Raw genomic sequence first — 130,556 nt, forward strand, 5'->3', positions numbered from 1 at the left:
CTTTTTCAACTTTCTTGCCATCCACTTCAAATCTGGGCAATCTATCTTATAATGCCCGGGTTTGTTACACTCATAGCAAATGGGAGTTTCTTTTTCCTTTTCTTTGTCCTTACCCTTTTCTTTGCTTGAGTTACCTTTAAGGAAGGGTTTCTTTTTATGGAACCTATTCTTACATCTCATAAATTTTCTGAATCTTCTCCCAAGCACAGCCATCCCTTCTTCATCGATTTCTTCATCATCATCCGAATCTTCCGATTCAGTTAGTTGTTTAGGGGCGGTAGTCTTTAGAGCAATGGGCTTTCTTCTCTTGACCTCATCTTCTGAATTTTGCCTCATTGTCAACTCATGGGTCATGAGTGATCCTAGAAGCTCCTCTAACTGTAGTGTGTTGAGGTCCTTTGCTTCTTGAATAGCGGTTACCTTGGCCTCCCAATTCCTTGGTAGAGACCTGAGAATTTTTCGCACCAAATCAGAGTTAGAGTAAGATTTTCCTAAACTCTTAAGCCCATTTATAATGTCAGTAAAACGAGTAAACATTTCAGTTATGGACTCAGTAGATTCCATTTTAAACAATTCATACTTGTGTACTAATATGTTTATCTTTGACTCCTTAACTTGATTGGTCCCTTCATGTGTGACCTCAAGTCTGTCCCAAATTTCTTTGGCAGTAGTGCAAGTAGATATTCTATTAAACTCATTTACATCTAATGAGCAGTAAAGTACATTTATAGCTTTTGCATTTAACTGTGCTAATCTTCTATCACTTTCATTCCAATCCATTTCTGGTTTGGGTATGATAGTGCCCTCTATGTTAAGTGTGGGTGTGTGAGGTCCTCTAGTGATGATTTGCCATAGTTCATAGTCTGAAGCTTGAATGAATATCCTCATTCTAGCTTTCCAATATGTGTAGTTTGTGCCATTAAATAGAGGTGGTCTATTTGTGGATTGCCCCTCACTCATAGAACATCCCACTTGGGTTGTCATGATCTTTAACTCTTGATTGTGAGATCAATGAGTACTATTAGAGCACCTTGCTCTGATACCACTTGTTGCCCAAGGTGACAAGCCCAGAGGGGGGGGGGGTGAATTGGTTTCTTTTAAATTTAAACTATCTTACTCAAGTCAAATAGATGGTTAGTAAGCTAAGGCAATTCACAACACAAACAACACAAAGTATAGTGGTTCGGTGCTCTCCTTAGCACCTACGTCCACTCCCCAAGCGACCCCTTGGGAATTCACTATAATCTCGCGGATTACAGTTGGATTGTTTTCCGGGCTCACAATTCAAAAACCTTTGTTGGTTTTACGGGCTCACCAACGAACCTATACACTTTGGTTTTCCGGGTTCACCAAAAACCTTTGTTGGTTTTGCGGGTTCACCAACGAACCTTTACACTTTGGTTTTCCGGGTTCATCAAAAACCTTTGTTGGTTTTACGGGTTCACCAACGAACCTTTACAAATAGTTCGACAAACAAAAAGAAAGATTCAAACTCCTAAATGAGCAAATGAAACAATATTAACTACAAAGAAGAGTTAGAAAGTATTTATCGCTTTGAAGTGGCTTTGCTCTTCTTTGTCAAGGATGCTTCACTCTTCAAGGGAGGATGGAGCTCTTGATGACTCTTTGAATCTGCTTAACCCCTTTCTTTGATTCTTGAATGAAGCACTTGAATGAAGAAGATTAGGGCACTTTTGTTTTCTTGTGTACTCTTTGATATCTCTTTCAAAAGTTGTTCTATCTAATGAATAGTGCCCCTTTAAATAGCTTCCCACATCCTTTGGACAAGCCCCAATGGTTAGATTTGAAAAACTAGCCGTTACTGACCTTGGGAAGGACAAAAAGTACATCTGCAGAACTAGCCGTTATGCTTTAGCCCGTGTTTGGGTCGGCTCAACCTGTCCTTGGGTCGACCCAACTTTCACTTGGGTCGACTCAAACATTCCTTGGGTCGACCCTCTCAGAAAACACAGAAACTTGAAATTTCAGCCTTCCTTCCCATGGGTCGACCCAACCATTCTTTGGGTCGACTCAAAGTTCACTTGGGTCGACTCAACTTCTTCTTGGGTCGACCCTCTCAGTAATTCCAGAGAACCATTTTCTGTCTGCCTTTCTGTCTTGCCTTTGGGTCGACCCTCTCAGGGTTTGGGTCGACTCAAGCTTGGGTCGACTCAACCACTGTTTGGGTCGACCCTCTCAGTAAATCGAGAGAACATATTTTTTTTCATGTTTTGAGGTTCTTGAAGTTTGGGTCGACTTATGCTTACCTTGGGTCGACCCAACTCACTGTTCATCTGTGCCAATTTTGCAGAAGTGTGCCAAATGACTTCTTGATGTGCCGGGGTCGACCCAATCATCCTTTGGGTCGACTCAATCTACACTTTGCTGCATCTCAAGGTTAGATTCATTCAAATGAACAAAGACATGTATCTATATCAATTCATACAAATATACTGAGAGTAATGAACTTATAAATGAAGTATCAATTTAACTTATAATATACTCTAGATAATTGCTTGTTAATCATCAAAATAACACTATCATCCTCACTTTATTTGGAGGGAGATCTACACCCGAGCCCCGTTGGTGTTCCTTGCAGTCAGCTAGGCTCTTGGCGATGGGCGTTTCATTGAAGTCTTGAGGGACAGTTGGGTGACTGAGATGCCGCTCTGTCGTTTACCGATGATGGTGGATGCGGCAAGGCTTACCGGGTGCAGAGTTACCGATCTACTCGTCCCTGGTGAGGGGAGGTGGAGCGAGGGCTTCATCAGGGAGACCTTCGGAGAGCAATTGGCGAAGAGGATCTTGGCCTTACCTGTTCCATTCGGAGAGGAGGAGGACAGACTAATTTGGGCGCCGACGTGGCGATTGAGAATGCGCGCTAAAGATCTTTATGCTTTGCTTAGTAGGGAGCCGACTCGACAGATTGACGGTGGCTGGATCTAGAGAATGCGGGTACATCCCTGCGTGGCCATATTCTTTTGGAAGGTGGCATGGAGTTGCCTTCTGCCTAAGAGCATGCTTACTGGGAGAGGTGTTCGGACCACGCCATTTTGTAAGGTTAGTCCGGACACCAAGGAGTCGATTAGCCATGTCCTCCTCGAGTGTCCTAGGGTAGCGCAGATCTAGATGATGGTTTCCATTCCATTACCGAGGGCCCTGGTGTTGGCAGAGGACCTTCTAGGCTACTTGAGGGATGCACTACGGAGGCCGAGCACCGCCAAGTGGGGGTCACGTGTGCATACCTGGCCTATCATATCTGGTTGGACATGAACATTCGTATCTTCGAAGGCAGGAGGTCGATACCGAGGACGGTGGTGGAGAGAGCTTTTCTTCATGCCGCGAAGATCGCTTTGGCTTCTGCTATAATCTCATTTGGGATGGCTAAGGACATCTGTGACCCCCACTCCACTGACAGCGCCCAAGTTTGTCCTTGTCTCTTGGGAGCCCCCATCCCTTGGCTATCTCAAGGTGAACTTCGACAGTGGTGCATCGGCGGATGGAGCCTATGGAGGTATGGGCTTTGTGATCATGGATCACGATGCCAGATTGGTTGCAGCTAGGGGGCGATGCACCTTCAACTTGACCATTATAGGGGTGAAGTTGCGGACAGCATGGAAGAGTATCACCTTCGCGAGGCGCGTACTCTACACGGACAGTGTATGCCTTGAGAGGGATTCCATCTCCGTGATCGACTAAATACGAGATGAGGGTTGGTCTGGAGATGGTCACCCGCTGCTTCATGATATCCACAGTCTGGTTATGAGTTTGGGTTTCTTTCAGGCAACCCATGGATATCGAAAGATAAACAAAGCCGCTGACTGGATTGCCTCCTTCGTAGCTCAGCACTCTAAAAAGATCCTATGGATGAGTGTGATAGCTATCCCTCCTCTACGTCACTTTCTTTCGCTTGATTTTGCTGGCCATACTCATATGAGGGCTGTATGAGCAGCAATTGTACCACAAAAAAAAAAAAAGAAAAGAAAAAGCAAGACCGTAGATGCCATATGCTGCAACCTTAGATGTACGCTTAGCAGGCTTGGAATGTGCAAGGCGGGGGCAGTTTGGGCAGCATCCATATCCAATTAAAACTCATTATCCCCGCCGGCCACCGAATTCTACCAACAGCCTTAGTGGCCGAGTTGGCATGTCCGTGCCTTAGTGGGGTCTGCCATGGGCAAGGGATACCATGTTAAATTAACAAATATATTAGCAACCGTGAAGCAAGAAAGGGCAATAATGTGACTGTCCTGAACAAATCACAATATCACAGGCATAATACTCCACATCTCCACAATACCCTTCGCAATGACATACAAACTAGAAGCCAGTGAATTTTGATGTACAGCAGATAAAACTTTGTAATACCACACATTTAAAAGGATTGTTATGTTAATAAATGGCCTGTGGTAGAAGACATTCAAGAAGCATCAGAAACACCATAATGCAAGAGCACTTTTTTCTGCACAATGCTAGCTATATCATATAGAGATCAGCTGAAAATATTACAGGGATGACAGAATCTTGTCACTCCTGCCGTGTTATCATTCTTCAGCAGCACTAGCAGCACTCAGATCCACGCTGAGATCAACATTCTGCAGTAATAAGAGGACGTTAGAACTCATTCAAACTTGTGGTAATCACATACTTATGGAGAATAAATATTAGACTATAGTATAAAGTGGAACAAGAGAATGTTACAACGTGCACTAAGGATACTAAAGAACTTCTTTATAAAATAAAGCAGAATCTTTAGAAACCAAAAATCTTGTAGATGTGAGGCAAAAGCAAGAAGATACTCAGGAATAAGATGATAATGATAAAGTAATAGATATCATCATCCTGAGATGGTATAATATGAAACAAGAACCAGTGGACAGGGGATAGGTTTTGGATTGTTAGTAGAACAGAAGGGATGATCTATCAACATCTGGATCAAAGTTTACAGAATACGTGCTTTGATAGAAGATCTAGTTGATAGGGATGAACAAACAAAGGATACAGATATCCCAAATAGCAGGGAGGCACTAGCCTACCGCATAAAATATAAATATTGCTTACTGGTTTTGGCTGTGGTTGTTTATAGAAAATTTAGCATAACTCTTATATAGATTTATATGTCCAAACAATAACTTGGCAATGTTCTAGATCATGCATCTCATTAGGCGGTTCTTTGGCATACTGGACTCGTAACAATTGCAAAGACAGTTGCTTAGAAAATAAAACATAAGGAGCCAATAGTGCACTAAGTATTTATGTGTGCAACCACGCTTGGCTTGGCTTCAAAGCATTATTCTGGAAAGAAAAGAAGGATTACAGGGAATTTTGTGTGCATGTTTTCACAATTGGGAAGGCAGTTGCTCAGAGAATAAAATTTAGTATAGTTCTATCTTAATATGGATATAGATTCGTATGACCAAACAATAATTGGGCAATGTTCTAGATCATGCATCCTATAAGGCGGTTCTTTTAACATACTGGACTCATAACAATTGCGAAGACAGTTGCTTAAAGAATGAAACATAAGGAGCCAATAGTGCACTAAGTATTTATGTGTGTGCAGCCATAGCCATGCTTGTCTTGGCTTCACAGCATTATTCTGTAAGGAAAAGAAGGATTACAGGGAAATCCGTGTGCATGCTTTCACAATTGTGAAGACAGTTGCTCAGAGAATAAAATCTCAGGAGCCAATAGTGTGACAAGTATTTGTATGTATCTGGCCATGCTTGACTTGGCTTAGCAGCATTATTCTGCAAGGAAAAGGATTGCAGAGACAATAGGGCATAAACACGAGGCAAAGTCATTACCTTTCCGGTGATCATGCGATACATATGAAGCACATCCATGACAGTTGACTCAAAATGTGTCGTAGCATCGTAACTCTGCAAATAGTGCACTTGTCAGTGGATTTCTGCAACTTGAAGCTAGAATATGTAATTACACATCATCAAGACATACAGTTGAGATGAAGCAATTATCCAGAGAGGGTTCATTGACAGGTACGAATCTGTCATAAGTATCAAAGAATAGCTCATCTACTGGCCCAAGAAGATCAATCCCTGGCTTTAGTTCTATCTCTGGACGATCAGTCTCAGCTTCTGTTGAGACAAATGCAATGAACTTCCCTCTTGGAGCAACATTGTGTGAATAAGAACAACAGAAGAGATACCTATAAAACCATATGAAATGAAAATCACAGACCAAGATAGGTGTTGCAGAAAGAGTAAACAAATATCATGAAGAATTCAGTGCATTGGACATGAACTGATTAGTGCCTCAAGAAAGAAGACTGACATGTCTGACTTGCGTCCCAGTTGCTTCTGTGGCAGAATAACCTGCACTGAATGAGAGTCATCGGTATTTGGGATGGGATGGCTCATAATAGCTATCGCCCTTGCAACCTTTCCAACCTTTCTAACCTGCAGAAAACAAGTCTTTTAGTTTTAGCGAGTGGTCATTTATCTTCAAAACTCTTCCTAGATAATCTAACATTAGTTCTGCTACAATATGATGTTCTGAAATGCATATGTTGCTGATCAACTCATATAGTAGCGTATATTGTCCAGAATAATGGAAATATATCGACATTTTAAATAAATCACAGACAATATACATTCTAAGATACCATCAGATAGAGTTCGCGAAAAAATATGGGCATTTACCTTATTTGGTAAGTAGGAAGGGTCACATACGACCTTCTTGCACTTAGCAGTTTCCCCTTCTGATGTCACACCACAAACTTTTCCTTCCACATCAAATTCAACCTGCACAAGTGAATTTAATGCAATCTATCAGGAAAAATCTTCATTAAACAGGACAATTCAGTAGCATTCCAAAATATTTGTACGATCATTTAAAACTGCATTTATACTTTCATAAATCATTAAAAAAAACCATGATAAGCATGTATAGTAGTAGTAAAGCACCTTGCACTCTGGTTTATTTAACATGTATGTTCCACCATAAACAGCACTAAGGCGTGCAAAAGCCTGTAAGCGCAGCAAACACCTCAAATTAAGTAGATGAGATAATTATAAAAATTATAATGAAGTCTCAAAATGGAAATGACCAACCTGTGGTAGCTCTCCTAATCCATATAGAGGATAGATATATGGCGATCCTCCTTGAAAACGAGCTAGAGATTCTGAATAAAGCTATCACAAATACCAACCAACAATATTAGCACCAATTTTATCCCAGAAATAATGGCTTTGGCGAGAGATTCAATTCATTTTTGTAGAGAATTTAAAGGTATTCTCTGATTAGAAACAAGAAGTTTGATCCCTACAAAGAGCGTAAGAACATGAACAAAGGGTCATGACGAACTCAAAGAAGGTATTTGGCAGCTTAGTTGAGTCCAATATGGTGCATATTTTGCTAAATCAACTGGTTTGAAGACAAGGGCTTCCTGTGCTATTTTGCTAAAAAACAGAAAGCACCAATGTACATCCAAGGATCAACCAGGAGAATAGAAGATAAGATGGTAACAGATTTCATGAATCAAACCCTGAAACTCGAGAAGCAACTAATGGAGTTAAGAACTACCCAGATTAGGGCATAAAGCTAAAATATATCCTTAGAAAGCATTCCAACTATGAGAAAGACTGCACTATAGGGTAATCGCATAGATGATCCATGATGAGAGTACAAAAGTGAAATCTTCATATTATCTTAATTAGTATTATAGTTAATTTTTATTAATAAAATTAATTAATTAATGTTTTATTTGTGTTTGAGTGAAATTAATCCAAGAGACCCAGTAACTCTGGATTTGAGCCCAAAGCCTGGCATTCCGAGCTCAACAAATCCTCAGCGTCTCATCTGAGCCTCAAGTCGCCCGTCATCCGCATGCAATCCATATCACTGTAACCACATGTTTCAGCTAGCACAAATGCCCGCATCGTGGAGCTTCTTAGCATCATCAAAACTGTCCATGTGGCTCTCCAAGCATCATGGTATCTCCTCCAAGGGACCTAAGCCAAACCGGCTCTTCAATTCAAGCCACATCTCATTCATGGTTTCGGATTCCCTATTTCAAGAACATTCAGCTGCATTCCATTCTTCCCATCATTCATCTATACTCAAACATCAAAACAAATTTCATGCATCCACGTCAACGGGTTGAAGCAAGATCAACATCCCATCTCCTTTATTTAGGAACAAACCCAACATAAAAGTCTTCCCAGTTTTTCATCCCATCTACCCGTGAAGCACATCTTCAATGAACAGAGCATGCGTCGCCCCCGTGTATTCATGATCTCCAAGCATTTGTGGTGACATGCGTAACTCCCAAGCATATCAGCAGCCATCGGAGGAGAAGAGTCCCAAGCCGAGTCTTCTTAACTTCCCAAACGTCTGCAACGCTTCCAGCTGAAGAGTCCCAAGCGATTCAAATTCATCCCGTATCTCAAGCAAACGCGGATCATTCCAAGCTGCATTCAAATCCATGCGGTTCAGATGCTTCATCATCCCAACAGCCGTTTCGTCCAGGGAAGTCCAGCCGAATCAAAACCTTCCCATGACCAAGTCCATCGCAAAGCACCCAGCAATCTCGGTTCGACTTCCATCGCGAAAACAGGGAGCAAATTAAACGGCCGGTTTGATCTTCATTGATTCCCAGCGTCTCTTGAGCTTTGGGAAAATTCTATAAAAGGGGGAGCCATCCGGTGGAAGAAAGGAGGAGGCGAGGGGAGGTCACAGAACGGAAGGGAGAAAGCAGCCGACGAGGAAGGAGAGAACCACACGGTGGAGGAAAAGGAGGAGGCGAGGGGAAGCCACGGAACCAGGGAAGCCAACATCCATTTCTTTCCCAGCCGAGCGAGAGAGGAGAAGAGGCCACGAAAGGGAGAAAGCCCACGGGAGAAGAAGAATCCATGCAGATTCTCGTGTAAAGAACGGAAATATATATGTAGGAAGCACAAGAAAAATGTTCGTTTTTTATGCATCATACACAGATAGTTACATTTCATCCCAGTTCTCCACTCTCATAGAAAACATTATTAAAAATATAAAGAAAAAGTTAGGTTGTATGGGTGAAAGTTACAGCATTCTTAATAAGAATGTCAGGTCATTAACTATGATATGCAACAAACAGATTCACTCCCTTTGCTACTTTTGTGTCTTGAAATGTCCAAAAGCTAAACAACTTGTTTTCCTACTAGGAAACTCAGTGGACTAAGTTTTTATAATTTTCACCTATATACCACAAAATAAAGAGGGTATATGCAACTTAAATAGTTTTCTATAAAGGCTGTAATCAGGTAACACGCATGACGCTTGATTGCAATGGACTAAGAGTTGGGAGATATGATTTCATCATTTAAATTTCTTGTCCCTCTTGAAGCTCTTTCTAGACAATTAAGTGCTTACCTGGTTGACTGTACTGGGTAAGTTTTATATCCATTAAACAAACTGGGGAGTGTGTACAACATAAAGGAAATGCCATCTTCATGGATCTGAAAACCTCTGACTGAATGGCAGGGTGCATTTGACCACTCAAAAAGAGTGGATGCACTTAGCAACAAGCCTTACCTTCATCCTTTTAACAGTATCAAGGGCAGGTTCATTTAGATATCGGTCATCTCTATGAAGAGCCAATGCGTGACCAATGACGTCCACTGTATTGTCATCCAGTCCATATTTGCTGATCAAGAAAAGATAGGAAGGAAAAAAGAAAACAGAATGAATTGCAAGAGCAAAACATTAAATATGTTACTAGATCATATTTGGTATCAAAACATCCTGACCATATGCTTCTTACAGAAAAGTTCACCAATGAACACAAAACACACAGGAATCCCATGCTAACAACACAGCAAGATCCATCAGAGATACATACAAAGGCAATCATGACTTGGATCACAAATAAGAATTTAATTGCAAAGGACAGAACCTTGTTTTTCACATTAAGAGCAGTTAACAGAAAGAGTCAAGAATGTGTGGTGGATGGAGATGTTGCATGCTTAACAAAACGTATGATGTCCTAATATATTATGGAGTTCAAACAAGGGCAGAAAACTGCTTGGTGGATGGGGTGTTGTATTCTTAATAAAATATATGATATTATGATATCTTATGGAGATCAAACAAGAGCGAAAAAATGTGTATGCATGAAGGTGCACTGAATAGTTCTGTTATACAGGATTTAAAGAAACGTTTGGTGACACGACATGATATCAGCTGAGTAGCAAATTGTGGTGCTGGGAAAGGCAAGGCCTGTGTCATGATTGTTTTGTTCAAACGTTGTGACATGACAAATAATTACTCATTAGAGGTATTCTCAAATTATTAGAGAGGAGGAAGAGAGAAGTTTGGGGGGGGGGGGGGGGGGTGTTGCATTGCCTAAGTGAAAAAACCAGAAGAATTATGATCTATGAGAGAAGAGAGGAGCAAAAGAAAATGAAAGAAGACTTGAACGAAGAAGGAAAAGGTCTCCTAATTTCACAATTTAGCCAGCCTTGGAGGATCCTAGTTCAACTAGGACTCCCATATCAACAAAAGAGCTGAAAGGTCTGAGAATTTCCTTTCATTTTTTTTTTTCAAAATGCACCAGCAGCTCCAAGTATCCTAGTTCATTAGTATCTTCTTGCATTTTCTTTCTCTTCTTTGAAAAATTCAAATGAGAAGAGATTCTAGAGAGGAACTATGGTAACCAGTAACCATCATAACTTTTTTATATGGTTGACTGTAATGAGTTCACACTAGAAAGGATGCTTAAGGGAAGAGTCGTGAATGACCATGCTAAGATAGGTGCATCAGAATTCAATGATTATTTCCTTGTCCATATTTATCTTTTTGATAGTCCTTGAAGGCTAACTCTTATTAGGGAAAGAAACATGGTGTTCACCACCTAAAGTGACTGATCAAAGGTATTTTTCTTGACAGTAGGATTAATATTTAAACCTTTAGGAAAACCCTTTTGTTGTAACCAACTAGTCAAATCAATATGCAATAGGCTAGCCATCTCTCTATATCCAGACTTGCATATCAGATTAAAAACAAGAACTTCTTCTTCTCTACTTTCATGGTGCAAGTCGTTTTATAAAGTAAAACCTTTTAATGCTAAGTACAGTTTTCATAGCTGAAGCAAAACCATTATTTATCCACTTTGTCTCCCTCAAGACTCTTTATTATTCAATTCCTTCTTTAGTTTTCTAATTTGCTAGTTGATCCTTTTTAACATATCTTAAGCTTTTTTACTCTCATATAAATATTATTTTTAATCCCTATTACTTTCCACACCTTCCTTTAATCAGTATACTAGTCTTTGTAGATTAATTTAAATATATATTCATGACAACCGTAAAAGTTTAGCAGTCTTGCAGTTTTTTCTTGTTCTTTTATAAAAACCTTCAAAACTCAACTCAAGTTCTAGAGCTTTTTTGGCTTTTTTTATAATATATATATATATATGATTGCTTATTAATGACTTCAACGAATATGGATTGACTTATTAAATTGAGCCTTTATTTTACACGTTAAAATGCCATGGTAAAGCTATTCTTTCAGCTAAGACAATTTTGTTAAAAGAAAAAAAAAATCAAAAAGCAATATGTAAGACAAATAAGGAATTCTACAGAATATATCACAGTCAAACATTATACTGTAAAAAGAAGAGCTCCACAATGTGGAAATGATAGGCAACATTAATTAGGTACCCACGAGATAAGTTCTCTAGTTGTCACTCTTGTAAGATCCAGTCCCCCATGTGTTTTTGGATCATTTTCATCGTAATCCTGGACGTAAATGAAGAATTTCCGAGCTCGGCGCTTCTCAAACAAACCCATCAATGGAGATTTGAGTGCTTCTATATCAGTTGCAGGAACTTTGTGAATCTATCTCAATGAGAAAAGAACAGCAGGTATTAAAAATAAGCATCATCAAACACCAAGCAATGGTAACAAATTACCAAAATGACAATGTTTCCTAACCAAGGAAGCAACTAATAAAGCACACAAGCATACCTTTCCTTTATTAAAAACATAGCTCCCATCCACTGCTTTGAAGGAAAGATATTTTGTAACATCAGTATGTATGAGAACACGAACCAGAGTACCATTTGCCATGATGAACTAGTCAAACAAACATTACTTAATCAGTTATATTATCAAAAAATAAAATAATTAAAATAGACTACATGTACATCAAAATGATTATTGCAAGCACTGTCAATTGCCAAACTGATAAAGAACTCAAAAAGACAAGGATGCTTGCACCCCTTGACATTCTATGATGATAGTTTGATAACTCATGGTTGCAAATTCCAACATAGGCTTGCCCAAAATGAACATTTTAAAATCAAGTGCTTAATCAAGTTGATTGTTTCATTATAAAGTGGTGCGAACACCAGTCCTAGATCATCGATCAGACACGTGTACAGTCGCAGGCACAGAAGGGTAGCCCACCCAGTGACACTTTGGCTGGATGACAGATTATGAGAGAGTTTTTTATGTTTTATGTATTGGGTACTTTGGTCTTTTCCGTAGGGGTACTTTAGTTTGTCTTTTCTTTTTAGTTTTTGCCTATATAAAGGCTTGTAAGGCTTTGTTAAAGGGATGATTAATTTTGAGAGCTTCCTCATATTTTTTTTTGTTGGTGGATTCCACCACCCCGTTGGTGGATTCCGCGGGTTTAGTTACCATTGTTCGGTAAATTCCAGACGTCCTATTGGTGAATTTCTAGGATTTGCATCGTCCGAGACGTTGTTCTGCATCATAAAGTGTCCACATTAACTGCAGTTTGTTAACCTAAACTATTCTTCTGAAAAGACATCTATTTTGTGAAAAATGCAAAATGACAGCACTACTGAAAACATAAATAAGCAGAAACTTGGACCGATGAAGAGCATTCCTAACATAACATAAATATACGCTGCATTTTGTTACAAAGAGATATAGTTGTTTGAGACATCCAGTCATACTTTTCACCTACAAAGATCTCTCTTATAAGTTATAATAGTACGCACCTAGACAAAGTGCCCACATGCTATGATAGACAACATAAGCAATAAGCCTCATACAATCGCTTTTGGTTTTGTGTTGCGATTTATTATTCAACATAGTTTGCATATAAATTCAAGCACTGTTGATCAAAACTTCCATTTCTTTTTGCACTTCCACCCAAGTCCCCACCCCCTCCCCCTGCCCCCTCTTTTCAAGTTATACCAAAGACCCATTGAGACCAGTGTCTGTTGTGCCGGTACCAGGCCCTGGACCGGTTGCCCGGTAGCATGGGTCGGTATGAGCCCATGCCGGGCTGGGCCGAGCTTGTACCAACACAGTAGAAGAGGTGGGGGAGAAGGCGAACGGAAGAGAGGAAAAGAGAGAAGGGGAGAGGAGGGTGGCCGGCTTTCGCCGACCCGGACGGAGGAGGCGGAGGCTGGCGACCTGGGCGGAGGCCAGCGGAGGAGGCCTCCATGGCCGAGTCCCCTATTTCATTCGAAATAGGGGTCCGACCGCTTTTTTTATTTTTTCCAACTTCACTTAAATATCGCGAAATTAAAAAAGCGCCCGGACTTCTGTTTCGAACAAAATAGGAGACCCGGTCGCAGAGCGCAGAGGAGTCTCCTCCGCGCGGCTCGTCGGCCTCCGCACAGCTCGCTGGCCTCCACCTCCCTCTCTCTTCCTTCCTCTCCCTCCTTCCCTCCCCTGCTCGCTCTCTCTTTCGCTCTCCTCCCCCTCCAATGATGACTTTTCTTTTTCGTTGCTAGAACCGTCCCGGTCCGCCGCCGAGACGGCTCGGTACGACCAGAATCGTCCGATTCGGGACGGTTCTGCCGACCTTGATTGAGACCATGTCTAGAATGCTAGTCTCTCATTTAATCCATCCAAAATGTCTTCATACCTCAACTACTAAGCCTTATCCAATCTATGAATGATTGGTTTTATAGATTAATTTGGTATACCAAGACTACCTCTAATATACAAATTTCTGAGCTGACGCTCCCTAGCTTTGCTATATTTTAAATATATTCAACTTTATCAAACATCTCATGACATGTGACTTTACATTGCCCAATGTTTTAGTACACATATTCGTGGGTTTCCTAATGCTTTCAAAGTAAGCAGGGATTGGAAGATGTAACTTGTGAATGGATTTTTGAATGACTTTCAAAGTACCGAATGACATTCAAAGTAAACGGGCTTGTTTTTTGGCTTTCTCAAAAGAGACCCAATAAGGATTGACTGAAAAGGCATGTAGCTGCTTGCAATTTGGGAAGATATAAATTCATAGTTGTGAAACTTCTGAAACATTTTCTAAAGTAAATCACTCAACTTGCTTATCTTGTGTATTATTAGTATGTTTATTTTGTTTATATCTTTAAAATATTTTTTTGGATTCAGCTTTATGATTTTATGAGGGCTGGCTTGGTGCAACAGTAAGGTTGCTCCATTTGACTTAGGTCTTACGGATTTCGAACAGATAATAGTCTCTGCGCATACTAGGGTAAAACTGCGTACATCTAACCCTCCTCAGACCCAGGACTGGGGCGCTCTTTAACATGATTTTATACTGCTTAAATTTATAATTTTGCATAATTATTTGTTGTTCTTGCATTAGCATTGCATGATTTTTTTTCATTTTGGGTTCAGGTTCATGTTTATTGTGTATTCCAAGTAGGTTACCCTAGAACTGTGTGGCATCACTTATTCATGTATTATGTTTTGTTATCGAAACCTTCACATAGTTCAAGTTATGAAAAAATTAGTTCACAAAATGTAGACCAAGTCTTGTCTCATAGCTTATATATAGTGCATCTTCAAAACATAAAAGACAATAGACATATGCAACAAAAGCCAATCTATCCATTTTTGGGGTTTCAATGTTTCATCAACCCTTTTCATTAATATATATAAACAAATTGCTAACATTCAGAAAGATGTACCATGGTGCATGTTATTTGCGGATGACATAGTGGTGATTAATGAAAAGATAAATGGATTAAATACTAAATTGGACTTATGAAGGACACTTTTAAAGGATAAGGGCTTCAAAACCAGTAGACCAACAATTACATGAAATACAAATTTAGCAAGAATGGAATTAACATATGATTCTGATTAAGATTGATTGATAAAAGATGCCACAAAGTGATATAAATAATTATTTAAGATTTGTCATACAAATTAATGGGGAGGTGGATGAAAATATTGTAAAAAAATTAGAGCTGTTAGATGAAATGGAGAGATGCATCAGGAATTTATGTGATAGGCACATATCTTGAAGACATAAGAGAAACTTTCATAAAATAATGACAAGGACTGCAATGTTTTATGGTTTGGAATGATGGCAATAAGAAAGTACATGAGTGTGGCAGAAATGAAAATGTTAAAATGGATATATGAAAAATGAATATATTAAAGAAGCCATAAGAGTTGCAAAAATTATGGGCAAAGCAATGGAAAATCAATTCAGATGGTATGGATATGTACAATGAAGATATAAAGAGGATCTAGTAAGAAGAGTTACTTCACTTTGTGCTGAAGGTTGGAGGAAAAGGAGGAAAAGACCTAAGATAGCATGGATGGAGGTTATGAGGAAGGTTATATAGAAGCCTGAAATAACACTATAGGTGGCCCTAAATAGGAATACTTAGCAAATGAGGATCTATAAAACTAACTCCAAATAGATAAGAGAAGGATGGATGGTTATGACTAATGTTTCATCAACCTTTCTTTGCTGTTTGTCTTAACTAATAGATAGACTGGGATCAAACAAAGATTTCCAACTACCATCCATGCTTCTTTAGATGTATTCTCCCTCTTTCCCAACTATTTCAACAAACCAGAGTTGAATTGCAAAGGGTTCCACCAGTATTTGCTACATATAACCATTTCTAAATTTGTTTCTAAGCTCGTTTCTGATAAAAATCAATAAATGCAAATATCTCTATCAAGGACTCTTCTAATCGGTGATGTTAAAATACAATGGATCATTTAAATAGAAATGCACACAGGTGAGTTCCAATGAGCCAGCTGTCAGCTTGGAAGGTTAGAAAGGTTAGGTTCTTGTAGATCATAAAATGTTATGAAAAAGTATAGCATAACCTTTTCTTTATTTTCCTTTCATTTATTGCTTATGTTTATTATTAACTTCATGTACAGTTATTCTTAAAATTGATAAGTTTGGATCTTTGGGATATTTCCATCGTATGCGCAGCATGTAATACTTACTTTTCTTCATATAGACTCTCATCTAATTACAACAGAAATATATAATAGCATAAGATGATAATTTCTCTGTTAGGCAAAATATCTTCAGTCATCTATAATGGCTCCCTAAATTATTTGATGTCTACTGATTAACAGAGTTTTTTCTTCAAAATCTTTTGGTTCTGAAATATGTATATGAGAATATTTCGCATGGTACTAGATATTCCAGTTTTGACTATTTTAGTTGGCTGCCACCAGCTTCAGGTTAACTCTAAGCTGGAAACGATTGGAGCAGATTAGCATCTTATTTCTGCAAAGTCCATTCTTTCAGACTAGCTTCTGTTTCTTACAACACTCATTAACACTCTCATTTACATTCCACTTATTCAATATTTACTCACAAGGTTCATCCTGTAAAAGTATGCCCACCACCACAATATTTCATCTTGAAGTGCAATGCAATTTTAAAGCCTTCAGAGCAACAAATTCAATAGGAAACTTTAAATATTGGATATGGACAATATTAAATAAAAGTTCTTCAGGGTCAAAAGTTTAAAATCTCAAAGACCTTACCAGGCACCTCATGCCACAATACTATCAAAAAATACAAGAAGTTGAATTTTCTGATAAACTAACAGGACAAGCTTAGTTTTTAACCTAGTAATAAGACGATCCAGGAAAGAAACAGAAGGCAGGGAACAATATAAAGCAGGAAGTTAAAGATTTGGAACTACACAAGCTGAACATTAGTACAATTGATTGCCAATCACTCCAAACAGCTCATATTACTAGTTTCATCATGACAATTTATCATTTTTATTGAAACAAATTATTGAAGTAGACTACATGCATGTGAGGTGAAGTTCAGCTTTTATTACTTCATAACATAATAAATTATAAGTAGCAAGAGTGTATTACTTTATAACATAACAAATTATAAGTAGCAAGAGTGCAGAATAAACAGACCTTTGGAATCATGTCAACATTGTAATCTCTGCTAGGACCCAAATTTGCTGGGGGCTTATCACTGCCCCTAAACCTTTTCCAAAGCTGCATAAGAAAGGACGCTTTAGTTAGTTGACATAGCTCAGGATGTGTACCTCAACAGAAAAAAAAAAAAAAATTATCTGATACATAGCGTGATCAAGGTTTCCATCTTGTCCAACATCTTAATTTATATCAGAAATAAATCCTGAGATATTGGCTCATACAATATTAATATATAATCCAATATTTTCCAATCACCTTTTTTGCTTCCTTAAATAGATGTTTTGACTAATAATCTCAAAATCAATGCACAAAAATACTTGCAATTTCCGACATACCCTATCAGCCAAGATTTTGATATCTTGGTTCTAATATACCAGCTGAGATCTCAGAAAAATCTTGGAACTTTCCGAATTTTCTCATCTTCCATCAAAGCCGAGATTAACTGAGATCTCAGTTCATCTCAATCTCGGTCACCCACCAAGATGATCAATATCTTAGTCTTTAAAAACCTTGACAGTGATATTCATCTTTAAGGCACAAAAGAAATTATTGCTCAGCATATATTACATATATGGTCTCAAATCATAGTTATTGAGAGTAACTTGCACTGCTTGCTTTAGGCCCTGTTTGGGGGAGCTTTTGGACGGCCAAAAAGCACTTTCTGGCCCTCCAAAAGTACTTTTAGATAAAAAAATAGTGTTTGGTAAAATTTTTGAAAAGCTGTTTCAGCTTTTGCGGAAAGCTGAAAACAGCTTTTGGGGAGAAGCTCTAATTTGGAGCTTTCTGAAAATGTTGTTTTTAGCTTTGTCGGAAAGCTGTTTTTTGGACCAAAATACCCCCATTTAAATCACACTTTTTTTTTCCAAAACCCTTATCCCGCCTCTTCCTTTCTCCCTTTCCCTCTCAATCTTCTTCTTCTTCTTTCTCTCTATTTGTTAGAGAGATAAATGATCATTAGAATGATGAAAAATTAATTTACACTAATAATTATAATATTTTATATATTTATTATTGTATTATACTATAAATATAATATTATATTACATTATACCATAATACATTGATACGTTATGTTAAATAATTTAATATTATATTAAATTATTATTCTATAATACATAATGTTATAGTACTATATTATAATAATATTATATTACATTACATTAATATTATACTATATCATATATTTATGTATTAATACATATTATATTTTATTATGCTCTATTATATAATACTGGTAATGTCCTTTATGGTCATGTTAAAGTGCCACAGTACTTTAGAAATGTAGTTACCAAACAGTAAACAGCTTTTTATAAATGTTCTGCTTCAAACAGTTCTACTTCCAACAGCTCTACTTCCAAAAGCTCTACTACTAACAGCTCCCTCAAACAGGGCCTTAGTCTAGCAGCTGCTTGGCAGATGGCATGAGAACAATGTAAGATAATAAAGGTGGTCGATTTCGGCAGGCTCATATATCGTGCAGTAGGCATCAGCTATTTAATGATCCCAGATGAACTTTTTTTCAGATCCTTACCTGGATGAGATTAAGTGAAGTTGACTCTCCTCCATAGTAATCATTCCTGTCCATGTGCAGGACCTGATACACAATGGCAAGTAAAAGAATTTGTCAGCAACCAGTATAGCAAAACGTAGATATAAATTTTAGTTGATTTTCCTAATTTCTCATCAAAAAAGCTGCATGCGATCTTCTGTCAAATTTTATGCTCTCAACAATAGCTAGGATAATGTATGTGCTCAGTGTCAGCTATTCATCTTTCATCTGCTGAAACAAGATTTAATTTTCTGGCAACCAGTAAGAGTCATAAAAATCAAACAACATTGAAAGAAATTTAGTTTGTACTGGATAAATCCATGAGAATCTTTCCTGGGCAGCAACAAAAGTTTCAAGCCTCAGATTTCAAACATGCTGGAAACAAATAAATGGCACAATTATGATAAACTCATATTTTTCTGTGCCTAAGGTTCTTTTTTTTTTTTTGCTTAACCTTTTTTAAATATAGAAATGTATTCAGGTGACCACTAATATTACTCAATCTGAAGATAATCTCTGATCATGTTTCACCTATAATAGTACAATAAGACTGGCAATATTCCTTTAAATTGGCACATAAAATTCATCCACTTATGATTCGCTCTTCTAAAAAATAATAAATATAGCAAATTAAGCACACAAAAAATTGTTATATTTCTAAAGGCGGTAAAATATTCAGGCATGCCTACCAGCACACAGAAACTATGGAGGAATTGAGAGCAATGGACATATCATAAGAACATAATGTTGTCAAAGAAAACTAAGGTTATATATTCACGCACTAAAGCACGTTCAACCAAGACTACACGGAATAATTGAATGCACAAACATCACAAAACCAGCAAGTAACAAGAATCTGGCCTCATATTAACCCTGCTATAGGCGCCATACCAAATCAAGCGATCATAACATTTTCAACAGTATGGAGAAGTTAGAAAACCAAAAGAGGAGACAGGGACCACCAATAGAACTCAAATAACCTCTCCTTCACTTCTCTAGTATCATGCGAATTACTGGATATCGCGACCATCGAGCACACAACTCAAGAAACACTTGCCGTATATTTTACAATGAGATGATGGAATAGCACAAGAAACATCAAATCTAGATCAAAACCAAAACAGTTCAGTCCGCAAAACACTTCATTTCAGCCATCGATCATAAAAATCACAATAACAAAAAGAAATAATCATCAAGGAGTAATCGGAAAAGAAGATATTTTTTAGCAATCTAATGATATCGAACGAGATCGATGCACGCAAAACTCGATCATCGCCAGTTTCAATTACATTAACGGCGTCACAAACAGATGACGAGGGCACCCAAGATTCAAAGCACCGGATCGCATCAAATCCAAGGAATACTCCAGATCAAGAGAGGAAGGAGAAGACCTTGAGGCCATCGACGGAGAGAAGACCGCTGAGAATGCACTCCTTGAGCCCGGTCCCGAGGACTATCACATCGTACTCCTCATCCATGGTGACGCCGAGCGGAGCACAGGGAGATGAGAGCGATCGAAGAGGAAAGTGGTCTCGGTGAGAGAAGAGAATAAAAGGGAGATGAGTAAAGGAGAACAAAAAGGAAAAGCAGGAGAAAGGTAGATGCTTTGTTCAGCTAAAGAAGTCCAAGGGAGGAGGACTCGATCAGACAATGCGGTAACCATTGGTTGCGGAGGAAGAGGAGTTTACGAAAAATATGAGGGCGATTACAGGATATTGGTTGCGGTAACCATTGGTGAGAATAGAGACGTTTTCCGTGGCAACCGCACACAAACTCCAAATAAGCTCGACTTTACTTGGCGTCAAACCCGGTCAAGTGAAATTAGACGACCGAGATTCGAAAATGGAAATCCAAGCCATTTACTATCTCTAAACTACAAACTAACCAAAAAAATTTATAACTCTTTGCCTATGAATCAAGGCATCACAAATTAAACAGCTTAAATAACATGACATGATAAAAAATTTTTCATAGGTTAGAAACATCCAAAGCGGTTGGCGTTTGGTTTGCATGTAATTTAAGATGGTTAGGTCACTATAAATTGTTCAGATTCTCAACTCATGTATCTTGTGACACATTTTAGGACGCAAGCTCTAATTTTATTGTTCATTTTCAAATTACATGCATAGATTTGGAATCTCTATCTTCATTTTTCACTTAACTAGATATAAGGCAATATCCCACCCCTTAGCCTACCTCTCTATCTATAAATACACGCATAGATATGTATATACTCCATCATAGACCATATAATTTGATGATTTGAACCATGGAGCTTAACTTAGACATGTTAAAACACATGCACATGAAAATTTTCAACTGATTTAGATACCAAGCTTCAGTATCGAAAAATTTGCATGTGGATGTTGTACCGGTTGACTGGTTGAGTACCGATATGGAGACTGAAATTGGCACTAAAACATTGTATTGTTGTACAATTAGACCCACCCATTTTGTATACACTTTGACTAATAAGGGATCTGCAAAATACATCATTTTTGTTTTCTAGGTAGCATAGACACTGTAGATGATAATTGTGGTGTGCATTTCCATTTTGTAAGGTTATCATTGATTTTAGACTTGTAGTATCATGTAAACATATACAATCATGCATGTATATGTTTAAAGGTATTATCAGTTGTCTCTATGTCACGAACAAATGCAGACTCGTTGAACTTGAGTTTCTTCAAATAATTTTTTTGGGTAATTTAAAGCAATGACATTTAGGAAATAATATTTTCCGTAATTTAAAGCTCTTCTGAACTTTCTCTGACAAAGTAAATAAAATTTTCAAGAAACTCTTACTTCTAACTTTGTCGTCCTGTTCAGATAGCTCAAGCTGAAGGTTTGCGTGTAGATGTCAGTCTTGTCCTTTGCCTCATCTCCCAATGCTATGACATTAGCACCATGGAGGACCATGCCATGGAGGGCCATAAAAAGTGCTTCATTAGCCCCTAATAATGGCTGCGAGACTGGGCTCATGTTAGTCATGCGAGGATGTAATATTATGGAGCTACGTGTTGTCCTTAGCCCTGCCATCTCCAACAGCCAACGCCTACCTCCTTCTATCCCCAGCAAATGCTCACCTTCTTCAGCTTTGAGATCATGAAATCTGGTATCACGCCCCAAAACCATCATCCAGGTTGACCACATGACACAGTCGCATATGTTCTAAAGCAAGACCCAAGAAAGCATGCAAAGCTTGTAAATTCAATATAACCTTTTCATCGCCGAATAACAATGATCTCAATTTATATCAAAATAGTTCCGTCATCAACGAGAACAAAATTATTTAGTTACCAATTCAGCAATTTGACTGATATTAGTGATACTCTAACTATTCATTCACTCACCAATAATCCCAAATCGTAGCCAAACACCAAGTATCCTGTGACTCTAAAAAGAAAAAAAAAAAAAGTCGTGTGAGCTTTATAACCCAGTAAAAATCCTCAACGGGTGCATACTAGTATGAATATGAAAACAACTTTTAGCAATATATAACTGATAGGAAAATAGTAAGATTCATGCATCAACAATCTAGTTATATATTTATAAAACACACATATAAGCCATGCCAGCATACAATTCGAGTTTTAACCATATAGAAACTTAATCACATACATATCATCATAATTGGAGCCTCGAGATGTATGTCATATATCACCACAGTTCTGTTAAACGCATCATATATCACCCAATCAGCAATTCTATTCAATAGTAATTCAGTGAGATTACTTGCCATTAATTGGTTAGCACAATTTGGATTCTAACAATATTATCATTCCAGCACTGGACTAGTCTCGTCCATACTACAGCCTATGGCAAGCCAAATACACATACACCATGTTTCCACCTATGACCAGCAACCACAATATCACATCTTAGCCCACTACTAAAATCACATATACTAATTTTCACATGTGTTGGCTAGTCTAGATGCCCCTCTTTTTCTTGATCTCATAGTTATGCAAAATCCAATTAAATAATTTATTATCTTGATTTGATTTTAGTATTGGACTCATCATAACCATGCTCCAGCCTACGGCAGGCCAAACACATACTATGCTTCTATCCATGGTTGGGAATCACAATATTGTATCTCAACCCACGACTGACACACCCTGTTTCACACATGGTCGACTAGTTCAAATCCCCCCTCCTCTTTCCTTTCTTACAATTATGTAAAATTCAATGTAATTTTGCCACAACTATGATTAAGTGCAGCCACACTCCAACCCATAGTAGGCTAAACACAATTCTGTAACTCAGCCTAAGGCTGACACAACATATACACCATGTTTCTTGCTTGACTGACCAGTCCAGATGTTGCCCAATTCCCCTTTATACAATTATGCGAAAGTTATGATTTTTCTAAATGATTTATAGCTACATAATTACTATGATTATGCACCAATTAATAAGTTCCATATAGAGCTAGACTAAGTAACATTATAATCCATGCAACATCAAATCATCAAAATATCGTATAAATTTCCACAATTATACAGGACGACTATGTTGAGGGATTCTTATCTCTACTAGTAGTCTCAGACTCAAGTACAGCAGATACATTCACTTCTCAATCTATAAACTCATTAGGTAAAGTGTCCTACTCAACACCTTCTTGCCTACACGATCGCTCCCCTACGGAGCCAAATCTAATCATTGGAATAATTATAAATGACCAAGATCAATGGCGAAAAATCATACAAGGAATAGGTGGCGGAGATTAACTACTCTTGTAGTGCCACGGACAGCGATCTTCACCCGAGAACCTCCACCCTCGAGTTTCCTTAAGGTTAATTTCGATGGATGCATGCTAGACGGTGGCAGGAGGGGTGGTTTAGGGTTCGTAATCAGATGTCCGAACTCCAAGGTAGTTGTTGTTGATGGATGTCAGATCTTCGACACCTCTATTTCGAGGGCGGAGCTGAGGGCAGCGTGGACTGGTCTAGAACATGCTCGGTGTGTTATGCAGGCTAGAGCAATTCTACTTGAGGGAGACTCGACTACAGTGATTGGCTGGATCCAGCAGGGCACTGGTAGTATAGGTGGGTGTCACCCTATGCTTCGAGACATTTGGGCTATAGTTAGTGGCGACATTGCCTTCCAAGCTGAGCATGTTGATAGAGTCTAATGGAGCTGCAAATTGAATGGCCTCGTATATGGCCAATCACTCAGAAAGGCCCAGTGGGTTGGAAAGAGGAAGTTGCCTAAGCATTCCAAGACTTGCTATTTTTTTAACTTTTTTAAATACATCCATACCAGAAGTGTATGAGTCATCCGTCGTAGTAAAAAAAAACGTCAATGTTAAACCTTTGTAATATTAACTAGAGCTTTCTTCTAAAGCCCTTTTTAGATTCAGATCCTATTGATTCTGTAAAAAGCTCTGGAGACCCATCATACCAAACGAAACGGCATAAGATAGTAAGCATCACCTCAGCTGAATTTGTTTTCCCACCAATGGAAAGGAACTCCTTTTGCATTTCATAGAATGTATTTTTCCTTTCAAGCCAAAAACCAAAACATTAAAAAGAATGACCTGTGAGATCCGCACACCCTAAATGTTGTCCCACCTCATTCAGCCCCATTTAAAAGTCCCTGGTCCGCAGGATCCGGTTCGGCTTACCTGGGAGCTTGTGTTCCGGCCTAAGTGAGGTGAGATGGTCCGATTTATCTCTTCACTGGGACGGATTCCTCTGATCGAGAAATACAAAAGTAAAAGCACGATTGTGGAGATTCCATAACCTGCTTGTGAAATTGTGACTTGCGTGGAACTAGGAGTGGGCCTGATTCATGCCATGGCCCATACAGTTGCAAGGTGATCTGGTACATACCGAGCCCATCACCCCTAGGTTTTATAAAGCCCAGGAGGCCTTCGTAAGAACGCTGAAGGCTATTGGCCTTCCGAGATTAGGACGGGCATCAAAAGGATTATGATTCCAGGTGAACCGGGAAGTTTAAAAGCTTTACCAACCATCCTCCTTGTCACTTGGTTTTGTTCCCAGACTTGTTCACAGAACAGCTCATAGTTCCCAGCACGAGTAGCTCTACCAGGTGCTGAGAGGAGTACAATATTTAAACAATAGAATAATTAGAGCATCCTTTGATCACCTAAAATGAGTCTAATCACACGCAAGAGCTGTGCCAGTGTTCATATAATAAATGGGAAGCGGGGCTCATGCTCCACCGCGCTTCCCTTCCCTTTCTCCGTTTCTTCCTTCTTTATTTTTTTTTTTTATCTTTTGCTTCCACCAATCAAATGACCTAAGAAGTTGGACCCAGGTCAAACACTTTAATGAAACCTCATCCAACAACCAGAGTGCAACAGCAGAGCTATAGCGTAGTTTGATCCATTGTGTAAATCTTAACCGACCGGATTTATGATCTCCTCAATGCGATGCAAATCACTTCTTAACCAAATTAAGGGCTTCATCATTAAGTCCAGTTGATATGATAACCAACCATCTTTTCAGGGTACCTGACAGGCCATGGTTGATGAAAGAGGACTCAAATTTTCTTCAACCAAACATCAGTTGGAACCCCTTCATTGGAAAGGTGCCAGAGGTGGCTCATGACGAACCACCAATCTTTCCTCATACAAATATATGTAGAACAGAAGCACAACCACAGATGAAAAAAACGCCGTCAGATCAACAAAAATAGGTCCCAGATATTGCTCCAACAAGGAGGCCAAAGTTTCAAAACTAACAAAGACATGTCTATGGTTTACATTAACAAACTGCACCAATAAGCCATCCGAATTATTTAGATGAAACATGGGATCATGTGCAAGCATCACCCAGAGCCTAGTCTATACGGCTCTGTACTAAGACATCTGATTCATTGCATATGCAAAAGCTAGCAGAACAGCTCCTTAATCCTGAATAAATATTCGACAAATTATTAAGGACAAATAAGCAAAGCTAATTCAACCAGAAGAAATCCATACGGCAACAAATTTTGCAAAGAACTAGAGATTTTCTACATAATATATTGTGAGCTTGTCAATTTCCATGAGTGTTTATAATTCCTAAAGTTGAAAGCAGAAATCAGAAATCTATAAAGAAAAGAAAGTAAGTTAAAAGTCATATTGATAGACGAATTTTTCATAATTCAGTAAGGGAATGCAGTGGTCAGATATCAGAGCAATTTCTAGCCCGGACCTGTTGAATCAACATCTTTAGGAACATCAGCGGCTTTGTCACTACGTTAGATGAAGCATTATAAGAAGATATCGAGTTAACAAGAGCTGACATCATAAAACTAGTTATTAAGTTGAATTTTAAACTCTGGAACCAATGTCTTGTTTTAAGAGCTACCTTTCATTAGATAAAGCATATTACAAAAATTAGTTCTGCTTCTAAATCATATTAACATAATTTAGTAATTATGCTCCGCATAATAAATAATGAACTTGGTGGAAAATTTTCTTGGTGTGATATACTGGCTAATGAAAATGTTGAGACAAAATTTATGAAAAGGACTCAAATGAAAACTGATGTAGCATGCCTCGACCAAACAACCAAAGTGATGCACTTAGAAATCTAGTTAGATTTAGCTTGTTTTTATGGTATGATAAGGCATCATGAATATAAACAACAGATAATTATAACATGAACCTCAAAGTCATCCAAGCTTACCCGAACCATTTCTAGCTAGGGTTTTAACAGATGATAACTCCGATCCTCCTATGGTAAAATTGAGTACAGTTTCATCATATGAAATCCGAACTTCCCAACTATGCAAGCTTTGAAGGAACTTCACCCTTTTTCTTCATTTTGTTGCATCAAACAATTTTTACAACAATCAAATGCTCTGGCATCATCCATGATCTCTAACGTATACTCAGAGCTGTAACACGTCTTTTTTCAAAAGATTCACATGACTAATTGAATATCAATAACATAAATGCATCAAGAATTTCTCGGCATATTTCCAGTGCCTAGTAGACTGTATTGTTCAAAAACTTGCATTAACGCCGTTGCTTGAATTTGAAAATGAACAGACTCCCTTTTTTCTTGGACTTAATACCCCAAAGCATCTTTCACCTTATGCAAATGAATTTGTTCTTATCATATTAGAAAGCCAAGAATTAACAGATTTTAACAATGTAACAATTTCTAAACTCTTCTAAGCATCTCATTCTAATGCGGTTAATCCAATATTGTTCCCTCTTTCAATCAGCATCCAATGACAGGTATCTCAAAATATTAACAAAGTATCGATATTTGAAATTACTTCATTTCAATATAAAAGAGAATATGCCCCTATAAATATCCCTAAATTCACCAACATTGATATTGTCTTCTCATCGTTCCTTGTCGCATGTCATTTTACAATAACTATCAATAAAACCCACTTCTTGTTAACTCCGCCATGGCCAGTCCCAACATGAAAAAGGTGGGAGAGTTGACGGCAAATTGACTACCGATTGTAAATATATATCAAACTATGAAATTGATCCTAATCTGATACACATAAATGTTAGGGCATCCCATGTTCCATGCAGCACGCCACAACCTGACCTGTTTGTGGCAGGAAGTGGGCAAGGATTGGCTAGGTCATTGTTCATAAGCGACCAGTTACAACGTAACCTGGTTGTAGACACAAATGAGTTGTAACTTGGTTGTAGACACAAATGAATAACGATTGTTTAGGCCATTGTCAATAAAAGACCCACTACAACGTGATCTGGTTGGAGAGACAAGTGAGCAAGGGTTTGTTAGGTGTTTCCACTAAGCGACCTGCTTTAACTTATCTCAATTGTAGTGATAAATGAGCAGAGCATTTAGGATCAGAGAGTCTCTAGCATTAATAAACTAGAATGGCAGTCAATCGAATTACTAAAGAGACAAGAGAAATCATATCATGTAAAGAAGGTAACTGTACACAAGAAGAAAATTAGATTTGCTACTTGAAATTTTGGAACTTTGATCCCAAAGAGTAGAGAACTAGCAGACACAACAATATGTAGAAAAATTAATATTTCTTGCTTACAACAAATTAAATGGAAAGGTAGTAAACTCAAGGATAGAGAGGTTAGTTATAAACTATTGTATGTAGACCAGGTAAAAGATAATAGAAAAGCTGTGAGAATAGTAGCTTGATGGGAAGATAAATTTGTAGATGTAAAAATAGTAAGCAACATATTAGTAGCTCTTAAATTAGTTTTAAATGAGTAGGTTACAAATGTGCAAGGGTTACTCAGGATTAGAGACTCTTTTAGTAGTAATCTAGTAAAACAGCAGCCAATCAGAGTAGGAAGGAGATGAGAAATTACATCATGTAAAGGATACTATATTGAGGAAAAGAGTTATATTTTCTTTTTGGAATGCTGGAACGTTGAATAGATAGAGTTAAGAACTAGTAGATACAATGACACGTAGAAAAATCAATATTGCTTGCTTACAAGAAATTAAAGAAATGTAGTAAATTTAAGGATATAGGAGATGGTTATAAACTATTATATATAGGTAAAGAAAATAATAGAATTGCTGCAGAAATAGTTGCGAATAAGGAAAAAAAAAAGATAAAATTGTTGATGTCAAAAAAGTAAGTGATAGATTAATAGCTATTAAATTAGTTTTAGATGACGAGATTATTAATGTACTTATACACCACAAGTACTAGAGAAAGAGGATTAAGAAATAATTTTGAAAAGAAATTGATAGATTGATACAAGATATTCCTGAAGGACAAAAGATGAGACACTTGTATGTGATGGCTTAAATGGACAAATGACGAAGAGTGATATGGGATATGAGAGAGTATGTGGAGGATTTGGTTTGGGGATAGAAATTTAATAGGATATTCAATTCTTGAGTTTGCAACAACTTATGATCTAACACATTTTAGGAAGAGAGAGGAGCATTTAAGAACCTTACAGTGAATCAAATTTATCACAAATAGACTACTTTTCAAGAGAAAGATCAACGGACTCATTTGGTTCGCGGAAAAAGAAGGGGGGAAAGTATGGTCAATGAAAAAACTAAAAAATACCGCTTGTTTGGTTGGAGTTTTGAAAGAAGAGAGACGGAAAAGTAGCAATCTCATAGGAATAAAATTTTTATATTTCATGGAAAAGAAAAACCCATGAGGAAACTAGGAAAGATACTTTCCCACCGATTAAAAATTGAGGTCCTTTTTTTACAAACTACTCTTAAGCCATCAAAATCTATAGATAAGGGTATAATAGGTATTTCACACAACTGTTCCAAAAAAAATAGATGCTCAATCAAATATAAGCCACTTTGGAATATACCACTTTTTTCTAGTCAACCAAACATGCCAAAACCATTTTTCCATGCATCGTATTCCCAGCAATCATCTTCCTAGAAAAAATATACTAATGAAAAAAAATTCTTCCCACAAACCAAACAAGTCCAACATATAAGTGTAGAAATGCTTTCTATATTTTCAATATAAAATTTATCTAATAGATTCCTGATGTCATGCTTACCAATTTTATAGGCCAGAAAGAATCAATCAACAAAATCAGTTGATTCGTTTGGAGAAGAAGAGTAAGTTGTCTAGTTCCTGTCTCATGTATTTTTGATTTTTAAATTCAGCAATATCAAATGCAGCCTAAAAATATCTAATGCAATCTAAAAGTATCCACTATTGGATCACATGGTTGTACTATCATAATATGTTGCTCTCTCTCACCCTATGAGAGAGTTTAACTAGTTTTAGAGTTATACATTAAGTGCATAAAAAAAAGGAAAAAATTAAGAAATATCAAGAGATAAGATGGTGGAATTTAAAAAGGGAAATGCCATATCTTTGAGGGATTATTCACGAAAGGAGGGAAATTAGAATTTAAGAACAAAAATCAAATAAAATGTGGGACCAAATGGTCAATTGTATGAAGAGGGTAGCTAAAGATGATCTGGAAGAGTCAACAAAAAAAAAACAAGTAGAGTATAGCAAAAATGAGAATGTTTAGATGGATGCATGGTAAATCTAGAAGAGATAAAACAAGAAATGAATATATTAAAGGAGCTGTAGGAGTTGCACACACACACACATTATATTAAAGGAAAAATTAAGTCCTCTTGAGCAGCAAAATTATGAAATTCAAACCAAAAGAAAGTCGACCAATAGGAGTGAATAATCAAAATTTAGAATCTTCAAACAGAGGCATCCTGGTGATCATAATGTATGTATGCACGTACGTATGTATGTGTGTATGCATGTAAGCATATGCAAATACTCAAATAAACTTGCATTTTAGTTCAATCTATGACAGTTAGGCTTTAGAATGGATTGTGTTAAATATAAAATTAAGTCCTCTTAACTAGAGCAGTTAAATTATGAAATTCAAACCAAACAAAGCCAGCGAATAGAATGTTGAGTGGATAGTCGATGTACAGAAACCTTAAAGGCATCTTGGTGACTGATACCACCTTGTTCTTCACCATTTAGCATCATAGATTGTTGTTAACAACGACATAATTGTGGTAAACATTTCTTGTCTCTAGAATTCCACAGAGCTGAAAATAAGCCCCCTCAGCTATCAAAAATTGCCTATATATATGGATGTTGAATGGTGACAAAACAACAATTTTTTAATAAACCTTTGATGGGAGCATGAAGCACATGTTGGTTACACCCAGCTTGGCAAAGTGAAATACAGTCAATTTCTAAATTGCATAGGTTTGAAAAGACAATCATAATTGTATATAACTTAATGTATTCCATTACAAAAATGTCAGCCAACAAATACAACAATTAATCCTATATAATTTCTTCACTAATGCATGTTATCCATAAAAGCTAACATAATACGCGGTCTTAAAAGATAACCCAGACAAAAAAGACTGATGTGTGACTTCCCATATTGCCCCTTCTCATCTGGCACTGCACAGGCTACCACATTAAGGAGCAACAGGCAAGTCACAAATAACACGTTAAATTTTTAAGCAAGATTCATATGTTACAAAATATTTTTGTATGCAAAAGGGAACATGATTGGAGAAATATAACTCATCATAAAGTGAATGAGTTAGCATACCTCATCATCATCGTCATCATCATCATCCTGTTTCTTGAGGCGGGTGGTCCCACCTTCTTTGCTAATAGGCAGCTTCATTCGTCCAAATGGTGTGTCCACATCAATATTTCCTTTTAGAGAATAACCAGTACCTCGTCCTCTTATCATGTCCCAAAGAGCAGAACCAAAGTCCTTCGGCCTGAAAGTGATTGGAATCTCCATCTTAGTAATTCCATTTTTCTCCAGCTTTATAGATTTTGTGAGCTCTGCAGCTCCAATGCTCACATCAGAGAGCCAAATTTCATAATCTAATGCATTGAGTCCCAGGTCAAAGTCATTCTTATTCTCAAGCTTCAGATGGAGGGTGGCCGTTGTTTCTTCAAAAGAGAACTTATTAAAGTGTATCTTTTCAAGATCAACATCTGGCTTGTAAGGCACAGGAATCTCACCCTTCTTCTCCAAAGGCAGGGTAAGCCTTCCAAAAATCGGAACATCGACGATGAGATCAACCTTGATCCTGTATGGAATGATGCTTCCCGGCTTGATATCATCATAAGTGTTTTTGATATCATCATATATTAATGTCACTGGTATCTTGACAGTCTCTGAACCATGAGCATGGATCGTTCCAGCATCAGGGATCAATCCAGATACAAGTTTCCTTCCATCGCTTTCAATTAAGTAATCTATGTCTATCAGAGGGATCGGAACGGGATTGGGGTTTGTAATCAGCACATCAACGACAATTTCTGCCTTCTCCAGATTGATGCTGGGAATATGAACTCCAGCAACATCTGCAGTAGGCTTTCCAAATCCTATTGCTCCCTCAATCTTCTCACCAATATCATGGATAAAATCCTTAACCTTCTCAATGAAGCCTCCCTTTTCTTCATGCTTATCTTCTTCCTTATGTTCTTTGTCTTTCACCTCTCGTTCGACTACTTCTGGCTTATCAGAGGATGCCATGCCTAAGAATACCAACTAAAGGTGTTATGCTAATAACAAGATATAATGTTCCAAAGTTTTAGAACTGAAAAACAAATATCAGCTATGACTTAGCATCTAAAGCAAAACTTCAGTTAGTAAATTTATTTCCTTCCTAACCAACTTAAAAAAGGAAAAATTGCTCATAAGCACAATGTAGATAGAAAAAAAGAGTGTTAAATTAGCAGATTAAGGCTATGGACTAACAGAAAAATACAGAAACATGATTTTAAGGAAAAAAAAGCTTTTCTCCCAAAATTACCCAAGTAACAGCAATCAAAAGTTCGTAGAAAGAACAAGGATCTGAGACTACTCAACTCGAATGCTCATACACACCTAAATCCATTTTTATATAAAGAGTACAATCAACAGATCTCTTTAATGATCCAGTCATGCAATCAAGACAAAGAGCGTCAATAGATCAAGATACATCAGAAATCGAAAAAATCTTTCCAATCAACAGATTTCTTTAATGATCCAGCCAATGCAATCAAGATTGGCATATATATATCAATAGATCATCGCACCACATTTTGACAGCACACTCGAAAGAAGTCAGCTTCGAAGCAAATATTTCCAGAAAATTGACAGAAAGCTACCCCTTCGCTCACAAAACTAGCGAGCTGATATAGTCTACTGACGAAGTAAGAAATCTACTAAGAAAGACTGGATCTAACTAAGCAAACAACATTTACAAAATTGCACAAAAATAAGGTATTCTTTCTCTCTCAGAACAACTTGATCGACTAACAAGGGCATGCATAGAAATCAAGAAAACCACGAAAAGATGATCCAATTCAACGGTTTGAGAAGCTCAGATCGAGAGTCCTATGAATTCAAACTAGAGATCATTTACCGTTCTTCCGATCTTTTTGAGACCTGAGACCATACCTGAGAATGGGAATCGGGAATACGAAGCGAAGCCCGAGAAGACGGTGGAGGCCAGCAATCGTAGGTGATTTGTATGAAGCGAGCTGCGCTCCGAACTTCCTGTTACGGACCCGGTGAGAGAAACTTGAAGCTACCACACCAACCGTTGAATCGGAAGAGGGCCGAGAGGTCGCCCGTCGCGGTTGGGAGGTGACGAGATCCAAGCGCGTGAGTGCGTGGCCTCGGGATGGAGAAGGTTCAGGAAGCGCGTCGAGAAGGGTTCCCTGCTACGCCACCTCAGAATTCCCCTGCAAAGTCCAAACCGCTGTTAAGTCATCGAAGAGACGGACTTATACCGGTTTGGGACTTTCGGGGTATTGGTTGGGGAGGCATGTTTTTGATTTAAACAGGAAAGGGTGGGTACCGCTGTCCGTCCGCCACAAATGACGGTCGGTCCAATGCGGTACACGTGATGATGTACGGGATTTGCATGATGCCATGTTCGGAGAGTTTGATGGTGCCACGTGTTTCTGGGTCAGGTTTTGGATTTACCGCTGTTAGCCTGATGACGTTGAGCGTTTTGTACAAAAAAAAAAAAGGATACACTCTTTTTTTTTCTTTTTTTTTTAATTATTATTTTATTTTAATAAGGTGAAACACGGTTGAAGCATACACTTGGGTTGATGCTGTGCGTCCTACGTGCATATAGCTGCAATGAGAGAGCTAGACCTTACAAATAAACCTAATACATTTGGGATTTACCTCTACTAGCCTTCTAATTATAATGTGGATGCTGTATTTAAATCCTTTTCACATTTCATATTATTGCTAACAAGATAAAAATTATATATTAAATAAATTAATATATTAACTAAAATTATGTAATAATTAATTATAAGATATAAACTAATAATTTTAAATTATTTACCATATGAATACTCCTATTAATGACAAGATTTAAATCCTTCTCACATTCCATATTATCATCAATTAGATAAAGCCATGTGTTAATTAAATAGATATGGAGTAAGAATATGGATATTGAAACCGTAAACAGATATATTAACTAAAATTATGTATTAATTAATTACAAGTTATAAATTAATGGCTTTAAATTATTTACCATATGAATACTTCTATTAATGATGAAATTTAAATTCTTCTCATATTCCATATTATCATTAATTAGATAAAGCTGTGTATTAATTTCTATTGCTATAAAACAATCTTTGTTACATTTTTTTTAATAATGAGAAACAATTTGAGAGAGCCGAATCGACCCTCAGAGCTGCTCTTCACTCGGACATAGAAAAATGCCTACGACAAAAAAGTACCCGGGCCATTCATCCAAAACAATGATGGCAAAGCACGTCTAATATGTTGCCTTAAATCCACTGAAGACTCCTCGCCTGCAGGTTCTGTTGCTCAATGTATAATGCCCTAATGCCCGCAATCAGTCTCAATATGAGCACATCCACATTGAAAATGGAACCCAGCCCTTTTATCACAGTAAAGAAGATATAAACAAAGGAATGATCTGGAGAGGCACTATAATTCTTGGGAAAAAAAGAACCAAAGGCCTGGGGTTGTTGTTCTTCATGTCCTAAGTCTCTTAATAGCAGCCTAATGTTTATAGGCTCCTAACCAAGTGTTCAAGTAAGTTGGAGCTACCTACATGAGAAGGGGTATCCATAGGACTCGCCTAACAGTCATGCACAACAATTTCCCAATATTAAGCTTCTAAAGTTCTACCAACACGCCTCGTGTGTCAAAATTGAGAGAAGGAAAAGAAAAATGTTTTGACACTTTTTAAATTAATTTTTTAGAAAACGTCAAAAACTAAAAAAATATTTGGCTTCAAATTCTGACAATCTTCAGCATGGTTCAAAATTTTCAAAATTAATAAATTCAAATTAGGACAATTTATAGTACTCATAGTGCTACAATTTTAGATAAAGAAACCTGTTAGAGCAGAAAAAGGGGTTGCATCCCATCACGAGGTATTGTCCGCTTTGAGGGAGGCCCCCTACCTTTCCAAGACGGAAGATACCCCTCACAGCTTTGTCCAAAAGGCACCTCACAGATGGAGAGTGCTGGAGCAGCTCAGCCAGAGCGATGGTATTCTCCGCTTTGGGATTCGGTCACGCTCGGCCTTCTTCGGCTCTTTGGGTGCCGTCACCCTTCACGGTTTTGTCCCACATGGGGCGCCTCACGAGGGAAAAAGGATGGAGACCCTTTATAAATACAATCATTTCCATTACTCAAGCAGTATAGGACTAAAAGTTTGTAGCCCCCTTTTACACCTCTAATAAAACCGTAGTAGATTTAAGTTTTGAACTAAGTCCTTGATCCAAACTTCAACCGATCGTACTGCAAACACAGTCAGATTGAGGCCGGTTAGTGCTACTTGATGGCTATGCATTTGACCTTGATTTTCATGAGATTTTCTATAATCATGGCCTCATGACGATCTCATATAGGTGGGCCTTTCAAGGATACTCAAATAATGATAGTTTATAATCATGGCCTCACAACGATCTCATATAGATGAGTCTTTGAAGGCTTCTCAAGTAACTCAAGTTACGCAATAGAATTAAATGTAACAATCTAAGACCTCATCCAAAAAAGCTAGCCGAAAGGTATTATTTGAGTTTTTTAATCTTGTATGAGTACTCAAGATCTATCTAGTGAATAACTGATGTGGGACTAATACGCCCGCACAATCCCCACACTAAAAAAAATGCATGCATAAAAAAAATTATTTTAATCAATACTAAGTAATTGAAAAAATTTATTATAACTGATGTGGGACGAGGCCCTTATTAGGCAGATGTTCAGAGAGCAGCTTGCTGAGCGGGTTCTGGCGGTATCGATCCCGGTTGGGGAGATGGCGGACAGAAGGGTATGAATCTTGACCGAGAAAGCGGAGGTTCAAGCCCAGGATTTGTATGGCTTGGTCGGGAGGACTCCGGCACAACAGCTGGAGGGCGCCTGGATTTGGAGACTTAGCATCCACCCCCGTATAGTATTGTTCCTTTGGAAGGTGGCGTGGGGGTGCTTGCCTACCAGAGGCGTGCTAGTGAGGAGGAAAGTACAGATCCTATCAGCGTGTGCAGTGTGCTCGGAGGTGGAGGAGACCATTTACCATGCTCTGATCGAGTGCCCACGGGCTAGCCAAATTTGGAGGAATGTCTCGGCCTTCCCCAACAATTGACAAATGTGGGCGTCTATTAGGGACTTTCTGGACTTCCTGAAGTCCTTGATGCGTGGTTTGGAGGATGAGGAGGCGGGGACGCGGGCAGCCTACCTGGCTTACTGCAGCTGGCTGGACAAGAATGCCTGCATTTTCAAGGACGGTGGCTCACACCCGAGGATGATGGCAGACAGAGCTCTTATGCACGCGGTGGAGTTTCTTGGCATCAATGCTGCTTTGCCTGCTGAGTTAGTTGGAAAAACCTGGGGCACCCATCTTGCTATTACAACGTTCAAGACTGTGCTTGTTTCTTGGGTGCCCCCACCATTTGGCTATTTCAAGGTGAACTTCGATGGCAGTATTGGCAAGGGAGGGACACGCGGAACTGTGGGTTTTGTTATTAGAGACCACGATGCCAGGCTAGTGGTGGCAGGGCAATGGCAGATTTTCGACGCGTCTATCGCGGGTGCCGAGCTCAGAGCTGCATGGAAAGGTATCATCTATACGAGGCGAGTGCTAGGCGCGAACAGCATTCTCCTTAAGGAAATCTCGACCACAATGATTGAGTAGGTTCGAGGTCAGGGGAGCATGATCGAGAAGAGGCCACTGTTCCACGAGATCTGCAGCCTACTAGGAGAGTGTATTCCACCAGGCCACGCACGTCTACAAGGAAGCAAATAGGGTCGCTAACTAGGTTGCCTCTTATGCGGCTTAGCATTCTGGTAGTTTCATTTGGACGGCCCACAGGCAGGGCGGTGCCGGAGTCCCTGGCTAGTTTTTTATTTTTTGACTCTGTTGGCTGCATTCACACCCACAGGGTGTGAGCCGCCATTGTACCAAAAAAAACAAATACTATAATTATTGTCTAATATCAACCATAATCTTGAGAGAAAAGAAAGGAATTTTATAATTCCACTTGAAGACGACAACAATGGAGGTCGAACGGTGTGCTTGAAATGTTGACACTTGGAACATGCCACCAAAACCGGCTATGTTTTTTTTTTTATCAATTCTGAAGAGGTAGAGCTTTGGAAATTGAGAGGCGGGCGGCTCTCTTCGGATACGCCCGACTTGACACGTCCTATCCATCGGTATGAGCTCACGTTGGCAACGGGTCTCATTTCCAAGGGATGGATATTCTTTGATGAATTGTAGAAGTTATGAAGACACAAAGACCAGCAAAATATGATTCATGTTTGAGTTATTTTTAATGTTTAGGTTAATGAAACTTCATGCTTAATTAGAATTTGCGATATAAAATAGGAAGCACATTATCTACTCTATTTTGATATAAAATATGCAAGTTATCCAAAAGAAAGAGGTTACAAAGCCAAATAATTAAAAAGAAGGTACCTTCTATGAACCAGAATAAATATTCCAATTGTGTAACAAGTAAGATACAAAGAAACCCTCAAGAATAAATGATGACATCACCAAATTAGATCGGATAACAAAAACTTTGGGGAACGAAAAGAAAAAAAGTTTCAATATTCACATATAAAATAGCAAAATAAATATTTTTGGACCAATCAGAATACAAATCTCACCTATTCAAGTTGACTGATGTGATCATAATTTTAAAGCTTTTTGAGTTGCAACTAAGGCTGTAAATGGGTCGGATTGACCCGTGACCCGACTCGATCTAACCCACTTAGACCCAACCCGCCCGTTTTGGAGGATCCGTGGGCCGGGTCGGAATCTAAAATTGGACCCGTTCCATTTTTCGGGTCGGATCTGAGTTTACTGAATTCCGACCCAACCCATTTGAAATTTGGGTAATTTTGAGTTTTCAATCCTACGACCCGACTCAATCCGAATCTGTAAAATTATTTGGGCCTACGGGCTATAGCCCACGAGGGTGCAAATACAAATTTCGAAAGCATGGATGAGTTGACCTGAACCGGACTTGACCTGAACCCGAACTAGATCCGATCCGAACTCGAATTTTTTTAGTTAGGTCTAGGTTATATATGGAGCTGAATGACCTGTTGGGTCAAAAAAATTGTAATGGTGGATCTGACTTAATCTTTTATCAGATTGGGTCTGTGTCCAAAATTAGGATCCGAACAAAAAACCAAGTTAGGTCGGGGTCACTCCTGACCCGATCCGACCCATTTGCACCTCTAATCGCACCATGTTCTCTTATAATGATGCGTGCAGCAAACAAATCATCGTATAAACAATGAGAATCAAGCCTTGTTTTAGAAAGAATTATTTTTTCACATAATACCCTGCCAGTCAACATAGAGTTTATATGTTCAGTAACCTCGATAAAAATTAGGAAGCAATACAATGTGAAATATTTGATTAACTTTTCATTTATAATTAATTTAAATACTTCCATCTAGCTTACAGTTGACTCTACCATACCCATCTTCTTTAGAATTCCACATGATCGGATCATTTATCTCGGTCCACATACTCTCCATTATCATGTTCCTTGCATAGTTGCATGCATGTTGGATATTTTGCAAGTCCTTATAAACCATTGTCAATCATCATTAAGCTTGATTTTATGCCCTGTGCCAACCAAATTACCCTGAAGCCCCCAAATTCATTGAAACCAAACCATCAACTGATGTTCCTAGCATGAATTTTTCATGATAATATCTATTGGACCATAATTCTGGATCTAATAAAAAATAGAGCAGACATGATCTCATGCTATCTAGACAGAGAGCTTGAATTCTACAGGTTCTATTCAGTCTAAGAGCAAATATGAACAAAAAAAAATGTGACAAAAAGAAACATCAATAAAATTTGGATCAATCTTTTGCTCCAAATTACCCTCTGGTTGTTGAAGACGATGGTCCCGACTGGCACGATGATCCTGATGGATAGGGGTTCAACTTTGATCAGTTCTTCAATAACATCACAAGCAAGAATGTTAGGAAGGGATGATGATGAAGCTAGGACAATGATAAGGAGTCTGTATGGCAGGATTATAATTACACTGCACCAATCAAAGACATTACTGCAAGAGTGGGAGGATACTGTGTTCAAAGATTTCAATCCTCTGATAATACTCATTCACAATCGATACAAAACATTGCTTTTTCCTTGTTCTCTTTAATCCCTCTTGCTGCATTGTGGCATTCACAAATGTCTCTCATAGAAGCATTTGGATATCATTTACAGGCCTTGAAAGAAGGAGAGGGCAGTGAATGAGCTGGAGAGAGGAGCGCAGATGTTTTGGGAATCTGGGTTGCCTTCGCCAAGACCAAGGCAGACTCTAAAAGTGATCATCTTTTACATTCTAACAAGAATTATATGGTGGCAGTGTAGCTGTGCATGCTTGTGTTGAGCAGGATCAGGTAGATGCTCTGCAAGTGGTGGCTTCCCTGAAATCCTCTTCACACATGCAGGGGAGATATGCACCATCTTGACAACCTACAATAGCTAATTGAAATGCCTCTAAAATACATTACCGTTTTGGTTGTTCCAGTGATTCGGACAACAGATGAGGGGTCAAAATAATGGTATTTTTCTTCTACAAAAGCAGGCAGGCGATCATTACTGGATAAATCAGTTGACCAGAACCGAAAGAAGATCCCATCTCTTTCATAAATGGAGCAATAATGGCTGGACCATCACTTTGTTTCCAAAATTATTTTTTGAGGGTAGACTCTGTTTCTGATATTAGATTACAAAAATCGTTGTATAGAGATAGTAATGTTGAATGACAAATTTACTGAAAAATGAATAAACTCTTAGGTCAGATCTTGGACCACATGAATTCATAGTGGTTAGCTTCCTCCTATGGAAATGTTTTTGCCCATGCATCGACCAGCGCCACCTAGTAGCCCTTATTCCCACGTATCCTTGCTCTCATGTCAACCTGAATTGCATCAAATGCGAAAATAAGATATCAAGCAAGCCAAGCAAATACCAGAAGATCATGAACTTATCCATTCTCCGCTCTGTTAAGCAGCCTAGTAGTAGTCATTCAGCATGAAAGTAGGGTGATAAGCAACGCAATAAGAACTTAAGAGGGCATGCGCATGCTAAATATCTAAAAAGATGGTGCAATTGTAATTTCATCAAGTCACTTAGATGTGCACTCTGGTTGGGGCAATTTAAGGATATTGACAATGACATGTAAGGTTTTATTCTTTAAATGAACGATCTTTGAGAGGGTGAGAGAGGTCCAACAATCATTTACTTTTCCGGCCTCATTTGAAGGTCATATCAATTAACACTTGAGGTAGTCAAGAGTTTGCAAGGTCGGGAAACTCAGCGGGCATCATGAAGTTGCTTATGTGTATTGTCCAATTGATTGACAATAAAAATAAAGGGGGAAGGCATGTAAAAAGAGCAGCATGTAAGTGGTCACATAAAGAAACCAATGTAGCTAATGACGAAGCGAATGAATAGAAACTTGATATTTTGGAAAACCTAAAATGTTGGAATTTTAAATCTATGACTGGAAACCCTACACCTGTGAAATACGGTCAGATGGTTCGATGTGAGACCACAAGCAAACAATCTGCATTCAAAACTTAAAAAATTGTCATGAAAGGTTTAAAAACATATACAAGTAAATTATAGCAACATAGACCTGAAGAAAGATGCTAACCAACAAGCTGCATTCCATCTTTACAAGGATTGGTTGGTGGATCAATGATTTCACCTGTCACACTTTGACTATGTTGGATGACCCACTTTCAGCCTTGTGTCACCATCTAAAGTTCTAAACCCAAATTTATAGTCTATGCAACTTTGAACAAGAGAGGGACAAAGACAAAACCTAGCGGGGACACTAACTTAATCTACAAGCAATTTAAAGAAATGCAATCAGGAAGTAACATAACAAGAAAGTTTCATTTTCCACCTTGATATGCAACCTGTCATTATCAACATAATGTTGGGAAAAGCAATGCCTAGAATAAGAATTGAAGTGGTAGGCCAATAGCCCCATATATACTTTAGTTTCAGTCTGTATTGAATCATAAAGTGTGATATGCAAGGATCTAGGCCAGAATGTAACCTATGCTCTGATTCTTGCCATGGTACTAATATGGGCAAGTTAGATAAGAGGTAAGAAAGGGTAGGAAGATCTTTATTAAGGTAATGATTTAAACCAGTTTGTGAAAATAGCTGGAGATTTCATGTTGATAGTTGATCCAATCAATAATGATTGCATCATTTTCCAAATTAATAAGGGACATTTTATATCTGATAGTGATATATATTTTTATAGTTGTCTTTATTTTTCAAAAAATAATGTCAGTCTTTAAGAATATCTATAGTCTTATTTTGTGAAGATTGTGCCTGGGCACGTATGTAATGATTCAATCTGGTATTTTAGCTTAGAGTTTAGACCAAAGAAGAAATGATACACCTGTCAGGTTTGGAGAGTTTCCCTTACCTAGACAAGTGCTCTTGATTAAAATGGATTGTGGATGGTACAGGCATAAGTAGGCATAAGGCTTGGAATAATCCTTATGGCTGCCCAACAGAAAAGACAGGATAAGCCTTATTCCTGCCAAACAACATTTTGGAAGGAGGCATAATCTAAGGAATAGTTATGCCAATCAAACTCACCTATGACAAGCATAACTATTCCAGGGGAAGTTGTCATAAGCTGTTCATTACCATAAAGGCACCTTTTATGTTTTCCTTTTTACTTTTTTATGGACAAAAGACATCATCATTCAGAAGATTCCAAAAAAGGTACCTTTTGCTAGTCAAAAGTGGAGCTAAAAAATGGGCATAACTCATGGCATAATCCCATTGGCATAATTTTTACTATTCCCATTTCCTTATTCCCAACAAAATGCAGCCTTAATCTCCAGCAGAAAACAAGTGCAACCATGTAGTTGTCTCATAATATTGCTAGGCTGATCAAAGTTATTATTTTACAGCTTCATTGAATGAATTTTTGAAACTTTTCATCGAAATTGTTTGACATTATACTGATAGAAACACAAGATAATGCCTTTCCCTTTATTATAACTTTGTTGATGCACTTTAAATCTCGTGTTCTTGGTGTTTCTTGTGATCCTTAATGTTCCAAAATCTTTTGTTGGAGAGACACTTCAAGTTCCTATATATCATTGAATAGGACATGCAGTGGTTACTGATGATGGGTAGCAGGGCTTCCTGAGAAAAGACTCAAATGAGGAAAGTTCAATTTGCAACTTCTTGGGTTTAGGGGGAAAAATAGGAGGGAGGGAGGGAGAGAGAGAGAGAGAGAGTAAAAGAACTTTTCTGATGCTTGGATAAAAGATGAACATCAAAGTAAAAAAAACATAAATACTCAAGTGATCATAAAAATGTTGGGAGGATAATAAATGTATTCTGCAATTAACGAAGATTTTCCAAGAGTAGACAGATAATGCTGCGAGAAATTTGCAGAGCATCTGAAATTTAGAGGTGACAATCGGGTCGGGTTGGGTCATAAACAGGTCAGGTCAGAAAATCATAAACCTGAACCCGACCTGTTTATTAAACAGGTCAGAAATTACAACCTGAACCTATCATGTTTAGTAAACAGGTAACCCGACCCGACCCGTTTAACCTAATTAATAAACAGGTAACCTATTTGCCCAATCCGACCCGACCCGTTTAACCTATTTTTCCATCCGACCCGTTTAACCTGTTTACACCTGTTTAACCTGCCAACCCAACCAGTTTAACCTGCCCAACCCGACCTGTTTAGACCTGTTTAGACCCGTTTAACCTGTTTAGACTTGTTTAACCTGTTTAACCTGTTTAGACCTGTTTAACCTGCCCTACAGTTAAACGGGTTAAACGGTTTAAATGGGTCAGACATCTAAAATCCGTATCCGACCCAATTAATAATCAGGTTTAACGGATCGACCTGTTTACGACCCGAACCTGTTTAGGCCAAACCCAAACTTGTTTATGGCGGGTCGAACACGGATCGGGTTGGCGGGTCGGGTCATATTTTGCCACCCCTAATCTGGATGCATGTCAATTTTCTTTTCCAAAAAAAGGCATAGAAGTTTGTATTAGACTTTTCAAAGAAAAGCACATCACTATACAAAGTCGCTTAAAAGATTAGCATATGGTGCATTTATAAACACTCTAAGCACCGTGTGGGTTGAGAATTCAATAAATTATGTCCAAGCCTCTAAGGTGCTGACCCTCTTACACCCAAGTGCCAATATAGTGAGACTGAACCTTTTTTTTTGCCTCTCCTCTTTTGCTCAAAAACATGGTTTTAGGCTTTTAGCCATCGAATAGTTATGCAAGTATATCTCTTCAAATTCAACTACATAGGAATGGGAATTGTACATGGATGATAGTTAAGGGTGCAAGCTAAAGTAGGTTTAGCTTATCAACAACAGCATCATCAAAGAGGCAACATTCCTCCAATATTGTAAGATGAGGTGACACATTTTTGCCTGTACAAATTGCACGTGAGTTAGCTAAATTACACAATCTAGCTTTGCAGTTTGTGGCTACTTTCTTTTCATCCGGTCACTTTCTAGTTCTTCATTTCATATGCACTAATAACAAATTTTACCAAGAAGAAATATCAGAAGTTAGAAAGCTATCACAAAAACAAAACCTACATGATTACACAACACATTGACAACCACCGACCATTGAAGAACCAGTCAAACTCAATTTTATCTTTTAACTATTAGAAATGGAAAAAAGAAAATAAATTAGGAAATATATTGTAAAAGTATCTAGGACTGTGACTTCATATAACTAGAATGCATAGGCATTCCTATATTCCATATCATTTTGTTAAATGAGTCTGTGGAACTTGGTAACATGCCTGGCCTCTCTTGCAGTTGAAGTATGTTTCCCTTAGGCCTACACATTCACTTGGTATGGAAGGCACCTTCTCACCTGCACATTCCCTGTATGGTCGCTTCTCAACCTGAATAAGCACAAAAAGTAGCTAAGACTAGATATAGGTTTCATCGCATTGAAAGAAGTGACGTAATAGCAAACTAATATAAAACATGGAATATAGAGTCAAACAAGCGAAAAAAAAGTCACTATTGTAATGACTATTTAATGCTGACTAAGCCATTTCAATGTGTCCAATATTATAGCCGAAAATTTTAAAGAAAATTCATGTTCATCAAAATATTGATAATACATTCAGCTTTTGAAAAGAAAAATAAGAAATTATTTGTCATCTATTGTGTTTTATAATTGTAACAATTGGTGTTCATGATAGCTTCATGTGTCCATGTGTACGGTTTCACATCTAGGGGTGTCAAATTGTCAATGGAGGCCAATGACCTACTAAACTGACCCAAAACATGGGGTTTGGGAATGAAATATAAACCCAATAGACTATTGGGCTCGGATTTTATTCTGAAATTAGACTGGAAGTCTTCTCGGGTTGTGGATGGGTTTGGGTAGATCCACACTTGAAAACCCAAAATATGACCTGATTATGAACATATCTACAAACATATACATACATATATATATATATACACACAAATACATACATACATACATGTACGTACATATGTACGTATGTATGTAGACTTCCACACATCAATATATAATTGCATGTATTTATCATTTTTTCCTTTTAATTATAAAAGAAGAAAAACCAAGTAAAGACTAGTGAAACTGCAACCCATCTTGTCCATCAAATTCCTCTCCATGCCAGTTGTGGGAGTCGTTTTATAATATATTTGTTGGATCTAATATTTATACCGAGCTTGATTATCATAGGACCTTTTTCATTCTTCGTGTCTTTTGGCTGCACGGTGTTTAGGTAACAAAAGTAATTAACTTGTTGAATGCCTGATTTATACCCGATTCCCAACCTTTTTGGGGTCCAATGCTCAGCATGGATATAGAGTTTTAACTAGTTTTGAGTTTGGGTGTGGGTTTGGATCTAACAAATATATTCTGGATTTGTGTATGCATACGGCCAAACACAATCCAAACATGATCTGCCAACACTCCTAATTCACATCCCTTCCATTTGGGCCACCTTGACATAATAATCTGAAAATAAACTACAAATCAGCAACCAAAATTTCACTCTCTCTACCTTCCCACATACCCCATCATTTCATTCTCTGCCCCTTCCAAAACATCAACTTTTATATTTTTTTCAAAAAGACATTTTCTCGCAGCCAAAGTCATTAAATTTCGGTTGTCTATCCGCTCATATATTTACACCTACAATTAATACATGAAAGTAACCCTGTGATGTGTGTTACCATGGAGGCAAGTTGTGTTGTCATTGGGAGGCATGCTCAACCAGATGAGAGCACACATATATCAGCAAATATTCTTCAGACAAAATTAAAGCCTTAATCCTATAGATGTCAAATTAATTGTAAAATGTCCAGATTGAAAAATCTACATCACATGATTTACAATATCTTTTAAAAAGATAAAATTCAAAACCTACATTTTTTTTAAAATTCCATCTTTATCGTGAAATGGTTCAAAAAAATTATGAAACAGCAAATGTTTTTGTCTAATTTATAGCCAAAAGCATATAAATTAGTTTGAATTTTGGTTAGTAAGCATTTTAGATGTTTAGATCAAGATCAGTATTTTGAATTCTCAATTTGCATGGGATACAAAAATTTTAGCTCACCAACTCCATTGGTACTGTTCATTTAGTTTCCTTTTGATGCAAGGTAAGAAAACTCCAAACACAACTTATTTTTAGATATCTGAAATATTGTATGGCATGATCAATGGTGGGGAACTTTTAAAGGCCTGTCATTGAGCTTGCATCGGTAGAATTGATACTTCAATTCTTTCAATTCCACCGAAAAGACACTAGCTTGAGCGAGAAAGAGAGAGAGATTAATGTCTTAGATGCTTTAAAAGGATGCAATTGTCTATTTTTCTCTACGTTTTCCCCTCCAAATGAGGCATCTAATAGAAAGCATAATAAGAAAAACAACTTAAGAGGAATGCAAAAAATAAAAAATACAAAAAGTCGTTATTTATCAAGAAATAGGGGTCATATCTTGGCCCATCTTTAATTGTATTTGCAGTAGACATTTCTGACACCAAATACTTTTCATATAGAATTTGTAAGTTCTGACTGTTTATAATGATAGGGTTGGTCCATCAGATTGTCAAGTACCATGTGCAACCATATCTACCATTAAAACTGGACAACTCAAACGCACCCAATTGAATTTCCTCCCATAAGCTTATGATGCTCCCATTAACTATCTTCAGCTAGTTCCTACCCTGAACCCCTCATCACCGCCCCAAGACAATGCAAAAATGAAAGGAAAAAAGTTTGGATTCAAAACTTCATGATCCCTTCATAACATATAACTCTAGTCACCATTTACCACAGTTTCTCCTCGCTCCTCAGCCATCATATCAATTAAAATTATTAGGCTGATTCATTTCATCAATGTCACTATAGTCCAGCACAAAATACAGATCCTCCATTTCCCACCACCAACAAGAATCTCTTTGTACTCTCCTCAAATGAGCGGACGCTAAAGCCGCGGTCTTGAGTACCCAGGCATCACCCACCAAAGGCCAGAAAATAGCAGCTTGGATAAGAATAGATCTTCCGCCAAATGACAAAAGCCTACTCTCCACCTTATCAAACATCGGTCCACTCCTCCAACAATCACATTAAATCAAGAAACTCAGAATCAAATTAGTTATCAATGACACCTCTCTAAACATTTAACACACCGCAGATGATCAATTTAGCACTTAAAAACTGAAGTGCATGTGAGCCTTATCCTCAGGCACATTTTATCAGACACTTGTATAGCAATAAATGGAACGAGAAAATATGGCATATTCTCGTTCTCAAGTATCCCTATTTCCCCGAATCAGCCCTTTTTAAGTAATTGAAAAACTTCCTCGCTCATAATATGAGCTGATACATTCATAAACCACTTAATAAAAATATATAAGTTTGGTGAAGCTGAAATAAGGGGTAGGAATTCCCAAAATCAATGTAAATTGTTCCGCCAAGAAATGATTTATTGGACCTTATCGCAGAGAAGGGAAGCATGATCGACATCTCCCAATAATAACAATAATAATAATAATAATTACTGCGTTATCGATTCTCTCCAAATAGTTCCACAATATACATCTCGAAGCATAATATAAAACATTAAAAAAACAAAAAGGATAGGGAAAACGATTGTAGCATTGAATACCTTGACACAGTCGGATTCGCTGAGGCATTTCACGAGCTCCATGGCCAGGCCCTTGCATGACTTGGACATTTTTATGCACTTGGATTCGCCCCTTTCTTCTTTGAAACCAGAGACTGTTGTCAGAGAGAGGGGAGCAAGAAGGGAAACTAGGGAAGCTTCGAGGCTCGAGATCAATCGGGTGGAGCCCGCGGTGCGACCAGGATCCGGTGAGAATAATGCGCCCATTTCCGTGCGCAAACGAGCCAAATGTGAACTAGCCAAGGTCGACTCCAGCTCGGCTTATCTGAGGGTTGGTCTTATGTCGAAAAAATTATGAGCTCCCGTTCGCAGAAGAAAAAAAAAATCATTAAAATAATTTTTTTAAAAAAATAATTTTTAAGAATATGATGCCTAAAAAAAATAATTTTAGTATATTGGTTTGGTTATGTATAAGTGACACTTTGATCAACTTTTTCAAAAGAAAGGTGTATATAATATTTATTATATTCTTAATAAAAAATATATACCCATGAGTTTTGATGGCTTAAAGAACCTAATTTTCAACCGGTGAAAAAACAATTTTTTTAGAATTTTTCTTTTTTATGAAATTTAAAAATCTTATTCATACTATTTTTCTATCTTTTTTCTATAAAAACTCTAATCAAATAAAAAATATTTTTTTGTTTTTCGTTGAACATATTTTATTTCTTCTTTTCCTATGAACCCAACGAGTCAAGTATACATCAGCTGTCAGCCAGAAACTTTCCAAGTCATATGCGCATTGCTCATGCACAGTACTGGTATCTATATATTAATATTTTGAGATCTCTCTCTCCCTCTCCATATATGCTCCACAATTCTTTTGTTTATCCAAGGGAGGCTGCTAGGCTGCTTGTTGGTTATTCGGTCTTTCATAGTTCTTGGTTTTGAGCGAGATTTCCTCAGTTCTGCATTATCTCTTTATCAAGGTTCTAAAATTTAAACTCAGAAGTATTAAGTGAGATTTCCATGGTTCTTGGTTCATTGCATGAGTTTGAAATAATCTAACTCAGAAGTTACCCTTCCTGCAATTGGAAAGTAAGATTTGCCAACCTTTTTGTTTTGGGATTGTTCTTGAAGAACAAATAATGAGTTACTATCACTTTCCTGAATCGATGATAAGTAATTATTGAAAGGAATATGTGCATAACTTGTTGAAAGAGATTCAAATGGTTGATCTGAATCACAATGTTGTTTAGTGTGAAAGTTAGGAACTACATATACTCTCCGATGTACCAGCTAGGTATAGTTACTTTCTGAACTAACTAAAATGGTGAGGCCTGTGAGATGATATTGAAAGTTCATCAAGGGAACCAGGACTGTTCGTCCATGTACTTAATTGATGGTCGTAGATAAGATGGGGCAATAATTTCATTCAGAAACCGATTGATCCATTGCATGTTCCTTCACTTATCTTTAATTTATAACTCTTGAAGTGATTGCAGGTCTCGGTGCAAAACAAATTACCCAGTTCTAGTTTCTGTATATCACTTTGCACCTGGTGCATTCCATGTCATCAGATAGATGTATAAGTTTGGTTTCCACTAAGGTCCATTGAAGCAAGTAGAACAATGCTATGACAGCGCAATTTCCTTGATGCAAATTCCTCATCTCATCTACTGTCACTTGTTATTCCGGTCTGCAATCGATGAGAGCTACGAGGGATCCATCATCTCAAATACTGCACTTGTTGCGAGCTGCCGCTGGACCTTGAAATCGATAAGGTTAACCTGAACTTGTTGCAAGATAAATAGGGTGAAGTACAGACGTAGAACATCTTGACAGAGGATGCAGAGCAACACCAGAATTCCGCATGCAGGCTTTTTTAAAATGAGGACTAGTGGTAGTTCCTTGTGGTTATGATGTGCAACTTTTTCCTTCTTCAGTATAGTCGATGCCTTTTATGCTATGCAGCTTTATGTGTATCGGAATCCCATGGATTGCTCTTCTTTTCATTTCCTGTTGAGCATCAACCCCACTCCTTTCAGTGAAAGCCTCTTTATTTGGTGAAAGTGGGCAGGGTAGTGGAGGCATGGTTTCAGTGGCAGATCTCTGTGCCAGAGGTGGTTGTGTTAGACCAGCAAAAGCAGCAGTCCCCCTGATCCCTAGATTTTCTATCTTCAACTCTGAAAATAGGGGAATTTGGTGTATTAAGTTGACTGAGGTTCTGATGGTTGAGATGCATGTATTATTTTTACTTTAATATAATGGAACAGAAGATTGGATTTTCCAAAGTTGTTAATTTTTATCAACATTGCAATTAGTCTTAGGATTTCTTGGAGACTTTATCTCGCCTAATTCTGCTATTTTGAAGGATTAGAAAACAAACTAATTAGGAACCAACATCAAGTTGAGAGCCTGCACTGTTCTAAGACTGGTGAGCATTGTCTGGAGAGATCGGACAATGTTTGTAGCTTAAAGTATTAGACTTGCAGCTGGTTGCTCTTTTTTTTGCATCTTGAACTGAATGGATCAGCTTTAGCAAATCAATTACTGAGAAAATCGAAGACAGAGGCGTCAGTTGCTTTAGAACTTTATCCTGGTAGGGAGACTAGTTAAGTAAGTAAAATCATGGTGGAGTATGGATTGGATCAGCTGATCAGCGCAAAACAAAACACTTCCAAGCACATACAAACTTCCTCAGTCAAGAGCTCCAAGAACAATAGTCCAATGCCTGCAGCACAAAACCATTAGCTCTTCCTCTGGGAGTGGACTAGGATGACCAAATGTATCCAAAATCATATGATGGTTTTCTCCTAAGATGATGTTGTTAGCATAACATGGAGGCATGGATCGAGTTGGATTGGAAAGTTCATTTTGTCGTCCTATTAATCTTATTAGCATTGAAAAATGAATATCATCGTCAACTCTATTTGGCATAACAAACATCTTTTCGCAGTCGGATTCCGTTGACGCCAGCGAACGGACCATCTTTATCTTAGAATATCCACAACGATATATCGGTAAGCAGCTTGGAGCAAACTAGATTTTAGACACCAAGGTCAGCAAGATACGCCCTTCTTACCTGCCAATTTGTCAAGGGACGTAGAAGTAAGGCACTAATGGATTGATGTTGAAAGCCAATCAAAAAACTTTCCCATATCATGAAAAAGATCGAAATCTTACATTAGATGGGCATCACAAAAGTTTCAAAGATATCAAGGCACAGTTTAACTTGTTCCATCACCAGCCTAAGTTGACAACATCATGATCAACTCTGACTTTCAGGCCATGATATACAAGCATTTTTAAATAAATGTAAAAATAATTAAAATGTAGTAACAACAGAGATAATTATTGAGAAGTTCTTAAAAAAAGAAAAAAAATAAAAAACCATTACAATCATTTGAATCACTCAATTAAACTTTGAATTAAAACAAAGCTTTCCAGTTGACATCTCATTGGATGAGTTTAAGTGGATTCAAAATTCCATCTGGTTTGGAGAACTTGTTTGAGCTCTGGTTGTGCGTCTCAGCTGAAGTTTGAGAAAGAATAATTTGTCTTCCTTCACCCGAATCTATCATTGGATCATGCAAATGTTGCTTTGAGATTTGTGCTGCTTGATGAATGAGAGAGTTTGGAGTGCTTCGAGAGCTGTGTGAAGCGCGATCTAGTGGAGAACATCGTGAAAGAAGATCAATCATTCCTTCACATGGAAGACACAGCCCGAACCTGCAGCAAACAAGCTTAAGCTAAGCTTCAGGTTGTTCTGGCTCAACTTTGTGGAAGGGGCATTCAATCAGAGTAACTTGAAAAGGCCACTGAACTCAAAATTCAGGAACCTCCCAGCTATCTGAAGTCCTTGTGGTATTTATGGAGGAAGGGAAAATAACAAGAAGTACCGTAAATAAAATTGGATATTATCATGTTTGAGGCATGTTGAGATATATGGTTAAAAGGAAATCAGAGAACCATTACAAGGAAATCAATAATGCGAATCTTGGATAGCAAAGAGTTTCTTATCAAGGACTGGTCTATGGTAGCTTTGGACACTACATAGTTGTCTAATGTTTTTGATTCACTAGAATCTGGTTTCTCTTTCTTCTAAAGAGAGAACTATGGTTTGTTTTTCTTTTTCGCTATCTTAATTGGAAAGTAGGCCAATCAGACAAGGTAGCAAACCAAGCCTATAAGGCTGAAGACAGATTGAATATGAATTGGATATCAATGTATCCATATCTATTTATATTTAGACCATACAAATGTGAATGCGAATATTAATTGAATATAAAAATTTATATTTATATTTATTAAATAAAATATTGGATATTGAAAATACAAATAAATATATGGATATAAATAAGTTTATTAAACTTTGTGAACATAAAACCAATGATATTACTGAATAGAAAATAAATTTAAGTCAGTTAATATAATCATTTACTTTTACCCTATGATGTAAGGAATCACATAATCGTTCTATTGTTTACATATGGATCATGCGAATATTTATCTTTTTGTCGTCACTTGTCTCGCAAATCACCTTTACAAACACTAACAGCCTTTTGTCGGTCGTAAAAGCCATCACGGAATTTCAAGAAAAAAAGCCTTCTTCGAGCGTTTGTTCAAGAGTATCAATTTTGAAATCTTAGTCCATCACCATCGAATTATAAGGCCAACCCAATAGTTGGGCACTAGAGACCAGTTTAGTCCCACATCGACAATGGAGGAACCAGGAAGGGGCCACAGCTTCTATAAGGTGAGATAGATATGAAATATTGAAGTTTATTTCATTCTAGGTCTATGGTGGATTTAATTATTACTTTACCATAGATTTAGGATGAAATTTTTTTTTATTTTTTTATATATAATAGCAGGATGTTGTATTCTACATTCATGGTGGACTTGACCATTTAGGGAGAGTCCCTACTGTTTAATTCATAGTGGACTTGGTCCATTTAGGAAGCCTCCCTATTAGACACCTTTCAAATTTGAACCATTAACATTTCGACCTTAAAAATTTTAAAAAGTAAATTTTAAAATTTTTAGTTAGCCATGTAGTGCAGCCGTATATCTGGATCATGATTCCCTATTGTTTAATTCACAGTGGACTTGGTCTATTTAGGAAGCCTCCCTATTAGACACCTCTTCAAATTTGGACCATTAACATTTAGACCTTAAAAATTTTAAAAAGTAAATTTTAAAAAGTTTAGTTAGCCATCGCAATGTAGTGCAGCCGTATATTTGGATCATGATATTGTCGATGGAGAAAAAAAAATACTCTTAATTTAGAGCCACCTAAAAATACTCTTGCGTATGTTTCAAAACTCTCCATCCTCTAGATCATTCATCCGCCTATATAAATCTTAAAGTACTCCGTTCTCTATCATCCATTTGTGTACAAAAATCTCAAAGCGCTTCATCTTCTATCATCATATATTTGCATATATTTGAAAAATATTCTATCTTCTATTATTCATTTGCCTGCACAAACTTAAAGTACTCTATTTCCTATCATCCATCCACCTGGACAAATCTCAAAGCATTCCATCCATATCATCCATCCACCTACACATATCTCAAAGCGCTCCATTCTCTATCATCCATTCATATGCATAAATCTCGAAGCACTTCAGCCTCTATCACCTATTCATCTACACATATCTCAAAATGCTCAATCTTTTGTGTTATTCATCTACCTACACAAATTTCAAAGCACCCCATCCCCTCTTATTAATCTACGTGAACAAATCTCAAAGTGTTGCATTCTCTATCATTCATCCACTTGCACAGTTCTCAAAGTATTCTGTCCTGTTATCATCTAGTGCATAGATCTCAAACGCTCCATGCTTTATCATCCATTTGCTTGCCCAAATCTCGAAGCATGCCATCCTCTATGATTCGCCCATTTGAATAGATCTCAAATCGTTATGTTTTTTTATCATCCAACTGCTTGCCCAAAATCTCAAAGCACTCCTCCTTTTGTTATTTATCAATTTATACAAATCTCAAAATACTCTATCCTATATGCCGCTTTTCTTCATCCTATTCAATTTGTGCCAAGCTTTACAATTTTGTAAATTTAATTATTAGGCGGCCTTGATGCGTTAACATTTTGTATAGCTGGATCATATTGCAATAATTAAAAGGTTTGGCGACCAATTGATATTCCTAAATTTTTACAATCTTAGAGAAGGCGGCTCAAAATTGGAGAAAGCTAAAAGTATCCCTGAGAAAAATGAAAAATTATTGCGTGCACCGCGTGCATAGCCACGCTGGTGCACGCCGCCAATGATGGAGAAGGGCGAGCGTGGGTCTCCATTCATCGCGCGCCCGTCTCAGACATGGCCCACAGCAATACGCCGCGGCGATTGGTGGTTGCCCGCAATAATTTTTCCAAAAAAAAAAAAAAAAAGGCAACAACGGCTACTATACTCATAAATCAGCGGTAAAGGAGAGAGCGCCCATTAACGGGGCTCCAAATGGAATGCAAAACCCTGCACCAAATAAAGTAAATTTATTACAGAAGTACCACCCTTCCGTTAGAACCCCACAGTAGCCGTCGGATTGGACACGTCTCACGCATCTAACCATTCTTGGATCGAACTCTTATAACGGGCACTGCAACCCAGCTGAGCTTCCCTCTCTCTCTCAGGCTGATCACCAGGAGGGATAAAAATCCTTCCTTTTTTAACTCTCTCTTTCCTCGCTCTCCGGTCTTGGAAACCCTGGGCTCGAGCTGTGACACTTCGAAGATCACATTCGAGGAGTCCGTAGCTGGATTGAGGTTTGGTTTGCTTCCCTTCGCTCGTTTTCTCCATCTTTAATCCCTTCTCTGCGCTTCGAAAGCGCCCAAAAAGAGAGAGATTCTCCTCCCTCCCACTTTTTTTTTTTTTAGTTTATCAGCAAATGCCTCTGAATCTTGCTCAAGATCCACTGCTTTTTTTCCCTTCTTCTCTGCTTTGTTTGCCTTTTGAAACACTATTCGCCTCAAAAATTCGCTAAGAATCCCATCAGCTTTCTCGATCCATTCGCGTCGAAAGGCATCCAAAAATCGAATCTTTTTGGGTTTTTTCTTGGCGTCTAGGAAATGTCGTACCCGCTGGAGCAGCAGCAACAGCAGCAACCGCCGCCTTCGCCAGTGTACGAGGTGGTGTCGAGGTCGAGCGGCGGGGGGTCGTACGGGCCGGTGATCGGCGTTATTGCCGTCATCGCCGTGCTCGGCGTCATTGCCGGGATCGTGGGGCGGCTCTGCTCCGGGCGGAGGATATTCGGGTACGGCTACGACTTCGAGGGGTGGATCGAGCGCAAGTGCGCCTCCTGCATCGACGGGAGAGTGGAGCTACGCCCACCTCCGCCGCCGGTGGCTGTGCCGGCGGCGGGGCCTGGTGCGAATGGAAGCGGCGGCAGTGCGGCGGCGGCGCCGGCGTCAGTGGGAGCGCGGCCGCAGAGGAAGCAGGCGGAGCGGGCGGCGACGACGGCGGCGGCGGCGGCGGCCGAGACCTGAGCGTGTTCTCGAACTGTGTGGGGAATGGGGTCCTTCTTCCTTATTCCCTTTTTTTTTTTAAAAAAAAGTATTTATTTGCCTTTTCTTTGGTTTATGTTCAGTCTTTTCGGAGTCTTTTTGTTCTCTATTTTCCATATGGGTTGTGGTTACATGGAGGCCATGGCGTCACCAATCAAAAAGTTCAGTTCCTCCATGGTGATGTTATAACTCGAGAAGGGGTGGTTCTATATACACCCCCCCTATTGCTCAGGACACCCCCCAAAAATTAAAAAAAAATTAAATACTCTCTACACCCCCCCCATTTGCTAAGGACACCCCTAAAAAATTAAAAATTCCTAAATTACCCCCCACCCTCCCCACCCCCTCACCTAAATTGCTCTCTACACCCCCCAAACCCCCCCCACCCCGCTCTTCCCCTCCAAAACACCTCGCCAACGCCCAAAACCCCCCGTTCCCCCTTCTCCCTCTCGTCGCCGGCATTCTCCCGATCTCCGACCACCTCGCCGGCTTCTCCCGGAACCACCTCGCCGGCTTCTCCCGAAATTTTTTTTTTTCACGGTTCGTGCTCCGTTCGGCACTGGATCGCCGAACAAAAGGCTTCTGTTCGGCTGAACAGTGCCGGACAGAAGCCTTCTGTTCGGCACTGTACAGCCGAACAGATCTGTTCGGTTGAGGGTTGCCGAACAGAAGGCTTCTGTTCGGCACTGTTCAGCCGAACAGAAGACTTTTGTTCGGCGATCCAGTGCCGAACGGAGCACGAACCGTGAAAAAAAAAAATTTCGGGAGAAGTCGGCGAGGTGGTTCCGGGAGAAGCCGGCGAGGTGGTCGGAGATCGGGAGAATGCCGGCGACGAGAGGGAGAAGGGGGAACGGGGGAGGAGGGGTTTAAGGGGGGTTTGAGGGGTGTTTTTTTTTTTCTTTTCAAAACGAAACGGAGGAGGAGGAAGGGGGGTGTATGAGAAAATTTCAAGGGCAATATGGTAATTACACTAAAGGTTAGTTTGGGTTTTTTCTTTTGGTTTTTGGGGGGTGTCCTGAGCAATAGGGGGGGTGTATATAGAACTACCCCTCGAGAAGAGATGGAAAGGAGTTGAGTCCTTTTGTTTCTCTCCTTCACTTCGTGTGTCTTGTGTTGTGTGCGTCTGTGAGTCTCCTGGTAATCATGCAGCAAGTTGTTATGAAAAGAAAAGAAACAAAACTAAAAAGATAATTATCCAGTAAACGCGTGACCTTTTCAAGTCTTTTCCTTTAGCTCCGAAGGAGCAATTCGTTACATGATAAGATAAATTATTTAAATATAAAATATCTAATTTCTAATAGCTCGTTTGTTTCGTAGAAAAACAAAAAAAATAAAGTCAAGTATTTAGTTGGAGTTTTCACAAAAAAAAAAGACATAAAAAAGTTTAATTCCTAGCAACTAAAAGTTAGAATAACTTTTTTGAAAAAATACTCTTAAATTTTTAGATAACATAAAAAAATATTAAGAATATAAAAATTATTTTATATAATTTTGTATAAAAATAGATGTTCAACCAAACGGACATGTAATTTTTTATGATCAACTAAAAATATAAAAAATTATTATTATTATTATTATTTTTTTGGATCAAATGAGTCTTAAGTGCTTATATGTATATATTATGTTGACATAATTGCATTTATATCAAGACATGTTTTTGTCATTTTCTCTATATATATTAGAATTGCGGATGATATGCTCCCAAGGCGTAACTCCAAAAGGTTAGTAAAAAAAAGCCAAAAACGAGAAGGTCTCCAAAACCGGTTCTGCAAGAGGGCAAAATGGGAGTTTTCAGAAAGTACAAGCTCCCCTGTCTTGGTCTTATGATGTTTTTAACAAGTTTAATTGGGATGAGCTTTGGGGAGTTTATCAGCGCTCGTTGGATTTTACTGGTGTGATGGTAACGTGAGCAGTTGTACCCTAATAGGTCTACCTCCTGCTTATTTCTTTTTGAATGTAGCCAAAAAATAATAATAAAAAAAAATCAACGTGATTTTGGCTAAGCTGCCGATTGCAGTGTGGGTTGTAGTGCTGTACAATTTTTTTTTCCGATAGGGACATCAGAATTCTTCATCCAGATGATCCTGAGCCTCCGGATTGAGTCAAGACTCGGATTGGATCCATTTGAGTCCGAGTCATTTTCTTTTATTGCATTATTTACTTCTATCTTAATCAAGTTAATTTGGTCCATTGTTTTATTATTAGACTGATTCTTCTTAGCGATATACGGCGAATAGTAAAAGACTGTGACTCTTTTCGGATTGCTCATATTTACCGGAAGGCGAATAGGGTGGCTGATTTAGTTGCCTTCTTCACTGTTCATCACTTCGAAAAGGTTTTATGGACATGAGCTGATATTGTATCCCATTTTTATGCCACATATTATATCTTGGCTCGATTGTATTCATGCTAGATTAACGTGGGCGACCATTGTATAAAAATAAAAAAAAAGCTTAATCTAATATAAGTGGGTACTTTATAGAGATTTAAAACTAAATTTAGTATGGCTTCAGACAGATATACTTTACAATCAAATGCTAGAAAAATTTAATTCGTGAGCTATATTTGTTGTCTAGGCTGCACCGTCAACCTGAGGTATATTTGCTTGATAATGGTGTTCTATCTTGATGCCATGTCAGTGGTCCAGTGGATGAGATATTTTTGAAGTGAAACGATGATGAATGATGGTATCTAACTAATTCTAGACGGAAGATTCTATAAACGCTCAGCGTCACTTCATAAAATATTTGCGCAATACATTATATAAAAACTTAAAAATCAGATGTGTAAATTTGAATAATATACAAATGCGAAGCGCCGTTGTATAATAATTGCATGGCTCTTCTATTTCACGCTTTTTCTTTCAAGTTTTTATTTTAATATTGTACCATCTCTCTCTAAAAGTCTCATGCACGGTGCATACTAAACGCCAGTATTAAATTAATGTTAAAAGCACATTAATGGGAAGAGCCGGCACCACTATCATTATGAAACCAAAGATCGTGTCGGTAGGGATGAAATGCGGCCGAAAATAAATCGAATGCTAGCATATTTATATTTATATTTATTTTATTTCATAAATATAAATATAAATATAAATATTAGTTAGATATAAAAAATATATTTATATTTATATTAAATAGATATGGTACAAATCGATAAATATAGATATAAATCAGATATCAGAAATATAGGTATAAATCAGATAATTAAACTTTATGACCATAAAATCAAAGATATTACTAAGTGGATAGTAAATCAAGTTAATAGCATATTAATATGGTTATTTATTTTTCTTAAAAGTTTATGAGTATCATATAAAATTAAATAGTATTACAAATAAAAATGATTATTCGGATACGAATCAGATAGTTGTCTATCGATATTAATTTTTTTTTTTTGTTGACCGATATGGATTCGAATATTGATATTAATCGGATGCTCAAATTTTTATCTATACTTAGATAAATTTAGATATAAAACTGGATTCTAATGGATATTATCTGATCCATTTTCACCTCTATGGTGGTAATTAGTAGCTGATCAAGTTGGCACCACAAGCTCTTTTAACAAATTATTATTACTCTGGAAGATCAGTATCTTTTGACGGTCAATTGTACTTTTAGTGCTATCATATTTATAGAGAAATCATATCGGCACTATGTTGCTATTCAAGTCACCAATTATAGTCAGTCATCTTTATAGCAGTGTACAAAGGTGCAGAGTTTATAGAAATAAGCGATTGTGATTGGCGGCATGTACACTCACATTGTATACTTTGTGTAGGATATAACTTTTCCGTATCTATAGAACGCGGTCACCTAGCTTGCACCAATAAACTATTTCGTTCCTTCCACTAAGGCAGGGATTTCTATTTTTTTATATAGTAGTCTCTGGTTCAGAAAATATTAAAAACATTCCCTAAACTGGGACGAGGGGAAGGTTGTCATGTGGAAGGGGATATTAAATGGTTAAACTGTTATATGGAGAGCACGGCACTGATGGGGTGGGGCTCATGTGGGAAGAGCCCACATGATTAGCTTTCCAGTACGGTAAGAATCCCTTCTTCCCTCGCAGCAGGTTTTTGGCCCCACAAAAGCCCCTGCGAGCTCTCTCCTCTCTCTCCCTTGTGTTTTTAGGCTGGTCTGGATCGGCAGGAATAGTTATTGCATAAGTTATTCCTATTTTTCGTTGGAAACAACTTTTGAAATAACTCTATAATGTTATTTCAAGAAAACCATTCCTTGCATCTTTCTATCGTTTATAAGTTGTTGGGGTGGCATAAAGTTCATTCTAATTTTTTTTTCACCATCCTGGTTTAGCAGTGAGATGGACAGGACCATGGTCCAAATTAGCTTTTTGTCTAAGATTTAAACCTAGATATAAGCCATCAATAATCTCTCTCTCTCTTTTTTTTTTAATACATCGGCTGCTCACACTACTCTAGCATGAACATAGCCATCAGAATTAAGAGAGAGAAAACAACTCAGCGTTGGAAGAACAGATGTATGACACATGCAGAGGACCTCTTCAAAGTATTGAGTAGCAAAGGAGGCGATCCAGTCAGCGATACTGTCCGCCTCTTAGTACACATGCACAACCTGGAAGGCATCATACTTCTTCACCAACCACCGGATGTTGTCTAGTAGTAGGTGTTCTACCCTCCTCCGCCCTTTTTTTATATCCAACCAATCACCATAGCTGAATCCCCCTCAAGACCCATCTTACGTAGGAGATTGCCTTCCACGCTACCCTGAGCTCTGCACCAAGAGCTGATGCCTCGAATATCAAGCCGATTCGAATATCTTTGGTTCCCATTAAGCTTGTTTCTCTCCACGTATCGCTTCTCAATTGCCTCCGAATAGGATTTTGTCACACCTGGGTCCTAAATACTAATGCTGGCCCGTTCGATCGATATTAAGATTTGATTTGACATGGTTCACAGATGAAAACCTATCGTTACATCGAGGTCATGTCCCGAGCCCCAAGCAAAGCACGTTGGAGAGATGGGATATAATTTTACATCGTCTATGTTAGGTTCGAGTCACAAATAGTATGAAGTAACATTTTTTTTCAATTGGATGATGATCATGCATCAATGATACAAATTATTAAATATTATCTATTATTTTTAAATTATCTATATATAAAAAAAATGTAATTTGAAGATTCTAGTTATATATTAAATAGCCAAAAATTGAGTAATTTAAATAAAATAAAAAAAAATATATTTTATTTGATTGTTTGATGCATAAGTTAGAAGTTTCCAAATCAAGCAGTTTTAATTGTCTGATTTTTGATATCTTAGCAGTTTAGTTAGAGAACGCGGATCATATATAATAGCTCAAATTATTGGTGTAGAACTCTCATCATCTAATTCAAAAAAAAATATGATGCGGGATGAATGCGAGGGATTTAAACATAAGGGTTATCAGTAAGTTATGTTGATTAACTAGCCTAATTGCAACAGAAAATTCAGTCACATATGAGCTAAGAAAGCATTATCATGAGCATAGTAATTTTAGGATTAGTTATCCGCATGTATTAATTCATTTAGGACTTAGAGTAATGGACCGTTGTGGTTGAGAAACAATTAGATTAGGACGCTTTCTTTAATAAATCAGACCTAGAATTGAGGCTTACCAAACATTGAACTTCTGGAATTCTTCTGGAGGAGGATCCTTGATCTCACTCTCGAGGGTTGATGATTGGATAACCAAGCTTCATCTTCCGTTGCAACAGGGCCCCCTTGCTATTGGTTTGGAAGGATAATAGACCCAATGACATGGAGTACTTTAAGGACCTGCAAAGAAACAGGGATTAGAGGTTTGGCGTGAGAGAGGAATGGAAATCACAAAAGAAAAAGGAGGCGAGAGGAGATAGGGCTGCGGTGGATGTGGAAGTGGCTTTAGGGCCTCGCGCCCAACTTGGAACAAGGGCCTCACGCCCAACCTTCTCTCAAGGTGATAAAGCAAGATTGCTAAGGAAGAAAGAAGCTCTTTTTATTCATTCATCAACTGCCGAGAGTGAGATCAAGGATCCTCCTCCAAAAGAATTCCAGAAGTTCAATATTTTGTAAGCCTCAACTCTAGGTCTGATTTATTGAAGAAAACGTCCTAATCTAGTGGTTTCTCAACCACAATGGTCCATTACTATAAGTCCTAAATGAATTAGTATATACGGGTAACTAGTCCTGAAATTACTATGCTCATGATAATGCTTTCTATGCTCATATGTGACTGAATTTTCTGTTGCAATTAGGCTAGTTAATCAACATAACTTACTGATAACCCTTATGTTTAAATCCCTCGCATTCATCCCACATCATTTTTGGTATCAGAGTAGGCTAATTAGGACATGCACATTGATTATGCTGAAATTCTGCACTTGCTGAATGTTGCCCAAGAAGACAACCCAAGAGGGGGGGTGAATTGGATTTTAAGTAATAATTGCAAATTAAAACTTAATGAGTAACTAATTAAACCTTATTGCAAGTGGATTAATTAGTTTACTATATGCAGTGGATGAAGGGAAAGGGAGAGACAATAATACAATCACAAACACAAGAGATTTTATAGTGGTTCAGAGCTAACCCTTGCTCCTACGTCCACTCTCCAAGCTTCACTTGGGAGTTCACTATAATCCCTCGGATTACAGTCGGTTATTTTACAAGCTCACAACCCAACTTGTTGTTTTACGAGATCACAACGAACTCGGTCGGTTTTCACAGGCTCACCGACTAGAACCACCCGATTATTTTTCCAGGATCACAATCGAACCCTTACACCGTTGGTTTTAATCTCGGCTCACCAACAAACCTCAACAACCTTGATTCAATCCCCTGATTGAATCAAGTAACAAGAAAACAGTTTGTAAAGAGTACAGGAAAAGCTTCTTAACAAGCAAATATGAACAATATAAATAATGCAGAGTTAGAAGCTCTCAAACAGATTTTGGAAGAGGAAGAAAGGGCTTCTCGAACTCTGAGTCTCCTCTTTGAATGCACTGATGATCTGATGTCAGAGGAGAGCCTTGAATGCGAGGAAGACGTTTGGAGGATGGACTTCAATGCACTTCTTCCTTCTTTCTCTTGTCTTAACTCTTGAGAGGCTTTGGTAGGTGGAAATCCCTTTTGCTTTGAATGGAGTCTCTCTTTCTTACTCTATTACTGTTCACTCTGGCTATTTAAGCAATCCCCATCGAAAACTAGCCGTTAGACATACTTTTAGAGCCATTCTGCACAATCTGCAACTCCTGACCAAGTGTCCGTTGGGATAGGAGTCGACTCGGCTGTTGCTGGAGTCGACTCATGCTTTACTGGAGACGACTCGTCCACTGTTCAAAATTTGAAATAAAGTGCTGTCCCTTTCTGGAGTCGACTCGGCTAAACCTGGAGTTGACTCGCCAATGTCCGGAGATGACTCTCCCTTCTGGAGACGACTCGTTCTTCAGGAATCCAAAGATCTTTCTTTCGGGTTTACTTCCTCGAGTCGACTCAGATTCTCTTGGAGTCGACTCGGCTCTCAGAGCCAGAAAAACTGGTCTTCTATCTTTAGAGTTGAACTGCCTCGGAGTCGACTCGCACTTTGCTGGAGTCGACTCGGCTCTCAGACACCGAAAAACTGGTCTTCTGTCTTTGGAGTTGAACTGCCTCGGAGTCGACTCGGACTTTGCTGGAGTCGACTCGGCTCTCAGACACCGAAGTTGGCTCTCTGACTTTTAGTCTTGCATTCCTCTGAGAGTCGACTCTTGCTTCTTTAGGAGTCGACTCGCCAACTGTCGGAGTCGACTCAAGTTCTTCTGGAGTCGACTCGGTTCTCAGAGTCCAAAACAACTTCTCTGTCTTTCTGTCTGTTACTCCTTGGAGTCGACTCGGAACTATCGGGGGTCGACTCGGCAAGCATCGGAGTCGACTCGAATTCTTCAGGAGTCGACTCGGTGACAGGGTCTGAGATTCATCTTTCTGTCCTGCTGTCTGTTCTCAGTCGGAGTCGACTCGTAATGTGCCGGAGTTGACTCGAGCCTGTGCCAAAACGTCTGAAACACTTGGAGTCGACTCGAAATCTTTCGGAGTCGACTCGAGTTCCAGACTTTGGTTCAAACTGAGTTCCATGCTTAGCCAAAATGTATTGAACCAAAGCTAGAGACAATTAAATATAAATTCACAAATATTTGGCTGAAATACTAGATTGAATTCATTAGTATAACATAAGATATACTCAAATGCTTTGAGCTCATCAAAATCAAATAGGGTTATAATCAATCACTCCACAATCTCCCCCTTTTTGATGATGACAAAACATTGAGTATTTGTAAAGTGAATTGCTCAACCAAAAGGAGATTTATAATAAAGTTTTGAAATGAATTCAAGTGTCTAGTCATTTAATTTATCCAAAATTGAAAGGTGTGAAACAGTAAATCCTAAAGTTAAAGCTCCCCCTTTCATTTAGAATTATATAAGCCTTCATGTCATGCAATCAATTGTTTGGCTTATATATGTTTAATGAATTTGCTTTCTTAAAATTTCAGATTCTCCCCCTCAACATATGCATTCAATTTTGTTTAGATTCTCTGAATTTTCTTTTAATGTCTTGAAGCTTTTGAGCTTAAATTTTTGTTTTAGAGGAAAAATCTGACAATTTGTTCTTGAGTATGATTCAACTAATCTCCGAATATTCCTTGAATAGATTCTGGAGATTACTCCTTTAGGAGCCCCAACAGAGAGATAATGAGCCTCGAGGTATCGAATTCACTAAGAACAAATTACTTTTTGCTTTAAGAATTTTCTTTTTAGTGATTTTCTTTACATTTCAATTCAATATATTTTCTTTCCCTTTTTGTCATCATAGCAAAAAAAAGTGCAGAACATAGAAAAGTATTGCACAGTTTGTAAAAAAGTGTCTACTCATTGTATTGATGCCGAATTGAGTACAATTGTAAAAAAAAAATACAAGTATAGAAAACAAATACATCATAAGATTGAAAACAAAGCTACACTAGGGTTTCTTTGCAGTGGAGGATGAAGCTTCTCCTCTAAGCCTAGTCACTTGCAAGACTAAGCTTATCCCCTCCGAGATGTTCCCTAGTTGCTTGATGATCTCCGAGGTGGCCCTAGACTGTGTCGTGGTAAGCTCGGTCACACTCGCCTGAAGGGTGTCCAACCTGGAGAGCAGTGCTTGGGCTAGTCTCTCTGCACCATGGCTCTGGCTCCCTAGCTCATGTCTGATGCCATCTCGCATCTTCTTCGTGTCGTCCTTGACGTCACTCATGTTCCAGTATTGAGCTTGGACCAGGCTGCACACATTGGATATCTCCTCCCTCAAGTGCGCAGTCATCTCGGCTACTGCTGCCAGGGAGGGAACTAGCTCCGTGGAGGGAGCACTTGAAGGACCTCGGAGCTCCCTCAGCAGATCATCTCTTAGATCTCTCACTATCTCCTGCCGCAACTCTCGGAGCTGCTCAGAAGATATCCGGACCTCCAGAGGCTGCAGCTGAGAAGGTGGGGCAGTGGAGGTGGAGGGCTCAGTAAGTGTAGGACCAGAGGTAGAAGGATAGGTGGGAGGATCTGTATAGTGGTCCTAGTCATGGTCAGGGCTAGGGGAGTGATGAGTGGTAGGGTCAGAAGATGTGGATGATTTTCTAACCCAGACTCCCCCTACCTTGTGGAATCCCATCCGGTGAAAGGTCCCCTCACCCATGCAATCTGTAAAACGCAGTGAGCGAGAGGGTTCCCCCTCAGGGATAGAAACCTCTAACTGTCTAAATATCAGAGTGAATAACATACCATAGGGGAGACTCAGCCTAGGTTTGTCTAGGGGTTCACAAAGGTATTTGTAGATGAGTTTTGGAAAGTTGATGGGAGTGTCTTGGAGGAGGTAGAACATCAAGGCCAGGTCTCTCTCGGAAATGAAGTCAAACCTACCAGTCTTTGGGAAGAGAGTCCTAGAGATGATACTAAGGAGAAGCCGCATTTCAGCCGAAAGTTGATTTGCGAACACCTCCTCTATGGGGGACAAGGGTGGACTCCCTAAGATGGCCGTAAGGGCCTCTGTCCTATCAGAGGGGTGTGTGGGAACAATCCCCTCACTTGAGAGATGGAGGACTCGAGCAATGAAATCCTCCGAGATGAAAACAGGGACATCCATAACAGTTCCCTGGATACCCCCGCTGACCCGTGCGATTGTACCATAGAATTTTCTAACTAGTCCTGGATAGGTAGGGAGGTCAAGTGTGCAGAAAAATTCTAAACCCTGGGCCCTAAGGTGATGCCCTAGGTTGAACCCTTCCCGGGAGAGGAAGTCAAAGTTGACTTGCCTCCCGGTAGAGACAACCTTCCCGGCGCATGAGCGCGAGGGAACCGGCCTAGGCGGGGAAGGAACCGGAGGTGGTGGCCTCGCCGGTTCGTTCCGAGCCTTGGACCGTCACTCGGCCCCGCTCGCAGAGACGGGTCTCTTTCGGCTCGGAACAATGACCTTCCTAGGCATTTTGACCTAACGACGGAGAAGGACACAGAAAATAGGAAGAAAAACTCGACGGAGAAGACCTAGACTGGGTCGGAGACAAGTTCGGAGACGGCTCTAGGATTTTGGAACAGTGTCGGCTGTGAAGAGAAGTGAGGAATAAACGTTTCGATTAGGGTTAAAAATTGGATTCCCGACCTCGAGTCGACTCCGGTAAGTCGCGAGTCGATTCGACTGCGAGTCGACTCCCAAATATGCGCGAGTCGACTCCCCCATGAGCCGACTCTAAAATGTGTTCGAGTCGACTCGAACTCTGGCACACAACCAAAAATATTGTTATTTTTGTGCCAAATGAGAGAGTTATGGGCTTATCTAGGATTTATGAACTGATTTGATGATCATAGATAAGCAATTCTATGTCCAACATAAACCAATCCTCAAAATCTATGAACTAGAGGAGAGTATCACTAGAATGGATCAATCACTCCTAACCCTCTTCTAAGTATGCAAAATCGATCTTCACTCAAAGGTTTTGTGAAGATATCAGCAAGTTGATCATCAGTACAAACAAATTGAAGTGTCACATCACCATTCAGTTTATGATCTCTTATGAAGTGATATCTTATCTCAATATGTTTAGTTCTTGAATGTTGAATTGGATTTTTAGTTAGATTAATGACACTTGTATTATCACAGTTAATGGAAATTTTATCTTGTTTAATGTCATAATCTTCAAGTTGTTGTTTAATCCACAAGATTTGAGCGCAACAACTCCCGGCAGCAACATATTCGGCTTCAGCCGTAGATAGTGCAACCGAGTTTTGTTTCTTGCTAAACCAAGAGATTAAGTTTTCTCCTAAGAATTGACATGACCCGCTGGTGCTTTTTCTATCAAGTTTGCAACCAGCGAAGTCTGAATCAGTGTACCCTATTAAGTTTATGCTCGAATCTTTAGAGTACTATAACCCTATGGTTTTTGTTCCTATTAGGTATTTAAAGATTCTCTTAACAACAAGTAAGTGTGATTCCTTAGGATTAGATTGATATCTAGCACACATGCATACACTAAACATGATATCAGGTCTACTTGCAGTGAGATATAATAAAGATCCTATCATACCTCTATACATCTTTTGATCTACTGATTTATCTGATTTATCTTTGTCTAGTTTGCATGATGAACTCATGGGTGTGCTGATTGACTTGTTTCCTTCCATATCAAACTTCTTAAGCATCTCCTTGATGTATTTAGCTTGATTGATGAAGATTCCCTCTTCAGATTGTTTGATTTGGAGCCCGAGAAAATAGGTCAGCTCTCCCGTCATGCTCATTTAAAATTCACTCTGCATTAAGTCAGCAAATTCTTCGCAGAGGTGATTGTTAGTAGCACCAAAAATAATATCATCTACATAAATCTGCACTACTAACATTTCTTTGTTTTTCTTCTTTAAAAACAGCGTTGTATCAACATTTCCTCTAGAGAATTCATGGTCTAATAGAAATTTGCTAAGTCTTTTATACCATGCTCTAGGAGCTTGTTTCAAACCATAAAGTGCTTTGTTTAGTTTATACACATAATTGGGGTATTGATGATTTTCAAAACCAGGAGGTTGTTCTACATACACCTCCTCATTAATATACCCATTCAAAAAGGCACTCTTTACATTCATTTGAAATAGTTTGAAATCTTTAGAGCATGCAAATGCTAGTAACAATCTAATTGCTTCAAGTCTAGCTACAGGAGCAAAAGTTTCATCAAAGTCTATACCTTCTTCTTGATTATAGCCTTTTGCTACTAGTCTAGCCTTGTTCCTAATCACGATTCCATTTTCATCAAGTTTATTTTTATAAATCCATTTAGTTCCTATTATTGAGTATTCAGTGGGTCGTTCAACTAGGTTCCATACCTTGTTTCTAGTGAATTGGTTTAGCTCTTCTTGCATTGCATTTATCCAATTTACATCATTTTCAGCTTCTTCTATATTTTTAGGTTCAAAGTGTGAGACAAATGCTAGATGATTATTTAAGTTCATAAGAGATGCTCTAGTTCTAACAGGTTGAGAGGGATCATCTAAAATTAATTCCTTAGGATGACCATGAGCATACCTCCAAGCCTTAGTCAGCCCATGATCAACAATTACCTCTTGGCTTGTTGATGCTTCTCCAATTTGCTTTGGTTCATCTTCTTGTAATGTCATCTCATCAATTTTTTCTTCAAGAATTTCTGCATCATCATCAAGAGCTACTTTCTTGCTAGAAGAGATATCATTAGTATCATCAAAAACAACATGTATAGACTCTTCAATAACAAGGGTTCTTTTGTTAAAGACTCTGTAAGCTTTACTTGATGTAGAATATCCCAAAAAGATACCTTCATCAGATTTAGAATCAAATTTACCTAAGTTATCTTTGCCATTATTATGAATGAAACACCTACATCCAAAAACATGAAAAGTTTACTTTAGGCTTTCTATTTCTCCAAAGTTCATAAGGTGTTTTCTTTATAATAGGTCTCAATAAAACTCTATTTAGTTTATGACATGATGTATTAATGGCTTCTCCCCAAAAGTACTTAGGGAGGTTACTTTCACACAGCATGGTTCTAGCCATTTCTTCTAGAGTTCTATTCTTTCTTTCTACAACTCCATTTTGTTGTGGTGTCCTAGGTGCAGAGAAATTATGAGTTATCCCCTTTTTACTACAAAATTCGTCAAATAGATGATTTTCAAATTCCGTTCCATGATCACTCCTAATAGCTATAACTGAAGCATTTCTTGAATTAGTAACTTCCTTATGAAATTTCTTGAACACAGAAAATGCTTCATCTTTATGAGCTAAGAACATGACCCATGTGTATCTAGAAAAATCATCTACAATGACAAGGCCATACTTGTTTCCACCAAGACTTGTAGTTCTAGTTGGTCCAAATAGATCCATGTATAGTAGTTCAAGGGGTCTAGTAGTAGTGACACAATTTATGGATTTAAAAGAGCTCCTAGATTGTTTGCCATATTGACATGCTTCACAAATTTTATTTTTCTCAAATTTTAGTTTTGGCAAACCTATTACAGAATATCTTTTAACTAGTTTTGATATTGTATCCATACTTGCATGACCTAACTTACGGTGCCATAGCCAACTTATATCATTAACCTTATTATCACTAGCTACTAAGCAAGGATTATTTTTGGCAAGATCTTCAAGATCTACTACGTAGACATTTCCACGTCTTATTCCTTTGAATACTAGGCTATTGTCAATTGAGTTGGTTATGATGCATAGGGTTGGCTTAAACAAAACATCAAAACCCCTATCACATAATTGACTTATGCTAAGTAAGTTATGCTTAAGACCATCTACAAATCGTACATTATCAACAAAGGTTGAGGAGGTGATTTGTACTTTACCTATACCAATGATGTGACCTTGGTTATTGTCTCCAAATGTCACTGCACCTCCCTTTTTAGGCTCAAGGGTGAAGAATTGCTCTTTGTCATCCGTCATGTGTCTTGAGCAGCCACTATCCAAGTACCAACAGTTTTTGTCGACCATGGCTGCAAGACACTCCTACACAAGGAAATCATACAATTTTAGGTACCCAAGTTTTCTTGGGTCCGTCGTGGTTAGTAATGTTGGTTCCTTTTGGAACCCAAACTTTTTTAATTTTCTTTTTAGCTTTTTCTTTCCTACGGTCACACACATTAGCTTTATGTCCTACTTTTCCACAGCAAAAATAGGTTATATTCTTAATTTTACTTTTTCCTGCTTTCACAAAAAAGTTACTAAGGAGCTTTTGCTTATTCTTAAGTTTATACCCTAAATCAGCTCTATTAAACACAGCTCGTTGATTGTTAAGTATCATTTCCAATTTTTCAGAACTATATGTAAACTTTTCAACAAAAGGTTTGTATTTTTCAAGTTATTTTGTTAGCTTTTGTTTTTCTGTTTTTAGAATATTTAAGTCTTTTGTGAGATTATCTCTTATTGTTTGTTTATCGTTTTTAAGTTCTGAAATTTTCTTGGTTAGTTTTTCATTATCTTTAATTAAGGTATTAGTTTTTTGAATCAATAATTGGTTGCTTGTTTTAAGTTCTAAATTTTTTTTAATGATAAAATCCTTATTCTTAATTAATTTATCGCATTTATGGAAGTGAGATTGATTGGTTAGTTTTAGCTCTTTATTCTTAAGATTTATAGTCTTATATTCATCCATTAATTCATTAAATGCATCATACAATTCATCAAAGGTAAAATCTAAATGCGTTTCAGATGTTACCTCATTTTCATTCGCCATGAAGCAGAAGTTGGCCTTTTCCTCTTGTTCCTCATCTGATGATGATGATGAATCGGAGTCCGACAAAGTGGAGACGAGGACTTTCTTTTTCTTATGTTTGCTGCCCTTCTTAAGCAAGGGACAGTCAACTCTGAAATGTCCCGGCTTCTTGCATTTATAGCATCCGATTCCTTCATTTTTCCTTTCCTTACCTTTATCCTTGTTGTAGGAACTTAAGAGACCTCTCCTCTGATGAAAGGACTTCTTCCGGTTGATAAATTTTCTGAACTTTCGCATGAGAAGAGCCTCATCATCATCTCCCTCATTACTTCTTCTTCGCTGCTGCTACTGCAAGATAAATCCTTGTTAGACGAAGTAGATTTGAGGGCTATTACTTTTTTCTTATGCGAGGATTCTTCTTCGCTGTGTTGTCTCATTGTGAGCTCGTGCGTCATCGGGGATCCAAGAAGCTCTTCAAGCGGAAGCTTGTTCAAATCCTTAGCTTCTTGGATTGTCGTTACCTTGGCCTCCCATGACCTTGGCAAACATCGAAGAATCTTCCTGACAAGGTCACTGTTAGTATAATTTTTGCCAAGGCTTTTTACGCCATTGACAATATCAGTAAATCTAGTAAACATGCAAGTGATAGTTTCATTAGATTCCATCTTAAATAGTTCATATTTATGAACTAGTATGTTTATTTTAGATTCTTTTACTTAATTCGTGCCCTCGTGGGTCACTTCAAGCCTATCCCATATCTCTTTTGCAGAATTGCAAGTTGAGACTCTATTGAATTCATTACGGTCTAAGGCACAATAAAGCACATTCATTGCTTTGGCATTTAGTTGTGCCTTCCTAATATCATTGTCATCCCAATCTTTTTCAAGTTTGGGTATAGTAACACCCTCTACAAAAATTGATGGGATGTAAGGTCCATTAACTATGGTGCTCCAAATCTCATAGTCTTGAGCTTAGATAAATATCCTCATCCTAGCCTTCCAATAGGAGTAGTTGGTTCCATTAAAGAATGGAGGTCTATGGGTGGATTGCCCCTCAATATGAGAAGATCCAAATGGGGTTGTCATTTTGATCTTTTACTCTTTTGGTAGAAGAGTTCCGGCTCTGATACCACTTGTTGCCCAAGAAGATAACCCAAGAAGGGGGGTGAATTGGGTTTTAAGTAATAATTGCAAATTAAAACTTAATGAGTAACTAATTAAACCTTATTGTAAGTGGATTAATTAGTTTACTATATGCAGTGGATGAAGGAAATGGGAGAGACAATTATACAATCACAAACACAAGAGATTTTATAGTGGTTCGGAGCTAACCCTTGCTCCTACGTCCATTCCCCAAGCTTCACTTGGGAGTTCACTATAATCCCTCGGATTACAGCCGGTTGTTTTATAAGCTCACAACCCAACTTGTTGTTTTACGAGATCACAACGAACTCGGTCGGTTTTCACAGGCTCACCAACTAGAACCACCCGATTATTTTTCCGGGATCACAATCGAACCCTTACACCGTTGGTTTTAACCTCGGCTCACCAACAAACCTCAACAACCTTGATTCAATCCCCTGATTGAATCAAGTAACAAGAAAACAGTTTGTAAAGAGTACAGGAAAAGTTTCTTAACAAGCAAATATGAACAATATAAATAATGCAGAGTTAGAAGCCCTCAAACAGATTTTGGAAGAGGAAGAAAGGGCTTCTCGAACTCTGAGTCTCCTCTTTGAATGCACTGATGATCTGATGTCAGAGGAGAGCCTTGAATGCGAGGAAGACGTTTGGAGGATGGACTTCAATGCACTTCTTCCTTCTTTCTCTTGTCTTAACTCTTGAGAGGCTTTAGTAGGTGGAAATCCCTTTTACTTTGAATGGAGTCTCTCTTTCTTACTCTATTACTGTTCACTCTGGCTATTTAAGCAAGCCCCATCGAAAACTAGCCGTTAGATACACTTTTAGAGCCGTTCTGCACAATCTGCAACTCCTGACAAAGTGTCCGTTGGGATCGGAGTCGACTCGCTCGATCTGGAGTCACTCGGCTGTTGCTGGAGTCGACTTATGCTTTACTGGAGATGACTCGCCCACTATTCAAAATTTGAAATAAAGTGTTGTCTTATTCTGGAGTCGACTCGGCTAAACCTGTAGTCGACTCGCCAATGTCCGGAGATGACTCTCCCTTCTGGAGACGACTCGTTCTTCAGGAATCCAAAGATCTTTCTTTCGGGTTTACTTCCTCGAGTCGACTCGGATTCTCTTGGAGTCGACTCGGCTCTCAGAGCCAGAAAAACTGGTCTTCTGTCTTTGGAGTTGAACTGCCTCGGAGTTGACTCGCACTTTGCTTGAGTCGACTGGGCTCTCAGACACCGAAGAACTGGTCTTCTGTCTTTGGAGTTGAACTGCCTCGGAGTCAACTCGGACTTTGCTGGAGTCGACTCGGCTCTCAGACACCGAAGTTGGCTCTCTGACTTTTAGTCTTGCATTCCTCTGAGAGTCGACTCTTACTTCTTTAGGAGTCGACTCGCCAACCGTCGGAGTCAACTCGAGTTCTTCTGGAGTCGACTCGGTTCTCAGAGTCCAAAACAACTTCTCTGTCTTTCTGTCTGTTACTCCTTGGAGTCGACTCGGAACTATCGGAGGTCGACTCGGCAAGCATCGGAGTCGACTCGAATTCTTCAGGAGTCGACTCGGTGACAGGGTCTGAGATTCATCTTTCTGTCCTGCTATCAGTTCTCAGTCGGAGTCGACTCGTAATATGCCGGAGTCGACTCGAGCCTGTGCCAGAACGTCTGAAATACTTGGAGTCGACTCGAAATCTTCCGAAGTCGACTCGAGTTCCAGACTTTGGTTCAAACTGAGTTCTATGCTTAGCCAAAATGTATTGAACCAAAGCTAGAGACAATTAAACATAAATTCACAAATATTTGGCTGAAACACTAGATTGAATTCATTAGTATAACATAAGATATACTCAAATGCTTTGAGCTCATCAAAATCAAATAGGGTTATAATCAATCACTCCACACTGAAATTTCTGCCCTTTGCTGAAATCCATTGATGCTAAAATCCTAGTTTGCATGCCTTATTAAGTTTATAAATTAAATTTGAATATTTTGAATTTTAATTTCAAATTTTAGTTATTAAAGTTGAGACCTGATCTCCACAAATTTAGAATTTGAAGTTAACAATTTCAAAGTTAAATTTGAAAAACTAAATTTGGGCTCCAAATCTGAAATTTCTAATTTGACTTGTGAATCCGAATTTCAAAACTTGAAATTTTGAAACATCAGATCTGAAATCCAAATTTGAAATTCAAAATTCGAAATTAAAAGTGGGGACTTAAATTGAAACCAAAAAAAGAAAAAAAAACTGAGATTCCAAAATTTAAATTTAAAATTTAAACTTGAAATTTGAAATTTGAAATTTAAAAGCTGAAAACTAAAATTCAAATCTGAAATTCAAAATTCAAAAGTTTAAATTCGAAATTTGAAATTTAAAATTTTAAATTTTAACTTGTGTGGACATTTAAAATAGTTGCATCCATCATAAATCATATTAAGAGCACTCTAATTACAACATAAGGAAAGGATTTCATCACCTTTCCTTAGCCCAAAACAATCACCCTCATAAATCTAGAACCCAAGCCTAATTTAAAACTCAACTAGCCAACTTAACTTAAAAACTACAACGAGTCTTTAGGCTAATTGAATTTGGCTAATTCCTTGTTGTCTAGAAAAATTCCGATCAGGGTCGTGGCTACGATCTTATCTGCCCAGCCCCGTTAAGCGGTTGGTGTCAGCTAAATATGGTTAATGGCGGTTACATGAACTCTTGGTCCAACTGGCCTGGGCAAGTGGTGAACCAATTTTGATTAGATAAGTCTTTGATTTAGATTTAGCAAACCCTAGCATAGGTTAGTCATTTTGTTTTGTCTTGAGCCTTGTATGACAACTAGATCAGGAACACCCAACAACCCATCACATACACAACCCATTGAAGCTATGGACCCCAATCTTGGGACCATCCTAAGGACTATGACTGAGCAGTTCAAACAATTGAACAATAGGTTTGATCAAGTTGAGGAGAGGCTAGAAACCCTAGAGGAAAATCAACAGACCCATGTGGGACCTGAACTACCTGAATTGACACCCCAACCCCATCGCCACCTTTTCACTCCTGAACATAATCAGCGACGACCACATCAGGATCATGTAGACCAGGATGAACGAGCCCTTAGGAGTATCAGACTTGATGCACCCTCCTTCGAAGGAAGTCTAGACCCTAAGGTATACATTGATTGGGAAAATGACATGGATCAATATTTTGAGTGGTATGAAATGTCGGAAGAAACCAAATTCAAATTTGCCAAGCTTAGATTGACACGACATGCAAGATTATACTGGAAAAATATTGAGAGGATCACTAGACAAAGAGAAGAAGTACCTATCAATACATGGAGATAGATGAAAATTAAGCTAAGAGAGAAATATGTCCCATTATCCTACAAACATAGGTTACTAGATCAATGGCAAAGATTAAATCAAGGAGGGAAAACTGTATCTGAGTACATTGCCAAATTTGATGAGTTCGTTATGAGGTGCAACATAATCGAGTCAGAAGCCGTAACCCTATCTAGGTTTAGAGTTGGTCTTAAGGAGGACATTCAAAGGAAATTGTTAGAAAAATTCATAATTTAGACCAAGCCTACTAGATTGCCAGAGACTGCGAACGATTCCAGAGGGGACCCATTTTTCGACGACCTGAACCCAATAGGATTAGTAACCCTGGAAGCAGGCCAAACCCAGTCCAAACCCATCACACAGATCCAATCCTATCACTCCACAGGCTCGTAGGGACGACAAAGAAAAGGCCCCTGAAGGTAGAAAGGAAAACAATGTCCCTTATTTTAGGTGTCATAAAATAGGACATTATGCAAGCCAATGCCCCACTAGAGCGTTACACATAGGAGAAGTAGAAGAAGAAGATCCGGAGACCCTAGAGAATTATGGAGAAGAAGTCTACGAAACAGAGACCAATTTGGTAGATGAATATGAAGAAGAGGAAGAAATCATTGAGACGTCTGAATTTCTAGAAGTTGTGAGATATGTATTGACCCAAGCTAAAGAACAAGAAGATTAGCGTAGGACCAACATCCTACAAACCTTTATCAAAATAGGAGAAAAAGCCTGCAAAATCATCTTAGATAGTGGAAGCTGTGTCAACGCCATATCAACCAACATCGTCAAGCCGTACCCCATCCCAATCCCTATAAGGTATCTTGGATAAATTCGACCTCAATACCCATTAAACTTAGATGCCAAGTCCAGATACAATTTCAATCCTATCAGAAGAAGGTATGGTGTGATGTCCTTCTATGGAAGTAAGTAGCATTATCCTAGGCAGGCCATGGCTATACGATCTTGATGCTACCCTGTTTGGACGATCAAATTCATGTTCCTTCAATTATAATGGAAAGAAAATTGTAGTTCACCTACCCCACCTAAGGACAACGTTAAGAGGGGAGCTAGTAGTAGTCTGAAGAAAAAGAAACATGAATTGAACCTAATCAATGCTAAGGAATTAGAGCAAGAGATCAATGAAGGTTCACCCATTTGGATGTTGACTGTTAAGGAGACCCAGGACCAAACCCCAGTAGCACACCCTCAAGAAGTGGTTGAAATCTTAGAGGAGTTCAAAGATGTATTTCCTAAAGATCTTCCTGACAACCTACCACCTTTAAGGGACATTCAGCATGCCATAGACCTAGTTCCAGGAGCCACCTTGCCCAATCTACCCCATTATAGGATGAATCCTTCAAAGCACCAAGAATTGCAAAAGCAAGTTGGCGAGTTACTTAGGAAAGGGTTCATTAGGAAGAGTTTAAGTCCTTGTGCAGTACCTGCTCTTCTGACCCCTAAGAAAGATGGCACTTGAAGAATGTGTGTAGATAGTCATGCCATCAATAAGATTACTGTCAAATACCATTTTCCTATTTCCCGTCTAGACGATATGTTAGATATGATGGCCGGAGCCATGGTATTCTCCAAAATCGATCTTAAGAGTGGCTATCATCAAGTAAGAATTAGGCCGGGGGATGAATGGAAAACCGCCTTTAAGACTAAGGACGGCTTATTTGAATGGATAGTGATGCCTTTCGGTTTATCCAACGCACCTAGTACCTTTATGAGGATCATGATCCAAGTTTTAAGGACATTCATTGGAAAGTTTGTAGTGGTCTATTTCGATGATATTCTCATATATAGCAAAACAAAAGATGACCACTTGAATCACCTTAGACAAGTTTGTTAATCACTTAGACAAGATAGCCTCTATGCTAATCGAAAGAAATGTGAATTCATAACACATAGGACTATCTTTTTAGGATTTTTCGTGACCACTGAAGGAGTATCTGCTGATCTCGAAAAAGTCAAATCCATAATTGAGTGGCCAGTACCCAAAAACATTCATGACGTTCGTAGCTTTGATGGTCTAGCCACATGCTACAGGAGATTCATTAGAGGATTCAGCATAATTGTCGCCCCCATTACTGATTGCCTTAAGAGAGAAAATTTTGAGTGGACCAAGGCAGCTGAAAAGCCTTTAGAGAGATTAAGGACAAGATGACACAAGCACCTATATTGAGATTACCCGACTTTTTCAAAGTTTTCGAGGTTGCCTGTGACGCATCAGGAGTCGGGATTGGAGGCGTTCTAAGTCAGGAAAACCACCCAGTAGCATTCTTTAGTGAGAAATTAAACGATGCCAAGCTCAGGTATTCTACCTACGATAGAGAGTTGTATGCAGTGGTCCAAGCCCTAAGGTACTGGAGACACTAACTTCTGCCACTAGAGTTTGTCCTATACTCCAATCATGAAGCCCTACATTTCCTCAACTCTCAGAAAAAGTTGAACCCTAGACATGCGAAATGGGTAGAGTACATCCAGGCCTATACCTTCATCCTGAAACATAAGGCTGGGAAAGAAAACCGTATTGCCGACGCCCTTAGTAGACGATCTATGCTCCTCACTTCTGTTAGTACCGAAGTCATAGGTTTTGAAAGGCTTAAGGAGGAGTATGAATATTGCCCCAACTTTAAGGAAATCTACCAATCAATCCGTCAAGGATCCTTGAGCCAATTCCACGATTTTACCATTCACGACGGATTCCTCTTCAAAGGAAATAAGTTGCGCATTCCCTGCACCTCCACCCGAGACTTTCTGGTTTGGGAAATCCACGCAGGAGGCCTAGCTGGTCACTTTGGTAGGAACAAAACCATCTTAGAAGTCGAAGACCAGTTCTTTTGGCTAGGTCTAAAGAAAAACATTGTCCAATTAGTAGCCCGATGTCGAACCTGCACCACAGCAAAGCAACAACGACAAAACACCGATCTATACACTCCCCTACCAGTCCCCGAATGCCCTTGGCAAGATATTAGCATGGACTTTGTGTTAGGATTACCCAAAATTCTGGAAAAACATGATTCAGTATGTGTTGTTGTAGACCGATTCTCCAAAATGGCACACTTCATACCTTGTTTCCAGACTTATGATGCCTCAAAAATAGCTAAACTTTTTCTAGATGAAGTGGTTAGGCTACATGGTTTACCCAAGACCATCGTATCAGATAGAGACGTTAAGTTCACTAGCTATTTCTGGAAGACCCTTTGGCATATGCTAGAAACCAAACTCAAATTCTCCACTACCTACCACCCTCAAATTGATGGTCAGACCGAAGTCGTTAATCAGAGTCTAGGGAACTTATTGAGATGCCTTGTCGGTGACAACCTAGGAAACTGGGATCTCCTATTATCATGCGCTGAATTCACTTATAACAGCTCAGTCAATTGATCCACAGGAAAGAGTCCCTTTGAGATTGTCCATGGATATAAACTTAGGAAACCTGTAGATCTTATTCCATTACCCTCACATGCACGAGTCTCAGAGACAACAGAATCATATGCACAATATGTCAGGAATTTACATAAGAAAATCAGTAAGAAAATTGACATGAGTAACAAAGCTTATGCGCAAGCAGCTAATCGTCACAAACGGCTAAGGAATTCATTAAAGGAGACTATGTAATGATTAGACTAAAACCTGAAAGGTTTCCCCCGAGAACTATGAAAAAAATGCATGCCCGTAGTGCAGGTCCATTTAGGATATTAAAGAAAATTGAACCTAACACTTATGAGGTTGACTTACCCCTTGATTTTGGTATTAGCTAGACCTTCAACATCTCAGACCTTATAGAGTATAAGGGACCAACATTTATACCTAGTGAGCCTTTTGATCATGTTCCCATTGAGAGTGAACCCACACCTGAGTGCCCTCCAGCCACATTTCCAGAACCGAGAGATAGGGTTGAACATGTCTTGGATGATCAAGCTATCACCATCTGGAACAAGGGTACCAACGCTATTTGGTTCACTGGGAGGGTCGACCAGAATCTGATGATTCATGGATTACTCGAGAGGACCTACAGAGACTCAACCCAGATCTACTAGAAAAGTACCACAGCCAAACCAATCCCTGTTCGACAGAGTCAAATTCTTTCCACCCCGGAAGAATTGGTGCAGGCACCAGAATCCGAAAAAGACTCCAATCAATTAACTCAAGGTCACTGTGGTTAATTTAAATTTGATCAAGTCCTGTAAATAAAATCATTGAGTCAGAAAGCAAGCCAAGTCAAATTTCGACCACCACTTTTGCACACCCTTGGAGCACCACCTCGACATCCATATCAACATCAGCTAGCCACCTCACCACCACTCCAACCAATGGAAGCGCGCCAACCAGGATGAAGTCAAACATAAGGAGCCGACCACATCATGCCACCTCATCAGAAGAACCAATCCCTATGCAACATGCTATGTGCCACCTATTGGGACGCCCCCTCAACACCACATCAGCAATCATCTCAACCAGACGCCACCTCAATACCACATCAGTAATCATCTCAACCAAGAGGATAATGCCAAATGAAAAAATCGAAAATCGAAAGAACCAATCACCATGCCACCTGATACAAGTTGACACGTCACCCAAATTCAAAGTCCAAGAAGTCGGCCATAATTCAAATGCAAGAAAATTTCACATGGAAGCCAACAGCTCTTCAAACCTCCTCCTTAAAGTCGGCCAACTTTTGTTTCTTTTCTCTAGCAATCAAGCCTTCAAATGTGGGGCGCCATTCATTATGTGTTTAAATTTCAAATCATGAGGAAAGTCTATAAATACCTCCTTATGACATCTTGTAATGGCAGTTGATGAATGAATAAAAAGTGCTTGTTTTTTTCTTAGCAATCTTGCTTTGTCACCTTGAGAGAAGGTTGGGCGTGAGGCCCTTGTTCCAAGTTGAGTGCGAGGCCCTAAAGCCACTTCCACATCCACCGCAACCCTATCTCCTCTCGCCTTTCTTTTCTTTTGTGATTTCCATTCTTCTCTCACGCCAAACCTCTAATCCCTATTTCTTTGCAGGTCCTTAAAGTACTCCATGTCATTGGGTCTATTATCCTTCCAAACCAATAGCAAGGGGGCTCTGTTGCAACGGAAGATGAAGCTTGGTTATCCAATCATCAACTCTCGAGAGTGAGACCAAGGATCCTCCTCCAGAAGAATTTCAGAAGTTTAATGTTTGGTAAGCCTCAACTTTAGGTTTGATTTATTGAAGAAAGCATCCTAATCTAGTGGTTTCTCAACCACAACGGTCCATTACTCTAAGTCCTAAATGAATTAGTACATGCGGGTAACTAGTCCTGAAATTACTATGCTCATGATAATGCTTTCTTAGCTCATATGTGACTGAATTTTCTATTGCAATTAGGCTAGTTAATCAACATAACTTACTGATAACCCTTATGTTTAAATCCCTCGCATTCATCCTGCATCAAAATACAACTCTATTCATTTGATCATGATCCTTTTACTAAAAAATTAACTTAATTTTGGAAGAAATATCAAGTCTTGCTTCACTATATTATTTTTCAATAGCAATCCATTTTTTAAGAGATAATGGATGAGATCTCTCCTTATTTCCAGACATGCTTCCCATGCATACATGAACTATAAAAGAGTGGCAAAACATCTGAAATTTATATTTCTTTAAGTGGTTATTTGCACGACTAATCATGATCTCTTGGTTGCCCATCCCGTGGAAGGTTCCTAACCTGTGTACAACTTTGTGTATATATATGTATATATATGTATGTATATGTATATATATGTATGTATATGTATATATATGTATATATATATACATACACTACAAGAAAAAAAAGATTTGGCGATGCTTTTTAAGGCCTTTACCGACGCTTATAAGCGTCGGTCTGTTTCCTTTTGACGCTTTCAAAAGCGTTGCCAAAGGGTCGGCTATGTCAGAGTGGAAAAAAGAATTGCCGACGCTTCTAGAAAGCGTCGCTAAGGTTGTTTCCAGTTAGCGATGCTTTAAAGCGTCGTTATAAATATTTTTTTTAAAAAAATATTTTAAAAATTATTTTGCATCAGAGCCTCATTTTCTCGATTCCTCCCTAATGTCCACCTCCGCGCTCCTCCACCGCCGCATGTCCTCCACCGCCGCCTGCCGGAAAATCCCCACGTCCACTGCCCCCGTTACCATATGATATCCTCTCATCTTCATATTCTGCCGTTTCTGGCGGCGAGGGCGCGGAGGCAGGGGAGGGCCTCGGCGATGCTGCCAGAGCCGTGCTCCATGTCGACGACCACGTAGTCGTAGCCGGCGATCTCGGCGAGGGTCGAGGAGGAGCGCAGGAGGAAGAGGCCGTAGAGGGTCTCGCCGGCGACGAGGCGGGACTTGAGGATCCGCGATTCGGGGGACAGGGGGGCGGAGTTGTAATCCGGAATAGAGCTTCTTCTGGAGCTTGGGAGGGCGGTAGTCGGCCGGGGGCTTGAACGCTGGGTTCCGGCGGATGAGCTGGGAGATGATTTCCTGCCGCTCCTTCGTCAGCCGCTCCCTTGCTCGATACTCCCGAGTATTGATCCTGATACCCATGTTGTCGTAGATTGGCTCCGGGGAGGGGGAGCGGGCGCCCTCTAGCCGGTCGTCGAGGGGAATGCCAGATGTGGCACTGACAAGGATGTGTCCGGCGGGGAGGAGGAGATCAATAGCCGTTGCTGCCGCCGCAGTCGCTGGGACCCTCTGGTGTCCGGCGACAGCGCTGGCGATGGGTCTTCTGGTGGCCGGAAGCGGAAGACTCGGTGGGCCGATGAGGAGCCCAAGCCGGTCGTCCAGCTCCCTGACTTCATGAAGGAGTTCTTCGCCGACCTCGACCTCGAAGTCCAGGCGCTCAACTTAAAGCTTCTTGAAATCAACCGGCTTCTTCAACTGTGGGTCACGGCAGCCAGGCTGTTCTCGGAGACCGGCGGCCTCTCGACCGCAGTGGCGAGAGTCTAGCCATCGGCTTGGTCGAGCGGGGGGTTAGGAGGTGGGTTTTCAGGGGGAGGGGGAGGGGGGAAGTGGTCGCAGTAGTCGAGGGTTTCGGAAGGAGGAGGATCTAGGGTTTGAGGCAATGGATTGAAGGGTTAAATGGATGCTTGCATTCCGTTTTCTCTTCGATCTCTGGAATGGGTTGAGGGAGGAGGGATGAGAGAGAGAGGGCGGTGGCTTCCGACAATTTAGCCTGATGCTGATGGAATGATCACCATTTGGGAGCCCGTTGGCTTCCGACGACGCTTTTTAGCGTTGTCTTAGGTCGGCGACTACACCGACCTTTATTAGCGTCGTCTGTTGCCGACGCTTGTATAAAGCGTCGGAAACTTTTGACGCTAGACCGAAAATTGCCGACGCTTGTAAAAAGCGTCGGCAAAAAAGCGTCGGTAAAACCGACTTTTCCTGTAGTGATACATATATATACATACATACATACATACATATACATACACACACACACACACACATATATATATATACACACATATACATGCATACATATATATACACACATACATACACACATATATAAATATATATTGCATGCATTATTTTATAATTGCACTCCTCCTACTTGGCTGTTTGTAGCACTGGCTCTCTCCTCACACGGCTATTCATCACATGCAGTCCAATTCTACCGCATGCACTCGTATAAGCTATCTCCTTCCCAAAGAGAGAGAACTGCCGCCTTTTGCGTTTGAGAGAATGGTGCGAGATAAAAAAGATACATGATCAAATTCCAATGGGACCACACATACATTAATATTATGAAGTTTTCTCATATTGTAAATGGCTGAACTGGTTAATTAACCTCATGCAAACCAAATTTACCCATGTAAAACTCAAGATAATCTTGTTTTGGCTGTATATCAGAACATATTCCTTCTTTAAATTTGGAAAAAAAAAAATCAAGCATATAATTGTTCATCAATATATGAGGTGTATGAGGTGCCTCTTTCCTCCTCATCTTTTTCCAATTGTTGCCACTTATGCACTAAGTCTGAATAGTGATGCTCCTCACCATCTTTTAGTGGGGAGGCGGCTGAAAGAATAGATAAATTTGAGAGGTTTTGGTATTCGATGACCAAAACGTTATCACATTGAAAATAAAGTCGCTGATTTACATATACAGCTGGACAGAAGATAACATATATAGAATACAATGTAAATATCTCAACAGGAATTCAAATCCTAGAGCTAGTCCTCAGGCATAATAGAAGCTAAAGAAGAGGTCACATAGATTGAGTCCTTTGTTTCAGTAACATCCCCCCGCAAACTGATGGGGGGTGAAACCTTGAGCAGTTTGTCGCGAAGAGTCTGAAAACGTGGAGAGGATAAACCCTTAATAAAAACATCAAATAACTGATCATGAGTGTTTAAGTATTTCACAACAACATCACCATTCCATACTTTCTCACGTATGAAGTGAAAATCAACTTCAACGTGTTTAGTCCTGGCATGAAAAACAGGGTTAGAGGCCAATGAAATAGCAGACGCATTATCACACCACAACATAGGCGGATTAGGAAGAGGTATTTGCAGTTCACGTAATAGCATGCACAACCAAAAAACTTCAGCTGTAGTGAGCACAAATGACCTGTACTCGGCCTCAATGCTTAAGTGCGACACCACTAATTGCTTCTTAGCAGACCAGAAATTAAATAAGGACCCATAAAAACACCATAACCAGAAGTAGATCTTCTATCATTAGGACTGCCTGCCCAGTCCGAATCACAAAATTCTTGTAAATTGAGATCACGTTTCTAAAATAAAAGGCCATGATTGATAGTACCCTTAAGGTATCGAAGTACTCATTTGGCCGCTGTCCAATGTGAAGAAGGACTATGCATATGCTGACATAGCTGATTGACAGAGTAGGAAACATCAGGATGAGTAAGTGTACAATACTATAAAACACCTCCTATTTGGTGATATTGTGTGGCCTCATCATCAGAAAGAAGATCACCATCATGAGCTGAGAGTTCCAAACCAAAAGCTAAAGGAGAATTAACACGTTGGGCACCTGTCATACAAGCTCGATCAAGAAGTTCCTCAATATATTTTGTCTGCCTCAAATGAAGCCCTGAAGAGTCACGAGTTGCCTGGATACCGAGAAAAAAATTCATTTGACCAAGATCCTTTAGTTTAAATTCTTGTCGAAGAAAAGCAATAATCGAAGTTATGACAGAAGAATGAGTGCATGTGACTAAGATGTCGTCAACATAGATCAATATGTAGATATGAACATCATTTTGATGAAAAATGAATAAAGAAGAATCAACATCAGATAAGAGAAAGCCAAGATCAAGCAGTGAATCCTGAAGTCTTGTAAATCAGGCACGAGGTGCTTGTTTCAGTCCATAGAGGGCTTTATGCAAGCAGCACACATAAGTGGGATATTGGGGATCAACAAACCCGTGAGGCTGCTCCATATACACCTCTTCAGTAAGAACACCATTAAGAAATGCATTAGAGACATCAAGTTGATGAATGCTCTAGTCAAAGTGAATAGCAAGAGCTAGCAACACCCTCATAGTTGAAAGCTTGATTACAGGACTAAAAGTTTCTGTAAAGTCCACGCCACTTTGTTGATCGAAGCCCTTAGCCACAAGGCGGGCCTTATAATGATCCAAGAAACCATCCTGCTTTATCTGTTTGAGTCGATAAACCCATTTGTTTTGAACGACATTGTGTCCAACAGGTCTTGGGCATAGAAACAGGTCGTGACCTATTTGGGAGCGGGTTATGACAACTAGTGCTTAGCTCACTTGTGGATGAGGTGGATGTAGGGGGACAAGGATGATCACTTATAGAATCAGGTGCACAAGACTCGGTCAAGATAGGTAACGAGTGTGATTGTTGTGGAGGATTGTGGTTAGGCTGTTGTGGAGAATTTTGTGTTGGTTGATTCGGGTATGAGATCTCTAGATGGGATAGACTAGGTTCCGCTAAAGGAGAAAGATTGACTCAGGTTGGTCAGTTGTAGTAAAATTTGGAGGCGAAGTGATAGGATAGGGTAAGGGAATAGAAGGAGAGGCATGCAATGAGGGAGTTGGTTTTTGAATTTCAAAGGAAGAAGCTATCGGGTTGTCTAAAGGTGGGCTAGAGTTCAACGTTGCATGGGACTCTATTAGTGCATTAGAAAGTGGTAAAGGAGGTAGAGTAAGTGAGGTCTCACCTGATGACTCCAAGAGCTATGTTGTGGAAGTAGAGTACATGGACATTCCTTTTGCCACAGGAAACAAATCTTCATCAAGATAACGTTTCTAGATATGTATACTTTTTGATAGGATCAAAACATCTATAACCTTTGTGACAAGAGCTATAACCAATGAGAATACATTGCTTACTACAAAACATTAAGTTTTGAGAATTGTATGGCATAATAACGGATAAGAGGCACATCCAAAATTTTAAAGGAAAGAATAGTTGGGCTCTTTGCCAAAGAGTTTGAAAACGGGAGACACATTATTAATTACCGATGATGGCAGTCTATTGATCAAATAAGCAGATGTTAGAAAAGCATCAACCCAAAAATCCATTGAAAGATCAGATTGAGCAAAAAGCGATAGTCCCATTTCCATTATGTGCCTATGCTTTCTTTCAGCCAACCCACTTTGTTGAGCTATGTAAGGACAGCTTAGGCGATGTACAATACCATTTGTTGATAAAAGAATTTTAAACCAAGTGGATATATATTCGCCTCTATTATAGGATAGGATTGTCATATCTTTGTTGAAAATTGATTTTCCACCATATTTTTAAAATATTCGAAACAGGAATATACATCAGCCTTTGATTGTAACGGATAAAGCCAAGCGAACCTTGAAAAATCATTAATAAATAAAATATAAGCATAACATCCACCAATAGATCAAGTAGAAATACATCGGAATGAATAATTTCAATTGGGGAACTAGAGACATGACTTGAAGGTTGAAAGGGTTGCTGTTTATTCTTGCCAAGTTGACAAGATACACAAACACTAGGTTTATTGATTGGACTAATAACTGGAAGAGAATGATCCTTAATAATGTTGGAAACAACAGAATGAGATATGTGGCCTAGACGAGAGTGCCAGACCGAGACTGAAGCTTTGACACCTACCAAAGCAGTCTTTTTATTGGAATTGTGAGGAGCTGACTGCATGATGCAGATAGGGTATAGTCCACCTTCGCTATAGCCTTGCAACGACATCTTTTCCGTCTGTGCATCATAAACAAAATAATGAGACCCAGTGAGAACAAAAAAATAGTTGTTATTAATGCAAAATTGATTAATGGAAAGGAGATTAGCAAAAGCTTGTGGAGAATGAAGAACTCGAGACATCATAAGATTGAAAGAAGAAAAGGAAAAGAGAATGGAACCAATGTTGGCGATGTTAAGACCAGTGTCATTGCCAATTGCAATGTTATCACCATCTATGTAGGGCTGCGAGTTGAAGAGTTGCTCAAAATTTGCAGTAATATGCTGATTTGCTCCACTGTCAACATATTGGGTAGCACTATTAGAAGAGGATGAAGCTCGGGCCAAAAATGCAGCATTTAATTGAGCAACCATAGCTGCTATGGTTTGTGGAGGATGACGCCCCTGATATGCAAAATTAAAACAATGGAAACAATCCAAGGCACCATGACTATATTTTTTGTGGCAAGCTGGACGATCACTATCCGAGAGTTGCTGCGAAGGACCTTGCGGAGGTGTGGGAAGAACTCCAGGTGTTGAGTTAGGCAAGGGGCCTTTACCCTTTGGTTTGCTAGTGTTGCGAGTTGGGAATAGCTATTGCGATTGACGAGCCACCAAGGCATAGGAAGGATCCAAATGAGAAGAAAATGTTGTGATAATTGTTGGGCAGCGAAGGCAAAATAATGCTCAAGAGGAGCAGTGCACTCTTGAGAATCCAACATATGCTCATAGATGAGCAATTCAACCTAAAAATCAGCAAAAGAGATACTCGCAGTGCGAGATAAGATGTTGATGGAATTATAAAAAGGCAAATATGGTGGACTTAATCCACCCAACAAAGTCGATATAAGATCATCATTATCGACATTTTTCCCAGCAAGGGCAAGCTGTTCAACTAAACTTTTAGCATGAACTAGGTACTTCGAGCAGGTGCAATTGCTGATGCGAAGACTGTGCAGCTGACATTGGAGAAGATTAACTCGTGAGCAAGATTGAGAAGCAAATCTGGTGGATAAAGAAGTCCACGCCTGTCTCGCAGTAGCAAGACTATAAACGGTAGAGAGAACCTTTGGGTGTAAATGTGGCATTAATCCACGATAGCACATATTGATTCTTTTTGTTCGAAAGAGAATAAGCAGGATTAGGATCACCTTGAGTTTTGTCAGCTGCAAGGAGAAGAAATTGATCAGGGCACGGTGCAAATCCGTCCACGAAGCCCCAGAGATCGTTGGAGTTTAGGACATGGATAAATTATGCGATCCATTGAAGATAGTTGTCACCACCTAATTTCATGGATATGAGCCGGCTAATATTAGGGGCTATAAATAGAGATGCGGAAGCATTATTATCAGAAGAAAAAGCCATGAGGGTAAAAGGTCAGGATCAAGAAGCGGTAGCTTTAGGGTGCTCTGATACCATGAAAGAATAGATAAATTTGAGAGGTTTTGGTATTCGATGACCAAAATGTTATCACATTGAATGTTTAAATAGAGTCGCTGATTTACATATATAGCTGAATGGAAGATAATAATGTAAATATCTCAACAGGAATTCAAATTCTAGAGCTAGACCTCAGGAGTAACAGAAGTTGAAGAAGAGGTCACATAGACTGAGTCCTTTGTTTCACTAACAGGGGTAAAAGAAAAACCTTTGCAACCACGCCTGAAACAATCTAATCCCAACGCCTTTGCACCGACGACCTTGTCGCCCCACATGGTAACTAATAAGACGGTGGAAGCCGAGGCGTCGCTAAAACGGGTGCATTATTTTTTTTATTTTTTGCTTTAATTCCTTTTAGCGAGGATAAGGGCGCATGGAATAATATTATTACGGCTTTTACGTGAATGAGCAGCTACGTGGGATGGGATAGGATTACTTGACGTGGGTTTATTTGTGCTCTCGATCTCATCTCAGTCTCACCTCGGGCTCACTTGACGCAGAGTTTAATAGCCCTTGGAACTTGGAAGGCATTCGGACCTGACCCTCGGGTTTTTGAATTTGCCGCAGCCTCATGCAGTCCAGCATGGAAGTGCGAAAAAAAAAACGGGGGAACAAAATAATTCAATTGAAGATTTTCCAAAAATATAACAGCAAAAGATATCTTGAGGAATAAAATACCCTACAAACAAATACTTATGGCATGGAGTCCCCTGCAAAAAAAATAAGGAAATAAAAATAGATCAAATGTATATAATAAATAAATGATATTTTATCTCAGATGCCTTCATGTTGCCCCATGCTTCTACGTTTCATATCAGCGTACCATTGCCAACAAGCTTGCACCAGTCAAGTTGTGGAATTATTATGGGGCTAGTGAATGATTCATTGAGAAAGATTATTCACTTTTCACACCTGTAGAAAGAAATCTGGTTCTATGTGTCACGCACATACTCACGGTCGATCAAAAAAAAAAATGAAAAAGCCATGCACACAATGATTTATTGTTTGTGTTGTAAATACATATACGTCCGTACCTACATACTCATATGTACGTACGTAAGTACATATATGTATGTATGTGTTTGTATGTATATGTATCTACATATATATACATATGCATATATAAAGAATAGGATCAAGTTATATGTTGTATAATTTTTATAGAGTTATACTCTTTTTGAATTGAACGATAAAAATCACATATCGATAATTCAGGCTATTGGATATAATCGACTATCTCTGAATTTCTTGCATATTAAAAATCATATAATTTGAAGCCAACCTCGATCGTGAATCGGGCGATCAATTTTTCATATTATTTAACTATCCACTTTTTGACCTTTTGATGTATAGGTCAAGGGGACTTCAAATTATATGATTTTTGGTATAGAAATATATTAGAGCCAGTAGATCATATCTAATAGCTCGAATTACAATGTAAGATCTTTACCATCTAATTCAAAAATAGTGCAACTTTATTAGAGTTCTACTTGATATAATTTGAACCTAACCCTCTCTCTATATATCATGCAAGATTGTATGAGGTTTGATCAAATCCAAGCATCGATTGCAAAACCTAAATCTATTTGGACAGCTTGGATCTAAATTTTGATTTAGAATTCATCCATTCAAAAATTAAATAAGCTTCAATTCTAGATAAGAAAGGTCTATCCATGGATCAATTCCATATTTCAATTCACCTACCCCATTCACTAATCATGTAATTCTCAAATATAATATTTAAAAGATGTAGAGGCAAAAATATTCATTACATGGCTAGTGACCATCGAGTTCGAATCCGTGTTGTGCGAAGCATTACTAAACTCAAAAGTAGAGCCATTAATGTCGAGTTTGGATTCATAAATCAATTAAAGGGGTCCAATTTTCAATCATGGATTGTTGAAAAAACAATCCATATATCGAACAATGGTTATGAACAAGCAGAATGCAGGACATTAATGGTTATCGAACAATGCAGGACATAGCAAGATAAAGCCATCCTGCTTCTTCCTCAATCAAATAATATCTTACATACATGAATGATCCAAGATTGATATCTATAGTTAGCATGACACATGACGTCTTCCCTTGGTGCACCACCACACCCCACAGTGGACCCTTTCCTTGACTCGAGCTGGATTCGTCCAAACAGTGCACTTACTATTTATCTAAATACTTGCTCTCTTTTTTTTTTCTTTTTTTTGTGTGTGTGCTGGAACGGGCATTTCATACATCACAGGTATGAATACACCCAATAGAATCAGAAAATAAAAGGTCTCGAAGTGGTCCAGACATCTCTCTCTTCCTAGACCATAGGGTATCTCTTGAGTGGCTTGCTATATAAGCTGCCACCCAGTCGGCCGCCCCATTGGCCTCACGATATACATGCATAGCCTGAAATATGACACCCTCCCTCGCCATCTCCCAAATGTCGCGAAGTAGGGGATGATCTTCTCCATAACTGCTCGGGCCCTTTCGGACCCAGCTGATTATCTTGGCCGAATCTCCCTCCAGTAAGACCGAACTCGCCTGAAGTACTCACCGTGCATTACACATACCCATCTAGGCCACCCGCAGCTCTGCCCCAGGAACTGAGGTATTGAAAATCTGACAGCCCCCCGCTGCCACTGCACAAGAACTCGGCCACCTGATGACGAATCCAGCCCTACCTCTCCTACTCCACCCAAGACCGAGCCATCAAAATTGACCTTGAGAAAACTCGAAGGTGGGGGCTCTCAAATAAAGAATACCGTACGTGGAGCTGCCAAAGTAGTATGGAGGCCCCAGATGTCCCGAGCTGTCAAAGGTCTATGAGCTGGATTTGCATGTATGATCTCTACTGCCTGAGCCCGAGCCTGCTCCATCACGAACCTCAGTGACGGGCTGCCCTTGCCAAAAATCTGGGCGTTTCCGACCAGCCATACCCGATAAGTTGTACAAGACGTCCGAATAGCCATGTAGTGCATCTGAGGGATATCAACCCATCGCCGAATCTCCTCCAAAAAACAATCCCTCTGACTCCAAGCATCCTCCAGGATCCCAGTCAGACTCCAAACACCTCTCGCCTATACGCACTGGAAGAGCACATGATCCACCGACTCGTCCACACCACAATCCAAGCATAGGGAAGAAATGCCCACTCCTCGTCTACTCAACACTGAGCTCGTCGGCAAACGCTCCCAGGCCATCTTCCAAAAGAAAAGAGCGACCCTCTGGTGTAGCCCAAACCCCCACACCCAGCCACAATCTAAACTCGGCTCTGATATCCGCTGAATAGCCTGGAAAACATCACCGACCCCGACACTAGCTCTGCAAGTAGTGCTCCAAACCCTAACATCTTGACCTGCAGCTTCCGAAATGGGGAGCGCCCGCACCTGCTTTGCCAAATGCTCTCCAAACAATTGGCCCAGTCTGTCACCATCTCACTTCGCCGCCCCGGACCTAAGAAGGTCAGAAACTCGGAGCCCCTCCTCCTCCTCACCACCAATCGTCATCGGCCATAGTCTCAATGGGAGTGCATCCACCCACAAGTCCTCCATCACATCAATGCTCCATCCTTCGCTGGTCAACCATCTAGAATACACCAACACCATCGGCAAGTACCTCCCAATCTCTTGCCACATAAAAGAACACCTTCGGCTGCCTACCGCTTGCGCGGTGAATCCGGCTCGACCGTATCTAGCCGTCATGACCTGACTCCAAAATCCATGTGGCTTCAAAACAACCTGCACTGCCCGTTGCGCCAGAAGAGCCTCGTGCCACATCAAAGGTGACTACACCCCTAACCCGCCCTCTCGCAGAGGCAAAAATCTTCCCCATGCCACCAAATGTACTCTATGACCCCCCATTGGAGCCCCAGAGAAAACTCCTCATGAGCTGCTCAATCCCCTCTAGCACCGTCTTCGGCATAGCAGTATGTGCCATCAGGTAAATGGGTGTAGAACATAGAACTGTCCTGATCAATGCCAATCTGCCCATCATGAAGAGTGATGATGCTCTCCACCCCTCTAGTCTACTTTGCACTCTCTCCAACAAGGTAGAACACTCTGCCACCCGCAATCTCCTCCTTGTAAGGGGAACCCCTAGGTAAACCAGTGCCCCCTCTTCCTCCTGCATCCCCAGAATTGTCCTGACCTTCCGTCACATCCTCTGCTCCGGGCATAGACTGAAGTATATGGCTGATTTTTGGAGGTTGACTCTTTGCCCAGACATCTCATAGTAATCTGTCAAAATACCCTGAAGGGCTCTCGCGTCCGTCGCCCTCGCCCTGGAGAGCAATAGGCAGTCGTCTGAAAAAGTAAGTAAAAGATGGGGCATGCGCCAGGGGCTGGACTATAGGCTGCCAACTCCCGATTCCCACAAGCAACATGCAAAGCACGTGAGAGTAATTAGAGAAAATGATAAATAGATACGGAAAAAGAGGACATCCCTGATGAAGCACCATAGTAGCTCGAAAAAATGGCGATGACGTGCCATTGACCAAAATGGAAAAGCTAGGCCCCTACACACATTCTAGTATCCAATCAATCCAAAGCTGGTGGAATCCAAAGCTCTTGAGCGCTTGCCGAAGAATGTCCCACCGAATCCAGTCATAGGCACCCTCCATGTCCAGCTTCACTGCCATCAAACATCGCCTCCTCGAGGCTCGCAGTTAGGGGTGCAATGGGCTAGGTCGGATCGGGTCCTGGGTGACCCCAATTTGATCCGATTTTTTGTTCGGATCGAGATCCGATCCGATTGAAGATTGTGTCGGGTCGGGTCGGATCGGGTTCGGGTATGAATCGGGCCTTTTTTTGTGCTTTTGATAAAGAATTTAGGCAAATCTAATTTGGTCATATCATAATTATGAGGTGCTGGGTGACCCATGACTTGAAAGACTTGCAATTGACCTCCAGTCAGAGTAGATGACCCATGACTTACTAACTAAGTCGGTCTGCAAGCCCAGTTTCATATCACACTATTTTTTTGCCTATATGACTGATTGGACGGAACTTGGTGTCTCCCAGCTCCCCCCTCATGAGGACAAAAAAATCCCAGACCTTCTTCCAAAATCCAATTCCATTGCAGAAAACTGGCACATGACCGATATTCAGTTCAGTGTTCCCTCACTTCCTCCTTGCAAAAGTTAAAAAAAAAACAGAAACCAAAAAACATAAGGAAAAAAAAAAAAGCCAGCTACCGAGACACCAGAGGTATCAATAGTGTAATAGATTGAGAGAGATTCCGATGGACTAATAGTGCCACGACCTACAAAAAAAAAGAAAAAAAAAACTCTCTTTTGCTTCCCCCCCCCCCCTCTCTCTCTCTTCGGGTCCATTCGGATCGGATCGGATCCGTTCGGTAAACCCAGACCCGACTTAGAACATGATTCGGATCTAATTTTAGGACTCGACCCAGACCCGCGAGTTCTAAAATTCGAATCAGTCGGATCTACATGGGTCAAGCCAAGTCGGGTCTCAAGTCGACCCGATCCATTTGCAGCCTTACTCGCAGTAGGTCTCCTCTCATTTTCTGAGCCAGCAAAATGTTATCAAAAATACTCCTCTCCCCCCCCCCCCCAAAAGCTCCTTGCTCCAAGCTGATGACCCTCGGCAACATATTCTTCATCCTTCCCACCATGATCCTCGCCACCACCTTGTACATAGTAGTGCATAAACTAATAGGTATATAGTGACTCGGCTCTGAAGCATCCTGACACTTCGGTATCAATGTGATATAAGTGTCTTCCAATCATCTGCCATCACTGCCCAGCTAAAGTAAAGCTGTACTGCCTCTACCACTCCCCTCTAAATAATACACCAATACCTCGAAAAGAAGAAGGATGGGAATCTGTTCGATCTAGAGGCCTTTCCTCGGCAAGACTCCATACCGCCTCCTACACCTCCATCTCTTCCATCTCTGATACTGGCCGAATCAAAGCTGCATTTTCTATCTCCTCAATTCTGACTGTCGGCTTGGGGAGCTGACCTATGCCATAAGTCCTGCCATCCTCCGTCCACCTAGATCTGAAGAACTCCAATAATACCTGTCTCACTGCATCCTCCTCCTCCACCCGCTGGCCCGCCCCAACCCTCAAGAAGCAAATCATGTTCCTCTACCTCCTGATGACTGTCGATCAGTGAAAGAAGTTGGTGTTCCGGTCACCATCCTTAACCTACTGTACTCTGAACTACTGTCTCCAAAAGATCTCCTGCCGGCGTAACAGTGAGTGATAAGTAACTAGGGATCGCCGTAAGTCCATCATGTCTACCTCCGTAAGCTCCTCTCCTCGATCCTTCCGCCTCTGGATATCCACTATTAGAGCCTCCATCTCCTCTAATCTTCAAAAGACATTGTCGACTGCCTTCCGATTCCATCGACGAAGCGCGTTGTGAGCTTCAGCCTGTGTGACATTCTTTGCATAGTATTACTCCGTACTGGCATATCTTAAGTCTATCTAAGCACATTCTAAAATTGGGGGTATGAAAATCACAGCTTGGTTGTGGTGTGTGGATCCTGACACGGTAGATATCATAATCTAACCCGTATGATTCGGCGCAGCTTTTGCCGGTGCACCGCAGGGACCAATCACTCTCCGTTCGTACCTGCCGAACCGATCATGATCTCATCCTGATGTTGGGTCATTTCCGTATCCTCAGAGCCTCGCGTTTCGTACTCCCCGGCCGGGCACCTCCTCCTCATTAATACGTGCTCCCGTTTCATCCAACGGACTGCAGGGAGTTAGCGTACTCGTTGTACCGTCAATAGATATCATCGCTTTTTCTTTCTATCCACCGTACCTATTATACGGCGCGTTTGATAACCATTCTCTGTTTTGATTGCACTTGCCCAATTAATGGTACTTTCCTTGTGTTGGCATCTTCAAGCACATCACTCTCTTCCTGTGTCCTCCAAAATTAAAGGCCAAAATGGTTGTAAAACACATACATGCATACATATATGAATAATTATGCCTACCTACATGTAATATATAGAATATATTTTTCAGTTGTAGAAAAAAAATGCATCAACATGGATAAATTAAGAGTTTGGTGGGCCAACATAAAATTATATACGTATACATATACATACATAGATACATATATATATATATATATAATATTATAAAATGTGCTAGATTTTATGTTTGCATTTGTAAGAAAGAAATATATTAAACTTATACACATCTAGGGGGAAGTTATCTACGACGAAATTCGTAATGGGAGACGTACGAAGACAACTTCTTGGAGTAGAAAGCAATGCAAATCTACTAGGCTATGCGGAGCTGGCAGCTACTCATTAGAGCTGAGTTTGATCTAGGATAATAAAAATAGAAATAGTAATGTTGGGGGGAAAATGGACCACCCCACAAAGCAAGACTGAGCTCATGCAGATCGACCTCATGCAGGCCGAGCTCAGAAGGCCGAGCTTATGCAGGTCGAGCTCATGCAGGCCGAGCTTATGCAGACCGAGCTCATACAGGTCGAGCTCAGAAGACCAAGCTCACGCAGGCCGAGCTCATGCAGACCGAGCTCATACAAGCCGAGCCCAGAAGGCCAAGCTCATGCAGACCGTGCCCAGAAGACCGAGCTCATGCAGGCCGAGCTCAGAAGATCGAGCTCGTCGTCCACATGCTACAGCCACGCCTGCAGTAATCTCACCGTACCATGCTTTGCTTGCCGGCCACGCCATGACACATCAACCAGGGACCATACCCTGCTACGACTGTCAACAATTAATGCGCATGGTCTCCACGGATCTCCGGCATACTCCAAATCTCAGGCCATCACGGCAACTCATCGACTCACTCAATTACGTCTGGTCACCCACAACAACTCATTGGCTCCAGTCCCGTCCTCCACGGCAATGCATTAATTCAGATGACCACACTCAATCATGACGGTAACTCATTTAATTCATCCGGTCACATCACAAGTAATCCTGTATCCCTCCTATAAAAGAGGAACTTCTTCCTCTTTAAAGGGGGATTCTTCTCCTCGATTCTGACTTTTACACTCCGATACACAACTCATCTCTCTTTCTCCACTAAAGCCCCCCTTTGACTTAAGCATCGGAGGGCCGGCGCCGAAAGCCCCGGCCACTGGCTTTTTGCAGGTCCCCCAGAGAATGCAGCCCGCCGCCGTACCAAAGCACCAGAGCTCCTCCTTCTCGGCCAGTGGTCACCCCAGGTCCAATTTCCAACAACAGTTGGCGCTAGAGGAAGGGCCCGAGTCGTGATCATGAGACTAAGGAGCAGAGGAGTCTCTAACGCCTTCCGACATCATTCTCCAAGCCCCGGATGCTCAGTCCAGAATCCACCACCAAGACCTCCGGTAGATCAAGTTCCACAAGTCCAACCCGAGCAGTTCGACGCGCTGGTGTAGCAAGCCCAAGCGCTAGCCATTGCAGCCCAAAGCCTGCAACAAGTGGAGGCCCTCCCGTGCTGCCTCCACGGATTCATGTTAAGTGAAGGAAGAAACTTTCACCCGAGCCATCTCAAATCAGGCACGACTCCTGCTGCAATGACGTGGGACGTGGGGGCAACTAGTGAGAAGTAGTAGCCCGAGTCTCACGTCAACGAGTTGGAGGGGAAGAGAAATAAAAGATGAAGCTTGGAGGAGGAGAGTTATGGAGTTTCAAAATGGGATTGTAAGCCTCTGTAGCAAAGGGTATAGTCCCATTTAATCCTATTGCCCTTCAAACTCTTCTGTCTTCCTGCAGCAAGTAAGAAACCAGCATGTACTCCCTCCTCATAGGTGCAAGACCTCAGGACAGCGCTCGCGACGTCGCTTTCCTATAGAGCATCGCCATCACCGAAGCTCCCACCGAGCTCAGAAAGACCTCGGCAGGCACGACCTCAAAAGGCTGAGCGTCAGAGGCCCCCCCCCTCGCAGAGGCATATCGCTAAGCGAACTCTGTGCGGGGGACAAAACCGTGAGGGGTGGCACCTCCGCAGAGGCATATCGGTAAGCAAACTCTGTGCGAGCTTTCGATCCCCAAAGCGGACAATGCCACTCGCTCTAAGCTGAGCTGCTCTAGCACTCTCATTCGAGAGGGGCCCCCTGCAGAGGCATATCGCTAAGCGAACTCTGTGCGGGGGACAAAACCGTGAGAGGTGGCGCCTCCGCAGAGGCATATCGCTAAGCGAACTCTGCGCGAGCTCTCGATCCCCAAAGCGGACGATACCACTCGCTCTGAGTTAAGCTGCTCCGCTGCGTCGACCGCAAGCCCAAGAGCTCCCTCGATCTCGGGTACATATCAAATGACGTCCCTCGAGCTGGGTTCGGGACGCCCTGCTGAGTCGACCACAAGCCAAAGAAGGCCGCTGAAGTCGACTTCGGAGTAGAGCCGCTTAGGTCGACTCGGACAGCTCGACCTGAGACACTTAGCTCCAGTTGAGGTATACCCTACTTAGCACATACATCTCCATAGACATTTGGCTATGTTACAGAACAATCGACGACTGAACTACTTCCTTCGCTCGAGCCAAAAAGCAGCTCGAACTCGAAAGTCGGGGGGTAATGTTGGGGGGAAAATGGACCACCCCGCAAAGCAAGACTGAGCTCATGCAGACCGAGCTCATGCAGGCCGAACTAATGCAGGTCGAGCTCATGCAGGTCGAGCTCATGCAGACCGAGCCCAGAAGACCGAGCTCACGCAGGCTGAGCTCATGCAGACCAAGCTCCGAAGACCGAGCTCATGTAGGCCGAGCTCATGCAGACCGGGCTCATGCAGACCAAGCTAATGCAGGCCGAGCTCATGCAGGCCGAGCCCAGAAGATCGAGCTTATGCAGGCCGAACCCAGAAGACCGAGCTCATGCAGACCGAGCTTAGAAGGCCGAGCTCATGCAGGTCGAGCCCAGAAGGTCGAGCTTAGAAGACCGAGCTCGTTGTTCACATGCTGCGGCCACGCCCTGCAGCAGTCTCACCATACCATGCTTTGCTTGCTGGCCACGCCACGACATATCAACCAAGGACCATACCCTGCTATGACTGTCAACAATTAATGCGCATGGTCTCCACGGATCTCCGGCTTACCCAAAATCTCAGGTCATCCACGGCAACTCATCGACTCACTCAACTACGTCCGGTCACCCACAACAACTCATTGGCTCCAGTCCCGTTCTCCACGGCAATGCATTAATTCAAATGATCACACTCACCCATGATGGTAACTCATTTAATTCGTCCGGTCACATCACAGGTAACCCTGTATCCCTCCTATAAAAGGGGAACTTCTTCCTCTTTAAAGGGGGATTCTTCTCCTTGATTTTGACTTTTAGACTCCAATAAACAACTCATCTCTCTTTCTCCACTAAATCCCCTCTCTGACTTAAGCATCAGAGGGTCAGCGCCGGAAGTCTCGACTACCGGCTTTTTGCAGGTCTCCCGAAGGACGCAGCCCGCCGACGTACCACAAGCATCGGAGCTCCTCCTTCTCGGCCAGTGGTCACCCTCGGATCCAATTTCCTGCAACAAGTAAATATTTTGCCCATAGAAATAGTTATGCCATGAGTTATACTAAATTCATTAGGCTACATTTTTGAATAGCTAAGTTCACCTTTTTGACAAAACCTCTTAATAATATTTGTATCATCCGGCTAACATACCGCTTATGACCGCTTCTCCTTCGAATACTCATGCCCCTCGTAAGCAAGTTTCTTGAGCATAACTATTTTTTAACCATACCTCTTTCTTGAATACCGCTGGCAGGTTGAGACTTATCCAAACCTTTTGTCATTTATTGCATGAACGAAACATAAAATAATTGAGCAATCCTAGTAAGTCCAACGAAAAGTTCCTCCACTCCTAGCATGCCATATGATAAAAAATAAAATTAGTGCCATTCAAAAACATGTTTGATTCACAACTGAAATTAAAATTAAAATTAATTATAATAAAAATTAAAATTGTTGCTGGAAATTGGACCCGAGGGCTGCCGCGAACTGAGAGGGGAGGAGCTCCGCTGCCGGGACAGTAGGTGGCGGTGCGTCGACTGGTGGCGTCCTCCTGGAGAATCCTGCAAGAAAGCCGGTGGCCGGGCTTTCCGGCGCCGGCCCTCCGAAGCTTAAGTCAGAGGGGGCTAATATGTGGGGAGTAAAGGAGGAGAATGTTTGTTTCTGTCTCCGTTTTTTTTGTGTTGTTTTTCCCCTTCCCCCCAGGTTCTCTTTTATAGGAAGATATTATGTTACCTGGGAGGTGACAGGGGAATTTGTCCTCTTTTGTGATAATTGGGCACGATCATGCTCATTAATGGCGTTGTGGAGAATAAGGCTGGATCAGACCGGAATCAGGGAGCTGTCACGGTTGATCGGACCCGTTGGGGTGGTTGAACCGCCGGCCGTGGTGGGCCTGGGGTTCGTAGATGGCCAGTGCATTGATTGCTGAGTGAACCGGTGGTCAGGGAGAGCCATACGCTTTGATAGTTCAGTGATCCGGAGATCGTCTTGAGCCGTGTTCATTTAATGATTGAGTGCATCGGGGGCCTGAGGGGGTCTCATGCATTAATGATAGGGCGTGTTGAAGGCCTGCGGAGATCACGTGCCATGATGACTTAGGGACGGTGGCGGATTGCAGTGGAGTCATATATTTAGTTGTCAGATCCTTTAGAGGATTAGGCGGAGATTGAATATTTGGCTAAGGCATGGCACGGCACGGGTGCCGAGCCGAGCCGGTTGCGGAGTGTCCTGTTGCGGGGTTGTTTCTCTGGTCGGCGCTCTCTAGTCGAGCGCCCCTCTGGTCGGCGCTCCTTGGTCGAGCGCCCCTCTGGTCGGCTCTCCTTGGTCGAGCGCCCCTCTGGTCGGCGCTCCTTGGTCGAGCGCCTCCGAGGAGGCATGACTTGGGTTTTCCCCCCAACACTACCCCCCGACTTCCGAGTTCCAGCTGGTTACCAGCTTGAGCGCGGGAAGTAGTTTTAGTTGGGTCATCATGAGTTGTGGGAATTTTAAATTATCGCACGTTTCGAATTATTGGGCGCTTCGAGGTGCCTCTAATGGGCGGCGTCTCTTCTTTCCCGAAAATGCCTCATTATTGGGACGCCTTCTCCGAAGCGTCCTCGCGTCGTGGGCTCATGATGGGGCCGCATGATCCGACGGGGCGCTTCTGTGTTCGAAGCGTCAGCCCAAATTAAATGCGGCGCTCCATCTTTTGGGCCGACACGCGTCGTAATCCGGACGGGGTGCAGCGTTTTTCTCGCTGATCTGGGCCATTGGAGGGATTTTATTTAAACCCTCACCTGGCCTCCTGTTCCTTTCTTATTGCCTCCTTCCTCCAGCTTTTCTCAGTCCGAAGTTTCCTTTCTCCGGTATCCTTTACAGGTCCCTTTTCCTCTCGAACCTTTTCTCTTCCATGGGTTCCGGTCCGAATGAAGTCGAGTCCACCATGGGTGTACTGGAGGTCGAAATGACCGAGGAATGATTTTTTCCTCTACAAGGGTTCCGTTTGGAGCCCGCCAGGCGGGGGGATCGAGTAACCAATCCTCCGGTAGGTCGGATTGGAGTGTACTTGGAGGCACTCTGGGCCGGCCTACGATTTCCTCTTCACGGGTTCGTGAACGAGTTGCTGACGGAATACCAGTTGGTTCCGGCGCAGCTCGCTCCGAATGCATGGAGGACAGTGGTCGGTTTCCTGTCGCTGTGTTTAACGTACGGGATTCCGACTTCTGTCAACGTTTTCTGGCGACTTTTTATGTTGAAGTCGAATCCAGGAGACGGAGAGTGGCTCTACATTGCCCTTCGGGCGGGCCGGCCACTCTTCCAGGGCGCTTCTTCGTCCATTCATGATTGGAAGAAGAAGTTCTTCTTTCTAGGTTCTGAACGGATATGGGGGTTTGACCCTAGGTGGGGGCCAACCCAACTCAGGTCCGTCAACAAAGTCCCCAAGCTTTCTCCGCGCGAGCAGGGGATCATCGACACCATCCGCAGCCTCGGGGACGGTATTTTACTGAGCGGCCTCATAAGTGAGGACGCTCTAGTGAACGTTGGCCTGAGCTCGGCACGTCCTCAGGGTAAGGGTAACAGTAGGGTGTCTTTTTCATTTTGTTATAGTTCTGTATTCTAATCCTGCTCGTCCTTGCAGATATCGCAAAGATGGTGACCAAGAGCGAAGTTTTGTACGCCCGGTTCCAAAAGAGGGCGGCTGAGCTCTCGGGGGAACCGACCGAGCCGAGAAAGAAGGCAAAGGTTTCGGCGACCGCAGTGGTCGAGGCGGGCGCTCCTCGCCCCGCGCACTCCAAAGCTGGTCGGGGGGAGGGCGCGGGTTCTAGGGGCGCGGGCTCTAGTGGAGCTACGGTGGCGCTCCCGTGCCCGGCGCCAATTTCACAGATTCCTGGTCGGCAGGAAGCCTCAATCGCCGACCAGGAGGGAAGTTCAGCGAGTTTGGCGCTCGCGCGCCCTGCTCCAGTTTTGCGGCAGTCAGATCGGCCGCCTATCCGACCCCAGCCCCCTAGTTCCGAGCCGGGGAGCAGCCAAGGAGCTGTGGGGCCGGCTCCGCCTGGGCCAGCCGAGGTCGGCCTTCCGGGCTCGTCGGGCTCACGGGAGCGGGTGCCTTATGCTCCCGTCTGGTCGGTCTTCGAGGGCGATTTGGCCCTTGATAATCCCCAAGTAGCGCGCGAAGTATTCCGGGTCGCGCTGCTCCCGGCCGACCAGGCCAAAATTCGGTCCATGAACTACGGCGCTTTCATGGACTCTACTCTTTGCTCTGTCGTCCGGGTAAGTTAGTCTTCCTATTTGTGCAATTATGCAAGTTTTATTTTTAGTTTCTCACGTTTCTCACGTCTCTTTTTTACAGCATCTGCACGAGACGGAGACGCTGATGCACATCGTGCAAGACTACCGGGAGCAAGCCCGGAGGCATCAGCGGGGGCACGAGGAGGCCGAGGCAAGGTGCCTGGCGTCCGAGGCCGAGCGCCAGGCGCTCCAAGCAAGGGTGGGAGCGGCCGAGGACGAGGTTCGAACTCTGACTGCCGAGCTCGAAGAGGAGAAGGTGATAAGTGCTAAATAATGCATAAATTAATATATTATTCATAGCACTTATCATTATTTTAATTCATATATTTAGTGAATTTAACATAAGAAAATGTGTTCCCCTTCATCATGGCATTATTAAAAATAATTCGAATTTGCTTGATTTTATTGGTCAATTCTAATATGTGCAGATCGAATCGAACTAATTGGGATAATGTCTGAACTAATTTGTGCAGGTTGCGGTTGCAGCTGAACCCATGTCCACGTCACCTTTTAAGTACTTAGAAATTAAGCATACAGCCTTCCGATGTCCACGTCATCTTCCCCATGTGCACCAAGCTTTCTAACTTAGCAAAATAAAAGCCCTTCCCATTGTCTCCCCGTGTCCAAGTTTAAACCCCTCTTAATCCCAGCCTACCCACGGATGAGGTCACACATCACCGAATCCAAATTTTTCCCAGCATTTCTTACCTTCCGCGATGCACCTCATGCATTCTTTACCAGCAACACCAACCTCCTCCACGTCTCTCTACCAAACATCCCGTCTTCATCGTCAACCTCCCAGCTTCTTCAACTTCATCCGAGATCCATGCTCTATTCCTTCTAACCGCATATTCCCAGATGCATCCTCTCAGATCACACGTCCGAACTTCTCAGTTTAAACAAAACAAAACCACAATCTTCTAAACGCTCCACCGTCCTTTGGATTAATCCCACGAACGGAATTCCCAGCACCTTTGGATTAATCCTATTCTTCGGCAGCCAACCGAACTTCCCAGACTTCACGGAAACATCCCATTCCGCCTGTCACGCGGGTGACCCGGGAGAGGCCAACGGAAGTAGAGAAGATCACAGAGAAACAGGGGAGTTATCCGTGGGTGGTTATCATCGCGAACGGGATCTAGCGGAAGCTGGGATGGATTAAGTCAGAACAGGGGAGTTTGTTCGGATACGGGAGAGTGATCAAGGGATGATAGATTATGATGGGATGAGATCTGGGAGATGTGTTTGCGGAATGGGATGTTTCCGTGAAGTCTGGGAAGTTCGGTTGGCTGCCGAAGAATAGGATTAATCCAAAGGTGCTGGGAATTCCGTTCGTGGGATTAATCCAAAGGACGGTGGAGCGTTTAGAAGATTGTGGTTTTGTTTTGTTTAAACTGAGAAGTTCGGACGTGTGATCTGAGAGGATGCATCTGGGAATATGCGGTTAGAAGGAATAGAGCATGGATCTCGGATGAAGTTGAAGAAGCTGGGAGGTTGACGATGAAGACGGGATGTTTGGTAGAGAGACGTGGAGGAGGTTGGTGTTGCTGGTAAAGAATGCATGAGGTGCATCGCGGAAGGTAAGAAATGCTGGGAAAAATTTGGATTCGGTGATGTGTGACCTCATCCGTGGGTAGGCTGGGATTAAGAGGGGTTTAAACTTGGACACGGGGAGACAATGGGAAGGGCTTTTATTTTGCTAAGTTAGAAAGCTTGGTGCACATGGGGAAGATGACGTGGACATCGGAAGGCTGTATGCTTAATTTCTAAGTACTTAAAAGGTGACGTGGACATGGGTTCAGCTGCAACCGCAACCTGCACAAATTAGTTCAGACATTATCCCAATTAGTTCGATTCGATCTGCACATATTAGAATTGACCAATAAAATCAAGCAAATTCGAATTATTTTTAATAATGCCATGATGAAGGGGAACACATTTTCTTATGTTAAATTCACTAAATATATGAATTAAAATAATGATAAGTGCTATGAATAATATATTAATTTATGCATTATTTAGCACTTATCAGAAGGGCGCGCACACGTTGGCGAGATCTGAAGTGCGCGCCATGGAGGCTCGTTTGGCCGAGGCCGAGCTGGCGCTGGCCACCCGCGAGCAAGAGGTGGGGAACACCCGCCTCAAAACCTTAGAGCTCGAGCAGGAAATAAAAAACCTCGAGCGGAAAGACGCGTACCACGAGGCTCGGGAGCAGGCCCAAGACGCGGTTAGGCTCTTCCGCGAGTCGGAGGAGTTCCGTGACCTTCTGGAAGAGGAAGGCGTGAACGGCCTGATCCAAGGCTTCAAGGACTTCCGCAACCAACTGCGGTGGCTCCTTCCGGACTTTGACCTGAACCTGCTTAAACCGGGAGCAGGGGTCGAAAGGTCGGAGGCAGAGGCAGAAGCTCCGGGGGCCGACCAGGAGGGTCCGGTCGAGGCGGCCGAGGCTGTCCCCGAGGTCGCCGAGATGGCTTCCGAGGCTGTTCCTGGTACTGCCGAGGCTGCCGGGGAAGAGGCCTTGATCGCGGAGCCGGCCATTCCTGAAGTCGCCGAGCCCGAGCCTTAGTATAGTTTTTTTTTTTTTTTGTAAGTCGGGATGGCCTCTATACTTGTTAAGGCCGAGCCCGAGCTTTGTACTTAGCCTACGGGCTTTTTTGAAATGAATATACATATTTGTTACAACCTGCAGCTTGACTTGTGCTTTGATTTGATTTTTGGTTGACTTAGATCTCTCATTTGGATCCGCTTTTAGGCTCCAAGGAGTTGGGCTCTACGGCCCCAACTTCGTCCGCCACATAGTTGGACTTGCGTTTAGGCTTGGCACAGCCGAGCTTAGGTCCCAAGACCAGTAATATAGCGATGCTTATGTCTAGGACGTGCTTGGGCTCGGGGGGTCTTTTTGAGCTTAGCTCAGAATTCGACCGAGCCCTAGGACTACGGTCACTAGACTTGAAATTCTTTAGCGAACTTTGAGCCCGGACCTCGGGTCGCCGAGGTGGATGATCGGATTTTTTTTTTTTTTGACAGACGGGTTGAACGCCCGTCAGCTCGAGCTAACGGTTTAAACTAAGCTTGCTATTGGACGATGCATGTAGGAGGGGCGAGGCCGAGCAATGATTGGCCCGACCAGGTACCTCGACGCCGGTCGGGGGTTCATTTAGGTAATTAATTAACCAAAGATGAAAATAAATGAGATAATGTAAAGACATTAATTGAATGGGTACCTGGTACCGTGAGCGTTCTTATGCCGAGGCTATGAACTTCGCCTGGCGACTGAAGACGCTCTTTTGCTCGGGGTCCGTTCTTTGGGGACGCCGGTAAGATAGAAGAATCCGAGAATGAAAATAAATGAGATAATGTAAAGACATTAATTGAATGGGTACCTGGTACCGTGAGCGTTCTTATGCCGAGGCTATGAACTTCGCCTGGCGACTGAAGACGCTCTTCTGCTCGGGGTCCGTTCTTTGGGGACGCCGGTAAGATAGAAGAATCCGAGAATGAAAATAAATGAGATAATGTAAAGACATTAATTGAATGGGTACCTGGTACCGTGAGCGTTCTTATGCCGAGGCTATGAACTTTGCCTGGCGACTGAAGACGCTCTTCTGCTCGGGGTTCGTTCTTTGGGGACGCCGGTAAGATAGAAGAATCCGGTTTGTTGTCAATCACGGACTCTTCGTTGATCACGAACAGGAGATTGAGTCGAGCTCCGTGATCGATGGAGAACGAGCCGGGCTCGTTGGTTGATGGAGTCCGCATCCCGAAGTATCGGGGCATCCCGACCGTGGTCGGGGTAGGAGAACGAGCCGAGCTCGTTGGTCGATGGAGAACGAGCCGAGCTCGTTGGCCGGTGGAGACCGCATCCCGAAGTATCGGGGCATCCCGACCGTGGTCGGGGTAGGAGAACGAGCCGAGCTCGTTGGCCGGTGGAGACAGCATCCCGAAGTATCGGGGCATCCCGACCGTGGTCAGGGTAGGAGAATGAGCCGAGCTCGTTGGTCGGTGAAGACCGCATCACGAACTCATGACCATCTTCAGGGAGTCCACGTAGGTACTCCATCATCCCGAAATATCGGAGCATCCCGACCGTGGTCAGGGTAGGAGAACGAGCCGAGCTCGTTGGCCGATGGAGAACGAGCCGAGCTCGTTGGCCGATGGAGAACGAGCCGAGCTCGTTGGCCGATGGAGAACGAGCCGAGCTCGTTAGTCGATGGAGACCGCATCCCGAAGTATCGGGGCATCCCGACCGTGGTCGGGGTAGGAGAACGAGCCGAGCTCGTTGGGCGATGGAGAACGAGCCGAGCTCGTTGGCCGATGGAGAACGAGCCTGGTACCATGAGACAATTTAGGAGAATTGGTGAGTTCGAACGAGTGCACAAGCCGTCATAAAATGAAATTTATGGTTAAATAGTAGGGGACCCCTCGGGGTTCTACTGGTAGTACACGCGGAGATTTTCAGAACTCCAGCTTCGTGGAATGGGAGTCCCATCTAGAGACTCTAGCTTGTAAGTTTCGGGCCGGCGGATGCGCGTGACTCGGTAAGGCCCTTCCCAATTTGGAGCCAGTTTCCCTTGCTCGGTTGGTCGGGAGGCCTCGGCTCTTCTGAGGACAAGGTTCCCTACTTTGAAGGATTTGACTTTGACCCTGGCATTGTAGTACTGTGATGTCTTTTGCTGGTACCTCGTCATGCGAACTCGGGCGGCCTCCCTTGTTTCCTCGATCAGGTCAAGGTTGTTCCTAAGCTGTGAGGAGTTGGAGCCGGCATCATGGAGTTCTACCCTCGGAGAAGGGAGCCCAATCTCCAACGGGATGACAGCTTCCGTTCCATACGTTAGATTGAAGGGAGTCTCGCCGGTGGGGACACGGAATGTAGTCCGGTAAGCCTACAGGACATTGTATAGGTCTTCGACCCACTGTCCTCTGGATTTGTCGAGCCTGGCTTTGAGCCCCTGCAAAATAGTACGGTTTGTTACCTCGGTCATTCGTCTGAGGGTGCGCGACCGAGGTGAAGCGGTGGTCGATGCCAAGCTCGGAGCAGAATTCTCTGAAATGGAGGTTGTCGAACTGGCGGCCGTTGTCGGATATGAGGATGCGGGGGAGCCCGAATCTACAAATTATTGACTTTCAGACAAAATTCCGCATCTTCTGCTCGGTGATCCGGGCAAGAGGCTCGGCTTCCACCCACTTTGTGAAATAGTCGATGGAGACGACCAGGAATTTTCTTTGCCCGGTAGCCAGGGGGAATGGCCCTAGAATGTCAATTTTCCACTGGGCAAAAGGCCAAGGGGAGCTGATAGAAGTTAAGGGAGCCGAAGGTCGGCGTTGGATATTGGCATTTCTCTGGCATCGGTCGCATCTTCGGACGAAGTCCACAGCATCCTTCTGGAGTGTCGGCCAATAGTATCCTTGACGCAAAATTTTATGGGCCAATGCTCGTCCTCCCAGATGATTTCCGCAAATCCCTTCATGGACTTCGCGCATTGCATAATCAGCCTCTGTTGGGCGGAGACATCTGAGGAGGGGAGAGATGAATGATCTCCGATAGAGCTTTCCCTCATGCAATATGTACTAGGTGGCGGAGCGCTTTATTCGGCGAGCCTCTCGTTCATCACTGGGGAGGACTTCGTCTTGCAGATAGCTGATGAGCTCGTCCATCCAGCTTGGCTCAGACTCAATATAAAGGGCCTGCTCGGGCTCCTCCGTACTGGGTTTTTGGAGGTACTCCAGTGCCGCCGCTTTGGGTAGCTCGCTCATGCGAGAGGACGCCAGCTTTGACAGCTGGTCGGCCCTAAGATTCTCCGACCTGGCAACATGTTGGATGTGGAAAGAACCCAAGGTCGAGGCGAGATCCCGTACCTTCTGAAGATATTTCTGCATTGTGGGGTCTCTGGCTTCGAAGTCACCCAGGATTTGGTTGACGACAAGCTGAGAATCGCTGAAGGCCTTGAGATCCTTCACTCCTAGCTCTCTGGCTAGCTTGAGCCCGGCGACGAGTGCTTCGTACTCCGCCATGTTGTTGGAAGCAGGAAACTCGAGGCGTAGGGCTTGCTCAGCAACCACCCCCTCCGGGCTAGTGAGGATGAGACCTGCTCCGCTACCTCCCGAGTTTGAAGAGCCATCGACATGCAAAGTCCATGCCAAACTCGGGGTCTGCTCCGTTGGTGTAGGCTCAGGTTCAGGCTCGACCTCGTCCGGTATGGTGCACTCGACTATGAAGTCGGCGAGTGCTTGCGCTTTGATCGCCGGTCTGGGTCGGTACTCGAGGTCAAATTCTCCGAGTTCGATGGCCCATTTAGTAATCCGGCCTGCGCGGTCTGATCTTTGCAGGATCTGCTTTACTGGCTGGTCGGTCAACACGGCCATTGTGTAGGCTTGGAAATAAGGCCGGAGCCTCCGAGCTGAAATGACCAAGGCATAGGCAGTCTTTTTCAGCTTGGAGTATCGGGTCTCAGCATCCCTCAAGACCCGGCTGGTTTAATATACTGGTTTTTGGAGCTTACCCTCCTCTCGGACCAGGACCGAGCTTACTGCTACAGGGGAAACAGCTAAATACAGGTAGAGGAGTTCACCCTGTTGAGGCTTTGTGAGCAGGGGAGGGGAGGCCAGAAGGTGCTTGAGCTCTTCAAAAGACTGCTGGCACTCGTCCGACCATAGGAAGTTTTTCGGCTTCTTAAGAGCCGCAAAGAATGGAAGGCAGCACTCGGCTGAGCGGGAGATGAATCTCCCGAGGGCTGCAACTCGGCCCGTAAGCCGTTGTACCTCCTTGACTGTCCTCGGAGGCGTCATCTCCTGGAGTGCTCGGATCTTTTCAGGATTGGCCTCGATTCCCCGTTGTGTAATAATAAAACCAAGGAATTTGCCGGAGGTGACTCCGAATGCGCATTTGGCTGGGTTGAGCTTCATTTGGTACCTTCGGAGTGTGGAGAATGCTTCATCAAGGTCGGCCACATGGTCTTGCGCCACCTTGCTTTTCACCAGCATGTCATCAACATAGACCTCCATGTTTCGGCCTATTTCGTCTTTGAAGATCCGGCTGACCAGCCTCTGATAAGTTGCCCCGGCATTCTTTAAGCCGAATGGCATTACTTTGTAGCAGTAGGTACCCCCGTCGGTGATGAAGGCCGTTTTTTCTTCATCTTTTGGCGTCATGCGGATCTGGTTGTATCCGGAGAAGACGTCCATGAATGCTAATAGCTCGTGCCCCGAGGTGGAGTCCACGAGCTGGTCGATGCTAGGGAGTGGGAAGCTGTCCTTTGGGCAAGCTTTATTCAGGTCGGTGTAGTCCACGCACATGCGCCATTTCCCGCTGGCTTTTTTGACGAGGACCACATTGGCGAGCCACTCCGGGTAGGATATCTCCCGGATAAAGCCAGCCTCAAAGAGTTTGTCGACCTCTTCAGCTGCTGCTCGTTGTCGTTCCGGGGCGGCGCCTCGCTTCTTTTGTCGCACGGGCTTGCAGGTTGGCTTTACTTGGAGTCGGTGGACCATGATCTCTGGATCTATCCCCGGCATATCCGCGGGCGACCATGCGAAGACGTCCATGTTGTCTCGCAAGAAGTTGACGAGGCGGTCCCTTTCGCACTCGTTGAGGCCAGAGCCGACTTGCACGGTTAGCTCGGGAAAGTTTTCGCGCAAAGAAACTGGGATTAGTAGCTCACCAGGCTCTACCCGCTTTTTCTGAGGGCCGACTCGTGCCTCCAGAGTTTTAGCTGAAGGCTGGTCGGTTGTTGGGACGGGCACCTCAACTGGTCGCTTTGCTTCATGGGTCGCCATGTAGCATCGTCTTGCTACCGTCTGGTCCCCACGAACTTCGCCGACTCCTTGGCTAGTGGGGAATCGCATGAGCAGGTGGCGAGTCGAGACCACTGCTCGGAGGGCGTTGAGACCTGGTCTTCCGAGGATGGCATTGTAGGCCGAGGGCAGGCGTATCACAAGGAAGCTCACGGTACTTTCACGGGGGGCGAGCCCGACCGTGACCAAGAGGTCAACCTCGCCCTCTATTGGGACTAAATCTCCAGTAAATCCGACCAACGGAGCATTCATCCTCCGTAGTTGCTCTTCTGTCATCCCCATTTTACCGTATGCATCAAAATACAAAACATTCGCCGAGCTTCCATTATCGATTAAGATGCGTTTTACATCAAATCTATTTATAATCATGGAGATGACCACAGCATCATCATGGGGAGTTTCAACTCCCTCCAGATCATCGTCTGAGAAAGAGATGGCTTCCGAGGCGCGTAGGCGCTTCGAGGAGGTTCCTTCCCCTAAAGCTTCTCTAATCGAGGCCCCGCCTCGGATGGTGTTGATGGTGCCGGCGATGGGCCTGTTGGCATTTAAACCTTCAGGCTGTGGGGCTCCTTCGGCTGGCTTCTTTTCTTCATGCCGGCCTCGCACGAATCGATCGAGCACCCCTCGGCGGATGAGCGTTTCGATCTCGTTCCGGAGCTGATAGCAGTCCTCAGTATCATGGCCGTGATCCCGATGGAAACGGCAATATTTTCGGGGATCACGCCGAGCTCCGGAATCTCATTTCGGAGGTGGAAGCCGGATGCAATCCTGACCCTCAATCTCCATGAGGATTTCGGCCTGAGGAGCGGTGAGGGGAGCGTAGTTTTCATACCTCCCTTCGGGTGCACGGGCCCGTGGTGGAAACCTCGGGCGGAATGGTGACCTCTGCTGAGGCGGTCCCCGTAGTCGGGGTGGACTCTTTAGGCGGGGCGGATTTTTGACTCGGCGCGGGGACGGGCTTCTGGGCTGGCCACGCTCCTCGCGGCGTCTTTTCTGTTTCTTGGGGGTCTGTTCGGCCCCGCTCCGCCTAACAGCCACGGCTTCCTCAGCCTTGGCATACTTCCGCGCCCGAACAAGCATTTCGGTGAGGTCTGCAGGAAAATTCTTCTCGATAGAGAAGAGGAACCTGTAAGACCGGGCTCCAGTCTTTAGTGCTGACATAGCGATTGACTGGTCAAGTTTCCGGACTTTCCATGTTGCGGCGGTAAACCGGTCCAAATACTCCCTGAGGGATTCTCCCTCCTTTTGTTTGATGTCAAGGAGGGAGTCCGATGTCCGCCGCTGGGGCTGGCTGGCGGCAAAATTGCCAGCGAACTGCCTGCCGAGCTGCTCAAAAGAGGAGACAGTACTCGGCTTCAGCCCGGTAAACCAAAGCCGGGCCGGTCCTCGGAGTGTCGCTGGAAAAGCTTTGCACATCATGGCCTCCGAGGCTCCTTGTAGGGCCATTAAGACCCGATAACTATCCAGGTGGTCAAGGGGGTCGGCCCTGCCGTTGTAAGGCTCCACCTGGGGCATCTTGAACCACGGCGGGACCGGCTCGTCTTCAATCTCCTGGGAGAAGGGGGACTTCGTGGTGAACTCGAAGTCACCATCATGTCCCGGTTTCCTTCCGTGGAGTGCCTAGATCTGGCGTTCCAGTTTCTCGACCTTCTTGTCGAGTTCATCATTCTGGGGGATCGCTGCAGCGGTTCGTTCTGGTGCAAGTTGCCCTGGAACCGACTCAGCCTCCGAGGGTTGTGGCCAGCCACCAGGGCCTCTAACTGGATGTTCTCTCCAGAGGGAGGCCTGGACTTGAGAGTCCTGATCTTGAAGGGAAAGTCCGCTTGTAGGAGGCTCCGGTTGAACTGGAGCCGGAGGGAGCGATGCCGTCGGGATGCCCCTGGGTTGCAAGCCTTGGACAGCGGTAGCCAAGGCCTGCACCTGTTGCACCAGGGCATCAAACTGTTCCGGCCGAACTTGAGGAGTTGATTCGGCCGGAGGCGGCGAGTTCTGGACAGAGTGTCCAGGACTAGGTGGAGGACGTCGAGAGGCATTGGAAGCCCCCTTACTTCTTAGTTTCATGGCAGCAACTCAGACCCTTTCTCTAGCGCCAACTGTTGCTGGAAATTGGACCCGGGGGCTGCCGCGAACCGAGAGGGGAGGAGCTCCGCTGCCGGGACAGTAGGTGGCGGTGCGTCGACTGGTGGCGTCCTCCTGGAGAATCCTGCAAGAAAGCCGGTGGCCGGGCTTTCCGGCGCCGGCCCTCCGAAGCTTAAGTCAGAGGGGGCTAATATGTGGGGAGTAAAGGAGGAGAATGTTTGTTTCTGTCTCCGTTTTTTTTGTGTTGTTTTTTTCCTTCCCCCCAGGTTCTCTTTTATAGGAAGATATTATGTTACCTCGGAGGTGACAGGGGAATTTGTCCTCTTTTGTGATAATTGGGCACGATCATGCTCATTAATGCCGTTGTGGAGAATAAGGCCGGATCAGACCGGAATCAGGGAGCTGTCACGGTTGATCGGACCCGTTGGGGTGGTTGAACCGCCGGCCGTGGTGGGCCTGGGGTTCGTAGATGGCCAGTGCATTGATTGCTAAGTGAACCGGTGGTCAGGGAGAGCCATACGCTTTGATGGTTCAGTGATCCGGAGATCGTCTTGAGCCGTGTTCATTTAATGATGGAGTGCATCGGGGGCCTGAGGGGGTCTCATGCATTAATGCTAGGGCGTGCCGAAGGCCTGCGGAGATCACGTGCCTTGATGACTTAGGGACGGTGGCGGATTGCAGTGGAGTCATGTATTTAGTTGTCAGATCCTTTAGAGGATTAGGCGGAGATTGGATATTTGGCTAAGGCATGGCCCGGCACGGGTGCCGAGCCGAGCCGGTTGCGGAGTGTCCTGTTGCGGGGTTGTTTCTCTGGTCGGCGCTCCTTGGTCGAGCGCCTCTCTGGTCGGCGCTCTCTAGTCGAGCGCCCCTCTGGTCGGCGCTCCTTGGTCGAGCGCCTCCGAGGAGGCATGACTTGGATTTTTTCCCCAACAAAAATAATTATATCCGAGGATATATTTAGTTCGTAACCAAAATTTAAATTAAAAAAAAATATATATATATAATAATAATAATAATAATTAAATTTTGAAGGATTGCAATATTTTTATTCTTCCAATCCCCTCCACACGCTACAAGGGACATCAAAGAATTGCCTTTGGGCTTCAATAGGTAGAGATACGACAAGCTCACCTTGGAACAAATAATGCAGTGAATTGTACGGCAAATCTAGGGTGCAGCGATGGGGCCGACCATATCTGCACTCGTCCTCTTCCCTTCCGTTTTTGAGGGCATTCGAGCTGTTGAGGATTCCTTGAGCAGCACCGAGTGCATGTTTAATTTACTTTAACTTCTTTTCTGAAAGGGTAGTACTAAAAGCATGTTGTTTGTGCACTAAAAGAGCTTTTGATTGAACTACGCTGCCTAAAAAGGGGCAGAAACAAACGCAGCCTAAACCACGCCCTCCCCAAATAACGACGCGGGACCTCCGAGAACAAATTTCCGGACGCTTTAAAACTGGAAAGTGTTGCAGGTGATTTTCGCTGAGTTACATGTACTAGATCTCAACATGTACAATGCACGTAGATGTCCATGATTTATTTTTTTATTTATGTTAAATATATATATTTTTAGGAGGGGAGAGGAGACTGAGGTGCAAGATAGCATCATTTCTCTGAATTTTTAGTAGCTTCATGTGTAATGTCCAGGCCCAATACAAACTGGGCCCAATACTTTTAGGGCCCAGTTGAAGAGTATTTGGGCCATATGGTTAGTGGACCAGTATGAAGAGCAGAGTATTTGGGCCAGATGGTTAGTGGGCCAGTATGAAGAGCAGCCCATGGAGGACTGCCATCTCCCGCCTAAGGGCTGAAAGGACAGGACCCCAGCTGGCTATCAGAGAGAAGGCTTTAATCATGCAAAACGGGAGCCCGCCACCTCTTCACCCTCAGTTAAAGGAGCACTGAGCTGGCCTGAGGAGGGGGCAGCTGGTGGCTTCCGGAGCAAGGGTGAAGGAGAGGATGCCACCTCTCTAAGGGGTCAAATCCTAATCCATACTATATAACCCTTAAGCTTGCAAACCCACTGTTACTATACCCTCTTCACCTCTAACCCTCTGAAATACGGCACCAGAGAGCCAGACCTTGGAGCTGGAGGCCAAAGGAACCCTGAAGTCCAAGGAGAGGGAGGAGGGATTTCGTGAAGGTGATACTGCCCGACTGCAGCTAATCGGAGAAAGGTAAGCTGTGTTTCACCTGATAGGTAAGGTTTAAATGAAGTAAAAAGGGTGGGCATTCCTCTGTGGAGTACTTCTTCCCTCCTATTTCAATAGTGAAATAGAGGGGAGAAGACCGGCACGGGGGAGACGGAAGAAGGGCCACGGGCCGGACCCACAGGCCATGGGCCGGCCTGAGAACGGCTTGGGCCCAGGACTAGGCCCGTTATTCATCCGGGCCGAGCCCAACCGGACTCGGCCTGCGGGTGAACGGGGCATCGCAGCTTCGGCTGCGGCTACCCTAAGGCTCAGGGGCGGCCACAGGCCGCCGGGTCTGGCCGAGCCGGCAACAGACGCGGTCACAAGGCCGCCAGCCCCAGCTGAGCCCCACCTCTTCTCTAGCGAAGAGGTGGTGGCGCTGTTTAAAAAAAAAAGGAGAGAAAAGAGGGGAAATAGAAGGAGAGGAAGAACAAAAAAAAAGGCTTACCGGACCCTTGAGGCTTCATCCTCGGATGGCGATTTTACCTCGCCGTGGTCGGAGCAGATGAGGACCTCTTGGAGGAGATCCGGCCTCGGTGCCACCTCCTGGCTCTCTTCCTCTTCGCCGGCATCACTTCGGAGAAGAGGAGGGGCTGGCCTTCCGTTCGCCGCTGCCCCGAGGGGAAGCTCCGCCTCGGCCGGTGGATCGAGGGAGCCTCGCCTCCCCGGTCGCCTGCAAGAGTAAAGAGGGGAGCCGGAAGGCGGCGAGGAAGGAGAAAGGGGATCGGAGGAGGAGGAGGAGGAGGCCGAGGAGTTTCGGCCAGAGCGGCGAGGGCTTCGGTGGAGACGAAGGAGAGAATGAGAGAGAGGGAGAGATCGGAGGAGAGAGAGAGGCGCGGGAGACGAGAAGAGGCCGAAGCCTCTGGAAGAAACGAGAAGGCCCTTAAGCGGGCTGGCCTAACGGGTCGGATCCGGGTTCGGATCTAAAACCCGTTAGGCCCAAGTAACTTAAAATGGGTTTGGTAAACCCAATAAAAAGGTTGAACCGAGCCCAATTGAATGAAATGGGTTAAATTAAACCCAAAAAGCATCAGATCTGAACCTAACTGAGCCTGAACGAACCCAATTAAGCAAATTGGGTTAAATCCGAACCGAATTAAGCTTAATAGAGCTGAATCCGAACCCTATTCATGCCATGTTAATCTCAGCAGGCCCAATTAATTTTAAATCAGGCCTAGATTAAGTCCCATTAAATTGGCCAAATTGGCTAGAAAAAGCTGGACTTAATCATAAATCAGGCCCAACCCTTTTATTAAAAGCCCAATTAAACCATATGGACCCAAATTGGCTTTAATTGAACCCCAAAGGCTTCAAATTGGATAAATTGAATTAGGCTAAGATCCTTGAATGGGATCCAAGCAAGTCCATAGTAAGATGGGCTAAATTCTATAATAAATAGATAGAGAATAACATGATTCCTATGATGTGATTTTAGGTGATTAAAGATTTGTCACCTAGACTTAAAAAATTGGATAACGAATTTCTGTAAGTAATCTGTCCTAATTTTATTATATTTATGGATCATGTATATAAGTAGCATGTTCTTAATCTTATATGGATTATGTAAGTAAATAACTTTCCCTAATCTTTTATGGATCATGTTATGTTACATGAATTATCATTGTAAAAGTTAATTGTATGCAAATAGTCTATTCTTTAATCTTAATATGGATCTTATGAGCATCATGTTTATTAAGATTTTTTTAAGTATTTGTTCATATATAGCAAATTGCATCTAGCTAAGGGTACTGTTGCAAGAGGTACTATGGGCTCTTGATGCTATGGGTTGAATGCAATTGAGCCGGCCTTGCGAGTGGCCGAGAATGACGGAACCGGCCCCGCCAGTGGCTGATAAAAAACTGAGCTGGCCCCGCCAGTGACCGTTAATGAATTCGTCCTAGCATCCAAGAGGTACTACTTGCAAGCGGTACTATTAATGGGCTCAAAGATGGTACTGATCGAATGCAACTGAGCCGGCCTTACCAGTGGCCGAGAATGACTGAGCCGGCCTCGCCAGTGGCTGATAAAAAACTGAGCTGGCCCCGCCAGTGGCCGATGATGACTTCGCAGTAGCATCCGAGAGTATAGTCCACGGCATATCGGGGGTACGATTTTTCATATGTATATTCCATGAAAATTCTTGTTGATACAAAATACTGATTTGTTTACTCAGCATAAATATTTTGTCATGATAAATTGTTAGATAATATGCATATCAGCTTCTCAAACCCTATTTAAACATGTTTAGCAATTTTAGTTGATCCGATAAGATTATGCAGGATTACTTACTGAGCTATGTAGCTCATATCTGTTTATTTACATTTTCTTTCAGATCCTCACCAATGATCACCATCAGACGTATTTTTCTTTTGTGACAGGGCTTCTTTATTTTTGGGTGAAACGCACATACTTTTGTATACATAAACAGTATAGAAGTTCTTTATTTTGAACCAGCCTTAAAGGTTGTACTACAAATATTTTAATAATGAAAGTTTGACTACTTTTGGCTACCTGTTACCCTTGTATGAGGCTTCGTGCTATTGTGGGCGGTAGTCGACAATAGCACGGCCGTGTCACGGATCCGGATCTGGAGCGTGACATCTTGTGGTATTAGAGCCAGGTTAAAAAAGAAAATAACTATAAAATTATCTAGGGTAACGGGTAGTTAAGAATGTTATAGCTTATAGAGATTGTCATAATATGTTAGATTATAGTAATCTTATTTTAAAATTTTGATTGCTAGGTAGCTATAAGGAACATGGAGGATGAAAGAGAATTGTCCCTAGATCTTAGCTACCAATCGGTTTCCTAAGATACTCCATGTTCTGTAGCAGGTCAACCAGACCTTGCCAGGGTGTACCAGTTGTTGGCGCAACTATTACAGCAACAGCAGCAGATGCAGATGGCTGCTATACAACCGACAGATTCCTACTACGAGAGATTCCGCCGATTGAACCTGCCGATATTTGATGGTGGACCAGATCCCATGGCCGCAGAAGCATGGATCAGGGAAATGGAGAAAATGTTTCGAGTGCTCCATTTTCCCGACGAAGTAATGGTCAGACTGGCTATCCCTATACTAAAAGGGAATGTCGAATTTTGGTGGACGACCATGGAGACGGCATATGCCGTCAATGGAATAACCTGGAGGGACTTTAAAAGGTTATTCCATACTCAGTACTTCCCGGACTCAATCGGTCAGATGAAGCAAAAAGAGTTTTTGGTGCTGACCCAGTTCGATCAGATGTATGTTCTAGTGTATGCTAATAGATTTAATGAGCTAGGACGATTTTGTCCCCAATTCATGGAGGATGAAAGAAGCAAAGTTAACTGTTTTGAGCAGGAATTGAGTTACGGGATTTGATCCCGGATATTCTCTCGCCTGTTCACCAGTTATAGAGATGTGTTGGACCGAGCCTTGAAGGTTGAGGCTGATTTAAGAAGGTCTAACAAAGAAAGGGCTGACCTAAAGAGACCCAGGTCAATTGAAAGCCAGGGTGATAGGCCAAGAAATACTCAGGCCTAGAAGAGGCAGAATGGGCCATGTCCTAGCTGCGGCCAACAACATAGTGGGCCCTGTTTGAAGAAAGTAGGGGCATGTTTTACCTGCGGGCAGACGGGACATATGGTACACGACTACCCGCCCCGAAGAAGGAATGAGCCCAGACCCTCTGCACCAGAGGACCAAAGGCTGAGGAGCAACTCTCGAGTCTTCGCCCTGACTCAGGACGTCAGTGCTAATGATCGAGTGGTGACAGGTACATTACCCATCAACTCGGTTGATGCCTCTATTCTATTTGATTCTGGTTCTACGCATTTTTTCGTGTCAGTTAGTCTTTCCAGACAATTACACTGTACACTTGAGAAATTAGAAGAACCATTGCATGTCGCCACACCCCTTTAGAAAATAGTAGTTGTTGACACTAAATACAAGAACTGCATAATTCAGTTAGAGAAAAGAGAATTAGAGACAAATCTTCTACAGCTTGACATGCAAGACTTCGACATCATTTTGGGAATGGACTGGATGTCTCAGTACCACGCCCATATTGACTGTTACAATAAAATAGTGGTATTCTGGATGCCTGGAGAACAAGAGTTCTTTCAGGGCGACACACCCCTTCAAAGTATTTCAACAATGCATTTTATTTCCGCTTTGAAAGCTGGAAAGGCGCTAAGAAAGGGGTGTACGACTTATCTGGCCTGTGTAACGGGTACCCGAGAAGAGATCAAACTGGAAGATATTCCGGTAGTCAGGGGAATACTCGGATGTTTCCCTGATAAATTACCGGAATTACCTCCTGATCGAGAGATTGAATTCACTATCGATCTCGTACCAAGAATGGGACCGATTTTCCAAGGCTCTTGCTGAGCTAAGGGAATTGAAATTTTTGGAGGGGAACTTTGTCTTCCTAAAAATTTCTCCTTCGAAGGGTGTTACCCAATTTGGACGACATGGCAAGTTGAGTCCTCGCTACATCGGTCCATTTGAGGTTCTTGCCAGTGTAGGCAAGGTTGCCTACAAGTTGGCCTTGCCTCCAAAGTTGTCAGGCGTACATGACGTCTTTCACGTGTCTCCCTGCTACGGAGGTACATCCCGGATCCCAGCCATGTGGTGCCATATGAACATCTGCAAATAAATGAAGATTTGACATATGAGGAGGTTCCCCTGCGCATCGTTGATAGAAAAGAGTAGATCCTCCGAAGGCGTGCCAATTCCTACGTTAAAGTCCAGTGGACCAATCACACTGAAAGGGAAGCTACTTGGGAACTAGAAGAAGTGATGCGTCAGAGTTACCCTCAGCTCTTCGAAAATTGAGGCATATTTAATTTCGAGGACGAAATTTATTTAAGGGGGGAAGAATGTAATGTCCGGGCCCAATACAAACTAGGCCCAATGCTTTTAGGGCCCAGTTGAAGAGTATTTGGGCCAGGTGTTTAGTGGGCCAGTATGAAGAGCAGCCCATGGAGGACTGCTATCTCCCGCCTAAGGGCTGAAAGGACAAGACCCCAGCTGGCTATCAGAGAGAAGGCCTTAACCATGCAAAATGGGAGCCCGCCACCTCTTCACCCTCGGTTAAAGGAGCACTGAGCTGGCCTGAGGAGAGGGGGCAGCTGGTGGCTCCCGAAGTAAGGGTGAAGGAGAGGATGCCACTTCTCTAAGGGGTCAAATCCTAATCTACACTATATAACCCTTAAGCTTGCTAACCCACTGTTACTATACCCTCTTCACCTCTAACCATTTGAAATACTGCACCAGAGAGCCAGACTTGGAGCTGGAGGTCAAAGGAACCCTGAAGTCCAAGGAGAGGGAGGAGGGATTTTGTGAAGGTGATACTGCCTGACTACAACCAAACGGAGCAAGGTAAGCTGTGTTTCACCTAATAGGTAAGGTTTAAATAAAGTAAGAAGGGTGGGCATTCCTCTGTGGAGTACTTCTTCCCCCCTGTTTCAATAGTGAAACAGAGGGGAGAAGACCGGCACAGGGGAGAAGACTGGCACGGAGAAGATGGAAGAAGGGCCACGAGCCGGACCCACAGGCCGCGGGCCGACCTGAGAACGGCTCGGGCCCAGGCCTAGGCCCGTTATTCATCCGGGCCGAGCCCAACCGGACTCAGCCTGCAGGTGAACGGGGCACCGCAGCTTCGGCTGTAGCTACCCTAAGGCTCAAGGGCGGCCACGGGCCGTGGGTCTAGCCGAGCCGGCAACAACACGGCCACAAGTCCGCCAGCCCCAGCCGAGCCCCACCTCTTCTTCGGTGAAGAGGTGGTGGCGCCGTTTTTTTTAAAAAAAAAAGGAGAGAAAAGAAGGGAAACGGAAGCAGAGGAAGAACAAAAGAAAAAGGCTTACCGGACCCTTGAGGCTTCATCCTCGGATGATGGCCTTACCTCGCCATGGTCGGAGTAGATGAGGACCTTCCGAAGGAGATCCGGCCCCGGCACCACCTCCCGACTCTGGCCTTCCGTCCGTCGCTGCCCCGAGGTGAAGCTCCGCCTCGGCCGGTGGATCGAGGAAGCCTCGCCTCCTGAGTCGCCTGCTAAGTAAAGAGGGGAGCCGGAAGGCAGCGAGGAAGGAGAAAGGGGACCGGAGGAGGCCGGGGGGTTTCGGCCGGAGCGGCGAGGGCTTCGGTGGAGACGAAGGAGAGAACAAGAGAGAGGGAAAGATCGGAGGAGAGAGAGAGGCGCGGGAGACGAGAAGAGGCCGAAGCCTCTGGAAGAAATGAGAAGGCCCTTAAGCGAGCTGGCCTAACGGGTCGGATCCGGTTTCGAATCTGAAACTCGTTAGGCCCAAGTAACTTAAAATGGGTTTGGTAAACCAATAAAAAGGTTGAACCGAGCCCAATTGAATGAAATGGGTTAAATTAAGCCCAAAAAGCATCGGGTCTAAACCTAACTGAGCCTGGACGAACCTAATTAAGCAAATTGGGTTAAACCCGAACCCAATTAAGCTCAATTGAGCTGGATCTGAACCCTATTCATGCCATGTTAATCTCAGCAGGCCCAATTAATTTTAAATTAGGCCTAGATTAAGTCCCATTAAATTGGTAGAAGGCCAAATTGGCTAGAAAAAGCTGGACTTAATTGTAAATCAAGCCCAATCCTTTTATTAAAAGCCCAATTAAACCATATGGACCCAAATTGGCTTTAATTGAACCCCAAAGTTTTCTAATTGGGTAAATTGAATTAGGCTAAAATCCTTGGATGGGATCCAAGCAAGTCCATAGTAAGATGGGCTAAATTCTATAATAAATAAATAGAGAATAACATGATTCCTATGATGTGATTTTAGGTGATTAAAGATTTGTCACCTGGACTTAAGAAATTGGATAACGAAATTCTGTAAGTAACCTGTCCTAATCTTATTATATTTATGGATCACGTATATAAGTAGCATGTTCTTAATCTTATATGGATTATGTAAGTAAATAACTTACCCTAATCTTTTATGGATCATGTTATGTTACATGAATTATCATTATACAAGTTAATTGTATGCAAATAGTCTATTCTTTAATCTTAATATAGATCTTGTGAGCATCATGTTTATTAAGATTTTTTTAAGTATTTGTTTATATACATGCTTCATGTGCAGCATACTATGAAAAGTAAGTAACATGCCTGATCTCATAAATTATGGCTATGCATGCATTATGTTTATGCTGATAATTTTAAAGTATCATGCATGCAAGTTAATATAGCAAATTGCATCTAGCTAAGGGTACTGTTGCAAGAGGTGCTATGGGCTCTTGATGCTACAGGCTAAATGCAACTGAGCTGGCCTTGCCAGTAGCAGAGAATGACTGAGCCGGCCTTGCCAGTGGATGATAAAAACTTGAACTGGCCCCACCAGTGACAGTGATAGTCAACTTTAAGGACCACGCAATAGCACGTATCTAGTAGAATAGTGATTACGGGTATCGATCCACAGAGATTGGGGTACAGTTGTTTTCTTAAAAAATATTTAAAAGAAAAAGTTTGTGAAAAAATTAAACTAAGAAATTTAATTAAAAAATGCAATTAAAAGGATCAGTTGAGAGAACCTAGGGCAAGAAATTCACCACTAACATCGAAACAAGGGTTATTTGTATTTTAATTCGTTCTTGGATTAACATGCAAATTGGCTACAAGCCTAATAAGCATTCAAATAAAAAATTCACTAAAGTAATTTTAGGAAAATCAATCTTCAGTAGGTATGAAATGTCTACCCTAAAATAAGGTGGCAGGACACTTCATCTTCCTTAAGCATGGATTATCTTTATACTTACTCAGTGATCATGAAAAATAGTTGTACGAACATCATATTTAAAGTCACAGAGATTAAATATGAGATGAAAGAAAAATATTCATTTAAGGGTAAGAGGATTCATACAACTCCAAGAATATAAAATTAAATACATAAAACCCGTGTCCCTTTGTTAGGATTGCATTCAGCCCTGGAGAGGAGATCAGCCTTCCATGGAGTCGTGGGCGACAGCAGCAGTGGCACAGCAGCGGGCTTCCATCTCTTTCTTCTCTTCCTCTTGCGATTTTCTTGAGAACGGCTCCTTCTTAGCTCTTGTAGGAAGTCATTTCCAAAATACCCAAAATGTTTCTCTCTCCTGGCTCTGTGGGATTCGGCTTGTGAACCCAAGCTTCTTCTTCTCCCGGTGAACTATGTGGGATTCCGCCTCTGAGAAGAGCTTGGGATCAGCCCCCGGTGGGGAATGAATCCTCCTCTGTTCACGCTGGGGCCTTTTATAGGCTGCAACCTTGATCTCTCCTCTTCCCTATATCCGAGTGGAGGATAAGGATGAGGCTCTGGATTTGATGCTGGATTTGGAGCTAGGAACGACTGGATTCGGCTGGCAGCTTGGATGAACTTGGACGTTGGGAGATTCCATGAGATCAAACCGGAAGAGGATGATGTTGGTTCAACGCGGTGGAGATGAAGATGTTGAGAGTTGGTTCCGAAGCAGGGGATAAGCTTGTAATCCGAGATGCAGGGGATTTGATGCAGTCGTGGGATGAAGATAGATCACGAACGCGATCCGGAGGGAGGCTGGGACGGGCTCTGGATTTGGTTTGGAAGAAGGATACGACTGTTCTGGGATGAAGACTCGGCCCTTGTTCCGCTGGAAGGATGATCCGGAATGATTCGGAAGAAGCTGGATAAAAGGTGACCCGTGAAGCTCGGGATGCTGTCATGGATCCTGGATGATCATCACGAACGGGATCAAGCTTGGGACTCGGTTAGCAGTGGATAAGGATGGATCATGCTGAGATGCACAGAGGAAGCGTGGGAATCCGGCTGGTCGCGGGATAGAGATGAGGTTGATGGGATGCTGGGATTCCTTCATGACCGGGAAGAGATCTGATCTTGACGTTGGGGGAAATCTCACGAACGGCTGGAACACATGGATGAAGGGAGTTTGGATTTGGTTCATGGTTGATTAATGAGATAAAGATGAACTCGGAACAGGGGAACTGGGAGCTGATCCTTGAATCGCGGACGCGAGGAAGGTGGATCACGGAAAAATCGCTGGGACTCTGTTTCAACACAGGGGAATCCGGAAGGAAAGAAACCTTTGATGCGTGGAACCTTTTGCATGCATCACGGGTGGACTGCTGGGAAGATGGGTTCTGTTTTGAGGCAGGGGGAAATGATCTGGAATGCTGGGAGATCATCGCACGGGCTCATGCGGATGAAAGGAAACGGATGTGATTGATCGAGTTGTTGGGAGCTACTGGGACTTGGCTGGGATTCCTCCGTGGATAGGGTTGAACCCGAAATGGATGCGCACGGCTGAGAAGGGATGAGGCTTTGAGATCCGTGCGACTATAAATGGTATGCTTTGAGATCTTAGAGACAAATAATTGAAGGGATTGGATTGTTTTTGAGATTAAAATAGAAGAATTGGATCATGTGGAAAAAGGGGAAGAAATTTAGGTGAACTTGTAAAAAAGTCAGGAATTAATGGGAAGCACTGGATTTTGGAGAAGAGTTCTTGGAGTCGACTCCGGAGAATGTGAAATTGTGAAATGATGTAGTGTCAGTTTAGGCTTTACCTAATTGAGCTCGACTCGACCTGCATGCATTAAGCTTAATCAATAATCAAAATTGAATTAAAATGCATTGATAAAGGTGAACATATTTTTTAGTTGAATTTACAAAATATGTGAATGAAAATGATAATAAGTGCTATGAATAAGATATTAATTTATGCATTATTTAGCACTTATCAGACAGTTAATGAATTCGCCCTAACATCCAAGAGGTGCTACTTGCAAGAGGTACTATTAATGGGCTCAAAGATGCTACTGATCGAATGCAACTGAGTCGGCCTTGCTAGTGGCCGAAAATGACTGAGCCGGCCCCATCAGTGGCTGATAAAAAAACTAAGCTAGCCCCGCCAGTGGCCGATGACGACTTCAAAGTAGCATCCGAGAGTATGGTCCACGGCATGCCGGGGGTACGATTTTTCATATGTATATTCCATGAAAATTCTTGTTGATATAAAATACTGATTTGTTTACTCAGCATAAATATTTTGTCATGATAAATTGTTAGATAATATATATGTCAGCTTCTCAAACCCTATTTAAACATGTTTAGCAATTTTAGTTGATCCGATTAGATTATAAATGAATACTTACTGAGCCGTGTAGCTCATACCCGTTTATTTACATTTTCTTTCAGATCCTCACCAGTGATCGCCATTAGATGTATTTTTCTTTTGCAACAGGGCTTGTTTATTTTTGGGTGAAACATACATACTTTTGTATACATAGACAGTATAGAAATTCTGTATTTTGTACCAGCCTTAAAGGTTGTACTACAAATATTTTAATACATGAAAGTTTGACGACTTTTGGCTACCTGTTACCTTTGTATGAGGCTTCGTGCTATTGTGGGCGGTAGTCGGCAATAGCACGGCCGTGTCAAGGATCCGGATCCGGGGCGTGACATCATGTGTTAGAAATCTGGTTAGATTATTGTTTAGTATTATAACTCGAGGCAATATTCTAAGAAAAATTTTAGAATTATATATATATAAAAAGTTTACTATTTTTTTATGAGGAGATGAACTATGAAACGTACAATTGATAGAATATGGATACTGAATAATTTCTATTATATACAGGGAGAGATTTATAAGAAAAATTGATGGAGTAATAGAGAAATCCCGTATTAAAAAGTTGGGTTTTTTTGCATGAATATCCTTCTAAATATCGAATTTTGCGTAAATACCTTTTCAAAATTGATATTTGTATGTATACCCTCGTAAAACTCTGTTATTGTACAAATATCCCTAGGTTGTTCTATCGTTGTTAAAAAATTATATTTATATTAATTAAAAATAAAATAAAAATTTAATATAACGTTATTACCCTTACTCTTTCCTCCCCACCCCCACCCCCCAGTGCCTTGCTTCGGCTTCTCCAACGGTGCCTTACTCTCTTCCCTCCCATCCCCTCCGCCCCCCCCACCCCCCCCCCCCCGGTGCCCGGCTTCAGAAGACAGCTGTTCTTGTGCCAGAAGAAGATAGGAGATCCACACAGCTGTGCTCTGCTTAAGAATCTCTTGGGCCTAGAAGAGAGAGAGAGAGAGAGAGAGAGAGAGAGAGGACTGCTGGTTTGAGTTGGAAAGAAGGTGGCTTGTCTAAGGACCAGAAATGATGCTAAGTAGGTGGCTTTAACAGCACTGATCGAGTTGGTGGTAATGGAAACAAAAAACGAGAAACAAAATCAGGATAAAGGCTGCACAAAGCCACCTAAAATCCAGCAAAAGCTCAGAGAAATGAGTTTGCTTTGTGATAACAAGCAAGAGAGTCTCTTCTTTTTTTTTGTGTGTGGGTGGTGGTACTATTGGTCGTTTTTAAGGGCTCGTTTGGTTCGCGGGAAGCATTTTCCCTCTTAGGAATATGATTTCTGGAAAACAAATTTCATAGGAAGATGATGCCTAGAAAAGTACTTTTGGCATGTTTGGTTGACCATGGAAAAGTGACAAATTTCCAAAGTGCTTATGTTTGGTTAGCCATCCACTTTCCTGGAAAAGTTATGTATAATTTTTATTATGCTCTTAATAAAAATTAGGTTTTTAATGCCTCTTTAATGCTTCTTTAATGCCCATATCTCTCCTTTGAAAACTCCAACTAAAGAAGAGGCATCTCATTACTTTTCCGTTGACCACACTTTCTCCCATTCTTTTCCCACGAACCAAACGAGCCCTAAGGGCTCGTTTGGTTCGCAGGAAAAAGAGGGGGGAAAGTGTGGTCAACGGGAAAGTAATGAAATGCAGGGGCGGCCCAATACATTTGGGGGCCTAAGGCGAATCCAATAGATGAGGCCTTTTTTTAATAATAAAATTTTAAATAAGTATAAAATATTTTTTAAAAATGATATAAAAATAGATAGTAATCAAGTATAATATTCCAATAAAGATACACGAATCTAATAAGAATAGATAAGAAGTCTTTTCAATTTAATATAATTTTTGAATGAAAATATAGAAAAGTAATTAACCTAAGAAAAGAGCCATGAAACTGATTAAATAACTGAGATAATGCTTAATAATACTTTTATTCTGTCAAGTAAGAGTAGAATAGGAAAAGATCATCCTATGGCACTTCATGGTCAAGTAAGATAAAGAAATTATGGGAATTATGGTAAAGCAAGAGCAGAATTTGTCCAGGCCTTTTCTAGAAAAGAAAGTAGGGGCATTATGGAAAATTCACTCGATCTAATTAATAAAAATCCCATCCCACCATCTCCCTTTCAAAGTGAGTACCCTTACTTGGTGAGTACCGAAGCAGCTACTGCAGCATCACAGCACAGCAGCCATTCAACCCCCCCCCCCCCCCTTCCCTCCTTTTCTCTCTCTACCCTCCAAGAAGTCCATCTCCAATCCCCCTATCTTTCTTCCCGATGGCCCAGGTGGATCAGGAGTATTGTGAGGGAAGGAAAACCAAGACCAAAACCAAAAAAGAGAAGGGATGAAAGATAAGAGTGGCTTCAGGCGGGTATCAAGCCAACCAAATCCCTCCTCTCTCTCTCTCTCTCTCTCTCTCTCTCTCTCTCTCTCTCTCTCTCCCCCCCCTCCACCCAAAACAAAACTACTGTCCCCAACTTCCCAAATTGCTCCTCTGCAGGCCAGAAAACTCTCCACCTCCCTTCCATCAAGGGGGAAGACTCGTAGCCAGCTCCTGTTTCTGTTTTAAAAGGGGCCTTTGCTTCCTTTTGATCACGGTGCCAAAAACTTCCCCCCCTCTCTCTCTCAATTTCTTTTCTCCCTTCACCTCCCGGGGCCTTCCATTGGCCCGGGGCCTTAGGCAACCGCCTCGATCGCCTAAGGCTCGGGCCGGCTCTGATGAAATGCCTCTTGTTTGGTTGGAGTTTTCAAAGGAGAGAGATGGGAAAGTTGTATTCCCATGGGAATATGATTCCCACATTTCATGGAAAAGTCTTTCCCATGAGAAACATGGGAAAGTTACTTTCCCATGAGGTGGGAATCACTCCTTTTTTATTTTTTCCCAAAAAGACCCTTCAGCATTAAAGAAGCATTAAAGAGGCATTAAAGACCTAATTTTTATTAAGGGCATAATAGGAATTATACATAACTTTCCTAGGAAAGTGGATGGTCAACCAAACATAAGCACTTTGGAAATTTGTCATTTTCCCATAGTTAACCAAACATGCCAAAAGTACTTTCCTAGGTATCCTCTTCCTAGGAATCTGATTCCCAGGAATCATATTCCTAGGAGGGAAAATACTTCCCGCGAACCAAACGAGCCCTAAGTGAATTTATGGTGGGTTTTCAAGGCAGACAGGAAGGAGATATGGGTTTCTTAGGAGCTTGTTAGCTTGCTCCCATGGCCTTATTATTCTCTAAAGGGATGGGAAATGCCAGCCAATGAGGGGGAAATGCCCTAAGGGGAGTAGGGTTCAAGTGTGGAAGGATAGCAACAAGCATAGGTTCACAGAATCCAAAGGAACCTCGGCCCGTCAGGATTCTCTCGCGATCTATTACACTGTTGATACCTCTGGTGTCTCGGTAGCGGGCATTTTTCTTTTCTTTCTATTTTTTCGTTTTTGTTTCTTTTAACTTTTGAAGAGAGAAAGTGAGGGAACACTCAACTAAATATGGGTCATGTGCCAGTTTTCTGCAATGGAATTGGATTTTGGAAGAAGGTCTGGCTTGCAGACGGACTCAGTTAGTAGGTCATGGGTCACCGACTGGTGGTCAATTGCAAGTCTTTCAAGTCACGGGTCGCCCAACACCTCATAATTATGATATGGCTAATTAGATTTACTCAAATTCTTATCCAAAAGCATGGTAAAATTTTTATTTACTTTTATATCTTTATAAAAAAATTTATTTACACGCCTACCCATTAAGGATATTTTAGTCATTTTAATTTAAAATTTTTAATTTTTTAACGGTGTTAGATGGCATGGGTACATATGCAAAAATAAGAATAAAAAAGAATATAATAGCAAAATAAATATTTTACGAGGGTATACATGTAAATATTAATTTTGGAAGGATGTTCACGTAAAATACTATATTTAGAAGGGTATCTATGCAAAAATTATTCTAAAAAGTTGTACATCCAATGCTTATTTCTTGAGAAGTTTATAGTTTTAAAAAAAAGTTACACATCTGTCATTGAAACCGTTCACACGGAATAATAATTTACAATTTGTACTTGAAACCAAACTAGTTGTCGGTAACATGATCAATAGACATGGTTGCAATGTAGCTCTGTAACTTTTTTTTGCGTGCAAATATTGTGTGACGATAAGACTACTTATATGTTGAAACAAGTGTAGGTCTAGTGCTCATTCCTCAAGAAAAGGGAGAGAGACAAAAGAAAAAGATTGCTTTCTTTTAAGTGAACATCACGCCTAATTGCACCAAAATTTAGACGACTTACCTATTGTTTGTTGATGTCATTTTGCTTAAAATTATGAAAGTAAACAAAAATATAGATGTGTCAAGAGATGGACATGAGTCTCCATGCATAAACTGAGAATTCTAGCCCTTGGATAATGGCTATTTGTGTTATGCATGATAACCGCCCATTCCGTTGCTCTTTATTTGTGTGTTTAATGGAGCTTGCATGATCATGAGCCGTCGTGCATAACATGAACCGCTAGGATCCATAGACTGGTCCTCTCTAGTTCATGCGTGACATGAAAAAGATTCGAACTCGATGAACATATCTTTCAAATAGGATGCCAAGATTTAGGTGTCATAGGTTAAACATCTAGATATTCCCCTGAGGGAAATTCTTTAGATGGTCCCATAACCAAAGGTCGTTTACAATATGATCAACCATATTTCCAATTTGAATAGGTCAATCATAATCGAATAACAAGGACCTCATATCAATGATTCAAGTCCTTATATAAAGTTCACTATTTCTAAACTATTCATATCAAGTTATGTCAGATTGGACCGAACTGCTTAGTTTGGCCCATACTGAACCAACCCGATGGAGAATCGAGCCAGTTCGTCTATTAAAAATGGTTCCAACCTTGAATCGATTAGAGCGGGTTCCAAACCAAACCAAATTGGCCAGAATTGGCCTAGAACCGATCGGAACCATTCAAACCCCCTCCCCTTTTGCTACTTTTGTTAAAAGGAGAGCCTTCCCAACACCTTCTTCTCTACTTCATTTACGCTTAAGACACCTAAACGGCTCTCCCTTCCTCCCAATTTGCGAAATCACATTGATTCAACGAGATCGAAGGAAAATTCAAGCCTAAATAAGGTATGCTTCTTCTCTCCTATCTCATTCCCTCTATTTTTATTTTTTTGGTTTAAAAAATAGCTCAAAATTTGCAAAATAAGAGAAGATCATGCTAAAATTTTTAAATTGGGCTTGATTTTATTATATGTTATAGATTTATAGATGATCTACACGATGGCATAAAATATTTTAATTTTTAGATCATATATAATTTTGAAAATTGAAAAATATATTTTTAGATTAAACATCTAGAGGATATTTACATGGCATTAGATGGTTATTTATATGATACTATCTTATATGTATTTTTTTAATTTTTTGTAGCTAAATGGTGGATTCATTTTGGTTTGTCCACGAAAAATCTTAAGTGGCTAGCTATGCAGATGCTCTTCCAGACAGTCTCCTAGAGTGGCTGTGAGTGCAACTGGTTCACCCTCATCCAAAGCAAGTAGAGGAACCGTTTGACATAGAAACGCCTCAACGATCTTGTATATATTTACTACAATCTAAGGTTGAGGCTGAAGTATATTCCGAAGAAAGTAGAGCTAAAATACACCGATCCGATCTATAGTTCTTTTATTGATGATGAGAATAATCCTATGATCGGATGGCTCGTGGGCCAATAGCAGGAGACGAAGCTCGATGAGTGAAGATCACCTCCACGACTGACTAGTTTCATAGCTAGAGAGGCTAGGGCCGATGTAGGGCAATGGGCAAAAAGCAATATTCCATGTATCTTTTCAGCTGATCAGCCACAATCATAGAGGAGTCGATCACCACATGACTTCTTTTCCAAGATATCTTCATATATGTAATTAATTGTATTATTTTATATTTTTTACCTCACTAATTAATTTGAGGATATTTCGTGTTGTTTTTTTTTGCTAAAACAGAAGTATCATACATTACAGATACAGAACATGTTACTTCTTATAGCATGCAACATTCTACTAATTATTTTATATTTTGTATCATTTTAAAACAATAAGATGCATTATTTAGGTTAAATTGAAATCATATAAACATAAAAAAATCAAAAAATATCAAAAAATATCAAAATAGAGTTAAAATCATTGAAAAAGAGTGATCACTAATTAATTGAAATTGAAAACTCAAAAAAAAAATGTGCCGGTACGAAACCATCATACCCAAGCGCATCTTATGTCGATACGGTACCGGTTCGATATCATACCGACCCATTCACCGACCTATACGGATTTTGGTACCGGTTCTGCAGACCTTGGTTCATATATGAAAAATCACATGATTTGAAGATTTCTTATCCATGCATCGAGTGATTGAAAAATATATATTATTTTTTATTCTTTAAACTGTTTTTTGATCACTTGCTATATATATTTGGAGCTTTTAAATAATTTTTGAGTATCTAAACATCTTAGGATCGGTAAATCATATCTAATAACTCAAATTATCAGCATCCATTTCTATATATATCATCTACTTGAATGTTATAGGATTTTCAATTATATTAAAGTCCATCTGATGAAATAAAGGTGGGACTGCAGGTCCATTTTATGGAAGAGACAAATAGAAGTGGAGGAAGGTTAGGAGCTAAAAAAGCTCCATTGTACCGCGCTCTTCATGTGTGCCTACACCCCAATCCCTTACCATGACAAGTCTTTATGAACGGGCTCCAATGGAAAAAAAAAAATGTTAAAAAACACTTCTGGCATTAGAAGACACATCCTACTGCACTGATCGGAGGGGCATTCGTAGTGATTAAGGGGGTTAAAAATCAAGAAGTGAGTTATTTATACCAAGCATTCTTCTTATGGCTAAATCCAATCTTCTGGTTTTGCTAAAAGAAAAAGAAACCAGAGAAAGGGAGAGAAACTATCGAGCAATTGAAAGAAGTAGCCTTTATTTCCTTTGCATAAGCTCAACTAATTTCTTATGGAGAACTTGAGATAGAAGAGGGTGGTGAAAGAGACGAATCATGGTACGGGTCACATAGAGCTGATCACGGGCCTTCTTCCCCACCCAGCCCGGCCCAAAATTTTTCGGGCTTAGGCATTAAAAAAAGGCCCATGTTTTGGGCCTGGGCAGAAAAAGTGGCCCGACCAAAAAAATCGGGCCGGGCCTAGTCGGGCCATTCTGGCCCATTTTCATATTCCAAACAAAGAAAAAATCGGACCTGTCGGGTCGAGCCTATCGGGCCAGGCCGGGCTAGACGGACCTAGAACCAGATTTATAAAGTCGGGTCGGACCTGGACAAAAATTTAAGCCCGACAGTCGGGTCGGGCCGGGCCGGGCCTGGGCAAGGCCATCGGGCCTAATTTCTGCTGTAGAGCCTGGCCCGAGCCTGGCCCGGCTCGGATTTTAATCAGCTCTAGGGTCACATAAAGGATGGAAGCTTGAAAATGGTGGACTAGGGTGGAGTCTCTCTCTTGCCGTCTTAAGTTCGACACTGCCACTTATGCATTACATTCATTGTCTCATGTGACCCCCATAACAATATTCCTTGGGCTTGGGCCTTCCTATCTGAATTAATATCCTCCTCGTACGCAGGGGGATGGGAAGCTGGCCCAAACTCAAAACACCCCCCAACACAAGTGTGTGTCTAAGCCCATATTGCTTCTCCACCTTAGAGGCCCTATCTTCATTTTTATTTTTTCTTTTTTCTTTTTAGATTAAGAGAGACTAATTCACACCTCTTTTTTTTTTTTTTTTACTTATACCCGCTCTACCTTTGGGGGTTATCGAAACCCAACTTTCTTACCTAAGTAGCAAGGAATGATACCATCCAAGCAAGCGTTTGATAGTCCGAACACCCTATTTTCACCCATGACTATTGAACAGGAATTAGGAGCCAGCACTTGGACAGGATGTTCAGCATTCCTTTTCTTCCTTTTGATTTTATACAATGGTCAACATAAAAAATATTCAATGCATAAATTCATAGGTGCATCCAATCAATGGGTGCTTAATTTTTCTCATCCTCATCTCTGTCTCCTATCGAAGAAATGGGTTGTATTTTTGCGCATATACTGACTGCTGATGCATTTAATATTCTCTATCAGAGGCATGAATAGTTATGTTCAGTGGGTTAGTTGATGGGTTACTTGTTGTTTTCAGAATGTTAATTCTTCTACTTATATGTAAATTTGAGATGATTCTTGTACCCAAAAAAAAAAGAAAAAGAAATGGGCTGTATTTCTTAATTTTATTTCGAGCTAGCCTGGTAATTCCCGTTCGATCCATGGGTGAAAGTAGGACCCTCGAAGGTCGACGAGGACTGTGGGCCAGGCCCAAGCCATATGGGCTTAGACACAAACTTGGGGTCGCTGGGCCTGATCAGGCCCCATAGATAAGGCTCAACGATTTTTAGCTCAGCGTGGCCTGCCAGAAAAATAAACCTGTATGTGGTCTTATTTGAAGCTGGCTCTCAAGAAGGGAGTCAAA

General features: G+C 41.6%; 5 protein-coding genes across 10 annotated transcripts; 2 read left to right on the plus strand and 3 right to left on the minus strand.

The window, feature by feature from the left end:
• Positions 1-4,288: 4,288 nt before the first annotated feature.
• Positions 4,289-20,353, minus strand: LOC103723664 (guanosine nucleotide diphosphate dissociation inhibitor 1). 2 transcript variants are annotated; one of them, XM_008814643.5, is made up of 13 exons: positions 20,082-20,353; positions 18,673-18,735; positions 17,118-17,201; positions 11,964-12,071; positions 11,662-11,834; positions 9,532-9,643; positions 7,074-7,154; positions 6,927-6,989; positions 6,663-6,764; positions 6,295-6,419; positions 5,959-6,169; positions 5,808-5,882; positions 4,289-4,595 (listed from the first exon to the last, which is right to left on the minus strand). In XM_008814643.5, the coding sequence occupies exons 1-13, from the start codon at positions 20,166-20,168 to the stop codon at positions 4,545-4,547; spliced, it is 1,335 nt and encodes a 444-aa protein (XP_008812865.1). In that variant the 5' UTR covers positions 20,169-20,353; the 3' UTR covers positions 4,289-4,544. The 2 variants fall into 2 exon arrangements, with proteins under 2 accessions (XP_008812865.1, XP_088563014.1); XM_088706888.1 differs by having other exon boundaries at positions 19,980-20,279.
• Positions 20,354-21,360: 1,007 nt separating this feature from the next.
• On the minus strand, positions 21,361-32,764 carry LOC103723663 (uncharacterized). 5 transcript variants are annotated; one of them, XM_088706889.2, is made up of 5 exons: positions 32,561-32,719; positions 30,707-31,653; positions 22,044-22,086; positions 21,777-21,802; positions 21,361-21,654 (listed from the first exon to the last, which is right to left on the minus strand). In XM_088706889.2, the coding sequence occupies exons 2-5, from the start codon at positions 31,649-31,651 to the stop codon at positions 21,481-21,483; spliced, it is 1,188 nt and encodes a 395-aa protein (XP_088563015.1). In that variant the 5' UTR covers positions 31,652-31,653; positions 32,561-32,719; the 3' UTR covers positions 21,361-21,480. The 5 variants fall into 5 exon arrangements, with proteins under 5 accessions (XP_088563015.1, XP_088563016.1, XP_088563017.1 ...); XM_088706890.1 differs by lacking the exon at positions 32,561-32,719 and adding an exon at positions 32,526-32,550; XM_088706891.2 differs by lacking the exon at positions 21,361-21,654 and having other exon boundaries at positions 21,794-21,861.
• A 6,497-nt stretch (positions 32,765-39,261) lies between these two features.
• On the minus strand, positions 39,262-47,070 carry LOC103723662 (cytochrome C oxidase assembly factor). The gene is made up of 3 exons (XM_008814639.5): positions 46,847-47,070; positions 43,486-43,590; positions 39,262-39,570 (listed from the first exon to the last, which is right to left on the minus strand). The coding sequence occupies exons 1-3, from the start codon at positions 46,913-46,915 to the stop codon at positions 39,529-39,531; spliced, it is 216 nt and encodes a 71-aa protein (XP_008812861.5). The 5' UTR covers positions 46,916-47,070; the 3' UTR covers positions 39,262-39,528.
• A 6,307-nt stretch (positions 47,071-53,377) lies between these two features.
• On the plus strand, positions 53,378-54,534 carry LOC103723661 (uncharacterized). The gene is made up of 2 exons (XM_008814638.3): positions 53,378-53,591; positions 53,892-54,534. The coding sequence occupies exon 2, from the start codon at positions 53,895-53,897 to the stop codon at positions 54,309-54,311; it is 417 nt and encodes a 138-aa protein (XP_008812860.2). The 5' UTR covers positions 53,378-53,591; positions 53,892-53,894; the 3' UTR covers positions 54,312-54,534.
• Positions 54,535-114,803: 60,269 nt separating this feature from the next.
• LOC148700675 (uncharacterized) lies at positions 114,804-115,265 on the plus strand. Its single transcript, XM_088707906.1, has one exon. It carries the CDS (start codon positions 114,804-114,806, stop codon positions 115,263-115,265), a length of 462 nt encoding a protein of 153 aa, XP_088564032.1.
• Positions 115,266-130,556: the final 15,291 nt, after the last annotated feature.

Source organism: Phoenix dactylifera, chromosome 11, assembly GCF_051530095.1.
Source record: "Phoenix dactylifera cultivar Ajwa chromosome 11, Ajwa_hap1_PhDact_Kaust_v1.1, whole genome shotgun sequence".
NCBI classification, from domain to species: domain Eukaryota; kingdom Viridiplantae; phylum Streptophyta; class Magnoliopsida; order Arecales; family Arecaceae; genus Phoenix; species Phoenix dactylifera.

What these genes read in the sequence shown, in the direction of transcription:
- LOC103723664 (XM_008814643.5), bottom strand. Translation starts at nt 20,168, where the DNA reads ATGGATGAGGAGTACGATGTGATAGTCCTCGGGACCGGGCTCAAGGAG. An exon ending in ATGTTTTTAATAAAGGAAAG is followed by an intron (nt 11,835 to 11,963) that starts GTATGCTTGTGT and finishes TCATTGAGATAG; the next exon opens with ATTCACAAAGTTCCTGCAAC. An exon ending in ATACTGTTAAAAGGATGAAG is followed by an intron (nt 7,155 to 9,531) that starts GTAAGGCTTGTT and finishes TATTTGTGATAG; the next exon opens with CTTTATTCAGAATCTCTAGC.
- LOC103723663 (XM_088706889.2), bottom strand. Translation starts at nt 31,651, where the DNA reads ATGGCATCCTCTGATAAGCCAGAAGTAGTCGAACGAGAGGTGAAAGAC. An exon ending in ATGATGACGATGATGATGAG is followed by an intron (nt 22,087 to 30,706) that starts GTATGCTAACTC and finishes TTTTCTTTTTAG; the next exon opens with AGTCACAGGATACTTGGTGT. An exon ending in GCTACGATTTGGGATTATTG is followed by an intron (nt 21,803 to 22,043) that starts GTGAGTGAATGA and finishes GCGTGATACCAG; the next exon opens with ATTTCATGATCTCAAAGCTG.
- LOC103723662 (XM_008814639.5), bottom strand. Translation starts at nt 46,915, where the DNA reads ATGTCCAAGTCATGCAAGGGCCTGGCCATGGAGCTCGTGAAATGCCTC. An exon ending in GCGAATCCGACTGTGTCAAG is followed by an intron (nt 43,591 to 46,846) that starts GTATTCAATGCT and finishes GTGCTTATTCAG; the next exon opens with GTTGAGAAGCGACCATACAG. An exon ending in TCAACTGCAAGAGAGGCCAG is followed by an intron (nt 39,571 to 43,485) that starts GCATGTTACCAA and finishes GATGCAATTCAG; the next exon opens with GTTGACATGAGAGCAAGGAT.
- LOC103723661 (XM_008814638.3), top strand. Translation starts at nt 53,895, where the DNA reads ATGTCGTACCCGCTGGAGCAGCAGCAACAGCAGCAACCGCCGCCTTCG.
- LOC148700675 (XM_088707906.1), top strand. Translation starts at nt 114,804, where the DNA reads ATGGCTGCTATACAACCGACAGATTCCTACTACGAGAGATTCCGCCGA.